The sequence below is a fragment of the Acomys minous genome (assembly GCF_964271855.1).
Source record: "Acomys minous genome assembly, chromosome: 4".
NCBI classification, from domain to species: domain Eukaryota; kingdom Metazoa; phylum Chordata; class Mammalia; order Rodentia; family Muridae; genus Acomys; species Acomys minous.
Genome location: NC_140486.1, coordinates 96933071 through 97077249, shown reverse-complemented (window position 1 = coordinate 97077249; position 144179 = coordinate 96933071). Strand labels below are relative to the sequence as shown.

General features: G+C 43.3%; 1 protein-coding gene across 3 annotated transcripts; it reads right to left on the bottom strand.

Moving 5' to 3' along the window:
- Positions 1-34805: 34805 nt before the first annotated feature.
- PAX3 (paired box 3) lies at positions 34806-133980 on the bottom strand. Of its 3 annotated transcripts, none has more exons than XM_084779667.1 (9): positions 133502-133980; positions 132158-132393; positions 130632-130761; positions 129334-129468; positions 67357-67562; positions 56707-56872; positions 55696-55910; positions 36961-37207; positions 34806-36469 (listed from the first exon to the last, which is right to left on the bottom strand). In XM_084779667.1, exons 1-9 carry the CDS (start codon positions 133584-133586, stop codon positions 36435-36437), a joined length of 1455 nt encoding a protein of 484 aa, XP_084635793.1. In that variant the 5' UTR covers positions 133587-133980; the 3' UTR covers positions 34806-36434. The 3 variants fall into 3 exon arrangements, with proteins under 3 accessions (XP_084635793.1, XP_084635794.1, XP_084635795.1); XM_084779668.1 differs by having other exon boundaries at positions 130632-130758; XM_084779669.1 differs by lacking the exon at positions 129334-129468.
- Between the last annotated feature and the right edge of the window lie 10199 nt (positions 133981-144179).

Here is a 144179-nt window from a genome sequence, read left to right as displayed (position 1 = left end):
GTACAATGCAGGAAAATGTGTGTATAGGAGAGGTTAGATCAGCTACGTAATTTATAAATATATGTGTATGGAAACAGACGTTGGGGAACATGAACATTTCACGATGGGATTCTCAGGTGAAGTGAGGGAGAGAGGCAGCTAATGCTCCTCCAGGGAAGCATGTCTGAAAACGTGATATGCCTGAAGCCTGTGTCTGGGTCAGTGGGGTGCTGGCTTATAGGTGAGAATTCTAGAATTTCACTCCAAAACTACTGATTCAGAATATCTGAGATACGGCCCGGGATTTTGCATTTTAAGCATATCTTCGGGCATTTTATCTGCATACGATGCTTAACAAGCTGGGGCCTCGAGTCAAGAAAATCATGCCGGTGTCCAGGCCGTCACGCAAATACCCTGGCTTTAGAGACAGTGGTACGCTAAGGACCCTATCTCGGTGTGCCAATAAATCCACCCATTGCTCTCGGAATGAGAAACATCGTTTCTGGAGAACATGGCAGTGCATGGTTTGGAGGCAAAAAACATATCTCAGAAACTATTCCAGGAAAGCACCGCGTGTCTTAGAAATTGTATATAACTTCTCTGGGACATTTTATCCCTACAGTTTATGGTATTTTATGGATATTAACTTTTTTAGCCACACAAGTCCCTGTGGGACAGCCCAGGGACAAGACTGTGAAATTCTGAATATAAGATAATACAGCAAAGAAATGTACCTCCTTAAGTATGAATTAAAAAATAAAAACAACAACTAGCCTACTTCTGTGGAAATTACACAAGAGGGAAAGTTATTTTCTATGCCAAAATATCAGAAGACTTACAAATACTTGTTTTGGCCGTTTTACAGATAGACAGGGAATTGCTTCATCCACACAAATGCAGGCACAGAGATTCCTCGGCTTCCTGAATGCCACCCTGGCCTTTAAACCACAAGGCATCGGGGCCCTTGGATCTTACCTTAAACCTGGAAGGACCATCTCAGCTTTCCTCGTCAAGCAAGAGCTCTCCACATTTTCCAAGTCCTGGATTGTGTCATCTGCCTGTCAGGAAGGCAGTTGTTTGATTGTTAATTGCTCTTGTTTTTTATTATAGAACACATTCAGATTTGGGTAACATGTTCCTCTTTGTAATTAGATATAGTAGTTAAAATATCTTTCAATTCACCATGGCATTTTCCTTTAATCAGCACGTCAGCCAGGCTGTACAGAGATGTTGGAGTCATATCTGCAGTTTTACTACAGCAGCACACTGCTCGAAGAAAACTGCCCTCCCAATACAGTGGACAACAGCAAAGGAAGTCAAAGGCAGTAGATTTGAGCCTGCAGGCTGGAAATGTGTGAAGCCAAGCAAAAGTAGATGGTGCCTGTTTCTGTCCTTTGTATCACCAAGTTTCAATTTTCCCCCCACAGGTCTTAAGACATTGCTAGGTACAATCACCTAGGAATCATGTCCGGAGAACCCATTACAGAAGGCACAGGCCAGGGTTCTCCAGTCAGCCCTGTAGAAAACACAGGAAAGCTGGACAGCAAGGTCTAAATTACTATGTGATTAAATGGCCAATGGCAAGCCAATGGCACACAGCCAAGGGGACACAGAGACCCAAGCACCAGAGGAGATAACACCTTTTACATGCTTTTTTTTTCATCCAACCATTTTCAAGGGAACTGTTGTTTGGTGTAGTTTAAGTAAGAATTTAGTATTAGAGAGATTCTTCACCCGATGTAAACCAGAAAAGGGGGTGAGCCAAGCCTAAAGTGGAGACATCTTTCCATGACAGCGCACAAACCAGGGCTCCGTCACCTCCTCCATGTTCATCTGCAAAGCCAGTCCCACTCCACCTTCCTTTGACTTGTATCTACCTGTGACTGAATCAGCCCAGGGAAGGCAGAAGATGGAGGCACTGGGGATGCAGGCAAAGTGTAATGAGGTGTAGAGTCCGACTCCTGAAGATGAAAGCCAGGGGTTTTTTTTTTGTTTTGGTTTTGGTTTTGGGGGGTGTTTTTGTTTGTTTGTTTGCTTGCTTGCTTGCTTCAGTTTTAGATTTTGGTTTCGTTTCGTTTGGTTTTTCAAGACACGGTTTCTCTGTGTAGCCTTGGCTGTTCTTGGATTCACTTTGTAGGCCAGGCTGGCCTTGAACTCACTAAGATCCACCTGCCTCTGCCTCCCTGAGTGCTGGAGTTACAGGCGTGTGCCAGGTTTTAACATTCGTTCCCTGTGTTTTCTTGGGTATGTATTTTTCTCTTGCAGGGGAGGGATATATTGAGGAGGCAGGTGCTGGAACACTCACTGCCTGAATGAAATCCTGGCTCAGCCTTGGGCTTACTGAGAAGCCTGAGTAGCTCCTGTATCTTTGCATCTCATGTTTCACACCTATAAAATGAAGACAGTGGTACCAAGTGCACTGGCATGTGGAGTGGATAAAGTAGTCTAGGAGAAGTGCCTAGAGCTCAGTCTTGCAATAAGTTTCCAGTATTCATTACCAATTACTCTAATACTCATCTGCTATCTGAAAAAAAAAAGAAGCTAGAAATGGGTCATACCACTTGAAGAGGTCACTCAGTGATTAAGAGCCCGTACTGCTCTTGAAGAAGAATGGAGTTCAATTCCCAGCACCCACGCCAAGTGATGTACAACCACCTGTAACTAGCTCCAGGGCAGTAGTTCTCAACCTGTGTGTCTAGACCCCTTTGGAATCAAGCAACCTTTTCACAGGAGTCACCTATCAAGTATTCTGCACATCAGATATTTGTATTATAGCTCATAACTTAGCAAAATTACAGTTATGAAGTAGCAACAAAGTGATTTCATGGTTGGAGATCATCACAGCATGAAGAACTATATTAAGGGGTCGCAGCATTAGGGAGCTTGAGAACCACTCTTCCAAAGGCTTCCATGCTTTCTCCTGGCCTCTACTGGCACCATTACTTATGTACACTCAGTCCCCTACACAATACTTAAAAATAAGGATCTAAGAAATAGGCCATTGGGCTGGATAGATGGCTCGGCAGTTAAGAACACTGGCTGTTCTTCCAGAGGTCCTGAGTTCAATTCCCAGCAACTACATGGTGGCTCACAACCATCTATAATGGGATCTGATGCCCTCTTCTGTCATGCAAGTGTACATGAAAATAGAATACTCATATACATAAATAAAAAAGTTCTTTAGAAAACAAAATAAAACAAAACTATTTATTGTGAAAGGAAGAAAGAAAGAAAGAAAGAAAAAGAAAGAAAGAAAGAAAGAAAGAAAGAAAGAAAGAAGAGAAATAGGTCATACTATGTGAGAGAGGCATTTGTGGGGAAGGAAAGCCTGAGTAATAAAAGTAGAAGAGGTTGGAGTGGTTGGTATCCATAGCACATATATGTAAAATTGCACAAATATTAATAAAAACAAAGAAATATTTTTAAAAGAAATAGGTCGTCTCATTTTGGAAACCAAGTGTGAATGTGAGTGCAAAGTGCCTTGCTGAATATGAAGTGCATTGGTCCAGTAGGGATTAGCTGTTCGTTCAGAGGCAAGTCCATGTAAGACGGGGCTCTCCTCTGCCCTGCGCTACGGCATCTGACATGGGGCAGGTATCTGTGTATGGACACAGTTACTTCTTAGTACACACAGCCCAAGGCCAATGCCTCGGACAGAACTGTGAGAACCATGCACCTCCCAAAGAAAGAGTCAGACTCCACGGCCCTGAGTGTGAAGACAGAGAGTTTTGAACACAGACACTTCCCGTCTTTTGTTGCATCTTCTCAGGCAACAGAAATAAACTCACAGGACCCAGGGTAGCATCTGGCTTGCAGGTCGGAGAGAGCCTATTTTTGCATACCAGCTTAGAACGCCTCTTACAGATGAACACTGACAATCGATTTGATGAGCAGGAATGCTAACTATGAACCCCAATTAAGTGAAACTTTATCCAGCCCCCAAAGAAATCCTATTTTCCTCAGTAGACCTGCCTTACACTGAACACAAGTATTCTTCTTATGCACAGAAGGACCTACAGAACAGTCTCTGCTTTGCCCCACAGCCAAAGAAACCCAAACTCCACTCAGGCCCTTTGCAGAAGAGTCTCTGTCTCAGTGGATCTGGCTTGATGGCTTTGCATTTTCAGCGGCTCATTAGTGGGAACTGACTACCAGGCAGACTTTCCACAGATGAGGCTATTTTGCTCTTCAAAGAAGGAAGAGGCTATATCTTAGGATGTTTCTCAAATCACAGGAGAAAATAAGTTCTATGCCTTGGCAGATGAAAACTGTATCCACACAGATCCTGCCCGGCCCCACTAACACACACACACACACACACACACACACACACACACACACACACACACACACACACACACACACAGCCATGAAGTGTATTTACAAAGGCATGTGATCAGAAGTTCTGTGCAGTCTTTTTCTGGACGTGGGAAAAAGGATCTTCTTTCTCCTAAAAGAAGCTATTCTTTAGGAAGAAGTTATCTCCTATCACATGGTTAAAGTAAATTCCTAGGAGCCTCTGTGAGGGCTCTGGAGGAGACCTCTTTCTTGTTTATTTAAAAAAAACAGACAAACACAAAAACCAAAAAAAAAAAAAAAGAAAAAGAAAAAAGCTACACCATTTCCCAAAAGCTCATAAAAGTACACATTCTACCTCAGTTTCACACTGAATTAAGACATTTGGGACCCTTGACATTTCCTAAATAATGAGATCTTTTAATTTTGATTAAATTCTGGCCTTAGAAGTCAACTAAAGAAAGTGTGAGCTAGCTTGGCGTGGTGGTTCACCCCTTTAATTCCAGCACTCAGGGAGGTAGAGGCAGGCTGATCATTGGGAGTTCAAGCACACCTGGTCTACAAAGTGAGTCCAGGACAGTCAAGGCTACACGATTCACTCCTGCCTAATCACAGAACCTAAAACTCAGAAGCAGGAATGGGTAAAAATTACACAGACAGGGCCTCCCACCAGAGCTTTCAGGTTCAAGCAGGTTCTTTCCAGAACTGAAAAATCTGGTTTGGGGAGGAATGGAAGCAAAATAAAGTCACTGTCAGCCATCTCCAATGAGAAGGCACATATATATAATATATATAATATAATATATAATATAATATATATATTATTCTAAATCAAGAGAGGACAAGGAAGGCAGAAATACAGAGACAGACAGACAGGCTCAAAAGCTTTGTGTGTTTTTTTTTATCCCGAGACACCCAGTAGGACCATCCAGAAGATGCCACTGATGGCACCACATACAGCACAGTCTGACCCACAGATAACTAGGGAGCTAGCAAACATTCCCTTCCAAAATAGAAGCTTTCACTTGCAGAAGCTGTAGGTTGTGACCTCCTGGGTCCTAGCCTTCTCTTTTAAAATTACCCTCCACTCTCTGCCTGCAGGGTCCAGGCTGAGAAAGGAAACAAAGAGGTTGTAACAATCCATTCAAAGTGGGAAACGAAAGAAATGAAGTCTTTGACATCTTCCTCTTTCTTCCTCCCCTCCCTCTTCCACCCTCTTCTTCTCCTTTCCCCCTCCTCCCCATCCTCATTTTTTTCCCCACTTATTTGGGAAGTTGACATCAGATTCCATAGACAGCAAATCATGGACAAACAATGAGTGTGTGTAAGCAATACAATAATTGGAGGGATTTAGGATGTCTCTTCTACTCTATCTGCATTTCTTCAGAAAGGGAAAAATATAACTTCTAGCCACACAAGAAAAAAAAAACACAATGTACATTTGAACTAATAACATAACCTGTCAAGGGGCGATTAATGATACTTTCCTTAATATGCCGTTAGCTTTCAGTGCTAAAGAAGGGCCCCTCCTACTCCATGCCTTCAATAGAAAGTCTCACACACACACTCAACAAAAAACTAAAAAGAACCCACAGAACTGCAGATTCTTTTTAATTTTTTATTTGCTTTTTGTGTATTTAGCATACATGTATGTGATGTGTGTGTGATGTATGCACACACATGTGTGTGTGTGTGGAGGGGGGTGCCTGTGAGGAGGATACAGAGGCCAAAAACGGGCATCTCCTGTCCTCTGCTATCTGTCCACTTTATTCCTTTGAGGCAGAGGCTCTCCCTGAACTTGGAGCTTCTGCTTTTCAGCCATGATGACAGGCAGCAAGCTCCAGAGAGCCTCCTATCTCTGCCCTCTGCAAGGCTGGCAATAAAAGCACATTCAAGACCACACCCAGTTAGTTATATGGGTTCTGGTATTCAAGCTCATGTGTGCAGAGGCATTGTTAACTATTGAGCCATCTTTCCAGCCCTAGAACTGCAAGTCTTCCTTTGAAATATTAACTAATCCATCGTTCAGTTGCTCCCAGTACCCGCACGTATTCTACACCACTACTCATAGAATGAATTGTTATGTATTTATGTCCACATGTACATGAGTGCATGTATCCAAGTCAGGGGTCAATCTTGAGGGTCTTTCCTAACCAGCTGCCTACCATGTGTTTTGAGACAGTCTCTCACTAGGACCTAGGGGGTCACCATTAGGCTATGCTAGATAGCCAGCAAGCCCCAGATATCCTCTGATCTCTGCCTCCCCACCTCTCCCACCCCAAGGATTTTATAAGTCTTATAAGTATTAAATTCAGATCCTCATGCTTGTATGTCATAAATTTTACTGCCTGAACCCACCCCCACTAAATACCGTTAGTGGTAAGCATCAAAATATGGAAGCTTTTCTTTTGTTTTGTTTTTGGCTTTTTTTCTTTAGTATCAGCTTTTTATATTTTTAATTTATTTTTAACTTACATATCCACTTTACATCCCGACTGTAGCCCGCTCTCTCCTCTCCTCCCAGTCCCCTTCCATCCTCTTCCCTCTATCTTCCCCTTTGTCCTCAAAAAACAGGAGCCCCCCCCCCCCCATCAACTCACCCCAGCACATCAAGTCTCATCAGGACTGAACTCATCCTCATCCACTGAAGCCAGGCAAGGCAGCCCCTTTAGGACGAAGTGATAGAAAACTTCCCAAAGCTTGCAACTCATGTCTTCTTTGAAACTCAATGCTTGTTTACAAATAAAAGTAACCACTCTCCCAGGGGCTGGAGAGATGGCTCAGTGGTTAAGTGCACTGGTTGTTCTTCCAGAGGACCTGAGTTCAATTCCCAGCAACCACAGTGTGTAGTGAAAAATGGCATGCTCTTCTCAAAACTCAGACACACACAGATCACACAGATCTCACTCGTGTGCATGTGCATCCATGGCCAAGTGTATGTGCTTCTGTTTGTGCGGCTTACACAGACAGCCTATAGCTGTGATGCATGTAGAACATTCAAATCTAGAATTTGCATGTTCATAAGACATGAAAATACTTGGCATGCAAACCCAGGTTGGAAGTGCATAGGCAAAGTGGGTGTCATGTCCAGATTTGTGTTTCCCTTTGTTGCTAAGGTACTAACAGACCAAGCCCCAAAGTCTTCTCTTGAAATATCTGCTTAGCCAGAGAAGAGGCACTGACCCCCAAATGTCTAGTTTGTAGCAGCTTGCACAAAAGGCTTACCCTCTTTCATTATGGTAAGCCAACTGGGAGAGCACAGAATCATTACAAGCAAGCCCAACCCCGCTGATGTTCCCACTAGAAGACTAGACTAAAGTGGAATGCACAGGAAAGGAGAAAAGGTGGAAAGTTGGTGTCACAGCATGCTTGATTTGGGAAGACTGAAATTCAACACAGCTGGCTGGAGTGGATGGGAAAAGGGTCGGCAATGGTAGAAACCCAGAAAGGGATTCAGGAAAGTTGTGTAAGCAACCTAAACAAGACTGCGCCAGGACCTCAGAAGAAAGTGATGTACCTGTCCCGCCAGGAACCACTCAGTCTCTGCCTCTCTCCTCCAACATCTGACTTGTTTTTGAAGTCTCAAGTAAACCTGCTTAGACAACACCAGATCACTAAAGTGGTGGCAGCAAGCATAGGTCCCCCTGAATCCCTAAACACAAACAGAGTGACTAGAAAGCAAAATCCAAAGCCCATTGGACAAAATATACACAAACTATGGTATATTTTTGGTGTGTTTTTCAGACGATAAGACACACTTTTCCCCAAAAAAAAGTCAGGGGGGAAATTAGGGTGTGCATTATGGTCCGATTTCTGTTTTTATTGTTTTACTGCTCTAAAAACTGGGTGCATCTTATGGTCAGGTGCATCCTATGGTCCGAAAAATATACTCCAAAAATGGAATATTAATAAATATTGCATAAGAAGAACGAATCTTTGCTATAGATTGGGAAAACTTTAGAAATAATAAGTGAAAGAAACCAGGCACATAACATTACATATTGCATATATCCATTTATGAAATGTCCAAAATGAGTGAATCCATAGACATAGAAGACAAATTGTTGGTGGCCAGAAGCAGAGCTCAAGGCTAGTAGAAAATGGCTGTTGAAGAGCTACAGAATTTTCTTTCTGAGTGATGAAGTACCTTAGAACCAGTTAGAGGCAGTAGCCATGACATCATAAACACACTAAATGACCTAATTAGCTACTTTAAAATTTTAATTTTGTGTCACATAAATCATATCTCAATGACTTTTACAAGTTGTCTTCTGACTTCTGCGTGCACCACAGACTATACAAGCATACATACAAGCACACATAGACATTTAATTAATTAATTAATTAATTAGCTAATTGTTTAAGTGTAATTTTACTCCAGCTGGTGGTACAACAAGCTGCGACCCAGACAGCTGTAAGAGCTTGGTCCAGGCAGCACCTGAACACCTGCAGACGAACTAGGCTACCAGGCCACATTGAAGGACAGAGCCCATGTCAAAGAGCAAAGTGCTAGAAGATCAGCTAAGACTGGACAGAACAGGGACAAGAGAAATGAGGCAAAGAGAGGCTTCAGTGTTTGGAAAACTAAAGGGAAGGCGGTCTTACGTGCTGGCGTGTTCTCTGAACTAGTACTGCCTAAGAGTTTAGGAAAGCTAAATTCGCTCAAAAGTAAGTAATGAGAGAGCACTAAGATTAGACCCTGCATAAAGCTACCACTAGGGAAAAGAAGAAGAAGAAGAAGAAGAAGAAGAAGAAGAAGAAGAAGAAGAAGAAGAAGAAGAAGAAGAAGAAGAAGAAGAAACAAGACTGTCAGTCCCAGCTGACCAAAACAAAGATAAAATAAAAAAAACCTACAGGATGAAAGCTCAGCAAACATTAATGGTAATATCTCAGAAGAAATGGGACAGAACTCAAGAGAGAATTAACAGTAAAGGGAGAATGATTTCAGAAAGGACTAAACTAGATGAACACAGACTCGGCAAACACAACAAAAATTCTTTAGGAGGTATAGAAGGGAAAGAGGGAAAAGGTTTCTTATGTGAATCAAGAAAAAATGAAGTCAAAGGTTATCAAAGCAGCTATTTAAAAAAAAAAACACCAAAGATAAGCAAAGAAAGTCCAACTATGAGGTGAGACAAGGCTCTGAAGAAGAAAACTGAAATGACAGGGTGGAAAGAATATTCTAAAACTATAATTCGGCAAACTTGCCTGATCGAGAAAACCTATAGGATTCCCAGCAAACATGAGACTGTTAAAGCAAGGACAGTCGCACATTCCATCCTAGTAAAATGTCTAGTGTTTAAAATAAATGACTCCTGAGTGGCATGGCATGTGAGCCATTGGGCATGCAATTTTTAAGTGAGAGGAAACTAGATTATCTTCAGAGTTTTTAGCAAAGACATTCGAGGGGCCAAGAAAAAGGACTGGCACATTCAATGTTCCCAGGGAGGGAAGAGTGGGCTAAAGATCTACCGCCCACAGGATCTTGTGCGCCAAGGATCTACACTAGGTTTCAAGTGTAGGAAGATCAGGGGAACTGTTCCTAACACCCAAGGGGAGATGAATCCCATGAACGCCTCCTAATGAATCTGCTAGAAACAAGCTTGAGACAAGCAAAATAGATAGAGACCTCAGCCTGAGGCCTGGGGATGGTCCGACTGACAGAACAGGGACTGATGAGATCAAATCCATGAGAGAAAGATGGCCACGCCAAGTGAAAATGTGGGAGACCAAAGACGGGATATTCTACATCATAAAAATAACTGTTTTCGGTAATTAGAATTGGCAAAAGCTTCGTTAGTGTTGTTCTTATGAGATCCTTGTGTGAATAGTGTAGGAAAAAGCAAATGAATATTTATGAGATTCTAATTCTGTCGTCTTCTGCATCCGCCAGAATTATGGTTCTTGGTAAAGAAGAAAGTAACAGTGAGCACAGGGCGTACCACACAGCAAGAGTTAAATGGTGAAGGTCATAACTGAAAATATCTTGATATATTTTAAATGTTGAGCCACAGCATGTGTGTAGGTCAGAGAACAATTTTTGAGAACTGGTACATCTTTTACCCTGGGGGTTTTCTGGAATAGAACTCAGATCACCAGGCTTGACAGCAGGCAACTTCTAACGGCAATGTTCAAGAGTCTGTTCTCTCCTTATACCATGAGTTCAAGAAACTGGGCTGTGGTCATCAGGCTTGTTTGGCAAGCAATTGAATCAAGACATCCTACCAGCCTTTTCATTCTCTCTTTGTCTCAGTAATATTGGTAAGAACACTAAGCTCTGTCTCCTAGAATCCTTACGACAAAACAATGCAAGAAGCTTTTTTCCAATATAGGGTCTCTTTGTGTAAGTCTGCCAGCCTTGAAATTGCTTTGTAGACCAGGCTGCTCTCGAACTCAGAGAAATCCACCTGCCTCTCTCTATCTTTAGGAAAGCTGGGATTAAAGGCATGCACCACCAAGCCTGCCTAGAAGCTTTTGTTATCAGCTTTTATTCTTTATTTCTAGGAATTTCATATGTACTAATAAAATCAGCATGGCTAACTGAAGTTTTTCTATAACAATAAATTGATGCATTTGTTGAGAAATTGTCTCATAAGTTGGTTGCCAGCTGTTCTTCTGCCACAGCTCATCTTAGTTTTATACATCTATTTTGCCTCCTCTTCCTCCAGACTAAGTCTCCATATTTGAAATATGAATATCTTAAGCTGTACTGAAAAATCTAACTCATTATAATGCACTGCGTTAAAGAAATCAATACTCATTTGTGCACTAAAATAAGACTTGTCGTTAATGTGGGTGGCCATGTACAGTTCTGCAGCTCACACTGAGATGAACTAAACTGAATTTAGAATGGTAAGCAGAACTGATCCACAGATGACTGGCTGAACAGAACTGTCTGATAAAACTTCTGCCTGTGCCAAAGCTGGCCAGTCCTCAGTCTCAGTCGCCAGCATATCTCCACACAACAGCCAGAGCAATAAAAACCAAAAGAGTGCTGTGCTGATAGTATACGAGTGAGCACAGCTGCCTCCCTAAGATCAAAGTGTCCCAGCACCTTCCTTCAATGCTTAAATACAACCTCAATATTCTGATTGACCCACAAAGTCTTGTGTTATCTGGATCTTCCCAGCTTTTCCAAACTCACAGCCTACGACTGCCTCTTCCTTTTCCTTCCTGTATTGCACAGCTTCTGGACCTTTTGCCCAGAATCTTCTTCCCCTGGATCATCACGTAGCTATCCCCTTTCCACTCAGGCAGCTGACACCTCTCACAAGCAGGCCCATGAGGTCCAAGGGCTCCTTTACAACAGCCGTGACAACTTGCTCTTCTCTTGCTTAATTTGTCTTCCGATCTTTGTAACCTGACCTGACAACCATGCCTTGTCTCTATCAGGCACTTGAGTACAGATTGCACATGAGCAATCATGTCTGCATCACAGATCTCTGTCTCTGTGGGTCCTAGAAGAGTAATCGACTTATAGTAAATGACTAGCAAACATATATGGCTTTGGTAAAACTGGACCCAAACAATGAAAGAGTAGGGATTAGTATCACAGATGGTGGAGGCATCCAAATTCACTAACGTCTACAGTATAAGGTTTGCTGGTACCAAATGTGATTCTCACAACTCCTTCGAGACTGACGTGTAAACAAGTTATATTCAAAACAAGCACAGAGGACCTCTTGATTGGTCACCAGTCTCAAAGAAGTCATTCTCTTGGTGCATTTTTGATATTATAATACAATGCAATTAGCTCACTGGCTGTAAATAACAATAGTATTTCTTAATGTCCTGAAGGGTATCAAAGTGCCAAGAGACAGCCTCACTCTGGGCTGATAGACAGATTCCTTCTCACTGTGAGGACGATAGGGGATAGGACCTCTCTGGACTCTCTTTAGTAAGGCAGTCTGTCCTTTTGGCCAAAAGACTTCCCAGAGGCCCCACTTTCTAATACTGTTACCTTGTGACTTTAACACGTACATTTTGTAGGGACATAAACATTTACTCTACTGAAAAAATAAGCCAAAAAATTAAAGACACTGTGAATAAATGCATATTAAATATCCCATGCCATTGCATTGGCTTAACTTGTATTGAAAGTGCACTTTTGTGTATTCATAAGAATAACTTGTATCATTAAATGAGCACCAATGAAAATCAGGGCAGCTCTGTGTTAGAAGATTCATGAATATTTCCAAATCATGGAAAGGAAAAATGTCAGCTTTCAACTCCCAGCCCTCTGTGAAGGGACGGAACACAACACTGTAATTATGCTCCGCAGATGCTGCGCTAATAATTTTCCCATTGCATGTGAATTCAATTGGAGAAATAAGCAGGACAAGGGGGGAATTGATCCATTTCCATACTCAGTAGTATTTGTTCATAGGAAGGCTAAAACGTGTTTGCTGGCCTGCACAGGCTCTCTGAGCTAACTCCCAGTGAAAGCAGAGATCCACAGTCTTTGCGGCCAGATACTATCAGAAGTGACAAATTCCTTCGAACAGTTCACACTCCTGATTTAAGTTATTTTCCCTTCTTGTTCTGCCTATAACTCAGAAGAACATAATCCAAAAGAAATATTACTAGTGCCCCAGGATACATTAGTGATGTGTTAGTTCCAACCGTCTTCTCCAAGTTGCAGAATCAAAGCGGGGACCACGTAGACGAGGCTACCACTTCCTGTGCCAGCAAAAGTAAGTCAAGACTGCTTTTGTTTGGCTTTTTGAAGTTGATCTTTGTTCCTTTTGCTTCAGACACCACCTGCATTTGAGCAGTAATTTTGTCCTATCAGTCTGGACTTAGCTAAATAAGGTGTTCACACTCCTCCCCCCTAAGATAGGCAGAAGACTTCTACCTGTCCTTAGCACGTGTATTTGTGTTTCAGAGTTCAAAGAATCCTTCCCTCTTCAAAGCGATAGTTCTCTGCCATGAACTGGTCACATTCTTGTTTCAGTGTTTATTCTTATTAAATTCCTATTTTTCAAAAAAAAAATCTTTCTTTGAAATAGCTTTCTGTGAGCAGCCATAACCCAACAAGACACTTGGTGCCAGGAAGAGTAAAGCAACATGACAAAGTGAACGGAGAAATAAGACGTCGTCATATGGTTTGGATTTCGGCTTTTTTCTCTTCTGCTGCATTTTTTTACTTGGCTTTCCCATTTTCTTTCCAGTAGTTTAGAAGTCCTGAGAGCTGCCCGGGTCAACTTTTCTAGGCCATGCTGTAGCTTCCTGGAAGAGTCCAAGAGTTACTTGGTCAGAGCATTCCTCCTTCGGACACATTCTTCTCCGGGATAAGGATGCACTCCCAAGTCATAAGAACACGGTGACAAAGTTTCCCTTTCCAAAGTGAAACTAAAATGCCTTGCAGACGAGAAACACATTTGTATGCTCTTTGCAACCTTACTTAAAAAGTGTCTTAATAACAGAGTAACAAGCAGGCTCAACTCCAAATGTTTCACCAGCATAGTGATAAAGGTTAGCCTTACATATAAATAACTTTCAAACAAAACGCTCATCTCATATGCTTCTCAGTGGAAAATAGGAAGTATAAAAATCGTATTCCAAGATATTCAGAACAGACTCAAAATTTCCTGTTTTCATTTCAGTTCCCAAACAAGAGCGTTCATAGCCCAACATTACTCACAGGGGAAAGCGAGCTAGTTTTTAATTCCTCAGATGCTAAAAAGCCCCCACAGTCTGTTGCAAGTTGACACTGTGGAGAAATGTCAGCATTTGGTGTTTGTTTCTTTTATCTTATTGTTTGGCTTTCACTTTCGGGATTTTTGTTGGGTTGATTTGGTTTGGCTTTGGATAGCTTGTCCTAAATCACGCACCCTCACTTACCATTAGGCGTCTGGTCTTCCATAGATCCCACCTTCTTGCTGTGTTTGGCCAGCAAGACTATTCCAAAGTTAATTATTGCTTTACACAGTCATGAAACCCTATCACAGCGACAAACATCCTCAAAGCACACACACACCCTCCATCTTTGAGCGAATGAAAATCCCAGCTGTTCCTGGCTATGACCCTGGTCCTCGTGGCCAAGCACACACACACCCCCCTTTGAAGTGGAGCGCACCTCCTCGACCTGCGTGTCGTTCACTTGGTACTGTTTCTCTAAGCCTGACCCTTGAACTGATTGTCTGATGACTAATTCACATGCTTGAGCAAGGCAAACCAGTATCAGTGACCTGCCTGCATTTGTCATTAAGGGTTTGTAGTAAAAAGAAAGATGAAAGAGAGAGGCGTAATATTAGACCAGCAGCCAAAGGTTGTAGGATGTGTTTTGAGAATGTGACTTATAAAAGAAATGGGCAACTCGCTGTAAATAAGGCTTTCAAGTTATGGGAGAAGCCTGGATACACATTATCATGTATAACTTCCCTGATCCTTCACTCTACCCAGACCACTAGCTACAGGAGATGAAAGTCTACCAAGCATGGTACAAATCTCAAAATCATACAAGAAGGATCTAATAAAGATCAACTCTTTAAAAAAAAAAGTCAGCATCTGAAACTAGGCTGGCCTGCTGCCACCCTTACTATCACAAACCCTGGCAACCACACTTAAAGTGTGTGTATTGACACTTCTGAATAAAAAGCTATATGAACTGTTAAAAAAAATATATCATTGCCAGTTTTACAGAGTTTAAGATAACCTTACTCGTGTATGCAGAAAATAAAAACTTATTGCAAGAAGCAATTTAGTTATACATTATTTTGTCAGCAAGATTTGCATTCTATTAATACTACGAAAGGCACTCTGCAAATACCACAGTGAAATTCTTTAAGGAAATAGCAAGGCCTCTAAATGTGGATAATGGGTCTTTGAACAGACTCTAAAGACTGACTTCCATAGACTGGACCAACTCTTTTAAAGCAATACATAATGAAAAGTCAAATAAATGGGGTGGGGCAGAATGGTAAGATTAAAAAGAGAGTAAAAGATTAAAAGAGGGAAAGAATATAAGGAAAATTCAAAAGGAAAAAAGATCAAAAAGGGGGATTAACCATGTTACTTGTTGTTTTTCAGAAATTAAAAAAGTATGGTGGATGAGGAGTTTGTTTCCTTTCGGCCCAAGAAAAATGCCAATTATGGTAGCTAAACTGCCCGGATCACATGTCAGCATGCTTTGGAAATGTGAGAAATGGATGGGAAATATAAACACAGGGCAATAGCTTACAGTTATGTTATGAATTAAGCCAGAAAAATATCAAGATTTAGTCACTGAATAAGCTGCCAAGGTTAATTTTCCCTGATGAATTTGAGCAAGATCAGATAGAAACAATAGCACTGGGAGTCCCGAGTTGTATGCAGCACTCCCCTCGCCTTCTAGAACCCAGTTATTCATTCGCTCATGGAGGGAAAACAAACCAAACAGTCTAAGAGAATACAGCGAGGAGTAACGAAGTCCTGAAATCCACCCTTCTTTCTTGAATTCATGTGACCAATGCCCTAGGTTCTGAGGGTAGATCTCTGATAGTAAGATAAAACCAGACAGCCAGGCTATAGTCACTTAATGGTGGCTTTTATATACCATTGCTTTTCTTACTATACACTTTTGATATGAGGCATTAAACTAAAATGCTCTTCAAGATACATAAAATTGTCTGGATTATATTTATTAACCAACCTGACAAAATTAATTTGGTACATCTCTGAGTGAAAAATAGGCTTGTGTGTGTGTGTGTGTGTGTGTGTGTGTGTGTGTGTGTGTGTGTGTGTATTTTGTTTAAGTCATTCATGGTCATTCATTTATTTTTTTAATTTGCAGGTATGGGGTCCTAAGGGTACTGGGGCTAGAATCCAGAGCTACATACATGCTAGCCAAATGTCCCACTACTAAATGAAAGCCCAAGTTCTGGTATTTTCTCTTTATGGTTTTTCCCCCCCTCATCCTCATATTTTCTTTGGGGTCTGACTTTGTTCTATTTTTTATTCCAGTCTGTCTAAAACTAAAAATTTTTAAATTTTCTTTTTAACAATAGATCTTTTTGATTCCCAAGTATTTACTGCTTGGAAATTAATAAAGCTATATAACTTAGAGGAACTAAAAGGAAAAGGCAGTAAAATAGAAATCCTGGAAGAGAAAAAATAATAGGAAAAAAATCAGAAACTACTGAGCTGAGGCTAAAAGGAATCCAATAAAAGGCTAGATTTGAATGCTAAATTGTCTTCTGGAATTAATTTTTAAATGCCCACCTGACTCTACCATTTAGATGCTCCAATACATACTGAACATGATCTCCATGAGCTTTCAGGGTGTATGCACCCACCACACCGTTTCACGGGACTTTGAGAAGCATTTAACAAGCACCGCATTTACTCTTTTCTGTTATAAAAGATGCAAAACCTGGTATTCGACCCATGGGTGCTTTTACTTTTCATTCAAATTTCTCTAAAAAGAAAGTAGCAGAGCCTACTGTCCATAAAAAGCATGTGTATTTTGTATTAATTGCTCCCCATTGTCAGCAGTCAAAAGGGGCAAGCTATCTGCCTCAGCAAGTGTCTCTGTAAACAAACAATTACTTTACCTCCCGTCGTGCTTGTGTTGTCAGCCCTCTGGGGCCTGGCTGGGGAAGGGAGTCAACATGGAGGATGCTAACGGGAGAAAGAAGACAGCTTAAGGTGGTGAGCGTAAGGCCCAATGAAAATAAGGTTACTTTCCACACAATTCCACTTCCAGGGGAACATGGCTTAGGGAATTGGAGGAGGCCACATGCAAGGATGAAGAGCTGACTGCAATCTCTTCATGTCCAACCAGAAATGGCACAAGGGGGAAATCACAAGCCAATCTTTTCAATATTGCAGATCAAATAGATAAAATGCATTGGTGAGTAAAATACTAACAGGAATGGCTTGTTGGTGTACTTATATCTACATACGTATTCTGGGGGACCAGACAGAAATGTGCAGACGCCCATCTTTTCTTAATGTCTCTTTCGGGTTTGGTGAAAGTAGAATGGCATGAATATTCAATGTATCGTAAAAACCCAAAAGGATACAATGTATACACGTTCTCATTCATATTTTTTTAAACAAACCTTTATTCAAGAATTTATTATTTTGAATGACCCATAGGGTCTTTGAGGATTGACAAAAAAAAAAAAATAGAGTGAGTGAAGGCTTGCATGTCAACCAGGAAAAGTAAAGTGGCAAAATATCTAGTTAGTTAGTGATTTAGGAAGGACAAACATGGGTCACAAACCGTAGTTTGGGTAAGAAAGGCGTACAAATCAACTAAAGCCTTGACTTACTACATTGGCTACTGTGTGGGAAACAGATTGAGCAGGTGGGGTGGGGCAGGGGATGAGGTGGTAGGGGCAGGGATGGGGGCAAGAGTGGAAGCCAATTTCTTTCTGAAAACACTGTAGGGAAATCTAAGAAAGATGGACTTCTGGGTCAAATAGAATGCCAGCAGCAGAAGTAATAGAGGTTATAAGACATGAGATACACATTTTAATGCAAAGTCAATAGAACGCAATGCTATTTTGTACGGGGCATGTGACAGAAGACTCAGGGACCTGCTCAACTGAACAAGTGGTGGTGACGTTTGCTCAGGTGGGGAATAACCCATTTAGAAACAAATTGCCACAACAAGAGGAGAAAAGACTTCTGTTTGAGATGCATCAAGTTTAACTGTTTAACTGTTAAACTAAGATAACTAAGTTTATTCCCTCCGTCCTGGAGAGTCTAGGGCCCATGGCACAGTGGCTGCACAGCTTGCCCTGATCAATGAGGTATACACAGAAGCAAAGTGTATTACTCAAATAGATACACAAACGTGAGTGGCACCTTGATCTTCATAGCCACCTAGTAGAATTCAGAACAAAAAGAAAAAATTTGGGGCATTATTTTACAAACCATGTATCTTAGCCCATTCAATGGGTCATAAAATTAATACAAGGATCATGACCAGCAGTCTTTTAATGAAAAATTAGTGGGATCGGATAGAACAGGATAAAAATAGAATTAAGGCAGAAAAAAAAAAAACAATGAAGGGGGTACCTACCTACATACACTTAACAAAATCTACAGAAATAAAAACCTAAAACCAATTGTGATCATTTATTTGAAAATAACAGCAAAAATATGACAAATACAAGTATTGGTAAATAATAATTGATAATTGCTTATCTGCATCCCATTTGTCTTTCCAGTGGGTAATTTTCAGTTAAGAATTAGGAAATGGAAATAATAGTGTTAAGCCTTAAAATAACAATCTAATGCCAGACATAGAGATATTACACCACTTCTTCCATAGACTTTGTGCGTGTGCGTGTGTATGTGTGTGTGTGTGTGTGTACACCCAAGAGCCCTCATGATCAGATAATTCTGTACTTTTTATTCATACCTCTCTTCTCATATTTTATGCCTTAGTAATTTAAGATCATAAAATCAATAAATGACCATTTTCTGCCTTAAAATTCAGGTTTAGTGAAAATACAAATGGTAATGAAGGAAGCTGGGGCAATGGCTCAGCCATTAAGAGTGCTCATGGCTCATGCACAGGGCCTGAGTTCTGTTCTCAACACCCACATCAGGCAGCGTCAGCCACCGTGACTCCCGCTCCAGGAGCTCATGTATACACGCCCACACATGTTCACACATGTACAGATCCACACAGATACACATAATTATACATAACAACTAAATTTTAGAAAGATGAAAATACAAGAAGACGGGCATCCATACATTTGAGTACTTGCAGACTATTGCTTCCTCTCATAACGAGCTTGATGTGGCAAGCCCTGTATCCAAATCCAACCTCTTGACACAGTCACACAGCGAACTTACCCAACAACTGTTAGGTTGTAAGCAAAAATATTCTCATTCAGTTCTCCTGGCAAGCTGGGAGGGATGAATTAATAGCTTCATTTTATCACTGAGAAAAATCAAGGCTCATGAGGTTTAATGAGTTGCCTATTCAGCTAATCAGTGGGCTTTTGGATTCCAAAGCAGATCGCTGCGAAGCTAAGCCAAGCTGGTTCTCATTACACTCCACCACAACTGCTTCCTCTAAGTGCATTGTTCTGCCTGCCTTGTTCATCAAAGGAGGAGAGTGCCAGCACCAGGCCTCTCTCTCTCTCAGATAGCAAATGGTCCTGAGAGTTATAGGACGTTTGGTAGATGCACACAAACATGGAAGAACTATAGCATATAACACAGAAAGTTCTCCCGTGTGTACTGTGCAGAAATAAAACAGTCTAACAACAAACTGCAGATAGACTAGTGTTTACTCAGTGTTCTATTTGAGTAGCAAAAATAAGGCTACATAGAGGTACAGCTACATACATACTACGTCTGTTTGCATATGAAAAACAAAACCATATTGAGCAGAGAGCCTGGTATGGGGCTCCTTGTGGACAGATAAAACAGGAGGTCAATGCTATAAAACAAAATTAATTTTTAATACTTTTCCACAGCTCTTAGGCTGTGATAGTCACCGGTGCTACAGTTCATGTAATTCCAGATTCTCCCTGCTGTACGCTGAGAATGTGTTTCCCCCTTTTAGCCTGTGTGGCTTGTTGTGGTCTATTAAAAAGTAAGATGTGCTATGTGGCATGTCTGGTGCTGAAACTGCAAGAGCTAGAACCCAACTTACTACATACCCTGCTCCTACCCCAGTCACACTGAACCACAGATATTAACAAAAAGCTTCACCAGCCAGGGTACTTAGTCACTATAATGAGCAAAGCTCGCCTGGAAACACTACACATGTAGAGACAGTGGCAAACGGCTCCTTGTTGTCTGGCACCACTCCAGTGCTGGGTTGTTTATTGTGACAGTATTGCCCTGGCATCTTGGCTGATGGAAGATAGAGGAGGAAGTCTGTTAATAAAGAGAAATACAGGACAGAAATTATATTAAAGCTTTTTTCCGTTCTTTGCTGCACATTAGATTATTATTGGTTGTAAGATATTTATGTTTAAAGATAAATACTGGATGGGCATTGATGATGAGAATGGTTGGTTTTGTATGCTATGTAATATTTAAAAGAATCTCCAACACTTTGTCTCTATGGTGTTTATATATTTGTTTTTTAATTGGTAGACTACTATTGACCTTTATTCTTAAACATAAAATTATTCTTAAACATAAAAATAACTACTCTATATAAAAAGACGCAAACTACTGCTATGAAAGACTGTTCTGTCTCCTAAGATGCAAGGTGTATTACAAAGGTATAACTCTTAAATGAAAAAGATTATGTAACACACACAAAATTTTTTTCACATTTTTAAACATTAATGTGCTTTAAAATGATGAATTAATAAATTTATTTATCTATTTATTTATTCTCTCTACATCCTCATCACAGCCCTCTCTCCCAGTCCCTACCCTTCCTCACTCTTCCCCCATTTCCCCCAGCCCTACTCCTCAGAAAAGGGGAGCCCCACCACCACCAACTCACCTTGGCTCATCAAGTCACATTAGGACTGAGCTCATACTTTTCCCCCTGTGACCTGGCAAAGCAGCCCTGCCCAGGGCTGGGGGAAGTAATCAAAACGCAGGCAACATAGTCCATATCAGAGACATCCCTCACTCCCCTTACTAGGGGAGCCACATGAAGACCAAGCTACTCATCGGCTACATCTGTGTAAGGGGCCTAGGTCCAGCCCATGCATGGTCCTTGGTTAGTGCTTTACTCTCCACAAGCCCATCTGGGCCCTGGTTAGTTGGTTCTGTGGGTCTTCTTATGGAGCTTCTGTTACCTCCAGGTCCTTTTATCTCACCCCCTGCCCCGCGCCCCACTTTTCCACAAGACTCCCTGTGCTTTGCCCAATGTTTGGTTGTGAGTCTTAGCATCTCTTTTGATCAGCTGCTGCATGGAGCCTCTCAGAGGACAACTATACTAGGCTCGCATCTGCAAGCATAGCAGAGTATCATTAATAATGTCATGGGTTGGCTCTCTCTCCCATGGGGTGGGTCTCAGGTTGGCTAGTCATTGGATGGGTATTACAAGAATTAACTGAACAGTTAATATGTCCTTTGTAGTTATAACCACAAAGGAAGTACCATTATATATGACAGACAAGGAGCTAGAGAAAAGGTCTCAGTGGCTAAGAGTACTTACTGTTCTTGCAGAAGACCCAGGTTTGTGTCCAAGAACTCACAAGGCAGCTTATAACATCCTATAACTTAGTACCAGGGGATGTTCTCTTCTGGCCTCTGAGAGCTCTTGCTTCCATGAGTGTGTGTGTGTGTGTGTGTGTGTGTGTGTGTGTGTGTGTGTGTGTGTGGAGAGATAGAGAGAGAGAGAAACAGAGACATAGACTCAGAGATAGAAAGAAGTTCAGACAGATGTGCACACACAAACACATATATTGAAAATAAGTGCTTTTAAAACATATTTTGATGATGTCTTTACTATCACACATATCAGCAAACAAATTCGGAAGAAGATAACAGATAAGGATGCCGTGCTCCCATATAGTCCAAGCCTCATGATATCACTGGGAGAAGCCAGATGCATGATGGGCCTAGAGAACCAGAGGGGCCTCTGGGAAGAAGTTACTGCAGCGTGTGGTTGCAACTCTCTTGGTAGCTCTAAAACCACAAAGAAGTTTCTTTAAAATTTCCCATGGTCTCCAAATTTTTGCAAGTGAGTCTATATTTCAATTTCAGTCAGAACAACGCCATAAAAGAATAAGTAACAGTGGGTGGAGTGGGAGGATAATAGAGTACTCAGTTAGAAAACCCAGGAGGCCCGGGCTTCCTCCAGAAAGGGGAGGGCCATATTCAGTTACACCTGCAGATGGAAACGATAGAGGCCTAAGTGGATGCAGAAGCGAAAGTTGGCACCTCTGTGAGTAGAGGAGGTCCCCCAATTGAAAAGTTATCCCATAAAACATCCATCAAGATAGCAGTAAAAGGGGTGAAATGTGTACACACATAAAAGCAATTGAAAACACATTTGCCTAATTATACAGACAAAGATATCACGATGAGTGCTGAAAGGGGATGAAAACCTAGGAAATTCAGAATCTCCATTCAAATGGAACCCCACTCCAGAGCTGTCAATATGGCCCCAGGCCCAAATGCCACCAATTATGAAAACATTAAAGAGTTAATAAGTCTGTGAAACACATGCAAAGGACGGGCGGGGGATCTGAAGGAGGCAAAGCCACAAGTCTGTTTTTATCAGCAATGGCTCGTTCATATTTCTGTATGAAGCTAACTTTATTAAATCACTCAGCAAAGGTCAAGTGGGATGTGACTTTTCTGAACTACTTTCCTATTTTGTGACACAGACTGAGAGGCACACACTGTATTTCCAAAGACTGAACGACATTGATGTCCAGATGTTGATTTCCTGTGGGATGATATCAGTCATTTGGGCAACGGAGTTTTACACGATGCTATGCCAACTCCTAGCTAAGCCCTTCAATGTCCTCCCTATCTTAACAGGACAAAGGGTTTGAGATTCTGAATGGATGACCAGTTCAAAGGAGGATCCCAATAATTAAATTCCTATTATAAAACATTTCACAAATAGGACCTCACTTTTCTCTTGGCATGCCTAGCAAGTGGCTAATGTCAGATGTCACTATTCTGGCACATATGATTATAGAGAGAGATTCAGACAGACAGACAGACAGACAGACAGACAGACAGACACACACACACACACACACACACACACACACACACACACACATTGAAAATAAATACTTAAAAAAATATGTCAGTGTAGTGAAGGAAAGAAAACCAGAATATCAGTTTTGTGATTTTTTTTGAGTGAATGCTGAGAGGTGTTTTCCCTCTTGCTGTCACCAGCACATTGGCCTCTATGCCTTATACTGTACCTCATTAAGAAGCATGACATTATGCCTTTTGTCTCTACCCAGTTGATAGGAAAGGAAATCGATACTTGTTGGAATCTCACATGTTCTAGAATGCTTTTGAAACACACCAAACTATCCCAATTAATCTTTCCACCCTAGGGGTTGAGACTATTCTCAATTTCTACTTGACTTGAAAGTGGCATCGCACAGAAGCTACTCGCTAACAGAATATGTCAATTAACAGCAGATAAATCAGAATCCAAACCTTGTCTGGCTGATTCTAAAGCCAACACATGCAGGTCAAGTTTCCAAGTGCCAACTGCTTGGCAGTCCCAATCCTGCCTCCCTCCAGTGCAGTGCAGTCATCCGTCCATGAAGGATGGAAGACAAATGTCTCTCCTCTACTTGGAAGACTGCAATCAGTTTCCCATCTCATATAAAATTAAATGCAAGTTCCAGACTATGCCTGGCATTAATTCAGCCTGGCCAGCCTCAAACAGACCAGACACAGGGTCCTAAGTCCAGTATCTCAAACGAGCAAAACTGCACCTCAAATCCAGCCACCATGTGTGCCGTGCCCCCGTCTAGGAAATTTCTGCATTTTCAGGTTCTTTTCCTCCTCCTCCTCCTCCTCCTCCTCCTCCTTATTCTCATCCTCCTATTCCTCATCCTCCTATTCCTCCACCTCTTCCTCCTCATCCTCTTCTTCTCCTCCTCCTCCACCTTCTTCTTCCTCCTCCTCTTCCTCTTCTTCTCCTCCTTCTCCTTCTCCAAACTTTCCTTGATCTGCAGGCAGACCTCATCTTTCTCTCTTTGCACTCTTCTATTCCTTCCATCACTCAGCATTAAGGCCTGTCCTTCCTCTATTTGTAGCTATCTTTATCCACGCCAGCCTGCTTCAGAAGCTAGAAACCCAAGTCTGGTGCCAAAACATCCTAGTGACATTTAGAAGGATTCTTTTCCCAGTAAGGTCACAGTTGCAAGTATCAGGAATTTGTACATGCCTTTTTGAAAGACACAATTCGAACCACAGCCATCATCCATCTATCAACCTACCCTCCCCTTTTCAGCACACAAACATGGGTAAGTTGCCGCCATCTTACAATAGTAAATGCTTGCTTTGATTCTCCAGTCACGTGACAGCCAAACCAATCTCTTAGGCCAAGCATTAGCGCTTAATAATGTGTTTATCTCATCCCCTATTGTACCACTGGGGAATCCCTGAGTGGCTTCAACATCTCTGGGTAAAGTCAAGAAAAGAATAATGCCTCCACTCTATCTTTTCCCCCCACAATCTGTTTTCCTATAATGTGATTGGCACATCCACCATCCAGACCATCAATTCCACTACCCAAATGAGAACCCTGAAAACTGCTCTAGATCCTTCTGTTCCCTCGCACTGCACAAGCAATCTACCAACACAGCCTCTCATCAGTTCACCTCTAAATATCCCCCAAGCCCCTTTCCTTGCCCTGTGGTACTTGTCTGAGCCTTCCACCTCTTTTTTTTTTTTAACTACCATCATAGTTTCTTGCCTCCACTCCATGACTTCAATTAAACCCACTGACTGGACTCTCCACAGTAGTTTGAATTCCACATTTAAAGCATCTGCTTCCTGTGGAACAGGGCGCACTAACCTCACGTGGAAGCTTTCAGTTTTATTTTGGTGTTTGTCATTTTTATTAATAATAATGTATAAATGCTTATGGAAGGGGGACATATGAAGAGGCTAGGAACATGAGTCTTTAACACAGCAGGGAAGTCAAGGGGCTGATGAGATTCCATCCCACTGACCCAGCAAAGCTTGTCATGTGACTTTGGGGAGGGTGTTGAAATCTAGGATTATACATTCTTACTACATGTCTGCGTTGCTGTGAAGGTGTGGAGATCACATGTATGGTCCCTTCAGCAGCCCGGGGAAATTATTATTGGTAGAAGCTCAATATAATATAATTGTAACCAAATAACAGACAACAAGTAGCCCAAGGGAGGAAGTGTTGATTGGTGCTCACAGTTTATGAAGCGTCCCAGGTTGCTTTTCTGTTGCTGTGATATTTCAACAACTTCGGGGAGGAAAGGGTTATCAATAAAAGCTGAGGGGGCGGGGAACCTGGGGCAGGAACTTCACACAATAAACATGAAGGAGAGCTGCTTACTGGCTTGCTTTTCCTGGCTTGCTTAGCTACCTTTCTTTAAAAAAAAAAAACTTTTTATTGATGCTTTCTGAATTTCATATCATGCACCCCAATTCCACTCGTTTCCTCATTCTTTCATATCCATCCTCTCTACCCTTGCAACCTCCCTACCACCACCACCGAAAAGAAAAACTAAAGCAAAACATAGAAAAAAATCTTGGGGGAAGCTGTAGTGTGTCACAGTGTATCACACAGGAAACCCTTCTGTCCACACATCTTTACTTGCAAATGTTCATTGCAATGAGTCATTGGTCTGGCTCCAGGCCTCTGACTTCTGCTACACTATCAATACTGCATCCCCACCTGGACTCCTCTCAGATTTCCTGTTGCTCCCCAGTGCCAGGGAGACCTTGCCGCTTTGGATCTGCACAGCCAGCCACTTCATGCACCCTAGAAGTTCATCGATGGGGTAGATGTTGGGGTGATCCAACTCAAAGGCCTGGATCTGGGCCTAGGCAGCAGCTAAGTTAGTCGGTTTAACAGCTCTCCCACAGCCATACCAGCAGGCAAAGCTCTCCAGCACAGTCCCGGATAGCTCACCCACTGCTGCAGCCAGCAAACGGCAGGGACAGCTCTCTGGCTTTCATGTCCTCAGGCTGCCTCATATAGATCCCGGGCCTACCTGCCCAGGGTTGGCACTGCAACCAACATGGGCCCTCCCGCACCAATCAACAATGAAGAAAAATTCCCCACAGGCCAATCTGATAGAGATAGTTCCTCAACTGAGAGTCCCTTTTCCTGGGTATGTTTAGGTTTATGTCCTGACAAAACTGTGACATGAAGGTACAATATACATCACAGTGATGAAGCCACTAGCTGTATCTCCACAGACTAAGAAGTGGAGCTGTACTCCATGAGACTCCTCCCCTCCCCCATTCCTACTTCCTCCAGCTAAAACCTACCTTCTGAAGTCTCTACAATTCCCCAAAATACATCCGTTAGCTAGGGACCAAGGATTCAAGCACATTGGCCCACGGGAAGCATTATAGCTGAACCATAAGATGGAGTAATCCCCTAACCATGACTCTATCATATTTCAGTGGCAAACCCTTCCATTTTAACAATGGAACCCAACTTTAGCAGTGTGGTCCAGCCTGAGGTACTGTGTGTCTGGCCTGGTCCCACAACAGTCTCATGCAAAGGTGCCTCACAAAGCACAGGCAGCTTTTTCCGTGGCATCCCGCCTACCGCAGTCCCAGCTATCTGCACATCTTCTTGGATCATGTTCAGGCTCAGGATCTCTCCAGGTGTCGCTCAAATATTAACTTAACGTGTGTGTTCATTATTCTGTCATTCACTTGTTGAACTCAAGGAAAGGCTCATGCCTGAACCACGGTATCATGGACTCTTGAGGCTCACATGTAATTCGAAATCAAATGACACTGAAACTCCAAAGAGATGCCATCCGAATTACAGATGCGGACTTGGTGTGTGAAGCTGTAAGGCAGCACGCAATGCTGAGGAATCCCTTGCTGTAAGGAGGAAGTGGTTATGTACCTCCTCCAAATACCTTCATTGGGCCAGGGGGAGGGGCTGTATCAGGTGGACTACTGATGTTAATTTATCAGTGATCCCAGTGCACTTTGGGCATCCCTTTCTCCCACCATCATGGCTTACCTCTATCCCCACCCTCATCCCCATCCCCTCTTCTATAGTTGAGATGAGGCTGTGGGTAACGTTAACGCTGGGCAATCAATCCCAGCTAGCAGAAACGATCTTTAAAACTGACTCTGTGTTCTATTAAGCCCATAATGATAAACAAGCCCTCACAAAACTCAGAGAGCCAGTTTCCCTTATAAGTATAAACAAGGTGGGCAGAGTTCTGACAACAGGAGCCACATATTTAGAGCTCACTGAAGATACAGTCTAACTGAAGCGTGGTTTTATCAAGAGTCTACCAATACAAAACAACCGTGGAGGCCTTGTGCTGTATCAAGCCTCAGTGTACCATTCATTTCTAGCATTAAATGAGAGAGTAAATACAAGAAAGTAAAAGAAATGGATGAGATAGGACCGTAAACACATACATCAGTGTGTGTGTGTGTGTGTGTGTGTGTGTGTGTGTGTGTGCGCGCGCGCACGCACATGTGTCTGCACATGCTGAGTTTGGGGTTTAACAAATCATTGTTTCCTGTTTGGGGCATCATGAGCACAACATTTTTGAGCATATGGAAGAAGCAGAGTAATTTGTAATTTGGACAGAATCATGAAAGTCACCAGAACTATTAAAAATTATATTGGGCACATAGAAAAGTGATACTGTGATGCAAGAGCTGACATAAGTAGCAATGTTGCTCCTTTCAATGATTTTTCACTTAAAAAATTGAAATTTGATCAGCGCATATAAGCACTCACTGGGAAAATAATAAAGGCCCAAGTTCAATTCCCAGGCACCCACTAAAAAGCTAAGTGAGGTGGTGCATGTCTATAATCCCAGCACTGGCAGGGCAGAGGCGGGCAGATGCCTGGAACTAACTCTCCAGTCAGTCTAGCCAAGCAGTGAGCTCCAGATTTAGTCAGAGACCATAGCTCAAAGGATAAAGTGGAGAGTTACGGGAAAAGTCCTTGACTTCTGCTTTCTGCACACATATGTAGATACACATGCTTATGCACAAGCATGCACACACACACACATGTACACATGCACTCACATATTACTGAAAACTCATGAGTATCTTTTTCTAAAGAATTTTAAAAAAAAAGACTTCCAGGGTCCCTAACACCAGTAGGATACCATTTGCTAAGCTGTCTCCAAAGTAACAAGGTTGCCTTTGTTTAATTTCAAGTTTTAGTTTCAGTTTTGGCGTTTCTGACACAGGGTCTTACTGTGTAGACATGACTGTTTTGGAACTCTCTAGAAGATCAAGGTAGCTCTGCTTTGGTCTTCCTCGTGCTGGATACAAGGAGAAAGCAGAAATCTGGACTTATGGTCATGATTTTCTTATAATTGAAATAAAATCAAACTGATGAAGCTTTTATAAAGAAAGAAGCCTCATTGTTATCAAATATGAAGTAATTTAAGCTACCAATTAGTGATTGGTAAATAGAAATGTCTGTAATTCTTATGAACAGATAGAGTCCTCTGACATATAGTTATTTATAACTTCATTTATTAGTGATTGCTTTTGTGATTTTTCCAAGCCTGATTTTATTAAACAAGCTCTGTACTTTCTACATAATCATGTTTCACTGTAATTTTTTTTAGAGACTCCTTTCTTCGTTGCTAATACAAAAGTAAACTAAAATTTAGCTTTCATCAAATGATCTTACAAATTATATTATAAATTCATCCATAGATCAGAGCCACTTGAATATAGGAATTATGATCTATTTTTTTCTCTTTTTCCCTCTTCAACTTCTGGAACCTAAAACAGATGTAGTGAATTAACCAAAGTCCTAAATAAGTGCCTTTTGTGCTTTTTCAATTTTAAGAGACCATTTATATCACAATATCAGAAAACCTTAAAGACTAAAGCACACAGTTACAGAACTTAGTGTTTAGACGGTTTGCAATTGAAAACAAACACGTCTACTCTACTGAAGGCACACTGTGCCATGTCTGGTGTTCTCCATCATAGATGCATATCCTGTCTTTTAATGTTTATATATGTTTGTGGGTGTGAGTGTGGTTATATAGGTCATGGAAATAGAAATGGAGCCATGAGAGAGGTCAGGGAGTTATTGAGAAAGACGGGATGGTAATAGAAAACACATACTGTGAATATGAAAGTGGAACAGAGGCTATGTGGTGGAAGAGTATGAGGGGGCAGGGAGGTGGGGAGAAGTGGGAAGGAAGGCCATCCAAAAGCAGATTATGCTTCAGAATCCCATAATGGAACCTAAACCTAATATTTTGTATGCTAATTAAGAGAACAAATGAATAATATTTCTTAAAAAGAATCACGCATGTGCTGCACAATAGCCAAACGTAAATGGCAACGATTTTATTCCATTGAAGAAATGAGTCAGGCAATTTGACAATTACCATAATAAAACTGAAGATGAAAAGACTTGGAGAAAGAGGAACAAACACATTCAGATTGCAAAGTAGAAGACTTTAGTCTGAGACCAGACCCTTCCCCTTCCTTGCCTGCTCTCCGTGTAGGAACTGCTGTGGGGTGAAATGTTTGGTTCCTCTGCCCTTCTAACACTAATCAGATTCAGCCAATAAAGACCCTAGCAAAAGAGAGCAGGAAGTGTGAGTGAGAATCTTTTTCCCTTAGATTCCTCCTCATTCTTCTTTTTTTAAATGTTGTGAACATTTTATAGATGTATTTATTTTATGTATATGGATATTTTGTTTGCATGTAGGCCTGCACATCAGAGGATAGCATCAGATCCCATGGGACTGCAGTTATAAAGAGTTGTGAACCACTGCCATGTGGGTGCCGGGAATTGAACCCAGGACCTCTGGGAGAGAGTAGCCAGTGCTCTTAACTTGCTAAACCCTTTCTTTATAGCCCCTGGATCCATCTTCCTGAGGCTTCCTTGAGGTGTCTGCATGCTTCCATTGGAGCAGGATGCTCTCTCCCTCTGTTCTTCCCTCCCTTAGTCACTCTCCCTAGGTATAGTCACATTCCTATTATGACCAAGTTGCCCTGTATCCCTTCAAATTTGTAAATAGTTGCTCTTTGGTTATTGAGATGCCCAATTCAAGTTCTTTGCCCAAATCTGTACTTTCTAGAAATAGATTAGCCTCCATGAATTACTCTTCCAAGCCCATAAGGAGAGCATTGATAGCTTCAAAGTTAATATAATCTGAATTACAAAACACCTACGGAAGAAAGAAAGCCTTCTATACCCAAAACCGCTTCTCTTCCTCTCTGTCTACAACTCCATGCTCTTGGCTTTTCTTTCCCATTTTACAATCTAGAGACTGCTAGCATGTGTATGCAGTGAGGATATGTTCAACTTGTCCCAAAGAAGAATGTGAAGTTGGACTTCAAGGAGAGAGAGAGAGAGAGAGACAGACAGACAGACAGACAGACAGACAGACAGACAGACAGACAGAGACAGAGAGAGAGGCAGAGAGAGACAGAGAGAGAGAGAGAGACAGAGAGAGAGACAGAGAGAGAGACAGAGAGAGATGGAGACAGAGAGAGAGGCAGAGACAAAGGCAGAGACAGAGGCAGGGAGAGACAGACAGAGACAGAGAGAGGCAGGGAGAGAGAGAGCACGGTTGAGTATAAAGGTTGACTGACAGAGAAGTCTCCACAGCTGGGTAATTGGCTATGCTGGTCAGCCTAGACCAATAGGCAGAGGTGAGGAAGGACCTTGCATGGTAGCAAGCAAATGCCAGGGGTAGCATGGTGCAGCTTGGAGACCTCCTGCAGAGCCCTTGGGCAATGAAAGTGCAGCTGGCCCACAGTGAGCCAGTATTACATCACCCCATAGCTTTGGGGGGTCAGCTTAGGACTGTGATAATGACAACACATACATGTTCTTTCCTCCTGTTTTATTGTCTGACCTTGAGACCAAAGTGTTTGATTAATTCTTAAGAAAAAAGGCACCCCATTTTGCCTCATCTGAGACGCTTGGAATCTAAGCCACTATGGATTTTCATAGCTCTCTGGCTGTAAATTCCCCAGTCCCAGCCCCAGCCCCCTTACCTGACTTCCCTGGCTTCTTTTGTACGGAGACTCAGAAGCTGGCCTGACATAAAAACACAGCCTGCCCTTTGCCACCGTGCCTGCCCATGTCATTTTTTATTTACCCTTAGAGATCCAGCCTCCAGAGCACTTTCTCTGAAAATCGCTTTAGTGCCTTGTGGAATTTTAGCTTCTCTTTGGGTTGCATATAAGCTATTGCTCACACATTATTTGTATCTGAATTCTTCTTACTAACCTGGCTCATCCTACCCTGGAATCTTCTGCCAGCAAGAGCTGTCTTGTTTGTATTAAAGCCCTGACTCCTAGCATCAACTCAGAGCTCAGTAAATATACAATGTATTCATCATTATTTGGGAGACAGGAATCACTGCCTGTCTCCCACAGCATGCAAATAATAAAAAGATCCGGCATAGGAGGCATCTTTTCTGAGGCTCAGGTATTGTGTGAATCCTGGGCTACATGGAGTGCGGGAACCAGATGAGCAGGACAATTGCGTGCTCACAACTCTCCAGAATGCAGCAGGGTCACAAGATGCCCCCACACCTCTTGAGGAAGAAGACAAGCAGGGAGCCATGTCTAATGAATAAGCTTTGCAAGCCTCTTGCTGAAGAGGCTATGGGGTGAAAAAGCACAGTGCCAAACAGCTTGGCTCCCTCAGCCATGCAACTGCACTACATTATCTCGGGCACCATCACTGGACTGTCTGAATCTCCACACCCTGCTCTCTGACTTAAAAGGAGAAATGAGAACAAGGGCCCAAGGGGGGGAAGGTATGAGACTCCTGGGTCTCCATATTCTAATGTGACTTCTTCTACTCAGGTGTGCCAAGGAGGTAAATGTACAAGGCCACATGTGGATGAGGCTTCAAGGCTTTATTATGGTCAAAGATGGACCTAAGGACAGCTCTCTCTCTCTCTCTCTCTCTCTCTCTCTCTCTCTCTCTCTCTCTCTCTCTCTCTCTCTCTCTCTCTGTGTGTGTGTGTGTGTGTGTGTGTGTGTGTGTGTGTGTGTGTATTGTCTCTGTCTTTCTGTGTATGTCTGTCTCTGTTTCTCTGTATTTGTCTGTCTGTCTGTCTCTGTCTCTGTCTCTGTCTCTGTCTCTCTGTCTCTGTCTCTCTGTCTCTGTCTCTCTCTCTGTCTCTCTGTCTGTCTGTCTGTCTGTCTGTCTGTCTCTCTCTCTCTCTCTCTCTCTCTCTCTCTCTGTGTGTGTGTGTGTGTGTGTGTGTGTGTGTGTGTGTGTGTGTGTGTCTTTTAATTCTACAGATTACTATACTGCCAGGTCTGAATAGACCCACTTTTCTAAACAATAAACCAACTAAACCAGTAGACTGTTTTCTAAATCTCCGCATGGCGACCCGACAGATTCCCTCTAGGACCTTCACTGTCCATCAGACACAGTATAGTAGGGGATGTACTGGTTTATTAGGCCCCCTGTCTCTTACTACTTCTCTTGGTCTTTGTACCAATCCAACCTCGAGCCTTTGGTCCTGCACGAACCAAGTGTCCCCTTGTCTAGAGATCAAGTGCAGACAGAATAGGAGAGTCACACTTCATTATGTGTTCATTCATTAACTGGTAGGCTTGGGGTACCTATTATGGGTGAGACTCGGTGCTAAGCTCCCTGGGATGAGGTGCTCAACAAAATGGAGAGGGCTCTACAGAAAGGTAAATGTGCCTTAGGCCACTGTTGTAGTGTGAGAAACCCCATAGAAACACTATCTCTTGCATCTCCATTATGCATCAATCCAACACTAACCTTTAGGTGTGTCAGTGCTTGTCCATACCCAGGGTCTACCAAAAAGCCTGCCTCTTAACACTAGTGATTTTCCTTGTTTGATACTAGTTTTATTTAACTATGAAGTGTTTAAACCAAAAATACTCACTCGGGATAAGTGAGGCCCAATTCTTTATCCCTAGAATCCATTTCCTTCTAATAGAGACCCTGGTTCTGGTCCTGTGTGCTAATTTTAACTCTAACTGACACAATGTGAGAACAGATTCTTCCATGCCTTACCCACACAAGTCACTCATTCACTGGTGCATCCTCTCCTCCATGTCTGAACTCATCACCATAAACCAGTGGCTCTGCCCATTATCATATTTCTGGATGCCAGAATGCGATGCCTATTCCCAGTGAAACTGCATGGGAGCAACTCTCAGCAAGCTGACCACAGGATGGCCACAATTGGACAGTCTTTAATTCTGCTTTGTATTTTTCACTTTTAGCCTTTCATGGCGATAAGATCAAGAAGGGAACTTCATGAAGAAGCTGGGACAAACTTAGTTACACGTCAAGGGTTCAGAGTCCTCAGTGTGGCTTGTCCCAAAAGACGAGAGTAGGGATCCCAGGCCAGGCTTTCCTGGAGATTGCTTAGAAGAAGAAAAATTTCAGGGGAAGAAGATTCATAAAACTTTGAACAAGAAAGCTTCGAGCAGAGCAATAGCTTCGAAGACACCCAGAAATAAGAGAAAGACATGAAGAAATATATCAGGAAGAGAGCTGAGCCGCACGTGCCAGGGCCTGAGGTCAAGAGGCAGGCGGGAGAAGGCCCTGGGCAGACTGGACTTCCATTGTGAAGTCTGAGGTCTGGCGGCACATCTCGTGTGCACTGAGAATGAATTCCGTCTCAAATGGCTGTTTTCATTGGGTTTGGCACAGGAGTAGGTCGGCCTAGTGACATGGATATCTGAAGCAGCTTTTGGAGAACACAGCTCTGCCGCTTCTACTGCCATGTCTGGTAGATGCTGAGCTCTGTATCTGCTGGTCCCTCCTGCATGTAGTATTGGCCCAACTCAGGGCCTGTGTCCACTCATCTATAAAGTAGGGTTAATGACACCCACCTCACAGGAATTCTGTGAGGACTGACAAATGTTAGGCATTCTGGGAAAATTATCTTCCTTTCCTACAACTAACTGCTTTATTTATGTATTTATGTATGTATTTATTTATTTTTGAAAAGATAGGAGAAGAGCAATATGGTGGATGGGAAGGGCAAGCAGAAGCTGAAAAGAGAATAGACATTTTTAAATTTAGGAAACTTTTACCTACCATATGTCAAATCTTAAGATCTGACATGCTTTGGGTCAGTTGATTAACAGAATTCTCTACAACAAAGTTCCAGAATACTCTACAGCAATTCTAGCCAATACAGCAATTTCCAGCTGTAGATGGCTGTGGCGTAGTTGAAATGATGTCACATGAGACATTGAGAGGAATTATGACGTCACATGAGACATTGGGAGGAATAAGTGATTGCAAGAGCTTCAGTAGGTACTGTGATTAATTACCTCCTAATAACAACCGTCATGATGTAATGAAACAACACATTCAGCCCTGCCCTCTCCCCCCTTTTCCCCCTCCCCTGCCTCATCTCTTTGTGCTGTCACAATACCAGTGTCTAGTCCGATGTGTGGTCCATCTAGACTCTCACAAAGTTAAGTGCAGGAAGCAGTAGGAAAGAGGAAGAGGAGGAAAAGACTGAGGGAGGAGAGGAAAACAAATGCAAGAAACAGGCAGTCCTATTTCCTTCCAAGGCCAAAATGAGTTGCTAAAACCAAAAGTCTTTAAAAATACAATTTTCAAGGCAGAGAAATTTTAGAGGCTGGTGCACCAGGACCATACTTATAAATTATACTAAAGAGATTTGACATCCCTGAGAGAACCAAAAAAATGGTAGATAGATGGGGCTGAGATCCTTTTCTAGATTCCACATGCCAGATATTGTAAACTCAGCCCTGTGGAGTATGTTTAAGCCAGAGTCTTGTGTTTCTATGTAACACCTTTGTCCATGTCACAGTCCCATGTACAAGAGACCAGCAGAAGAAATGTCCCATGGTGTTCCTCTTAGCCCCCTTCTTCATTCATTCTATAGTCACCAGTCCCCCTCCCCAAAAAAATCAATGTTGGACACATTTTCATTAACTGTTTATTCATTATAAATAGTAAATATTTACTGCACTTTTTACATGAAAGACATTTTTACAACATATCATTGTTGGTTGAGGCTTCAACACAAAGATACTATGTCTCCTGTTCCATCACCCATGCCCAACGTATAAAATAACTCAGTTCTATGTCTAGTCCCACTAACGCACTACTTCATTGTTCTTAATTCTAAAGGGAATGTATTTGTGCCTACCTCATTCATGGTTCCAAGGATAGAAAGAAATAAATAAGAGCACCTCCCACCTCCTCCTTCCTCCTAACATTTCAAAACACAGATTTATTGACATCCTAAATGTCACCAAATAAATGTATGTAAACCTTTGTCCCCTATCATCCTTTCATATTGGGTGTCATTGTATAGTTTAGACGTACATGAGAGCCACGTGGACATTTCTGCTCTTTGCCCTGCCTTTCATAGGAAAGAGACGAATGTAAACTACGTTCACTGTAGAAAGCATGATGCTCAGACATGGTCTCCGAGTAAAAAAGGAGCAAGCAGGGCGTGGATTGTTTGGCAAAGAGCAAACACCACTGCATTCTACCATGATGAGTTATGGGCTGCAAAAATAAGAACACCTGCAAAAATATAGTTCTGGTTTCATTTCTATCACCTTGGCCATTGCCAAAGCATCTGTGAGGTACACAGTATTGCACGCTGAGAAGCAGATATGTTGTGGGTGTCAACGTCTTCTCCACCATGCCCTTTCCCCCACCCAGACTGGCTTCCAAATCACTGTGACTTGGGAAGTAAATGCCATCCAGCTATCCCCACAGCAGAAAACACTCTTTTTCTCCTTATCCCACATCCTTTTACCAGACACGTCTGGGACATGGGTTGACAACTAGGTTACAAATAAAGGCATGGATAATAATTTATTGGGGAGATTCTTCACATCTAGTCTGGCACCCTATAAAATGGTGGTGTTGATTTTCATATCAGTTTCCAGTGTGTCAAAGTCAAGGATTCCTCCATTTCCAATTCATTACATAAGCAGTGTGAATGTCATAAACTTGGTCAGCCTTGGAAATCAAACCTGTTACTTTTCAAGAATTCAACTATAATATATGGGAACATTCTGCATCCTCAAAGCAATCCATGAATATCAATCTTCTCTCTCTCTCTCTCTCTCTCTCTCTCTCTCTCTCTCTCTCTCTCTCTCTCTCACACACACACACACACACACACACACACTCTCTCTCTCTCTCTCTCTCTCTCTCTCTCACACACACACACACACACACACACACACACACACACACAAATGGAATGTTTTAGCTTCTTGATTGACAACAGAGTTAGGGGGACATTTGATGTGTAGCCAGTTTACGTCACTGCCTTAAAATGGTGCATTTTATCTCTCTGGGTCTTCCTTGCCTCCCCTGCTTCCTGTCCAGTATGTTCAAAGAATCTGAAAACAACTACTGGAGAAAGAAAATCACTTTCTTTTGTCTCCACCTCCCTCAAAGGCTGATTTTTTTATTTGTTTTGTTTTTGTTTTTTGCTTTTTGCTTTTTGTTTGTTTGTTTGTTTTTGTTTTGTTTTTTTTTCTGAGAAGATTCTTCATGTCTAGTCTGTGGAGGCTGGAAACAGGGCCAGTTTAGCTCCAAGTAGACAGTTCACTTACGCAATATCTGGCTTGAGATAATGAAAGGCACCTGTAAGGAAACACACGCAGCTTTTTAGGTCATGCTGGGACAATTCACAGTCAGGGGCAAGATCAGCTACAGGCTGACAATGTCATACCTAATACCACGATATCAAAGGATCGAGACTAATATTTTTATTCCTGAGACAAGTTTGACACAACTCTGTGTCCCGGGCTTATCCCCATATGATCCTGGCGCTGACCTCATTAAGAACATGTGTTTCTAATGCCAGAGGTTATTGCATTTTTGGCCAACCTCTGTGTTTTACCTACTGACGATCCGGTTTTACGTCCCAGCAATTAATAACTGCAAGATGTTATTGACATCAGTTAAGGAAATAATTACACAAGGAAGCCTGTGCTGTAGCAATCAGCTGGCCTTGCCACAGAACTGATACTGGGATGAAAGGCTTAATCATGCTTCCGGTTCCCCTTTCTCAGACAAGAGGTGATCTCTCTCCCTTCCAGGAGGAACCACCCCCTAGAACGTCCAAGGCTTACTTTGTCCATACTGCCCATACTGGTAGCCTGTAACAGGGTCCATACTGTAGCCCGTGGTGCTATAGGTGGGAGGACAATAGGGCTGAGATGTGGGCAGACTGTCCACATTCTTCATATGTTCCAGTCTCTGACTGCAGCTGGCAGACACTGTGGTCGTGGGTTCCAGGCCCCCAGTGAGAGGGGAGAGAGCATAGTCGGTCTGAGGCTGGTGTGGTACCCCACCGTGGTTGGTCAGAAGTCCCATTACCTGCAATAACAGGCAGAGTGGAAGAAGTTAAAAGCGGAGGCAGGAACAGATGGCATCCCAGAACCAGCGCGACATCTTGAAAGGCCAACTTTTATGTCTGTAGAAGTCTGTTGAGGAGTTTGTTCTGAAGGATTTGACCCCGATTCAAAGTGGCAGCCCCATGACCTCACCCAGTGATAACATCTGACTGCAGTTTCAGCCAAAGGAAAGGGGAGGGAGAAGGAAAAGAAGGAAGCAGAGGAGGAAGACAGAGAAGGAGAGATTACACCATGTCCGCTATGATAACATCAGACTGGAATTTCAAAGAAAAGTAAAGAAGTGACAGAGAGAAGGAGACAGAGAGAAGTTCTATCAGTCTATAGACGAAGAAAACGTCTAATATAGTACATCTGGACACCTAAGTGATTATATGTGTGTGTGCAAGTGTGCATGTGTGTATGTGCTTGTGCATATGTAGGTGTGTATGTTTCTGGGGATCAGACTTAGAGATTATACATGCTGAGCAAGTACTCTATCATACAGTTAACATCTCCAACGATGCAGTTAAAAACTCACTTGCATATATGTGAGTGTGTATGTATACACATATGTATGTCCATACATATATGTGTATGTGTACATGTGTATATGTGTGTGTACATATATGTATGTGTGTATGTATTAGAAGCTGGAGCTAGAGCTATAACTGTGGCAAAGTTATATGATATGATATGATATATATGATATGAAGAAATCCCTGAGTTCAACCACCGCCACCCCAGCACTGCGAAAATGAAAAGAGAAATAAATCTAAGTATCCTGAGACCTCCATGTCTTTTTTTTCCGCCATGTTCCAGCTCAAAACAGCTTCTCTTTGGCCCATCAGTCAGCAGCTAAAGATCAGCCCCCTCGCCAGTGTCCCCTGGGCTTCCCTCATTGGGTCCACCCTGTCATCTCACTTTGCCACTTTGATTTGTGAGGCACGAGAGAGGTGAGAGAGGAGGCACCTGCTGCCGTCCTACCCCTCCCTACTGCTGGGAAGCTAGTAGTGACAAGCAAATGGCCAAAGACTCTCCAAGCAGGCAGGCAGGCTGCCTAAGGGCTGCAGTCCAAGGGCGCAGAAAGTTGAGGCAAAAGGATTGCCCTGCGTCGGAGGCTAACGTATGCTATAATGTGAGACCCTGTCTCAAAAAGCCAAAGCGAATCAGAAGACCCTCCAAGCATGTGCTTCTGTCATGTATCTATTCCTTCCGTCTCAGACTCACGTTTTTCATAGAAGAGTTAAAAGGGACATGCGCGGGTTTATTTTTTAAGGTTATAAATGACCCCAGAGAATAAGACACCTTAACAAACACAGTAATCACAGAACAAAAACTCTCAGATCAAAACTTTTTCCAAACTCATATTCACTGGCCCTTCCTACCCTTTCATCATGGAATGCCAGTGGGTAATTAATTCAAAGCTAGAAAATACCCACACAAGAAAGAAAGTGACTTTCCCCCCAAGAAGCAACCGCAAAAGAAATCTAGCAGATGAAGAATCCCTCCCTCCTTCCCCATCCCACCCCCCCAAAAAAAAACACAGTCCTACTAAAAAGGCATTTGAGTGAGACACCCCACAGATGCATAGCAGTTCATCATGGTCCTGCGGAAATAAAAACCAACGGAGACCACAGTCCTCTGCGGTAAGCACAAAGCTAGATTTACACGCAGGCAATTCAGGCAACGGACTCGTACGTCTAAGAGTTCTGTCCCAGTGGGGTTGGAAGCCACTCACACACCCCCATAAAGCTCTCTTTCTCAGACTGGAAGACAAGATCCCATAACTTCCTTTGGGGAAAGTTTGCACCACCTTAGAAGGAAACAAAATCTTAATAAGGTTTTAAACTGATCCATCTTTTAGTGGGCCATAAGATACCATCCCAGAGACATGCTTACTGCCTCTCCCCCATCCAAAGGGCCACTTCCTCTCCCCACTCTCCTGTCCAGCTGTTGATAGGACCTCACACAAGAAGGCTGGAAAGAGATAGCCAAGAAACACAGTAAGTCCAAATCTCAGGGATCTCACTGTGTTGGCGCTATGTGGAAAAAAATGTGTGGGGGGAAAAATTCATTCTAATCTAAAACTAAATCATCAGTAGCCAGGCATAGTTTTACTGAAGGTTACAAGAAAGTGACCTTAAAAAATAAGGTCAAATCAATAGGCTTGCAGCTACAGAAAGACACTAGAGCAGAGATCGTCAACCATAACATAGTCATAACTGCAATTTTGCTATTGTTATCATAATGTAAATATCTTGTATTCAGACTATCTGATATGTGACTCGTGTGAAAGAATCATTCAACCACAAAGGGGTCATGGCCCACTTGTTGAGAACCACTGCTCTCAAATATGGCCTCTAGTAGGATCATGCCCAACACTGTTTATAAGTTGATTTTCTCAGTTGAAAATATTGAATGAAACTAAGACTGTATTTATTTCCTGGATGCCTTCTTTCTCCGTCCAGGGTTCCTCCTCTTCCTCCTCCTCCTCCTCCTCCTCCTCCTCCTCCTCCTCCTCATCCTCTTCCTCCTCCTTCTCCTCTCACCCCCAACCCCTTTCCTCCTTCGAGCTTGTATAGACAATTTTACAGTATGTACTCGGGAAATTCATCAACTTTATTGCTACACTAATTTGCAAAACAAAACAAAACAAAACAAAACACTTTATTTCAATCCAAATTAGGAGCGTCTATTTTTAAAGTCTCTAAAATAGAATTTGCAGCTAGGTGTAGTGGGCACAAGCCTGTCATCCCAGCACATAGGGGGCAGAGGCGGGAGAATCTGGAGTTTAAGGCTGATCTCAGTTACACAGTGAGTTTGAGACCAACCTGGGATGTGTGAGATATGTCTCACAGAAAGAGAGAGTAGCCTTACTCGATTACCAAACAAGAGCACTCCTTTCAACTCAGGATGCACATCTTGAGCTGGCAGTGATGAAAAGAACAGACAGGACAAACAAAAATGGGGGAAATTTGATTTTTCTTATGAAGGAGGGGAATGATAGAAAATGGGGGAAGGTTGTATGTGCTGTAAATAAACTGTGTTCAGTTAAACAAGCATTTAAGAAAGACGATTTTGATTCTATCAGTCCCGAAAAATAAAATATCCAGTGGTATCAGGTGAAAAGGAATTAAATGTTAAATGAATGGTGTCCTTCAGAAAGATACTTATTTAAAACTCAGCTCACCGTATGTGATTTAAAGAGAGTGACAGGATCTATAGGTATGGTCACAATTCAAGAGCTAAGGAACTTGGGGCAGAATTCATTCAAAAACATACATGATCTTCCATGAGCTAAGGATGTATATTTTGTGACAAACTTTTAAAAAATCTCCTGCCACAACATCCACACATTTCTTATTGCATAACTTTCAAGGAAACAGTAATAATTTTTTTCAAGGGGGAGTAAACAAAATGGCAGAGTTTTGGGTTGTTTTTTGTTTGTTTGTTTGTTTGTTTGTTTTGTTTTTGTTTGTTTGTTTGTTTGTTTGAGATAAAATCTCTCCATATAGCCCTGACTGTCCTGGAACTCACTATGTAGAACAGGCTGGTCTCAAACTCACAGAGATCCACCCGCCTCTACTTCCTAAGTGCTAGGACTAAAGGTGTGTGCCACCACACCTGTCCAGAATCTTAAGCAACTGGAAACAGCCCTTTCGATGAACAAAAACAGCAGTGTATGGCCCTGTTCATGCTTCAACTTTTTGCAGCATTTGTGTTAGGGAAAAAATTAGAACAAAATTTCACTTTATGAACTTGGGCAGTGGTTAAGAACACTGACTGTTCTTCCAAGAGACCCAGGTTCAATTCCCAGCACCCACATGCCAGTTCACAGCTGTCTGTAACTACAGCTCTAGGGGTTCCAACACTTTCACACAGACACATGCAGGCAAACATCAATGCATCTAAAATAAAAATAAATGATTAATTTTTTAAAAAACTTGAATTAGCTATTGGAAATAGAAAAGTCACAGTTGTATTATAGGGCAATGGATAGACTGCCTTTAAGTCTGTAAAGTATTTGCAGGGTGAGGTGGTGAACACTCTTAGTCCCAGTATTCTGGAGGCAGAGACAAGCAGATCACTGAGTTCAGACTAGGAAGTCTAGTCAACATGAATTTCGAGCCAGCCAAAGCAACATAGTGAAATCTTGTCTTATACAAGCAAGGACTTAAATAACTGCTTTTGCCCTAGGAATGCCCTTAGCTCCACAGCCTGGTGACTGGTGTGAAGGAAGAAAAGGAACTTGAAACCAGTTGTCCTTAGTCCCTTTCACTCCCTGATGCAGCCCAAGCAGGTAGCCTTGTGACACAGACGACCCTCACATCCTAAGGACTGGAAAACTAGGACTGGTAACACATGCCTAAAACCCTAGATCTCAGGAGGCTGAGGCAGGAAGACTGCAAGATTATGGCTGGCCTGATCTAGAGAAACCCAATCTCAAAAGAAGAGAAAGAGGGGGAAGGGTGGGAGAAAAGAAAGGGGAAAAAGACTAATGAATAATTATCATTATTTGTCTTGATAATTCATACTGCAAAAACTTGAGACAGTCTCCACTTTCATAACCTGTCATTTAAAAATTTAAAAAGCACTCTGTTGTGAGGGGGGGGGAGGGCAGTGAACGTATCAATAGAAATGGTATTACTTTCCCTTGACATGATTCAAAGGCTCAAATCTCTGAGGAAGGGGTCCATTACTCTTTTATGTATGTTTCTTTCAAAGCTGTTTTATGCTTCAAGTGGTTCAAGCGGAACTATAGAAACTTCTTTTTATGCACAAGAGCTCAGTAAATAAATCTCTTAGCCCTCCCTCGATATGGTCATGGAATGCCATGCATGCCTCGTCTCTGTCTAAGAACATTGCCAGCAGGTCTCCCATGCTTTTCCTATAGCCATTGGTTGTTCGAAGCCTGAAATAAAATCTTCATTTGTTGTAAAAATGAATCCTTGCACCCCTCTGCTATTCCATTAATAATCTATGTCTACTACAAGTCTGACTCTCTCTTTTTTTTTTTTTTTTAATTTGAGTGTATGGGAAAGCACAATTGCTTTGCTTTCAAAAACAATTTCAAAGAAACCAATTTCAAAGCTACCTACTCGATTCTGCCTCCCAGATGCTGACCACATTTTTAGGAAATGACAGGTAAGTGAAGGAGATTAACAAGGGGGGGGAAAGTGGCTTCCTTAAATAAAGGTTCTATCCTAGTAGGGAAAGATGAGAGTCTCTTTGACTGTTTGCTGGTATGTGGGTTGACATTTGTGTCCGTGCACACGTGCATGCAAGACCATGCATGTGGACGGGATGGGGTGATGGGGGTGTGCCACACCGTGACTATGAAGGCCAGAGGACAACTTGCATGAGCCGGTCCTATCCTTCCAACATGCCCATGCTGGGGATGGGATTCCTGTCGTCGTCAGTTTTCGTGGCACACCCCTTTACTCCCTGAGTCATCCCACTGTCCCGTGATTCTTTATTTTGACATCCAGTTATGTAAAACGCTTAATCAGGCTATCTGAACAAAACACTCTAGTAAGCACGTTTCTGAACGGCCCCTACAGTGTTGCCCAGGCGCTACCTCCAACTCGCTTTACAGGTGACCTTTAAAACCGGATACAAAACCTGGAAGTTCTGCGCTTACACTGCTTCTGCCCACTCTCCCAGTGCCGGCTTTATTAGAGACATTTTCTGAAGATCTCTTTCAGCCTGTTCTCAAGTTTCAGGACCCTGAATAGGTTGTTTACATCCTGATTGGGAGATTACATGGTTCAGAAGAGACCAACTCTTTACAACTGTTTCAGGCCGCATTTCTCTTGAATTAATTTCCCTATTGTAAGATTAAATATAAAAGATTAAAAAAAAAAACCATGGGCCAAATTAAGATTTACATTTAAACCGATGTGTCTGGAAAATATTTGTCTTGGCACAAACATTATGGCTTCGCCGGCATCCCTGCCTCAAAAAGTGCTGGGAGCTTATCAGAAATCTAAAATGACTAAGCAAATTAGGGGGGTGTGCATAGGCGCTTCTTTTTGCCTTAGGAGGAATCCGTGTTCCTGTCTTTATTCTCCTTCTTGCTCGCAAGTAATCAGATGTTCTTCTGATTTAGCATTTAACAACACACATTTAGTTAATTTAAAAAAAAAAGAAAAAGGTTCAGCAAATTAGTTGTATATGATCCACCTGGGTTGATCCGTTGCTATTGTTAAGCCTTTCAACCTCTGCTCCAAAACTCTACTGGCAACACATTTCTTTCAGGTGTAATTTATCTCCAAAATCAAATAAAAAAATGAAATATCTATTGAATATGCCTTTTGCCATCCCAAGCAGTCCAGGAGTCCGTGATTGGCTAAGTCTTAGCAAGTATACCTTTGAGGCTGCAAAGCTTCAATTTTAAATGACGCATGTGTCTCAGATTCAAATGCCGTCAGAATTATTCTGCAATTGATTAGCATCTAAATAATTAGATTTGGGGTCCTGTCTGTTTGAAAGCTGTAAGAAAGAGGGAAGTTGCCTAAAGGCGGGAGTTTCTCTCAGGGTCTGTGTGGTGACCTTCTCACCCACTCTGAGAATTAACGCAAAGGGCCAGGAGGACTTCTAAGTAACTAGAGAGAGGAGCGTGTCATCTGCCTAGCCAGGAAAGCGTTGTTCCAAAATGTTTAATCCTTATCTCACAGGTCACAGGTAGCAGTGTTTAACGCTGGGTAGAAAAGAGAGTGAGAGCCAGACATGAGTGACTCCTGTGCTGTGCCGTAGGATCTGCCGTGATTAAACTCTACTTCTGTCCGGAGACTTTTCACAGAAATCACCTCCAGTTTCTCAGTTCTTTCCAGTACCTGATTCTTGGTAGAACTACATGATGAAGTTCACAGCCAGGCACTTCTTAGCGGTTTTCTTATTATTCTCATTGTTTTGTTATTGTTTCGTTTTTTGAGTTTTGGGGGGTGGGGCTAGGAATCAAACCTAGAGCCTCTTACATGGTAGGCAAGCGCTCAACTACTGAGCTACATCCTCAGCCAAGCACAGGTCTCTAAGGACTAATGAATGAAATAGAAATCAACCAATTGGCAATTGGTGTAGAAACCGCTTGCAATAGGTACACATACACACATATATGTGCATATGTGTGTATCTAGTTTACTTCTAGCCAATGATGAACTCTCATGCCAATGTCTACCTATCATGAAAAAAATAAATAAATAATGCTCAGCCTGCATAGATGAGAAAGTCTGCTTGTTAAACACAACAGACACTGAACTATGTTGGACCTACCATGGACATAATAAAATTCTCATATGTTTTAATTCATTTACGCATGCCTGCATTTAATATGCTTTGGGACCATGTCTATAATTAATATGATTTATGAGAAAGGAACACTTCAATATTTGGGGATAAGGCACACGTTTTTTTTTCCTTCTATGAATGAAAATTATAACAAAATAGCTCAAGGAAAAATTGTTGGCCCATAGCATTTAACAGTGGACTTACAGAGCCCTGAGTAAACTTGGGAAGTTAACGATATCCTCTTATCTGACCCTGACACATTCGCAGCATGTAATTTACAGAAGCTCTGTCCAGGGAATCTTGACAAATGTTCCTGAGGATGTCAGGGCAATGTTCCATTCTAATGCAAAACAGATGTGGGTCAGACTCCCTCATTCATCACTTACCACAGAGTCTTTCCACAAGGAATAGCATTACCTGCTGTTAGCGCTTCTCCTTTCAGGGACTTTCTCACAATCACAGTAGCCCTCTAAAGAGTATGCACTCAACCCCACAGCCACTTCAGCAACCTGTCTGAGAATATGACTGGAGGAAATCAAACATACACCAGCTTTGGTCCGTGACTGCTTGAGGATACGTTTGCTAAATGCTAATTGACCCTTTGGGACTTAGAATTCTAACTATAGAAAGGAAAACTTCTATGCTTCGGCACCCTCTGGCACTTTAATGAGATGGCAGTCGGGAATGTCTCTCTCTAATTTCCCATAAACTAAATGTGCACTTAAAGAAACACAGAGCACATCCACCCTGATAAGCATCTACCCACGTAGGGCTTCACCTCACGAAACCCTAACTGCATACACAGCTCAACCTGAGACTCACAAATAGCTTCCAATAAACTAGAAACACCGCCCTGCCTCCCTGCAATGAGTTTAACTCCACTTTAACAAGAATAGGAAATGGGACGTGGCACACCCCCTTCTCCCTAAAACGTGCCCCTCCACCGGGATCTCAGACAAGATGAAGGACAGCTTGAGATCTAGTGGTTTTGACCTGGGGGGGCTCCTGTTTAGAGGAGAGAATTGTACCCAAACTGCAGCCAAGTGACTCAAAAGGACCCCTTTCTTCCCTTTGCCCTTTCTCTGCCCTAACTAAATATTAGTAAAGAGTTTGTAGCCTTTTCTTTAAAATTAGTCATGCCCCCCTGCCCACCCCCAAGTTCTTATAGCGAGGACTGAGATTGTGTGGAGGTGGAGGACATCCCTGGCATTAACCAAACACATATTCACCTGAGCAAGCGTGAGCTCTCTTAACTATACGTGGACCATGAATTGGGTTTCCACCTGGGCTATCCTCACTCCTCAGAAATGTTCCTTTAAATGTTGATATTCAACAAGGTATTACAAATATAGTCATGTGACATCCACAGAGGCTCAAACAAGAAATCCTGCCTAAACATCAGAGAAGTGTTGACCCTGAGCAGGGCGTTTTCCTACAGAGGCACACAGGCAGGGGCATCAGCTCAACAGGGGCCTTGTATGTATCTCAGAACAAGTTATAATAGATTAACTACAACTTTATTTATTTATTTACTCATTTATTTATTGGTTTTTCGAGACAGGGTTTCTCTATATTAACTACAACTTTTAAAAATACAAGGAAGCTGCTTCGGAGGCACGAATATTTTGTGAGAGAAAGAAAATGAAGCGTTAGCTCCTTAAATGACACTCACCTCTGGTGGTTTAGCACTACGGATTGACTGCAGGGAGTCTCACAGCAAAATATTCCCTTCAATCTAGAAATTGAATCTACCTAGAAATGTGTGATTCTGCAAAGCACACTGTGTGTGTGTGTGTGTGTGTGTGTGTGTGTGTGTGTGTGTGTGTGTGTACACATATGAATGCAGAAATACATGGGTATGTGGGTACCTGTGTATTCTCATACATCTAGAGGTCAAAGGATGATTTTCTCAGTCACTCTCCACCTTATTTTCGGGACATGGTCTCTCATGGAACATGAAGCTCACAGATTCAACTAGACTGGACGGATGGCCTCCAAGTCTCAGTGATTTCCCCGGAGCCTCCATAACTCCAGTGTTGGAACTACAGGCATATGCTGTAGTGTCCAGCTTTTAACATAGCTGCTGGGTATCAGAACTCAGGTCTGCATGCTTGTACAGCAAGCACTTTGTCAAGTGAGCCATCTGCCCGTCTCCAAACTGCACAAGCTCATATAGTAAGTGAAAGAAGCCCAGATTCCCCCATGTTCTAACCTGCAAGTGGAAGCTTAAAATGCATCTAAAAAGTAAAAGGAGGAGGAGGAGGAGGAGGAAGTCAAGGAAGGTATGGGAGAAAGGCAGGGGGACAGGGCGCTGCAGAGAGGGTAGATTATGGGTCCACGGGTCCAGTTTGATATAAAAAGTAACAGAAGGTTCTAATTACAGTTGTCAAAAAAAAAAAAAAAAACCTGAGTATTTCAAAGCCAGATGTTCCCAATTCAAAAAAAAAGATATGTCAAGGTGGTGGAAAACCAATTACCCTGATCTGAACACCACGTATTGTCTATATGCACTGAAGGACCACACAGTGCTTCATAAAGAAAAACATGTTTTTCCAGTGGCGCCAACTCAAAAGGTCTCCCAACTCGCTAGCTACCTCTTCCACTGGACACAGGGCTATTGGCGTAGCTAATCTCAGAGACTCCACTTTAACAACCTCAAGCTTAATGCCAATAGCAATTTTTAAATATTGCACTATACACTGAAAAATATACACCTCTGATGAAACCCAGACAGATTCTTCAGAGGAGGGGGGAAAAAACACAAAAACAAAAAACAGTACACAACTAATGACTGAATCAAGTCTTCTATGTTTGCAACACAAAGCATACATTGAGCCCCTAATTGAATAAATATGCAAGTATTCAGATTTCCCTAGATATTGCCATTTTGCAAATGCAGTAATAAATTAAAAGCTTTGCATTGCATTCCAGCTGCATATAAAGGGTGGATTCAGTCCATAGGCTATGCATGAGCACATAGCAGGGCTTTTCTGTACACTGCTGACTACAGCAACAAGCTTTTTATTCTAGTAGCCTAGTTATAAACTAAGCAATCGCAGTCAATTTTTCTTTTCCTCTTCAGTGGCTAGAGGAATCCAAATGAGCCTAAAAGACCACAGGCCACTGTCTAGTTTGTCTAGTGCACAGAAGGACAGAGCAGACAGAATTGTGATTCAAACCCACTCAGCGCACACACACAACGATAAATTCGCCAGAAAAGGTGTGTCTGTGGCTCCCTCTTCAGGGTCAGGATTCCTGAGGCTGTCAGTAGCTGCTGTGTCTTCTCTGTCTATGAAAAGGAGGATTGGGCCAAGTCCTTGTTACTTTCACAACAGTCCCATTATAAATAAGCCAAAAAGGCCACAACTAGAGTTGACCTAAGCCAAGGTGCTCCTCGTGCTTTGAAGGGTAGGGACCGCAGTCTGTAAAGCAAAACTCAAGGCGTCAAGTCAGTGACAGCCTCTATGGATTTAACAAAGGAATGAGCAGCAGTCTATTCACTGTGGAGCAGAAGCCCCCCTATCGTCCCCCCAGCAGAATATGGGTGGCTGAAAACACACAAATGGCCCAGAGCTCTTCTGGTGTAGCTGAAAGGGGCTCATTTATGATCATAAACAGCCTTGAGTCTTCATAAACATATGGGGCTTTTCAAACCCTGGGAATGAGCCTGTGGCCCACCTTAGAGAAGAACCAGAAAGGTGCAGAGGCTTTGGAGAGCAGCCGCCTTTGAACGGAACGTGTCTCCATCCCAGCTTTGTTTGACACCCAACAAATCTCTTTAATCAAAATCACTCCTTTTTCTTCCACAGATGAATTTCTGGAGAGTGTGGGAGGGAGGAAGTGGCGCCTCTGGGAACTGGGTTGGTGTGGCTGACCACCTGCTTGTCTGCCTCTGAGAGGCCATTGAAGGTAAGCTAAGGGCCCAGGACTGGCTCAGCAATGTGCACATCAAATGTGCCAATGAAATGGCTTATCAGTAATATTAGCCTCGCATAGCTTCTGAATGTGCACCCAAAATGTCCAAGAAAAAAAAAAAACAAATAAGCAAACAAAACAACCGCAACAAAAACAGCTCTCTTGAAGTGAGAGCTGGCTATACCAACAGATCAATCCTTACTGTGTTTGCTTGAAGAAACAGCACAAAGGGGGGTGTGAATAGGGCAAAGTTTTTCCATACATGATAGTAAAGATTTTCATTAAAACAGATGAAACAGAAAAGCACCCATTGCTTATTTTTAGTAGCCAAAATCCATCCATATAATAAACTCATCTATAGCAAAATTTTCCTTATATCTCAATGGACAAGCCACCATTGTCCTGCCTTTGCCAGTAAAGAAGGTGAGACCATGCTTAACGCTATGGTCAAAAGGAAAATCCAAAGCAGTCTTGACTTTAATGTATATATATTAACACTTAGCAGCTTCTCCCTAATTACTTTCAGCATAGACAAATGTTTGTCAAAGGAAACTATACTGAGCGATTGAAATCTAATTTGAAATGGGACCACGACAGTCTAATACATATATGCATGAAACGGGGAAACTGCCTAATAAGCGTAGCTGACACCAAATATGCAATTTACATACATTACACACTAATAATCTCAATTTTAATATTATTCTTTAAAAAGCAACTGGATGGGAATTTGAGGTAAAGGCTTTCTTTTGTGAAATGTGACCAAGAACAGAAGTCAATCCCGCACCGTCAATCACCGTCTCGTTAGTTCTCCCTGGTTACGTTTCAGGCCTGGGGATCTCAACACTACAAGTGTGTGACGGTTCAACCAGACTTAGACGGATGATCAACAAATCTGATGAGATCCCCAGACTGACTCTTTCTTCCGGAGGCGCTGAGTCCCGAGCGTTTTCAAGCTGGCACACAAATCTTTATGAGAATTTTTCCCCTTGGTAGATTAGCCATGAAACAGGACAGGTGTACGGGTTATTCGATTACATCTTACCCAAGACCTGGACAAAATCTGAAAGACAGATTCTGTGCGTAGCTCTGACCTCAGATATCTGTTAATAACAGTTAAATGCTCTCTAAAACAAGACCCTTTTCTTTTGTAATTTAAGCTTATTTTCTTATTTTGTCATTGGTTTCACTCATAAGGCAGAAAGAAACTCTGCCCATGTGCTCCAAACATAAAATGTGCTCATAATGACCCAGATTTATACCAAATGTCGTTTTAAGTGTTGCTGGATTGAAGGGGTCTCAAAATTTATAGCCTCTGAGGTTGCAAAGAGGACTTCCTCCTTTTAAGAAGGAGAGGGCTTTAAACTAAGTGTAAGAAAGCCTCTTGCATATCAAATGGCTCCGTAGGAAAAAAAATGATATAAGAGTAAATGAATCAAAACCATATGGATCAAATGTTCCCTAAAATACACAGTTTGAAAAATTAAGGAGAAAAAGTACTTGGCAAAAATGTGTTTTCGGTTTTACCAAACCCAATACATTTGAAGAATCATTTGCAATTGTTGATGAACCCTAAATGCTGCCAAGTTGGCCTATTTTCATATATGACAGAAGAATAGAGAATTTCCCCAGATCCCTTGTAACCCACTGATAGTATGTTTCACTCAAGAGCTTGTTGGAAGCTGTCGACAAATACTGCAAAGTTTATAGAAGTGGGTGGGGGTGGGGCATGAAATTATAAAAGTTTGTTAATCTAATTGCCCGTGTTGGGGGTATTGTCTATGTGTGTTTTGGGGGTGGGGAAGCACTGGGGGTAGCATTTCATGCAAAGGAGAGTTAATTAAAAGAGCATGGGCCACATGTTAATGAGCCTTATGTCTTAAGCGTGTGGTAATATTTCCTTGCAGTCCAATTTCCAAGTTGGTGTCCTCTGTCTGTCCCACATATGTAGTGAGAAACTGAAAACAGTGTCTGGGAGTGATAAGGGATAAAAATTATCTGTGTGTGTGTGTGTGAGAGAGAGAGAAGGGGGGAGAAGGGAGGGAGGGAGGGAAAGAGGGAGGGAGGGAGAGAGAGAGAGAGAGAGAGAGAGAGAGAGAGAGAGAGAGAGAGAGAGAGAGAGATTGGGGGAATGCCTGTATTGTCCTCGCAACAAGAGAATATGACCTTTCAAAAAAAGATTACTGCTACCAGAGAAAGATTTCACTAAAATGAGTTGGGTGGTCTTCTCAGGGAGTACTGGAGCCTCATTCTGAGCCCTGCTTCCTAGAAAGGTTAAATATGTCAGACAGCTATTTGGAAAATAGAAAAGATCAAGGTTTTAACCTGCCCTGCCCCTGTCCATCTTTCAGACTCTCACCTCAAGTCTCCTGACAGATCCAGCCTTTGCCAGCAAATGGGAGGCCAGCCCTCCATTTGCAAAGTCATTTGACCAGGCTCTCAGGACAAGCAGTTCAAGGCCCATTATGAAAACATCTTACCACATGGTGCTTCCCTTGGCAGAGACCAGCAACAGAAATGTGTGACTCATGGTCACAGAAAAGTAACAAGGGAAAGGTGGATGGAGAAGAGGGTGGGGACCATTTGGAAAATGATGTGCCTACTATTTCTTTATCAAAAAGCTAGAAATTGGCCAATCACAGTGGCTCAGGCCTGTAAACCCAGCATTGGGACACTGGGGTAGAAAAATTGTTACAAGTCCCAGGTCCACCTGGTATAGAGTGAGACCTTGTGTCAAGGAAGAAAAGAAACAAACAAACAAAACACTAGAAAATCCCATTACACATTGGTTCCCATGTTAGTTTGACCAGTCAACAAAATATCAACATCGGTGATACTTGAGAAAATGTCAAATAAAATACACAAATATCTTAAATATGCACAATAGACCCCACCAAAGACAGCTACAATGAACTGGCCACAGAATTTTTTTAATCCTATCAGATGGAAAAATCTATTGGCTACCATCTATCTCAATTTTCAGAAAAGCTTAACAAGAAGAAAAAAAATAAATAAAAATAAGCCAGAATGAATGTATAAAAAATGTCACTAGTGGTTGTCCTGGAAAAACTTCTATACAGTCTATGTGGAATATTTTTATTACTGGTAGAAATTTAAAAAATGAATGAGAATCGGTCAGGCTTATCAAAAAATTCTAAGTTAACCTAAGCTAAAAACCTAAACTCAGGGGCTGGAGAAAAGGCTCAGGAGCTTTGAACACTGATTGGTCTTGCAGAGGACCTGGGTTCCGTTTCCAGCATCCACATGGTGACTCCCACGTGTCTGTTGCTCTAGTTCCAGAGGATTCAACACCCTCTTCTGATCTCTGTAGACACAAGGAATTCATATGGCGCACACACATCCGTGCAGGCAAATCACTTATACACACAAAATAAAATGAGTAAATCTAAAACCAAAAACTAAATTCAACCCCCAACACTGGAAAGAAAACACACACACACACACACACACACACACACACACACACACACACACACACAACACACACACACACACACACAACACAACTTAGAAAACTAGTCTCTGCTAATATTTTCAAATGTGACTAAAACTCCTGTCTCTGCTTTGTTTTCAAGTGTGTTTCCTTTCTACTAAATAATAGGCTAGACTCCAAGGCAACAGCCAAGAATCCTGGATTCTAATTCTAGCCCCTTTACACTGATGGTGGAATACAGTCTCTGGTCCTGCCATTGAATTGTCTGCTCCACAGATAGCAAGACAGAGGTGGAGAAAGAAGAAAAGCAAGTGACAATCATACCAGCTCTGCTTTTTAGGGTCACATGATCCAACCAATGTGACAATAATGGGATCTCTGTAAAGTAGAAACTACAGGACCACCACTTGATTTTTACTGTCTCTTCACCTAACAGGTAACCCAAGTCATTAGAAGTGGGTTTGTCAGCCGGGTGTGGTGGCACATGCCTTTGCTCCCTCAGGGATGCAGAGGCAGGTGGATCTCTGATCTACAAAGCAAGTCTGGGAAAGCCAAGGCTACACAGGGAAAGTCTATCTCGAAAGAAAATAAAATTGGGTTTGTCATAACTTTCCTTATGCTAATTTCTAGTGAAGCCAGACAACCAAACCACTCCAGGCATCTTTTATCTCAATAGAGGCATTGAAAAGAAGCAATCGATCCCAGGGGTTGCAGAAATCTTGGATCTAGTCTCAGTTTTCTCCTCTGTTACTTTATAAAAAAATGTTTGGATACTGCAGAATCGACTCCCTGTCTTGTCCTCAAAGCTGCCTGAGGGAGTCTATTCTCTTTTCTGATTCACGGGAACACTGTAAAAACTATGATGGCATGGAAACCTATGTGGTGGTCTACAGTAGAACCACGGAATGCACTAGTTATTCGTGAATGTAAGTGTGGAACTGATCTAATATGTAAGATAAAATAAAGAAATGCAACCAGGAAAGTGCGACAGAGGGAAGGACATCCTATTGGGACTCTAGATGAGAGAAGCATGGGAGAATGGGGAAATAGAAGGATCCAGAGGGTCCTAGAAACTTACAAGAAGAACATTATGACAGGTGGATCTGGGCCCAGGGATCCTGCTCAAACTGTGGCACCAGCCAAGGACAATACATGCAGTAAACTTCGAACCCCTACGCAGATCTAGCCAATGGACAGGACATTCTCGACGGTTGAGTGGAGAGTGGGGACTGACTTTCACATGAACTCTGGTGCCCCATATTTGACCGTGTCTCCTGGATGGAGAGGCCTGATGGCACTCAAAGGAAGAATAGCAGGCTACCAAGAAGAGACTTGACAGTCTATGAGCATATACAGGGGGATGAGGTCCCCCTCAGTCACAGTCAAAGGAAAGAGGAGTAAGGGGAAATGGGAGGGAGGGAGGAATGGGAGGATACAAGGGATGGGATACCAACTGAGATGTAATATGAATAAATTAATAATATATATAATTAAATTAAAAAAGAAATAAAGAAATGCAGAGGAAATCGCCTGTGGCATTTTTTTTCCATTGCTAGCTATGGAATGACTCCACCCTACCACCAACTCTGAAGTCACTGACAATTTTCTTGAGGGTGAGTATTAATGGCCAGAAGATCAATTTCTAATATGGCCAGTTCTGTAATACTTCTATAGCATTACTCCTTGACTGTTGCATACAAGAAACTAGCCACTTCATGTGCAGAATTGGCGGTCCTGTCATTTCATTACAACTGAAGATGGCTCAGGTAGTAAGAACACAGGCTGCTTTTCCGGAGGACCTGGGTTCAATTCCCAGCACCCATGTGGCAGCTCGCGAGGGATGCGACTCTAGAATCTGGCATCCTTACCCATGCAGGCAAAAACACTAATGCACATAAAACTTTAAAAAAGAAGAAGAAGAAAGCCTGTTCTCTGGCCTCCGTGTGACTGATGTTAAAACTTGCAGAGCCTTTCTATGCTGCTTGTAAACTCTGGAAGAAGTTTCTATATGAGACTCTTGAGTGTTAGAAAGCTGGCTGCTTAAGTAAGTCTGTCATTGTCATGTAAAATCGCATCCCCAAATGCCAGTACTTGGAAATCAAAGGAGCTAATCGTCCTGTAGGAAGGCTTCCATTGTTTTCATGTTGTTATTGCCCTGCTGAGGTTTAAAGCCACCTCTTGCTTTTTTTTTTCCCTTAAGCCCAGGATGTGCTATAGGAATCTATAAAACTTAATTACATTTACTGTTACAAAAAAGGATTTATGAACTTTTGCCTTGAGGCGGAAATGTTTATTTCATTGCCTTTGCCAGCCAGTCTTTTCAACTCCTGTGGCTTTGAACTTCTCAGCTGCTCGGAGTTATCACCATTGCACAGAGCCCGAGAGCTCCTCTCCGAAGAAGCACACCACAAGTTAAAAAAGCCAGAGAAGGCAAAGATATATGAGTCGTTATTTTGGCCACCCTTTGTGCCATTAAAATCTCATTTTCTGCCTATTAGAATACCCTCTCGGTGCTTAGGCAGCGGTGATAGCCCACGATTAGTGTGTAATTGGGTATAATTGTCTTTTCACTTTTCATTTGTGTCATTCGGAGCTTCTCTATGTTTTTCTCACCACCAAGAGGAAAAAAAAGAGGTAGAGAAAAGATAAAGCTGTTAAAACTCTCACTCTCGGCCCCAAAGAGATCCAAGATTGCAATTATAGATTGCAATCCCTTTGTGACATTTCTCCAAATTTAGTGGGTGGCTCTCCTCCACCACCTGGGCCAAGAGCTCTCTAATAAAATCAAGCTATCTGTATTTAAACAACTGCTAATAATGTCAAGTTCAGACAGATGCCACATGTAGGAAATTTAACCATCCCTCTGACATGCAATTATCAGGGCAATTTATTACTGCAATCTCCCAAGAAAAGCTCATAGTCCAATGCAAATTAGAAAAACAATTACAAACGTCCAAATATTTATATAGTCCCAAAGACTAGCAATTCTCCTCATTTGTGTGCCTATAACTCATTCACTGCAAGTTCTTCTTTCAGCTGGGACTCTCTCTCTCTCTCTCTCCCTCTCCCTTTCTCTCTCCCTCCCTCTCTCTCTCTCTCTCTCTCTCTCTCTCTCTCCCCCTCCCTCTTTCTCTCCCTGTCCCTCCATTTCTCTCCTCCCCCCTTCTACTCTCCATGCCTCCCTTTCTCTTTCTGCCTCCCCCTCTCCCTTCCCTCTGTCCCCTCCCTCTGTTCCTCTCCCTCCCCTCCACCCCCTCTGTCTTCTACTCTTCCACTCCCCTCTTTCTCTTTCCGCCCCTCCCCCTCCCTCTTTGCTTCTCTCTCTACACAACTCATCTGCTTCCTCTCCAATTCTTCTGTTAGGTCTTTGGTGTTTTCTGACGAGAACTTTTACTCAAAATTCAGTCAGCTGGCTGACCAAATACTATTTGAAACATTCGAAATTTTGATTGTTTGACAAAAAAAAAGAAAAGAAAAGAAAAGAAAAGGAACCCCAACAGGTTTGTAAGGTTTTCAAGAAAGGCTCAGAGCTAGGGACAAGAAAAGACACAAGACAAATGCCTTGACAACTAAGCATAAACACAGAAACTCCATGATTGCGTTAGAAGTCACTTGAATCCTAAGTCCAAGCTACAAGTTTTGATGCCTCCAGTATAAAAGGAAGAGAGAAAGGAAACTCGAAAACTGAAATCATGTGGCTTGTATAAAGAATACATTATGGTTTACATTTGGCAATTCATTACACTGCTGCCTCGGGGAATTTACTATTTGGTTCTGGTAACGGCAAATCATCTGTCTAGAAGCACGGGACTGACCTGAGGTGAAAGGCCATTGCCAATGGCGGGGTTCATGGGGTTGGAGGGCCCCGACGGAGGCACAAAGCTGTCTGTATAGCTTGAAAATCCATGCCTGGTGCTGGGGAGGCAGTAGGCAGGACTGCTGTCAGCATTCGAAGGAATAGTGCTTTGGTGAACAGTGCTGGGCGGAAGTGGTTGAGGTCTGTGAACGGTGCTGCTGGGATCTGACACGGCTGAAACGAAGAAGATGAGCAACCATGATGTTCTCTGGGAGACCAGCAGGGCAGGTTCAATGCAAACGTTCCCATTCATAGTTACCACTGGTCAGATACCGTGTGAACTTCCAACTGCGTGTCCAACCACGCATGTGTAAAAATCACACAATAAATACAGTTATGTCTATCTTGGCTTGTCTATAAGCACATACACTCCAAGGCACACTCACATAGAAAATGAGCACAGAAACCACACTGGCAATACTAACGAGCCAATCTGGTTAGTGAACGCAATGTAGTCACTGCAGGTACCGAATCTCTCATCCACTGTACTCTGAAAGCACTAACGCCTGAACAGGGCACCAGAGTTCCAACCATTAGAGACACTGCCTTTCACAAACCCGAAAATGATAGCCTTACAATTTATCATTATCCCACTTCCCTCTTGTCTTAGCAAATGATGACTTTAGCAAAGCTTACCCTCCCTGAATTACTATTGCACCTAATTACTGCTCCAGAACCTCCAGCGATTGCAACCAGGGGAGAAAAAGCCCAGGTTTCTTTGGGAATGTTGCATTGTTTTAAATCACTGAAATGGTGTTACATCACAGCACCATTTATCTAAAGATCTTTAAATATAGCATAAAGTATTTCTGAGCCACACAAGATATGTAGGGGTAAAGCTGATGCCGCCATGAGATTGGCACAGCAACAGCATCAGTGGCAGCATCACAGACAGAATGCACTGTAAAACAACCAAGGGGAAAGCAACTGGGAGTTACATTTTCGTCACCGTCTTTCTCTTCCTAGATACCTTGTGGAATAGATGTGGGCTGGTAAGAGGTCTCCGACAGCTGGTATGTTGGCAGGGTCGGCATGGCAGTGGGAGGGAATCCCCCCGGAATGAGATGGTTGAAAGCCATCAGTTGATTGGCCCCAGCTTGCTTCCTCCATCTTGCACGGCGGTTGCTAAACCAGACCTATGGATTTAATTTAAAATTTGAGGATTTCACTGATGAAATAATAGTACATTCTTAATGAATTTTTCATGCTAAAACAGATTAAAGGACCCTTACTGACAGGGCAGATACAGGCAAGAGCCCTCTGTCTTCTGTAATACATTGGGGTGAAAGGGGAGTGAAATGTCAGGGGTCAGGAAAGGGGCTGTATTGACCCTACATAGTCTTGCATCAGCTCTAGTGAAGCTGGTGATGACCATGAACAGGGATGGTTATGAATGGTAAATGTTCTTTATTGCTCTATTCATTGCCCTTGCGCCATCATATCACAGCCTTCCAGAAATTCTTTCTGGCCCTTCGACAACCCCACATACCAACATTCACACATGTGACACACGTCCTAATTTTGAGGCCAACTACATACATACATATGAAGTATATATGTATATGTATGCATATGTATATGTATTTCTGTATGTCTATGATCAGTGTAAGTATAGGTCCTAGATCAGTGGTCCTCAATCTTCCTAACTCTTCAACCCTTTAATACAGTTCCTCATGTTGTACTGACCCCTAACCATAAAGTTATTTTTGTTCCTCCTTCATGACTGTAATTTTGCTACTGTTAGGAATCGTAATGCAAACATCTGTGTTTTCCAATGGTCTTAGGTGAGCCATGTGAAATGGTCATTCGACTCCCCCAAAGGTATCACAAGATAGTCCTGGATAGTCCCATGAAGTCAACAGAAGTTCATATGAGTAGAGCCAGTTTTCTCACCTCTTTCAGAGTGTGACACACCACACTAACCTCAGTTAGAATCGATGCCCATAATAGGCTTCAAACAAAAGGAAAGATTTTGCCAGGAAAATAGTTAATTACTTCTTCTGGTACCTGTATTATATGCTATTATGCACTGTACCACACAATAGTAATCACCTATGTTCTAAAAATTCTGTTGGAAAGCAATTTTTTCATCAACTAATTCAAAGCCTGGGTCTTTCTTGTATAAAAGGGGAAGAGAAAAATGTAGCAACCAGCAATATAGCTGAACGTCTAGTATTTTGAATGGTATTATATAGGTCTTTAATACATCTCAAGATCTTACCCAACTGTGATTTAAATTGCATAATTAAAATGTGAAACTTGATGTAAATTTTTCAGGGTGCACACATAGGATACACCACATGACAAGAGAGGATTCCTATCAATCAAAAGTATTCATATTTTTATGCAGAAGCTCACCAAGATTTAACATGGAAAAAGCATAGCATTTGAGGTGGGAGGGCTAGGAGGAGATGAGATGGGAGTTTGAGATTCAGGCAGCCTCCTTCGCAGAGCCCAGAAGAATTGCTCACAGAACATGGAGGCTCCGTGTTAGGAAGTGAAGGAATCAGAAAAACTTTGGAGCGAGGACAGAGTTTCTGCTCGTTTTAACAGTTAGCCATGGTTCTCACAAGGAGTATCCCCCTACATAGAGGTCACAGTAGAGAGTAGAAAGACTTGACTGAGCCTGGCTAAGAAGAGAAAAGTTGACAGGGAAACACCCTTGTCTAGAATGTTCATAGGAGATCATTTGCAGGAATCCGTTTCCTCCCTCCACCATGTGGGTTCCAGGAGTTGAACTCGTGCCCTCAGGTTTGGTAGAAAGCACTTTTACCCACTGAGCCATTTCACCAGGCCCAAACATTGACTTTTAATATTCCTTATGTTTCCAGGTGAGGTAATCCAGTGTTTCCCCACATTGATAAATAATTGAATTAGAATCTCATTTGGTTTAGTAAATTCCCACCTGGTGTAGCAGAACCATGAACACTTGATTTCAAGCCTGCATTGGTTGTACTTTCTCCCTATAAGTCTAAATCATTATGACTCCCAGGGGGACATCATGGAAAGAAAACCATTTTCAAGGAAAAACTTGGCACAACCCATGTTATAGAAAGAGTTTAGGGGTGAGAAGTCATGCTTGAAGGTATTTGCCCTACTCCCCACTGTAGTCAAGCTTTACATGATAAAGTTACAAGATTAAAAGACCCTCCAGATTCAGTTAAGGCTCTTGCTTGCTTATTCAAAATTATCTACAAGCCACACAGTCCCAGCTATCCTGGGAGAAGTGAATGGTTAGATGTCCCGGGGTGACTTACTCCATGTAGTCGCCATTCTGAATTCCAGTGCACCCCCCCCCCCACGAAGCACCCAGAAAGCTGTACTTGGATATTGCTGAAACGTGTTGCCCAGCTCTCTACCCACTGCCTTCTATACCCATTAGATAAAGCCTGGTTGGGTTGACCAGGGTTGGCTATGCCTGACCAACCCCCTGCTTCAAAGTGCAATTCTACCGGGGCCATAGCCCAAGGTTGGAGAGTAGAGGTTGACTTTGCTCAGTCATAATGAAGAGGTAAACACCACTTTCCATGCTTACCTTCAAAAGGCAGAATCCAAACAAACTAGGTGGCTGAGGATTTGAAGCTTGTTCTCATTTTCCTTTCCCAGACTGATAATAATTAGTGCTGGAGATGTAGCATAAGGTCATGAGGGGTTACTTTTAAAATGTTTATGTTTACGGTACAGCATCTATTATAGATACAATTAAAAGAAAAATGTCTTCTTTTTTGGGAGGCAGAGTCACAAGGATAGGGGAAACCTGGGGGGGACTAGAAAGTGAATGTGGTTGGGGCTCATGATATGAAATTCCCAAGTAATCAATAAAGATGCTCTGTTAAAAGGAACTGATAGGAAGGAGCTAGGTGCTATAGCTCAATAGTAAAGAGTTTGCTTGGCATGGAAGAGGTCGCAAGTTTAAACTCAGCCATTACAATTTAAAATATATATATATCAAGAAAAATAGTTGAGAAGCAAATCTTTACTGGAAAACAAACTTCAACAAGAAGTTCAAGGTTCCCAAAGAAAAGACTCCTAATGATTAAATGGAAGCTCCCTGTATCCAGAGTGCTGTTCTAGGGAGAACCAGGCACAGGAATGACAGACCTGCTTGTCTCTGGCCATTTAACCAGAGGTTTTTAATGATCCAGCCAATGCCAACTTCAGGCCTTCTAGAACCACCTATGCTTGCCATGTATATCCCTAAAAGGAAAATATACTGATGCTGAAAAAAGGGGTTAGCCTTTGCCTCGTGTTTTGAAACTCAGGAAAACATCTTCAATTTCCAGTTGGAAAAAAGAAAAGCTGCCCTTAAAATGTCCTTTATTTTAAAGACCTTTGCCAACCAAGCATGAGATACCAGAATGGTGTCATCACCCTGTACTTAACTGAAGAAGAAAAGCAAATTCCTCTACTCAGAGGCCCCCTTTAGCTCAGCCTAGAATCATCAATGACTAACAGGAAATCAATGCATAATCTACTGTACCATGTGAATTCATAATGAGGAATGGTTTCATCCCCAACACATAGAATTTATGATGTAATTACAATTATTTAAAATGTCTCCTTATTAAAGGCTAAAGAGATGACTCAGAAGTTAGGAGTACAGGCTGATCTTCCAGAGGACCAAGCACACGAGTGTTGGCTTGCCACTGCCTGCAGCTCCAGTTGTAGGGAATCCAAACCTCTTTTCTGGACTCCTCATGCATTATGTACTCATGGTGCACAGACATAAATATAGGCAAAACACTCACACGCATACAAAAATATAAATTTTTAAAGAAATTTCTCCATATTTTGAAAAGAGTAACCATAACCCCCCCCCAAAAAAACAACTGGCTTTTGGTGTTCTAAGAGTGTCTTTGTCAATAAGACAGAAAGAACAAGGTTTATAAAGTCAGCGACATAGCTGTTAAGTGCAATTCTATAAACTTTAAGTCAATGTAATTTCTTCTCTCTACATCACCTCTCCTGGCTTTCCCATCACTGCTAGCATAATAAGCAAGTGAGGGCAGGAAGCACACATTGGTTGATAGCCTGCTATCATGCACAGTTAATTACCTATAACTGTCTCTATAATGTTAAATATGTTAAATATTCCTGAGTCAAGTATTTGCTTCAGTTGATGAGTGAATGAGCAGCCCGGCTCATTTTTACTTGTCCAAAGTCTTATTGCTTTGCCATTGAGTCCATCAATAAAATGATAGCTACACCTCTTTTTAAAAAAATGATCATGGGCTGGTGCTAGACCCACTGCTAGTACTCAGTGGCAGGGGATGTGCTTAGTCCTGCTGCAACTTGAGGTGCCAGAGTAGGTTAGTACCCTTTGAGGGTCTCCCCTTCTCTGAGAAGGAGAGGAGGGAAAAGGGGCATAAGGGTGGGGCTGGTAGGCGAGGATGGAGGTGGCTGGGATCAGGCTGTCAAGTGATCAAATAAGTAAATTAATTAAAAAATAATAAATGCATACATACATACATACATACATACATACATACATACATAAATAGTGGGACAAACCATTAAAAAAGCAAGGATGATCTTCACATGGATTTCTACATTTTAATATCCGATGGTTATTTAAGGTAAAGTTTAAACCATTCAGAAGTTCCCTATAACATCATGATAACCACGAGGTGAAAAATAATGGTTTCAAAATAAGAATATAATTTTTATGAAATTTCCCTTCATGACAAAGTGACCAACTTGTTCACACTCCACACTGTAAGGTGGGGTAGGGAGGGTTAGCAGTTCCACAGTGAGAATGCAGGAATGCTTTTTAGTCAACGAGGCACGGCACCGTGCAGACTAGTCAAACCTCAAACCCCCAGCTCCCTGGGGTTTGTCCTTGAATGCTTTGCTTAGTGTCTGTGGAGTTCTGGCCTCTCACTTGCTAAGTGAGAAACGTAAGATTACTACAAGACACAATTGTGATCATTTGCATGGACAATATGGTAAAGCACTCAAAAAATGTTCAGGATGGATCAAATGTTCAATAAATACTAACTATAAAATTAAAATCTCACACGGACACTTCTGAGAAAACCAAGTAAATTAAAGCCTGGCTTTAATTAAAGTGTCTTTCACTCCGCAGCCAACAGCCAAAGCCTTTTGTGCCAATGAGTAAACAAGGAAGTGCCCACAGAACACCTCACGTAATTGAGAGCCAGTTTGACTTGAATGGTGGCTTAGGTCAAATTTGCTTCCAAGTTTCATGGATTAGTGCTAATTGTCCCGTGGTGTGAGCCTAATTTCTACCCATCAATAAATTACTTGTTCACATTTTTGGTTTGTCCTCAAAAGGCAGTCTAACCTACATTATTCCAGATGGGTTATTTCAAATGCAATTTGAAAAATGGCAAGGAAAACATAATACTCGCTCCTTTGAACCAGAATTCCACGGGACTGTAAAATGCTTCATTAAACACCAGCTTCTGTAATGTGTACTGCTACCAGGCCAAGGAGAGCCCACGCCAAGTAGGTAACTTCGGGACAGATTGCTGGTTCCTCAGGACCCTCTCACTCCCTCCTACCTCCTCCTACTCCTCCCCAGCCCTCTCTCACATCAGTATTGCTACCCAGCTCTAACCTATGGATGGAGGGAGAGCAGGCAGTGGAGGATTGCCATGTCCTCACATGTGTCACGGGTCTAAGGACACGTGCACACCCAGTCATCTGCATCTTGACATATCAAGAGCAAGGTCCCGCGGAGAGTGGTAGGTAACTATAGTTTCATTCCATTAGGGAGTACAGACTTTTCTATACCCATCCTACCTTCTAAACTAGAGAAGTATGTTAGGTGACTTTAAGACTCCTTTGGATTCTCCTGAGAATCCCAGCCTTGTAGTGAAGAAGATCCTGACTGGTCGTGCTGCCTAAATTTTTTTTCCTTTCTCTTATTTTGCTTTATTTTATTTTACTAATGTGTATGGGTGTTTTAACTGCATGTTTATCTGCACATCACATGCATGCCTGGTGGCCCACAGAAGCCAGAAGAGGGCATCTGCTTATCTGGGACTGCAGTTATGGATGGTTGTGAGCTGCCATGTCGGTTTTGGGAATTGAACCAGAGTCCTCTGCCAGGGCACCAAAGTGCTCCCAACCACTGAGCCAACTCTCTAGCCCCTGCTGGTAGCTTTCAGTTTAGGGATAAAGGAGAGATGATATTTGAAGATATGAAATGCAGAGACATTGTTCCGAGCTAACACTTATATAAATAGACAGACACGGAGACACAGACACACGCACTCGTACACATGCATGCATTTGCGAACCAATCTCATATCTCCCAGATCTCCTGGAATCCATCCATGTTTACCCTGGTGGTCCTTGAACCCACACTGAGATCACCTGATATAATTTACCCCATATTTGAAAAATGGAACTCAAGTCTAAGCTCAACAAACCACTCTTGGCAAACTGGGGCCAAAAGCCACACCTTCTGTCTCCTGGTATATAACGCTGTTTCTGCAGGTAGCTGTCCTTCCTGTCTTCTCTCCTCTCAAAAGTAAGAAACTCGCCTATCACATTCTGAGATGAAATACTTACGTTTGCATGCCATAAACATTTGCAAATACTTCTGTCTCATTAAAACTGCGTGCTTCTATTATTTGCTTATGAGCAGCTACCCAAAGAATTCAGTAGTCTGTCTTTGTGGGGTTTTTTTTTTTCCTTCCTGATTTCTTTTTTTCTTCTCCCTCTTCCTCTGACATTGTCTTGTAGGCAGATCCTTTGCTGCACAACAGAGGACCTTAGACTGTTGTGTGCTCAGCTTTGGCAGTAAGAAACGGGACTGTCCAAATGAATTTCTATGAAACACCGACAAAGGCCTAAGTTATTATAGCTTTAGTTTCATCTCTATCCAGAGGAGACTGGAAATATTTTTCCTCAAAGGGGCAGAACACGGAATGTAGACATGGTTTGGGGTTTGAGGGTTTGAGGTTAGGTTTTCCCAGGTGCCTCAAATTAAAGTAACTCACACTTTCTGGCTATCACTCAAAGTGGACTGATTTAGCCACTGCTTTCCCAGATCTTCCTGAACACTCCAGCATTTTCTGCTGGCATTTTAATCAGTGATTAACTGCTCCCTTCTTTTTCCTGCTGGGTTAAGTAAAATATCCATATGCTGGTTGTTCTAGGGAATTTGTTAGACTGTAGATCATAGCCTGGTGCAAGCTGTGATGTGTCTCAAGGGACCTAAAGAAGCCATAAGGAATGCAAAGAGACACCGGGTTAAAGCCACATTAAGACAGCTGTTACATTAATGAGGGCCCTGCTTTGGAGGAGAGGTCACCGTAGAGAAAAATATGAACCACTCTTTATTGGTTTGATCCTTGTCCTCTGAAAGTTAATAGGCTATTATTATTATGGCCTGGCTTTCACTGAGCCAGATGAGAATGTTGGGTCCTATACAAGCTAACCAACATTTGGGCTTGAAACTTATTCTGTTCCCTTCTTCGTTTTTGACAAAGGCAAGAACGGGATGGAGCAAGGACAAACACACTTCAGATTTTTCACTCTTCTTTGTCTCATCATTCTAAAGTTTGTTTTTTTTTTTTATTCACACTGCATTCAGAACTGATTATGAGTCAGTCTTTAGAAGCCACCAGTATACAAGTTTGGCCAGCCATGGAATACAAGAGCTAAAATCCTGAAATAGAATTGACACTCAATGGGAAATCACTGGACTTCACCTGGCATTTAAACACTGGGCATTCACTGGACTCTCACAGAAGCAAAATAGATGTGATAAGACTTTTTAATGCATGTCATATCATGGTTATAGTATTACACATAAAAGAACTACTGATGCTCTCTCTACCCATTTCACTGGGATGCAGAGTAAATGCATCCTGGCCCATGGCTAGAGAAAACAGTTTCTGTCCTGTGAAACAGAAAGGAGCACTCTTTCCAAGTGAAGTGGGAAGAAGAACTCAACTGTTGCAATCATTTTTAAATTTTTCGTGTGTGTGTGTGTGTGTGTGTGTGTGTGTGTGTGTGCACATGGAGAAGGAGTCCGTGCATCTGTGTTCATGTACATATGGAATTCCAAGATTGATGTTGGGAATCATCTCTCTCTCCCACTTTTTCCACTGAGGTAGGGTCAATTGAAGCCAGAGCTGGCCCATAGGGCTAGCTTGGTACTAGCCAGCTTTCTCTACTGGTGTCTGTCCCCTCCCTCTGAGGCTGAAATTACAGATATGCTGCCATGCCAAACAGCATCTACATAAGTCCTGGGGATCTTGCTGTGGACCTCACACTTGCTCAGCGAGTGCTTTCACCACTGAGTAATGTCCCCAGTTCAATACTTCCAATGTTACGTCGTCAGGCTCGGGAACCCTGGTGTATCAGTGGCTCTTCCCTTCACCCTTCTAACCCACCTCCAGCTTACACACCGGCTACCTACTTTCCACCTCGGAATACTTCCACCACCATCCAATCCTTGTCAACCCCACAATCTACTTCCTGCCACAGCCCTCTCACCTCCACCCCCACCCCGTGTTTTTTTTTTGTTTTGTTTTGTTTTTTTAATGAATGTGAGCCTAATAGCCTGACAGCCAAGCAAGCCTTCACGGATGTCCTGAGCCTGCCTCTGCACCCATCCTTCTCCCAACAGTCCTCTGTTAATACTCCAGCTGGAGGGGACTAGTTGCTGATCTCTCAGAATGCCTGGATAGGAAAATGAGTGGTCATTTCATATTTGGCGCAGGCATTTCCAACTTCGTCCCCTTGTTGTACCCTTGGATGAATATGTGTCCTTCCTCATCTCTGTCCAATAAATTTTGGCGTACATTTTCCTATTTTCTCCAAGATTTCATTATTTTTCCTTTTCCCCACCCACATGATGCATTTTTATCATCACTTGACACATCTGCTTGGTTTGTTGTTTGTGATTATTTGTATGTTGGCCTCATTCTTAGACTGAAGCTCCTGGAGAGAAGTACTCTTCATCTCTTCACTCCTTGACTGTCCTAGTACAACGTAGGTCATACGGAAGGCTGAATAAAGCAATCTCTTTCCCTAGACTCTGCAGCTGGAAGAAGCTGTTTCAATAGACAGGTACTGTCCTGGACAGGTGAAAGCGTAGATCAGTCTAAGGATCATGTCAACAACTTTGACCATGAAATGCTTGGTGTGCTGTATGGCATTTCCAGACATAGAAACTCAATTTCTGGGAGGATCAGATGTTCTGGGAGCCCCTTGGTCTTGTGTAATGGACCCAAAAGTGGAAGTGAAAGTTCATCCACTGATTACGAAAACATTGCTGTACACTCAAGAGAGATGTGTTAACTTAAATAGCCTCTTCTAGAAACCCTCCTAAGACTTCAAAGGATAAATTCGGGGCTGGAGAAATGGCTCAGCTGGTTACAGGTGCTTGAAACCAAGTTTGATGGTCTGAGTTCAGTCCCCAGAATCCACATGGAGGAAGGATAAACTAACTCTGCTACAAGTTGTTTTCTGACCTCCGTCTCTCTCTCTCTCTCTCTCTCTCTCTCTCTCTCTCTCTCTCTCTCTTTCTCTCTCTCTCTCTCTCTCACACACACACACACACACACAAGTTAATTAATGTAAAAATAAGAAAGATAACTAAACACGATTGTTGTCCTGGTTTTCTTTCTGTTTCTGTGATAACCTCAACCAAAAGCAACTCAAGGAGGAGAGGAATTCATCTCCACTTACGCCTTACAGTCCATCATCCATTTAAGGAAGCCATGGCAGGAGCCTGGAGGCAGGAGCCGAAGCTGAGACCCAGAGTGATGCTGCTTACTGGCTTGATTCCTCTAGCCTGGACCACTTGCCTAGGGATGGCACCTCCACAGCGGCTAGGCTCTCCTACATCAATTAGCAATCAAGAAAATTCCCCCACAGACATGCTCTTAGGCCAGTCTGATGGAGGCCATTCCTCAGTTGGACACATTCCTCTTCCTACGGGTGTCAGGTTGACAAAATCAGACATCAAAATGATCTTAAAAAATAACATAACTGCTTCCAAACTATACAATCTATAAAAGAGAGGACTACTGTATGTGCTTTTTCACATTCTCCTAATGGAAAGGCCACCGACGAAGCACATGGGATCCAGTTTCTACACTAGCAGGCAGCGGTGTTAGCTCAGGTAATTAGTTAACTAGCTGAAGTTTCTATTTCTTCGTGCATAGATTGGAGATAGGAATTATGTCAGTTCTAAGGGCTTTCGTGATGGTTCATGAATAAATTCATGTGAAATACAAGACTTAAGACTGTGCCTCGTGCAAAATAACCACTCAAAATTTGTTTGCTATTACCTGGGAACCACCCTCTAGATCCACCATCGGGATCCCAGGATTATGGCTGCACAGGAATAAAATGAAGTTCTGTGTGCCGCAAACATAGACTCACAACGAAAACCAAAGCCTACAGACATGTGCTCACTGTAAGCGCTGTTGCTAACGCGGCTGTCTTGGTTTCAAGCCCTTCTCAGCTGTGTGCTGTGTTGTAAGCTCAGCACTCACAAAACTAGGGCAGGGCGCTTATGAGTCCATACGAGCCCGGGCTACATAGTGAGACCCAAACAAACAACAGAACCAGGAGACCTCTCCGAGATTCCTCCCTGGATCTGAGGATGTCCCTGATGTCTGGGCATCAGTACCTGCACTCTGGCCTCCGTAAGCTTCGCCCTCTGGGCCAGCTCCTCCCTGGTGTAGATGTCGGGGTAGTGGGTTCTCTCGAAAGCACGCTCCAGTTCCTCCAGCTGCTCGGCGGTAAAGGTGGTTCTACTCCTGCGCTGCTTCCTCTTCAGCGGTAAATCAGGTTCGGAATCAATGTCGGAGCCTTCGTCTGACTGAGGGGCCGAGGCTAAAAGCACAGAAAGAGAGGAAAGAAAGAAAGAAAGAAAGAAAGAAAGAAAGAAAGAAAGAAAGAAAGAAAGAAAGAAAGAAAGGGATAGAAAAAAAAAAGCATAGTAAGGTTGAATCAAAAACCAAGTTTCCCCAGCCGCAGTGACTGGAAGCCTGTTCTCTGTGTCTTTTCATGGACGTCCGAGCCCCTGCCCACAGCACTATAGCCTATAAAATGGTTCCTCTAGTTTGTCTCCCAGCACCAACAGTTGTACCCCCCGTGGGCTCCCCCCCCCCCCCCCCCCGCCCAGAGATTTGTCCTGACTATCTTAGAAAGCAAGGATGGGTTTCATTCCATTTTCACAGTGCTGTACTTAAGCACTTATCTGTGTAATAAATGAAACACATAGCCCAGGCTAGCCTTGACCTCAAAATCTTCCTGCCTCATTCTCCAAAGAGGTGAGATTTCAGGTGTGTGTCACCATACCCAGCTTTGAGTTCATTTTTGATACATTATTACTAATGATGGAAGGGAACAAATAACAGATAAGTACAATGACACGTATGTACTAAAATACCATAATGAAACCAATTATTTTGTATGCTTAACTGTAGGTTTTAATTTTAAAAGATACTGTTATCTTTTAAATAGTTATTTAAAATATTTTAAAATTGACTTAGTATATAAAAATAATGAGTGATAGTAAATTATTGCAGGGTCCCCATATACTATAGGCTTTAATATTCCTATTTTTAAAAGAAATCAGTATTGTGTCACCCAAAACTGCAAAACGCTTTAAGGAGAATTTCTTTTTTATTAATGGTAATCTCAAGAACTAATCTGAAAGAGGGACAGTGTCTGGTGAGCCATCCTTAAAGTGAAGTTCAAAGTCTAAGTCTCTGCTGAGGCGGGGGAGCAGTCTGGATTAGCTGCCTGGCTGCAGGAGCCCAGGGCAAAAAGGGAAGGGTAGGCCCCCTGTTCAAAAGTTATCACAAATTTCAAGACGGCATTAACCAGAGCTGAATGAAGGCCTTCTGGGTGCCCTGCATGACTGCACAGGACCAAAGACACTGAAGCTGACACTACCACGGCTTCTCCCCAAGAAGCCTGTAGTTTTCTATATTAATGTTGGCGGGGGTGAGCTTTATAATTCAGTGGGGAGCCAGAGAATGCCATAGAAATGCCATGAACAATCTACTTCTCCCATAAAAGCACGATCTGAATTCTTTTTTTTTTTCCTCTTCTTATCTTTTTTGTTTGTTTTGTTTTGTTTTGTTGTTTTTTTTTGAGACAGGGTTTCTCTGTGTAGCTCTCTGTCTTGTCCTGGAACTCACTCTGTAGACCAGACTGACTTTGAACTCACAGGGACCTGCCTGCCTCTGCCTCCTGAGTGCTGGCATTAAAGGTGTGCGCCACCACCTGGCAAGATCAGAATTCTTGAAGGAAGAAGCTAAAAGAAGGGCTTGAAATGCTTTGGTGACGTTTCTAGGCCCTCGTTTGGTGGGGCAAGAGGTGGTACACGGTTCTTCTTGTGTCTGCTAAGAAGGTGTTGGTGCCCCCACCACAAGTCCACTCTCATAGCAAAACACTCATTGACCTGCAGAGGGAGATTTCTGTGATTAGAAGACAGGCAAAGCCAGGGCACTGTGCAGGAGAGCTGTCCTTAGCAGGCATGGGGACAATGGGCAGAGAGCCCTCCACAGCCATCAAGGGGCGGGTCTCAGACAAGAGAAGGAGCCACAGCTGCTTTGCTCCCTATTGCATGCAAATGCACCCTAAAACCTCCCCCTAAAAAACTGGGGTTGGGAGGTGGGGCTCCCAGAGAAGGGATTGAGATGTGTTATGGCAAATGGGCACGGCGCTCCAGAAAGGTGCAGAATCCTCAAGTCAAAATGAAAGTAGGGGTGGCAGGATGGGCCAGTGGTTAAAGGCATTTGCCACATAAGCCTGACAAGCTCAGTTTGATCCCCAGGAGTCCCATCAGCATGAAAGGAGAGAACTCACGCTACAAAGTTGTCCTCTGACTTTTACATATGTAACGAATGACCAAGCATATGACCACATGCACACGCGCACACACACACACACACACACACACACACACACACACACACACACCAAATATAAATAATATTTTAAAACATCAACGTAATTTATTTGCAGTAGGATCAGATAAGCAGTGAGAAAACACAACGTGTTCGATACTTCTAATTTTTGGTTGTTTTGACACAGGGGTCCAACCACTCAGCCAAGGCTAACTTAGACTCAATGTGTAGTCCAAGCTGCTGTCAAATTCACAATCCTCTTGTGTCAGTCCTCAGACTGTTCGGATCAGATCCCATGTGTGTGTTATCATGCCCAGCTATTGATCTAAATTCTTTCTTAAGTTCTACTATTTATATATTTGAGGGTGGGGAGCCGGGGGGTGCTGGAATAATAGCACACATAAGGAGGTCAGACTTCCAAGAGTCAGTTTTCTCCTTCTGCCATGTGGGTCCTGAAGATCAAACTCGGGTTGTCCGGCCTTGGAGGCCTCTCCCTGGCCCCAGTTCTTGTGATTTCTTAGTATCAAACCTAGTTCTGTCCCTACAAAAATTAAAACTTCACTGCATGTCAGCACAAGTTATAAGCCTCCCAAAAGGTGAGATGAGTCCCTATGCGTGATTATGTTTTCTAGTATTTTAATACCGCTATTTTTGATGCATAGCTAATGACTATGAAGTGAGGAAGCAGTAAGTTAGCCATCTAAATGACGAATTAAAGAAAATACACCTGGGAACAAATGCGATCACATAAAAGTAAAACACATTTTTACATACACAAAACATACATATATAAAACATACACATTTAAAGTATGTTAAATCATGTGCTTATTTTTCCCTTACCCTCATCTAATTTAATATAAAATTATTTTATTTGAGATAGATCCTATTTTAGGTATTAACTTTAAAAACTGACTTCCTGACAGGGGTGGGGAGGAGGTAGGGTGTAGCATTAGCCTTTAATCCCAGAACTTGGGAGACAGAGGCAGGAAGATCTCTGTGAGTTCAAGGCCGGCCTAGTCTACAGAGTGAGTTCTAGGACAGAACTCATTGTCCTATATAAATAGAGAAATAATACATAGAGAAACTTTGTCTCATAAAAAAAAGCTGACTTTCTTTAACTATGAATATATTTAAAGGAACATTATTAACATGTGAAATAGACTGCGTCATGCATTACATTATAAATTTCAACAGCTCCCAATATGACATATATATGAACATATATTTGATAAATGTGAGCTAAATAACAAAGCCATAACTTGCACACAATTTTAGAGCAGTGGCTCTCTAATGCATGGACCAGCAGAATCATTCAGAGGCCTCTGAGAAACACAGGTTGGCAGTTTGGGAATCAATAGCCGGGAGCTGGGCCCTTCAAATCTGCATCTCTGACACAATCTCAGGTGATAGCACGATACGTGTTGGATGACACTTGAAGAACATTCCATATTATCTTGTTTTCCCCCTCAAAATCCCCAAGCATATAAAATACTTCCTGCCACACTTTACCCACAATCGTCACTTTTTCTTAAGTATGTTTAAAATGTATGACAGTCCTAGAGAAACAAACCGCCTATTTCCCAAGAAGACAACCCATTTCCATAAACTGCTTCCCTTCCTCATTCCAGATTTCTGTTGTTCTGATTTCTCTGTCCACAGTGAATGTAGGTAAAGTCTCAATCAAGCTGAGAGTCTTTCCAGAAGCTTCCCCGTCTATGAAAAGCCCAAATCTTCATGTCCACACACCGTTACTACGATCCCATTAGGATAAAGGTATGTGGAAATTTTCATGTTTCCTTGGGGACTCTCTGGGGTTATTAAATTGTCCCAAGTAAATATGATGTGCCATGCGCTGTCAGGTCAATTAATCAAAATCATCTCTGGTTTCTGAAAGAAAACGTTGGTTGGATTTATAAGCACCAGCAAGAATTAATCCTGAGGGTAAAGACCACACTATGTTTTACCTAACAATCAATATCCCAGGAAAATAAGTTCTGTGAGCTCAAGTCCTTCTCCCTGACTTGCTCATGCTGGGGACTTAGCACACAGTAGGTGCTTAATAATTGCAAGTTGAATGAATGAAAGTACATGGCGAATTTTCAGTTTTCCTCTAGTGCTGAGTCCTCTGGTAATCTACTTCTCTAAGTCAGAGACTCTGCTGTCTGTCAGCCTCCCAACATATAGTTACAGGTGGTGGGGTCTATGAATTCTTAAAAACTATTTTCAAGGTTTTCCAAGCATTTATACAGTTGTATGTGTATTGGGAATACTTTTTTCAAAGAGTGTGTGTATGTGTGTGTGTGTGTGTGTGTGTGTGTGCGCGCGCGCGCGCTGAGGAACTACCTCAAGTTAGCAATTAAAAGACACAGAACAGCCTTTTCAACCACAAAGAAAATTCTCTAACGAGCTAACAAATGACTACTTTTGCTTCTAAACTAAAGTGGAAAGCACTAGACGGTAGCATTTCAGGAGACAAAGAGGAAATTTTTTCCTTGATTTCTCTACTGGAAAATTATTTGAACCAACTGATCATTTTTGGCAATACAAAGCCACAATTTTACAAGCTAATTGTAACTTCTCCCTGTCTCTAAACCCCAAAAGGATGTGGGCTTTAAAATACATAAAGTCAGCAATCCAAGGTTAATTGACCAGCTAGGGAAATCTAGCTCTTTCTAAGACGGAAAAACTACTATTTCTTCTATCACTCCATAGAAGTAAAACATTTTTTGTTTGTTTGTACAGAACCTAATTCACAATAATTGAGTGGATTTGGATCATTCCCTTTTCACCAGGAGCAAACCTCAATTTTAAGTCCCAATTTACAGCATTCATATTCCGCTGTGTTCCAGCTAGTAGAACAAGCTAGACAGGAGATCCTACATACAATATCGGAAAGAAAGAAAGTCTCTTTAAGACAGTTTGATGAAAAGAAATTATAGAGTTTTTTTTTCTTCATAGAGTGCCTGATGGTGCGACCTGGGATCTAGACAGGGAGCTAGATATCTCAGCAATAAATTTCTAGGCTTTAGAAACTAGATCCCTGTGAGCTCACCGATACCTTCAAGTGCCAAATTTGCTCTATGACTCACTAGACACATTGTTCTCAAAGTTCAAATTTCAGAATAGCTCTCATTTAAAAAAAAATACACATGTGTATGCACTGTGCAGCCTAAAGTGGAAATACTATTGTCTTGAACTGTAACACAATCCACAGACTTGTTGAATCGCAACCCTGAATGTTATTTCACTGTGAATGTGGTTTTTGTTTTTTGTTTTTGTTTTTGTTTTTACACTGTTTTCAATACTCCTCTGCAATCCACTCTCTGGCTTCCACATCACTTTAGCGCAATGTCTCAAGGGACCATGGATTCTCTTCCTCTCTTCTTCTTCTTCTTCTTCTTCTTCTTCTTCTTCTTCTTCTTCTTCTTCTTCTTCTTTTTTCTTCTCTCTCTTTCTCTCTCTCTCTCTCTCTCTCTCTCTCTCTCTCTCTCTCTCTCTCTCTCTCCCCCCTTTTCTTTCTTGCAAAGGCAAAGGCTTACTCACCTTGGGCACAGCAAAAGAGACTGAGAACCATAGGGTTATTCAGCTCATGATGCTAAAAATTTGGCCCAGGACTGTATGACTTCAGAAGACATGCTTTGTTCTGTCTCTTGTCACTTGATGGTTCTCTAGACAGCACACACACACACACACACACACACACACACACACACACACACACACACACACACGTCCTTTTGAAGAGACATGGTAGAGAAGAACCAAAATAGGAATTCAGGTGTCAGTCATTTAGCTGATAGCCACTTTCGTTACCATTTCTCTCAAATTTTCAAGCACTGCCTGAAACAAATAAAAATTTACAGAAAGGATATTGCTGCACTATTATTCTACACCAAACTGAAGACTTTCCTTATGGAATTCAGCTCATCGAAACCTTGTTGAGTTCTTTAGAAGTTCAAGGTCTAGTTATTTAAAACAAAACAAAACAAAATTCTTAAGAAGTGAAGCCATTTTGCCAAGATATTGACTAGATGTAAGAAGATTAAAATGGTTTAACCTTGCAGGCTCCTTAAGAGCCATCACAAACTATTTCCTGGGCCTAACTCCAGAGGCCACTTGGAAGCTAGCACTAACCACAACCAGTTGAGGGGATTACTCATTTTATATCTCTATTAAAGTCTTCTTTGGAGAGTTTTTTTTTTTATGTACTGCATGAAAGGCTATGTCCTTCAGCAAAAGTGAAAGAATAAAAAAAATTTGAAGTATATAGGGGCAGCCATAAGTTATTTTAAAAATAAAAACAAAAAGGCAGGACTTTTGGAAAGCAATACCCCTGTCTGATAGTTGGGTGTTTAACTCAGTATTTGTTTGTTTGTTCATTTGTTTGTTTTTGTTTTTTCAAGACAGGGTTTCTCCATGTTGCTTTGCCTGTCTTGGACTAGCATTTTGGCCAGGCTGGCCATGAACTCACAGAGATCCACCTACCTCTGCCTTTCTGAGTGCTGGAATTACAGGTGTGCCACTGAGCCAGGCTTAGCGCAGTCTTTTATTTATGTAATAATGTCTTTGTCTACCTCCAGGTAATTTTATATTTTCAGAGGCAAATTTTCAATTACCCTGTTGATTTTACATTAACTCCTAAGATTGCACTTGGGGAAATGACCATCAACACTAAAAAGAATGAAGGAGTAGAGCAACTGTCACGCAGGACGAGCAGTTCTTCCTTCAGGAACAAATCAAACTGGGAAGGGAAGGCGAAAGTGTTACCACCAGTGGCCTAACCGTGAAGTTTAATTAAAGACAGAATTAGAGAATTAGAGAGTGTGTCTTTGTCCCTTAGCCTCTTATGACCTCTTCTGTTGCCTCAGGAAATATTTCATCCTAGTTAACACTATTATACATGAAATCTTGCCTCAATTTTATAGGGATTTAGTCACGTGAAATTCTGTAATTATTGGTTTTCAGACAAATATAATTCAGAGATGAGAGGGAGAGAGGGAGAGAGAGAGAGAGAGAGAGAGAGAGAGAGAGAGAGAGAGAGAGAGAGAGAGAGAGAATGACAAAACAGTAATCCACAGGCATGCGTTTGGCACACTATCTTGCTTCTAAGCAAGTCCTTTTATTTGAATAATTAAAGACTCCAAATATGATAGCTTTTGAAATTCTAGGTTTGCCCTAGATATAATACAATGCGATTTACAGAGAAGGAAGAAGGTGGGGGCATCTCTGGAGGCCCAACTTCCTAGCCATCCTTCATTTCCCTAGGATGGCCCCAGACCAGACCCAGCAGGCTTTCCCTTGGCTTCTCTTTTTTCAGGACTAAACTTGTGCCGTTTTTAGTGCACTGATAAAAGGACAAGATAAAAACCAAGAATCCTCCCCGAGAGCTCCCTGAATCCTCTCACAAGGTTTCTGAGACTGACTATAGTATATTCTGGAAAATGTTTAGCGAATTGGCTCTAACTTTGCTCCACCTCTCTTGGCTGATGGCTGGGTCTCCTGTGAGTTTTACCGCCCCGTGGACCCGCGAGCGGTCCTCTGAGCAAGGAGCCCCTTCACACTGAGAGAGACGTGAATGACCTCTCCCGTGTTTACTCGGGTGAAAGTCAGGAACGAAGCAAGACTGATACTCCCTCCGCGCACCCAGAGTAAATGACAAATGACATTTTCCCTTTGTGATCTTTGAAATTTTTGTTGACTTATTTGGAAGCTTTTGTTGGATCCCAAGAAATGGCCTGTGGCTGAGTCCTATTCTAGCGATTTCCACGCTCCATCTGTGGAATCCATCAACGAGGCATTTACCCTCATTCAGGGTTCTGACACCTGCCTAGCAGGGTGCAGGAGACACAAAGAAAGCCAGAGTGGATGAGAAAGGGGAGGTTGGGTGTTTTTCTTTTCTTTTTTTTTTCTTTCTGTTTTTTTTTTTTCCTAGAGAAGGGAGGGGGGGGAGTTTGAAATGGATGCCCAGTAGGGGTTAATCCAAGCCAGTTTAGAGATGTCGGCACCTGCAGGCTTCTCGTCCACATTAATTCACAAGCCACGAAGTAAACCAGGACATTGTTTTTAGTGTTTTTAAACTGTACATATGTCAAAAAAAAAAAAAAAGGAATCATTCTTCTGAAAGGAACAAACCAAAGATTTGCCAAAAAGAAAAAAGAAAGACGACAACAACAAAAACACCCTCAGATGGAGCAAGAAGCAGTGTATGATTAACAAGCCACTAAGCAATAATTATTCTTTTCAGAATTCTTATCCCAGGTTAGAATTCAAACAGCTGACTTTCCAAAGTTTTTTTTAGCTTATATTAATTATACAGAACAGCGAGTTTCACTGTATTTCCACACATAATAATGTATTTTGATTTTCTCGCTCTCCCACCCCCCTCCACTCCTGGTTAACTCCCTTCCTCTTCCAAGCTAGACTTCCTTCGTGAGTAGAGTAAGTGCAATTTTCTCAGCTGACAAAGAGAGATGGTTTAATAATGGTTCAGGTGTAAAGAGTAATGGTTGTTTTGCTTTGTTTTGAATTGCATGTAATACTTCCATCCCAAATGTGATAACAAAAGGATCCTTAGCAGAGAGAGAGCGAGAGAGTGAGAGAGAGAGAGAGAGAGAGAGAGAGAGAGAGAGAGAGAGAGAGAGAGTGAGTGCAGGGCTTTCTCAAGGAAAGATAATGTCAAGAACACTAAATCTAATTAAGACCCTGCGGTCTGTTACCTATCCAGGTCCTGCCCGGTCCCTGGTCTTTTGGCTTGCAGAAATGTTCCTGGACCCCCTTTTCCTCAGACCCCAAGCACTTCCCTTCAAAGCTGTCGCCTCCCAGCATGAGGTCATTAGAAGGAAAATAAGCTCCTGCCAGGTTGGTGCTAATCAAAATAACACAAATAGACCCTGACACTCAACAACTCCCTCAGTGCCTGCTGCCCTGGGAGGAGAGTACAGATCGGTTATGAATATGGCCCGGTGTGCATGAGTCTGGCCAGGGCCCCTGCTCATCTCATGGGGAGAGATTTCCAAAGCACAGCACAAACCCTTGGGTGTTTGTTTAAGATAAGGGTTGGCGAATAGACTAGCAGGATCGCCACGTGCCTCGAGGCTCTAAGCCCCAAGGTTCCAAATACACCTGCATCCCAAAGTTTCCTAATGTGATTTTCATCTCACTGTGCCTGAAACACCTTTCTCTCAGTGGCAGTCTCCACCATGTGCTATCCCCTGCCAGTTAGGCACTTAAATGGCTTCCTGTTACACCACTGTAGGATAGACTTATGCTTCCTTCCATTCGTTCATTCATCTGTGGGTTTTGATCATTGGATGCTCTTCAAGTGACATTTTGCTAAAAGGAGCTGCAACTGGTCAACCTGTACCTATCTATGTTAGCACTTCCTTTCAAGGGTTCAAAGCAAAGGAAACGGTTTTTTATTGGTTTAGGAGACACTGACACTGACCCAATTAGCCCAATATCTTCTGAAATCCTTTTTCTTGAGGGATGTAGTAGTGATGGTGGTGGTGGTGCTGCTGCTGGTGTGTGTGTGTGTGTGTGTGTGTGTGTGTGTGTGTGTAAAAAGAATTCTATTAGCAGCATGAAACCAGCTGCCTCACAGCAGAATACCACTATTTCCTACACACAAGCCCACAGGTGATTTCTATACGCTTTAAAAAATAATAATAACTTTTAAAACTCCGTGGTAACTGCCACTTGAGCCTTTCAAAAAGAAAAGTGAGACCAAATCCCCCAAGAAAAAATGTGTTGCTATTCAATTAAGAAAACTGATTAGTTAACTAATTAATTGGCTAACAGCTTTCTCAGAATAGTCTCCCCACCCGATAAGAACTTTCCCCTCAAGAGCTTAAAAGTCAGCCATAATTAAAACTGAAAGCTGGGGCTGCAACGGGCATCCAGGCTCTCTAAGAGGCTCTCTAGCTCGCTAGCTCATTCTAGCTAAGAAAGGTAATTTGCACGCTGACGGGGAGGGGGCACGGGACAGGAAAATGGTACTTCTGAAAGGCAAAGGGCCAAGTGACTTCTGTTTACAATTGCCAAGAAAGAGGCCATTATTGGCCATATGGGCCACAATTGCCCTCTTATCACAGGCTGGCCATCGTGTCCTTTGGGAGCTGTTAATGAACTGGGTAATTGAGCTGCTGACATGTGTTACCAAAACAAAACAATAGGAAGAAGAGACAAATGAACATTTTATTTGCCAATCAGAGTAGGTTCAGCTTTTCAGTGAGCCGCAGCTAAGTGACTGGCTAGATGCATAAAACAGTGCATTGAAAGTCGGCAGATGCAGGCACAAGAATAGTTAACTGACAGCTTACGGCCCATCTGTGCTTAACATTTTGTTAAAGAAATTACTTGATTTGCTAAAGAGACGATTCGTACAGCTGCCCCCAAGTACTGTGTTGTAAGAGATAAATCATTAGCTAAACTGTTTCATGCTTAAAATGATAATGCTTATTAACAATTATGTCGGGACATTTTGTCAGCACAGCTTGATGCAGTTATTACTGACTAAAATGTGACAACCCATAGATATTCGACAGAATTTATTTGGGAAAAGGGGGGACACAACACTACAAATCATTGGAACAGCAGACATTTTTAATCTTTCACAAATAAATAGAAACTCATAGTGTCACAAATGAAACGCTAAACTCTGTGACTTGGAATGTAAAACCATGCTCCATTCAGTAGCTGTGTACCTGGAATCCAGTTTCACCTCCCCCCCCCCCACCCCACAGAACTTCTAGATATTAGAAACGGTCTCATTTTCGATTGATAACCATTAATTTCATCGTTGCTATGAGAGAAAATGAATAATCACTTCGAGAGGCATCACTTTCTCAAACATACTTTCTTCCTTTAGAGAAAAAAAAATTTTTTTTCTCCCATGGAGGGGGGAACCATGTTGCAAAGGACTAGTTTCAAAGGGGATTTAGCTTTTGCTTTTGTTGCTGCAGCCAAATTGAAACCACATTTTTTTTTCAGTCCAAGTGTGGTACATTCCTTGCCACGTAGGGCACTTTACCTCATAAGCCATAGTCCACTATAAACTATTTAACTAGAGGTAGAACTCAGATCTCAAAACCCCTTTCTGTCATTGTTTCTTCACCAAGACTGGCCGTCCCCCATCATGCCCATAGACAAATCCTCTGTGCACACCTTCCTTCATCTTTGTCATCCCCAATCTACAGATGAGAAAACAGTGAGGTCCAGAGTGAAAGCCAAGGCTACCCTAGTATAAAACCTGCTTAGCTTTGTCATTTGGGTGAGTAAGGAGTTAAAAAAAAAAAAGACTATGGCCAAAGTCATAATTTTTCTCCCTTCCTGGTTCACAGGTCTTGACTCAGAAATTAGTCAACCCTGGAAATCAGTTGTGAAAACACAAACAAGAAAGGTGAGGAGGTAAGTTCAGCAAGGTTTGGTGTGTGTGTGTGTGTGTGTGTGTGTGTGTGTGTGTGTGTGTGTGTGTGTGTGTGACGGCTGGGTTAAATACAGTTACTAAGACAGAACTCAACTACGAAAATTAAGCCTAAGTTATGTTTACAGAACTCTAAGTAAGACACAGTGTGTTCAGTAAGGCCAAGGGCAAACTGACAAAGACAAACAAGAGCCTGGACTTCATTCGTATTTTCCACTATCAAATACTTTTGCCGTTGTGGGCATAAACTGCTTCAAAGTCAACAAATAGACGAAGGTCCCATAGATAGACTAGGTAGCAAGTCACATGGAGAACCGGTCACGGGGTAGAAAACAAAGGAATACTTTTGCCAACCCTTATTAAGACAAGACTACCCAAAGGCACACAAAACCCCACAGCCGGATCCACACGTAAGCTTGGCCAGGATTAGCATGACACAAGATGTTTGAAAACTAGAAGAAAAGACAGACTTAAGAAGAAAGTTAAATACTACACCAGCTTTGTGTGCCAGTGCTGGGAGAGCTGTGCAAAGTAAGAAGATAATAAGTAAGTGAACTAAACTGCAAAGTGCATCTTTGACAAAACTACAGAATTATTATAAGAAGCCCTGAGGCCATCCCCTTCTGACAGAACAAACAGGGTCACTCCCAAATCATACATCGCTCAACAAACATTTATTGGATGTTAACAATGTGGCTGATAGCCTTACTACCAGGGATGTAAATATGAATAATGTATTGAATCTAAACTCAAAAAGTGGTATACTTTTTTCTTTCCACCCTTCCCCAGGGCCAAAGAAAGAGTAAGTAGAAGAGAGAGCAGAGCCATGCCCTGGGGCAACAGAGAGATGAAACAGTCCTCTCAGGGCTGAAAAACCTAGATACATTGTTTATTAAATAACACAGCTTTGGACTTTGTGAGCCTAGGATCTTTAATATAGAGATCAAAATAACGTGCCCTTGCTGTCACTGACATATCCCATATGGCATTTTAAGATTGGCTCTTCGCTTTTCGTTTTCTCTGGGGTTCTGGAAAGAAGAAAGGGCAGTAGGCACAGAGAGCTTGTTTTGAAAATCCAAATCTTATCTGGGTCAATTATTGCTTGTTGGTAGATAGCAAGAGTTAATAAGCAAACATAAATTAAAAATAAGAAACTCTCTTCCTAGAGGAAACAGAAGAGGCTCAGCTTAATCTTCGGTGGCAGAGGGATTAGTAACAACATCAATGTCATCATCCCAGAAATCCTGCCTGGGTTCTGCACTGTGAGGGAGCACTTCCCGAGGGGCAGAGATGGGGGCAGCGGAGGTGGGGTGGGGAGGGGGGCGGAATAACGAGTCAGAAGAGAACCAAGGGCCCCTCCAGCATCTCCTGAAAGTGTCCAGTTCCAGCTAGGAGGTGGGCTTTCAGACTGGTGTCATAGTCCACCAAAGGGCTCTTTAGAAGACCAGGAAAATCAGGCAAACTACTAAATGGATAGAGGGAAGGACTTGGAACCAGTCCAAAGTAGGAAGGACGGCTTTGAAACATTGTCTTTTCTTTGTAACCATGCCACAGGCAAGGTGATGCCGAGGTGTAGAGTAAGGGAGACTTCAGATCAAGCTGGCAAACTTATCCGGCGGGACTCAGGCAGGATAGTTCAAACAGGCTCAGAGCAGCCTCTGCTCTAACATGGGGTAGCTTCTTAGCGATCTGAATTAGGTTTCTTAACAGTAAGATTAGGTTTCAAGCACCAGTTTCAAAGGCTGGCTATCAAGAATGGAGAGTCTGTGAAAACATAAACAGAAGTTTCCCCGTGTGGTGAATCCTCAGACAGGCTCCTCAACGCCTTCCTGATGCCCTTCCTTACCAGAAACGGAAAAACAGCATGAAGAAAGGCCTTCCCTAAAGCCGAAGACTGACAGAGAAATGGGCACAGAACTTTGACGGCATGTGTTGAAGATCCCAGGTTTGTGAAATAAGCACATTATCCGATTTGACGTCATTTCCTCTTCTGAAGTCCTGACCATAGACAACCAATCCGAACCAATGCCCAGTTCATCTCAGATCTAACTCATTCACTAATCCGACATGGAAGCCAAACTTTTAAAAATTCATCTGTCCTGGGCCAGACTTCTGTGCTTCAGGGCTTCAGGGTCCTGATTGATGAGGTTGGTTGGGGGGCGGGGGGGGAAGTCCCATTGCCTAGATACCCCAGGACAAGAATTCTAAACTCAAGAAAATGAAAGCAACCACCAGTCTAAAACAAACTAGGTATAATTCCTTTTCTGCTGATATTTGGTTTTGTCCTTAGGGGAAGGAACTTTAGGTTTGGTAGTAGTTATATTATTACTTTTATTTTGAACATGTTGCTATTATTTTTAGTTTTCAGTGTATTTTTTGAGATAAGTTTTCATCTTATGTTTATTGAAAAAGAGCAATAAGGGCAAAATGAAACACAGTTTCGAACAATTTCTATCTGATCGTTCTGCTTAGCCACTGCAGCCATGGTGATGGGTCAGGTACCCAACTCCGGAAGGTAAGGGTTAAGACCGTAAGTAGCAGCCTTTTCTGTGACACTGGCAAGTTCATTTCTATCTGTGCTGCCCTTTTAAGATGCATCTAGTAGAACCAGAAGGAAATGGCTATGTGGAAGAGGGAAAAAGAAAGCACAGGGACAAGAAAGAAGAAAAGGAAGGCGTGAAAAGGGAGGGAGGGAAGGAAGGAGGGAGGGGAAGGAAAGGAAGGAGGGAGAGGAAGAAAAGGAAGGGGGAGCACATGAAAAAAGAGAAGAGAAAACTAGAGTCAATTTTTCTTTCTTAATAATAATAATAATGATGATGATGATGATGATGATGATGACGATGTAATAAGCAGTGTTGGAGTCAGTAGATTGACCACAATGCACTGATCTAAAAATGGTCCCACCCATCCCCTCCAGTGATGTACAGTCCCCCAGGGATATGTCAGAACAGAAGTCAGGATTCAGAGATACGCTGTGTGGTGCAGTTTACACTCTAGTCTCATTATTCACCTCCCAACCATAGCACACTTCACGTCTAGTATGAGTGTCTCAAGCAAAATTATAAATTATATTGCTTCACTAATTCTGTTCCCATATTATCTTTTTTTTTTTAAAGCATTATAGAAGGAAACCCAGGTAATGTCTAAAAATCAGAAACAACAATAGCGGGGTATAAAATAATCTGTATTGATTTTAAACTAGATAATTACGTCACATAGATGAGTGAGTGGGTGGAGGGATACCAGAACCACACTTGACTAGGGTCACACTAAACTACTGTGTTTTATCCTACTCAAACTTTGCTTTTTTGTATATATTATTAATAATATGTAAGTTTTTAAAACTTTCATGACAAGGGGCATGTCTAAAACAAGCAAAAATCTTCCAGCAACCAACAAGAGAAGTGGCCTTTGTTATTTCAGTAATAGCCAAAAAACGTGTCTTAGAGGATGCTAATGCCCAAAATTGTGACCTGAGTTTTGAGACTGTGAAGGACTCACTGTTCTCCTCCGTTCCCATCCCCTACAGCAGCAGCTAATGTACAAATGGAGTACATACTCACCCCTGTATCAGGGTCATGGTAAATAGGTTTACATAATACAGGTATGGAACCCAGCCAAGGGAGCGCTGAATCCTACTCAACTCTCTTACCCTGCCTAAGCGTAGGCCACAGCTTTAAGAACACTTGCCAAAGGCCTGAGTCATCAGAGGTGGCTGTTAATTATGGCCACCCTTCCTCATCCCCCCCATTTCTAGCAGGGTTGCAATTAAGTGGGAGGAGTACTCTGCTTTCTTCTTCAGAATAGAAGAAGACAGAACAGGAAGAGTGTGTGAATGCCTGAGTGTGAGCTTGCGCCTAGTGGCTGGGGCAGAACAGCCAGCCGACTGAGATAAAGAAAGGCAACAGCCCTGGTAATTAGCTACATAATTAAATGGCAGGAGGAAACCCATGAACTGACCACTATTTAAAACTGTTCTCTACTGCTCTCTCAAGACACTCCTGCTTTATCCCGAAGGCCGCTTGTCCAAGAACTTTAAAAGGCACTTCAAGGACTGTCAGGCTCTCTTCTGAAATTATACATAAAGCCACAACGTGGAGGTTCGGTGAAGTGAAAGAGATCCCTGTCTCCTACTTTGCCATCAGCAGAGTGAAATCTCCCACGGAAAGACCTTCAGATTCTAATTTCTAGCTGTTTCCACTTTACCTCACAGTCAGATCAGCATTTCCCTTGGACCCCATGGAGAATGGACTCCTGATTTCCAATCAGTGGTGGTAACTACCCCCTCCCGCCAAAGAAGCCCTGAGCACAAAACTTAAGGAAATAAATCAAAATGCATTGCACTCCACTAGGCCCAAGGGGGAGGGAAATGAAAATATATATATGGTATGTGTGTGTGTGTGTGTGTGTGTGTGTGTGTGTGTGTGTGTGTGTGTGTGTGTGTACTCTCAATCATTTTAAGAACTAATCTTTGTTTATATATAAGGCTTGTTTGTTTGTGCTCTCTACAGTTTCATTTCCTATTAGATCTTTATACAGCTTTGTGGGCTGGAAGTTCTCATCTTTGGTTTTTAAAATAAAGTTGATACTTGGTGTATTTTAAAAGACTTGCCCCAAATCTCAGCAAGTTCCTCTAGGTGATAGAGTTACAAAAATAAACCATCTTCACTCAAAACTCAGCCAGAAAACCGTCTGGGGTCCTCTATTACTTTGTATCAACCACGGGTTTGTTTGTTTCATTTAAATTCCGCCTCTGGTCAAGTAATTATCAATAATAACCAATATTATAAGAAATAAAAATTAACGTGTGCATATATCAGCTTTAAAATATAGAGGACTCATAATTACTACAAAACTTTGGTGTGGTTTTATCAGCAGACTAGAACAAACTGGCTTCCAGAGCCTATGTGTGACTGTCCAGATGGCCGAGGCCTGGTCAGATCTTGGCCCCCAGCCTGCTTCACTGTCTCCCGAGCACAGAATGTCTTTCTGCCTATCCATACTCAATGCCATATGTAGCTCCAAAAGCCCAGTTCCACCAAGTCTTCCCAACCAGCTATCAAAGGCCCCTTCCCCCTCCTCCTGTTCTTGCCCTCCCTCCTCCCTCCCTCCCTCTCTTCATCTCCCCACCCTCTCTCCCCGTCTCCCTTGCCTGCACTGCCAAAAACATGAGTACTTCCGATGTGTCTGCCAACTTCCCTTCCTCGCTGAACTGTGACTAAAACTTACATGTCAACCCTTGATGCGACCAGGTTCATTTCTCTGATTGGCCACTTCCTTGAATTTGTACAGGGTTCGCTGTGTGTCCCAGGGGGCGCTTGTTTCATTTTCAAGAGTCAGACCAGTCAGAGGTCAGCAAAACAACCAGAAGTTTAGAGACAGATTTAAAAAAAAAAAAAAAAAAAAAAAAGCACCAAACACTGCTTTCCCGATAGCAGGTTTGAATAGTTTTGCAAAGGAGGGAGAGAAACCCCGGGGTCATTCTAAGAGAAAGGGTTTTGCATATCAGGAGTTCTCTGGTTGTTCTGACTGTACACTGCCAGAGAATTCCCAGAAGAGAGACCAGCTGATGGTATCATATGGCGTCAGAAAAGGGAAGTCATTCGAGTGCACGGAGGGCGTTCTCCTCCGATCTTTCACAGGGTTCCAGTTAATTTTAGAGGCAACCCAGGTTATTGATACAGACACTCCTCTTCGTTGCAGCTGTTGCCAGTGAGGGGGAAATGGGACCGTGTTTCTATAACCTTCCCAGAAGATGCTTCTCCATTACCACCATGGCCACATCGCTATAACGCTAAAAGTAGGCACAGGGCAGAAGAAGTATTAAACTGAAGAGGAGTTACGTGAGCCTTTATACTGGGCAGAGAATGAAGACACGAGGGGCCCAATGTGGCAGAGCACACCTGTAACCCCAGCATTTGGGAGGCAGAAACAGAAGGCTCAGGAGTTCAAGGTCACACTAGGCTACCTAGCGAGCTTGGGGCCAGCCTGAGCTACAAGACCCTGTCTAAAAAAAAAGAGAGAAAAAACAAAGAAAAAGAAAGAAAAAATCCCTAGGGGATTGAGATCTTCTGACTAACTTCAGACACTCTCCTCCCTTTGTCTAGGACTTGTTGTTTCTGTCTTTGACTAGGAAAGACACCAATAGAAGCATGTCTCCCTCAGTCTACCAGCTCTTCCCTTGAGTTCCTGATCTCCTTCTCATCTTCACTTTTAGGTCTTAAGCATGTTTTTTGTTTTTGTTTTTGTTTTTTGTTTTTGTTTGTTTGGTTGGTTTACATCAACCTGCAGTATCCTACATAACTGTCAACAAAGATTTGTTTCTTCTCCTATTTCAAAAGGGGTTGAGAAAGTTCCAGTCGGCTGTCAGAAGGCAACCTGTGTTTTGTGGGGGGGGCCTAAAGCTTTTATAATTTCTGGATCCCTTTTCAAGGAGGTGAAAACTAGCATCTGGCTCAGTCTCACCTGGACGATCTAGCAGAACCCTGGCACAAAAGAAATAGCAAAGCAATTAAAAGAAAACAAAACTGGATCCCTTTGGCATATTATCCGAAGGTCCATGACAATGTGACGCATTGTGGCAGGCCTTTGCCGGAGGAGTTCAGAAGGCACCTTGGCCAATGACAATCCCTGACATTTCCTCTTTTCTTTTTCTAATTTATATGGGTGTTTTGCCTACACGTATGTCTGTACACCACGTGTGGAACTGGTGCCCCAAGAGGCCAGGAAAGCACATTGGACTCCCTGCGACTGCAGGTGCAAGCAGTTGTGAGCTACCAGGTAAGTCCTGGGACTTGTGATCTCTTGAAAAGTAGCCAGTGCTCTTACCCACTGAGCTATCTCTTAAGCCTTGACATTTTTGTTCTTCATCAATTTACTTATTTGTTCATTTTACATCCTACTCGCAACCCCATGCCCTCCCCTCCTCCCAGTCCTGACCTCCCACTCACTTCTGCTTTACCCCTCTTCATAATAATCCGACCCTCCGCTCCTGAGCCTCTGGTGATGCCAAATAGCCCACAAGAAAATCAATTCCCTATGTCATGGACACAGTGTAAAATATCCCTTAACAGCAGGAATGGCAGCCAGGCTCTCCTGAACTCCACTTCCAAAGAATAAATACAACTGTAGTTGTGATCATAACTGTCCTAGAGCCTTTCATAAGAGAATGTTTCTTCTCCTCTTCATCTGAAATCAAATCTAGAAGGTGGCCCACCTGTGAATAATGAAACCACATAAGCCACAGATAGTTCATAGATGTAATGAGATCTGGGAAAGCTTATGCAGCCTTGCAAAAAGGTGTGGGAATTAGGAACAGTGTAAGGAACACTTAGGTATAATGGTACGTTCCTGGAATAACCCCCACGGTCCTGGCTCCTCCCAGCAAGCTTTCTTGGGGCTCTTTGATCCTTCCTGGAAATGTAGCTCAGCCAGGCAATCTGGCATACACCTACGGCTACAGCCACTAACAAGACTGTGGCAAAAGAATTGACCTTAGGAGCTCAGCGCTATCATGGGCAATATAGTAATATAATATTTCTAAAGGAAAGAAAAGAGAGTGGCAGGGGGCAGGGGAAATATAGCTGAAATGGCTCAGGGTTTTTTTTTTTTTTAAGTTTGGTTACTTTTAGTTTGGTGGGGTTTTTTTGTTTGTTTTTGTTTTTGTGGTGGTGGTGGTGGTGGGGTTTTTTTGTTTTTGTTTTCGTTTTGTTTTGTTTTTTGTTTGGTTTGGTTTAGTTTGTTTGTTTGGTCTTTTGTTTTTTATTAGAGTAAATTCAACATGTTGGCCAGTATATATAATTCTTTTGCATCTAAAAGTGAAATCCTATTATCCCTCTAAACCTGAAAATAAAGTAAGACTGAGCAAGTGCTAAGCAGGCAAGATGACTGAGTGCTAGAGCAACTATGGCAAACACTAGTCAAGATTCTGTGAATACCGTTACTTCACAGCCATCTTGCACAAGAAATATTTACACCAGATGAATTTGGGAAGTTATTATGAAGGAATATGATCAGACATTGACCAGACATAATACTCTACAAAGTGACAAATATGAAATGGGGCAATTAGACAGTTACAAGAGAAAACATTGTTCTTGGTTAAATGGTTGGCTGAATCTGACATAAAGGACTTTAGAATTACACTTACTAATTATGACTGTCTGTGTCTCCTTGACTTGCATTTGAAGGTATGGATTTATTCTTGTTCCTCCGGCTCTGGAGTGCCAGTAACCTTATACATCTCAGCCCCAGACCACTGACAGGGGCTCAGTGTCCCCACACATGTCCAAGCTTTCAGAAGAAAATGCATTTACCGTTGAAATCCTGAGCTCCATGGCCACCCTGAGAACGCCATATTCCAGCTACGTACTCTAACCCTTCCACCATCCTCTAAAGTGTCCTTTGTGGAGATTGGCAGGAAGCGGGGAGGCTGTAGGTACCCATCGAGCCCCTGGGGGCTTTCTGACTTTGCTGTAGCACAAAGCCAGAGGCAACCAAGAGAACTCTGACAGCCATTACCCCAAACATGAATATGCCACCGAAAAGAAAATAATACTTTGGAATTGAACAGGTTAAAGTACATACCACAGGTCAGCCAAACATAGCCTACTGCCTGTTATGACATGTCATCCATGCATGGTCCTTACATATTGCAACCATCAAGAAAGAATAACAGTAATCTATCAAATCTTAGTGCCCATTAAGAAAGTCCACTGACAGGCAGACACTGCTGCTCAGATGTACATCTCCCATGGCCATGTGCTACAACAGTAGAGAGCTAAATAGCTCTAAGAGACCAAAGACCAGAGTGTATAAAAATACTCACTCTATCAGTCTTAATGGGAAACATTTGCTTTGTCTATAGGATGACGACATTTTGAGTGCTTACTAATCAACGCCATGAATCACGCCACACGCCTTTATGAGTTGCCTTCATACTGCCTTCAAGCCAACGTTAAGATCATTCCTCCTTTTAGAGGCGCAAACAATACGATGCATATAGTTATATAATCATGCAGTTATTACATAATGGAAGTGAAAATTGATATTCAATCCCTGTTCAATGGATATTTGTGGATTCCAGAGTCATTCACACTCTCTCTCACTGCAGAAGCCCAGCCCTGCTGCCATCATCCCACAGCAGGCAAGATACGCACTCAGACTCACCTCATCAACAGCACAATACTAGCCCCATACTGCCTCTAGTAGATGCAGAGAGTATACAACCCTGTCCCTGCTGCCCCTGTGTTCTAGCAGAAATGAAACCACAGAATCAGCTTGGATTTTTTTTTCTCCCATGAAAGGTTAAGTCTCTGTGGTGTTACTCCACTTGGTTAAGGAAGTACAAAATTTAATTTATGATTTAATTATAGCTGACATTGGTACTATCATTCAGTTCACTATCAATCTACTCAATAATACCCCTCTAGGTGGTGTGGGGGTCTGTGGGGTTGTGAGTCCTTCAACTTCATGCTAGCTTCTTGGCTTTGATTTCAGACCCTTGGATTATCTTGGAGTTCAAGGCCACAAGCTCACTGGCCTTTAGCATATAGACCATGAGCCACATACACCTCAGAAACACCAAACTAGACTTGTCACTTCCCTGCCCCAACTCTACACCCTGATATTCCTTACAGTATTTTCTATCACTTCTAATCAAACAGCCACCATCAGGCCAGCAAGCTTACCTCTTGGGTTAACAAGAAACCTAAAGGAAGCAAGCAAGAAAGAGCTGTGATTCTGTTCCCAAAATTCCATTCTCAAGCCAGACAGTCAGTTGGGGAGGTTGCCTAAACTTCATGGCTCCCAGATTTTCCAGCTCTGAGGGAGTCATAACCCACTGGTAATCGTGAGAAATTGCTCCCTGGGTTAGGAATCGCCTTTGAAAAATGCAAAGTATCAAAGATATAAAATAAAAACAAATTATAGAGCTAAAGTATAAAGCATATATTCTGGGTTGACATTAGTAATTTAACTTTGTCGAACCCGATAGACATTTTAGGGTACGAATGAGGATCTGAGGCTTTGGGCCGACGAAGAGTCCACGTATATGAATGACCTAGATGAGACACGATCCAAAGTGCCAAGAAAACAAGCTCTCCACACTACACGCAGAGTCCAGGGAGCAGGGCATGACACCAGACACCAGACGCAATTTAAAGCATCTGTTCTCACCCCCGAAAGACTGGAGCAGGGAAGAGGATGAGCTATTCGTTGACTCCACTGTGCAATTTGCCTCTGAATTCATAGTCCTCTACTCACTGAACTTCTTACTTTGTTCTCGTTTCATGTCCAGTTCTGCACAGAGCAGTGACATAAAAAGCTGAGCAGCACGTAGCCCATAGTCTAGTCAATATTGATTTTTTTTTAAATTCCAGCAGCCAACTTCCGGGAGATGCCAATTGCAAATGGTTCCCCCCCCTAGTGTGGAGTTCTAAATTTTCAGTCAGACCTGATAGTTGGGGAACCAGTCAGGACTGTGTTATTTGCCTTAGTGGGAGTGGTGACTTAGTGCTACACTTTTTTTTCTCACCTAACATTTATGTTGGTTTTGTGGCATGGGTGTGAATGTGCTTCTCTTGTGATCAGCATCTTCCAGTATTTTGGACATATAAAACCACCCCAGGGCTGGAACTCAGTACATGGGTAAGCAGGAAGAGCTTTGGAAACCTAACTTTCCCAAAGTCAACCCCGTTGACTCATTTTGGATCTTCCCTCAGGTGACTTCTCCATCGTTTTTACACATGATACAAGAGAACACTGTGGTTTGCTGGGGCTGCTAGATGGTGAATTTGAGAGCATGACCGAGCTTTTTCTTTTATGTAATGTTTATTGTAGTTATTATTATTATCATTATCATTATTTAATGTTTATTTACTGGTTATCTATTTTATGTGTCAGAATAATTTGGGGCACATGTGACACATCACATATGCAGAAGTTAGAATGTAGCTTGTAGAAGTCAGTTATCTCCTTCCACCATGTGGTTCCTGGGGATTGAACTCTGGTCATTGGGTTTAGCAGAAAGTTTAGCCTTAACCCACTGAGTGACCTCCCTGACCCCTAGAAACAGTATTTTTAAACAAGTACCTCAGACAAGAAGATATGCTACTGTTAGCACTTGCCTAGAACCTACGAAGATGATGTTCTGAGCATTTACACGTGTGTGTGTGTGTGTGTGTGTGCTCGCGCGCACACACACGCGCGCAACGCTCTCAAGGATCTCTCATACAACTCTTAGGTCCCTACAGTTGATGTAACACTGGCTTATCTAGACTTTGAATTAAGCTGCCTGTGGGTCCAAATTCTGGATCAGGGCTGGAGGGTGTCAGGTCAGTGGTCACAGGCTAGCCAAGCATATTTGAGTTTAGTTCCTGGCTGGACCCATCAGGCCGGAGCAGTCTGGCCATGATCAGTTTAATGTACCTTACAGTGGGCACCAGCATGCACTTAAGAAAACCTGTACTTCTGGAGTGGGCTGTGGTGGTGCACACCTTTAGTCCCAGCACTCAGGAAGCAGAGGCTGTGGATCTCTGTGAGTTCAAGGTTATCATGGTCTACAGAATGATTCCAGGTGAGCCAGGGCTACACGGAGAAATTCTGTCTTGAAAAACAAACCAAAAAAAGGAAAGAAAGAAAGAGAGAGAGAGAGAGAGAGAGAGAGAGAGAGAGAGAGAGAGAACCTGTAGTGTAATAACAGTAGTGTGCCAAGGACGTTCATTATCTGCAGTTGTCCATGCCTATCTTTAGTAGGTGCAGGTTTATTCTCTTTGGCTCATACCAGACCCTGTCCTTGTCACATTCCAAAGAGCTTCCCAGGCCGGCCAGCAGTTCCTCTAAAGGGCTTTCAGGGTTTGCTTAGCGCCCATTCTGTGCTCATAGAAAAGCATTATTCACCCCAGCCAGGCTCTGTGGTTTGTTCACTGGCCAATCTGTGGTCCTTGATGCTGAGCAGGATTGCCTCAACCTCCATCTAGAAGACCCCTGAAGTCCTTGCTTCCTTGCCCAGGGCTCACAGTAAGCAGCCACAGCCCTTCCTGATCATCTCGCCCTCCCCACTCGCACAGAGACATTTCCCTCAGGCGCAAAGACCCCCTCACCTCCTTCAAGCCCTTCACCCCAAGAGACGCTTTGATTCCTCTACTGCAAGGAATTAACCTTTCTTTACTAGTAGCCCAAACGTCTCATTTTCTCATGAATATAAAATTAAATACTGTCTGACAGAGATTTTTTAAACTAACAATGTTTTTTAAATTTCCTTTTTCTAAAAGAAAAAAAAATCCTCAAGTGGAAATGAATGTGGTATTATTGAGCGCTACACTTCCCCACACAGCCTGTTTTAAGAAAACTAACCTGACTCTGGGGCAAAAAGCAGCCATTGAAGAAATGGCTTCCTGCTTTGAAATTTCCCAGGCTGTCCTCAAACCTATTCCAACTCTCAAAGGACACATATGGCCACCCCATATGATTCTTAAATTTGGCTCAGCCTGCATCACTCAAATGCACCCTGCTGTTGTAAAATAGTTTTGTTTACTAAAACTAATTTGAAATAGTAAATACAAAGGATTCAATGGAAAGTATCTCCCAAGATATGCCATACAATAGGTTCTTTTATGGTAGGAGAACACAGTAAAATGAGAGTAGGAACTTCTCTTTGCTATACTTTTTTTTTTCTGAGACAGAGTTTCTTTGTGTAGCCTTGGCTGTCCTGGAACGTGCTCTGTAGACCAGGCTGTCCTCAAACTCACAGAGGTTTGCCTGCCTCTGACTCCCTAGAGTGCTTAACAACGTGTGCCATTGCTGCCCGTCTCCCTTCGGTATATTTTTAAACTGCCTGCACTTTCCTTAAATATCTCTAGATGACCAGCTCACTCTGGGCACACAGGAAACTCCTGAAACTTGTGTCGAAAATTCCCATGGCAACTCACCGGTCGTCTGTCCGTCCTTTGCTTTAAGTTCCTAGAACCAGCCATGAATGGTCAATTAATAATAGACCTTAATGTTTTATACATGGCAATTATTTTTCTTGTCCAGCTGAAGTGACCTACACCTTTAATCCAAGCACTCGAGAGACAGAGACAGGTGGATCTCTGTGAATATGAGGTCAGCCTGGTGTACAGAGTGAGTTCCATGACAGCCAGGGCTACGTAGAAAGAACTGATCCCAAAAAAAAACTGAGGGGAAAATATCATTAATATTTTATTGCCTCAATACTGACTGAAAACTTTGGAACTCAGCAGTTCATGACATATTTTAAAAATAACTGTTTTTGTTTTTTTATCATATTTATTACAGAGACTTTTATTCTCAGTGGCACCCACTGAGGAAATGCCCATTTTCCAGACAGTACTTCAAAGCTGTCTTTTTCATTCTGTGCTGTGTAGAGAAGAGTAATTTAAAGCAACCTCTGTTGAGGGTAAAATAATAAACACAAAAGTTAAGAAAAACAAGAGGCAAAAAAGAAAAACGAAAAACAAGAACAATCCAAGGATTGGCAGGCTCTCTGGTTCGGAAAGCAGTGCAGACCTCAGATGGCCGGGGTGGAGCGGGTGCTGCTAAGGCTCCGGAAAAAGGGCTGTTCTGTGTCGGACAGGAGCTTTGCCTCTGGTCCCCGCCATGCACTTATCGCTCATTGACTCTCACCGTGCTGCTCCCCCACCACTGTGAGAACCTCCAGATGAGGGGACAGAGCACAGAGGAATGAAAGAACTGCTGAAAGGACAAAGAATATTCTAGAAATCTCCCTTCTGTCCTAAGCCTGACTTGATTTTCAGGAGTACTGTCAGGCACGACACTAGTCTAAATAAAAACCCACGTTAAGATTAATTCATAACACACCACTCAGAGTTTGGTTAGGGGGGATTTTTTTTAGGAGGAAACTATCATGCTGGAAAGAACAATATGCCAGTATGTATATATATATATATATTTTGCTTCTCACTGAAACCTTAGAAGAGGTCGTCATGCTTCCAAGTCTGAATAATTTCATCTGCAAAATAGGAATACTATTTACTTCAGCCTTGTGGTGAGGGTTAAATTATATAATGCATGTGAAATTTTATTTTTATTGCCTCTTATTAGATTATTATACATGAGAACATTTTTGTTTTTATTATTAAATAATATTTAACAAACCTCATAAGGTAATTTGTGTTTCTATCTGAATATTATTAAATAATATTTAATAAGCCTGATAGGGGAATTTGGGTTTTTCTAACCTGAATACTTGGCTGCAAATGCACTTCAATACAGAGCTTATATTCAGAGCTGGAACAACCCCACCCTCTTCTGTACATATGCACTCCTTTTCATTGACCTAGAGATAAACTTTGACCTGGGTGTTTGATAATCACTCTTTTTCTGAAGAAGTCTTGTTCCTTTGAAGAGCAGCTCGACCCCAGAATCAGGACACTGAGACACTTCAGTCTATCCCCCCCTCCTTCCATGCCAGTCAGCAAGCGTCGGCCCTCTCTGGACTTGATCCTTCAACCTTGCATACTGTCTGCAGTGAGATGACAATTGGGGCAGATGAACAATTTCCTTAATCTGAGTTGTAGCGGGCCCTGAGCACATCGTTCTAAATCTATGGATCTGAAACTCAATTCTTTTTTAAAATATCACCATCCTAGTAATGCTCAGATACACACACACACACACACACACACACACACACACACACACACACACACACACTCTAGCATTAAATCAAATCTGAGATTGACTGCATGTCCCTGATTTAACATCTATAACAATCTCAAACTGAGGCTGACCACAGAGGTTGCAGCTCTACCAGTTCTGGCAAGAAAACTGGAATTCACAAACAGCTTCCCCTGAAATCTGCGGCTCCTGTTTGGTTTTTAAATCAGTTTTAATATGCCAAGTTTTCTAAACAAAATGCAGTTCATATTTTACTTCATTTACAGCAGCTCAGATCTAACTTCCAAGAATCACTTCTGTATGAAGAAATGTTTTTTCTTCCTGGTTAGAAACAAATATGCACACACATGTATGCACACATCGTGCACACACACACACACACACACACACACACACACACACACACACACACGGCGAGCACACGCAGTACCTGGAAGCAATGAATTTAACTTGTCCAACAGAACATCATTGTTTGAATCTACCCATTCCCCACCTCCTAATACATTTTGAGGTGGAAATTCCTAGTCCTCAGAATCCTGTTTCCTTAGCAGCAGGGATCACATTGTTTCTGCCTGTTTTATATCCAGATCATAAGGTAAAACTAAGAGTTCGTGCAAACCAGATAAGGACTTTACAGGTAATACGTGATCTAGCAGCCATAAAGAGTAAACACGGTATTATACAGCAGTTAAGAACATCAAAATAAAATGCTTATTACTGCTAATCCAAACACAGAAATTAAATTGAGAAAGAAGAAAAATTGCAAGCAGTCATATACTTCAGAACATTTCAAACCCAGTGCTGAGTCTAGAGAAGTTAGCTGTTTTAACTTTTTTTTCCTTTTATTTTACATGGAGTTATAGTTAAAATTTTCCACTGAGTTTTGCTTTAGCATCGGAAGGGCGGTGGTTAGAAGCCATCCATTTGCTTTCCTTGTGGAGTGTGAACCTCTCCTGCCAGCCCTAACCTCTCTTGTCCTCACGTTCTTGTGTTTAAAACAGGGAGAGCAGTGTCCTTCTGCGTCCCACCGGCAGGTCTGCACGGAAAAGAAGGAGTCCACAGAAAGAGCATTAAGACAGCAAAGGGTGCTGGCTTGCAGCCGCATATGAATGATTTTTCTACATGCCCTTCAATAAAGAAACCAAGCAATCTGGCTGCGGTGGTGCACACTTTTTAATCCCAGCACTAGAGAGGCAGAGGCAGGCATATCTCTGAGTTTGAGGCCAGCCTAGTTTACATAGTAAGTTCCAAGACAGCCAGGGCTACACAGAAAAACCCTCCCTGTCTTAAACAAAGAAACAAACAAAACCACTTCTCGTTTGCACTACACATATCTTTATTTCAATACCCTAAGGTCACAGTTGAGGAATGAAAATTTTATATCTGACAAGGGAATACTTAATCAGCATAAAAAGTCTTAATCATCTAGACTTTGCATAGATAATTAAGAAGGGCTTCGGTTTTAGCCAGATATATTCAGCATCACATCCTTTCTAACGTAGAGCAGTTTCAGGGCAGCGTTCTTAAATCTATAACAAATCAACTGTAGCATTAGCTGCTCGTCTCAACGCACAGCTTTAAATGAGTACCCCAAAATGATAGCAACAAGCCACCATCCTGCCAGAGCCGGCCTGGACTCGGCAGTCTGCCAGGATGTACCCGAAGCAGCTGACACCCTGCTTCCAAAGGCCAAAAAGTTTCCTACGAGGCCTTTGCCAAGTTTGAGTCCACCTTATTAAATCCCTGATAGTATCTTAAGCTCCTTTTCTTTAACTCTCACACTGACTTTGTCTTGTTAAGTTTTAATACCTGGTCAAGTTCAGCAAATTAACTGGGCAGAGCCAAAGAGTCCTACGAAGAGCAATGTGTCGTTTGCAGACCGTTGACTGCGAAGCTGCAGACAAAAGAAGAGGAGCTGCGGTGACTGACCCGTCCACCTCTCTAGCTATCCTCCTCTGAGGCGGGACAGCGGCTGGATTTCTTCCTTAACTTAAACAAGATGAAACCAAGACATCCTACCTTCCGGCTCCCTCTGCGAGTTCCTGATAGGGCAGCTCTCCCATCCCCAGCCAGAACACTGCCCTGAAGCCTTCCTTAGAATACTGCACATTTACAAATGCTTTTAAGAGCCCAAGTGCTTAAAGTTTTATAAATTAAATAAATGGCATAAAGGCCATGAGCAAGCTAGCCTGTCCTTTATGAATGCACACTAAACATTTGGTGTATGCCTTCCTTGTTCTCAGAGAGTGACTTTGGGCACTGCATGACAAATGAGTAAAGCCTGTTCAATGCGCGTGGTGATCCGTGGTCTCTCTCTGGTGTAGATATCACGGCTTTGCGCTGCCTCTGGAACTTACAACCAAACATTTTACTACAAAAGAGCGCTTACATTGGGGGGAAATACTGGTAACAGAATGACACCCCCAATTTTGTAAATAATTTCACTAAATTGGAAGATGGTCAAAATATACTCATTTTATCAGCACACACATTCAAAGTTTTCCAAACTCTTTGGAAGTAAAATAAACACACCTTTTTAAAAGCAAGCAGTGGAGTCGGTGAGATGGCTCAGCAGGTAAAGACGCCTGCTGCCAAGTGTGATGATCATTGTTCGATCCCCAGAACCCCACATAGTAGAAGGAGAGAAACAGCTGTCCACTGAACTCCATATGTACACTGTAGGACAACAAGCCTCCTCCCACATACAAATCAATTAATTAATTAAATGTAAAAAGAAAAAAAAGAAGCATAAGTGTCCTGTGGGCTGGGGCTCAGTCGTAAAGCATTTTCCTGGCATGTGCAAGCCCCTGGCCTTGATTCCCCAGCACTGTAAAATTAATTATTTAAAGTAATTGTATACAAAAAGACCTTCTGTAAACATAAACAAACTAAGTCGGAAAACATAAGCAGAGAAGCAAAAGCACTAGATTAGCTAAAAGCAAGTTTGAAAAAAAGACAAGTACAGGGGATGGAAAAATGGCTCAGTTAGGAAAATGTTTGCTGCACAAACCAGAGGGCCTTAGCCCCATCTACAGAACTCACGTGAAAAAGTTAAGGGTGGTGGCATTTTCTCATAATCCCTGAGATGGAGAGCTGGAGGCTCAGTGGCTCACTGTCCTAGCCTACTTGGCAAGTTCTAAGCCAGTACTATTAATAATAATAATAATAATAATAATAATAATAATAATAATAATAATAAACATCCTTAAAGAACAATAGTTGAGGTTCTCTGGCTTCCACAGGCACTCACATACATGAACAGTGCACATGTGCACGCACATAAACACACACACTTTTCAAACAGGAATAAACTTAGAAGATTCATATTTCCAGAGGCAGAACTGAGCCAATGGAACAGAACTCAGAGCCCAGAAGCAAGCTCAAGAAAGCAAGGCTGGTTGGTTTGGACAGAAGTGTAAGAACGAATTTATGAAGTAACAAAAGCACTTCCTATACACAGCGATGAAACAGAGAACCACACTCACAAATGCAACACACAGAGTCTGCCCGAGGCCTAACTAACTGCACACCACAGTTTACACTACATAGACTTGAAACCTGTGTCGTACAGGAAATTTCCTCAGAGCCAGGGCTAGGAAAAAAAAATGCTTAGATGCATAAAACCACAGCCCATAAGCCAAAAGTCAACAAGTTAGACTTTATCAAAATGAAAGTTGAATTTGTTTCCTAAATTTCATGATTTTTATTATGTATGTATCTACATAATGTGGGGTGGGCTCGTGCCACAAAACTTGTGTGGTGGTCAGAGGACAACTTTGTGGCGTTCTCTCCTTCTCCCTTCACATGGGAAGGATCTAACACAGGCGAGCATGCTTGTGTAGCAAGCACCTTTACCCTCTGCGTCATCTTGAATGCCCCTTGAATTCATTTTCTGCTCAAAGGATGTAAAAAGAAGGTGACAGACTAAGAGGGCTCACTTGCAAAGCACGTATCCTACGAAGGACCCGGAGTGGGAACACAAGGACTCTCAGAACTCAACAACACAGGCAGTTTTTGAGCGAGCAAAAGAGCTGGGCACCTTAATGCATGGCTGTAACCCCAGAACTTGGGAGGTGGAAGCCAGAGGGCCATGAGTTCAAGGTCAGCCTTGGGCATATGAGTGAGTTTGAGGCCACTTGGGCACCATGAGACCACGTCTCAAGAAGCAAAAATTAAAAACACAACAACAACGAAAGCAAACATATTGACCAAGGTTTCCACAAAAGACAGTGCAGGAGATGGCAGGACAGCACAGGAGATGCCTTGCATCGGGATTCGCCAGGAACCGTGAATGACAGCCACAACTACCGCCCTGTGCGTGGCCAATTTGGGGTTAAAAATCATTGAGAAGAGTAGGGCTTGGTGCTGACGCTGAGCTCCTGCTAGCAAAAGGCAAAGGGCCTAGCTAGTTAAAAAAAACAATCACCAGTCTTTTTTAACAGTTAACATGTGTCCTGAGGATGTTTACTCCCAAAAGGTATATTTACGTAGACCCCACACATGGATATGCATGGTGACTATACTGGCAATGACCTCAAATTGTAGATAACTCATATGATTCTTTCAGCTGGTCAAGGAAAAGACAGGCCGGGGCACATCTCTAGAGGATAGAGCGCTAGCCAGAAATTGATAGGGTGCAGTGTTAACGCAGGTAACAAAGTGGACAGATCTCAAGGCAGCTGTCCTGAGGAACAGCAGTCAGTCTCAGAAACCACATATGTTATGACTTACTTCCTCCCATAGGCTTACAACCAAGTAACTCTACTGGAGAACAGAGAAGCTATTTCCCAGGGGTAAGGATGGAAGGAGGGTGCAATGGGATGGGGCTGTTCTCTCTCTCTCTCTCTCTCTCTCTCTCTCTCTCTCTCTCTCTCTCTCTCTCTCCCTCTTCTGATTGTGATAGTGGCTCCTGGAATTCATGTACATCAGGGGGGAAAAAGTGATCTAAGTTGATAATGACAATATGTGATGGAGATTGGTTTCCATTCAGAAATTTAGATGCACCAAGATAGGAAAGATGTCTTCTTCAAGGCTGTCAAATACAAATAGCCAAAACACTAAGAACGTAACATTTATATAATTCCTGATTGTGTCACCGTTCTTCTTGCCATAGGTAATCTATTGTATATATGGGTAGTAATATAAATGTATATGTACAAAAATAAAATAATTTTTAAAAACTTAAGTGTATACATATGCTCACAGCAACAACATTCATATTAACTCAAAAGTTAATAGCACAAATATCTACCAAGAGATGAATGGCTGAGCAACTTAGAATCTGTAAATACTATCCAACGGTGTAGCACTGGGCCATAAAAAGCAATGAAGGACCGATGCAGGTGACAACATGAATGAATGCCTGAAACTTCACACAACTTCACACAAGGGATCACATGCTGCCTGGTTCTATTTCTGTGAGAGCATCAGGGTACTTAAGTTCTTAAGAACAAACACAGATAGATAGTTGTCTGCGACAAATAGGGAACTGGGAAACAACTGATTAAATGGTGTGAGGTTTTATTGTAAAGGAATAGAGCTACTTTAGACTTAGGTAGAACTCATGGTATCCAGCACTGTGAACATACAAGACGCCTGGGGTTTTTAAGGTTTTTTGTTGTTTTTTTTTTTTTTTTGTCTTGTTTTGTTTTGCTCTACTTTGTTTTGCTTTGGTTTGGTTTTCGAAACACAGTCTTGTGGCCCAGGCTGACGCATAACTCTCCCACCTCCGCCTCCTCAGTGCTGAGACTGCAGCCATTTGCCACCACTCACAGTTCATGTAGAGCTGTAAACTGAACCCAGGGCTCTGTTAACACCAAACAAGCTCTCTCCTACCTGAGCTACATCCGCAGCCCTGGTTGTCCCCTTTCAGATGCTTGATGTCCTACGAATTTCACTATACTACAATATAATCCAAGAAGCCCATTTCACTTTTGAAATGTAATCATTTCAAAATAACAATTTAAAGTCGTGGGGGAAAACGATAATTAACAAAATTTAATGTTTGTGACCCCGTGATCAAATTAGCATCTCGAACAAAGCACGAGACAAGAAAGGGAGTTGTCAAATTCTAGGGAATTTCCCACCCAAAAGAAAGTTTATCGCCTCCCCAGAGTGAGAGACATTCTTGACCCAATTTTTCCCATTATTTATTTGTTTATTTAATCACTTTACAGCCTGATCCCATCCCCTTTTCATCTTTCTTCCCAGTCCCACCCTCATGCCTTCTCCCACCATTCATCCCTTCTCCTTCTCCTCAAAGAAGAGGAGGCTCCAAAGGGGTACCAACCTACCCTGGCATCTCAAGTTTCCATTGAGACCTAACATGGCAGCCCAGCCAGGAGAAAAGGATCCAAAGTCTGGCAACAGAGTCAGAGACTGCCCCTACTCCTACTGTTAGGGGATCCACCGGTTGACCAGCCTGCACATCTGCTACATATGGTAGGGGGTCTAGGTCCAGCCCATGGGTGCTCTTTGGTTGTTAGTTCAGTCTTGTCCCGATTTTTAAAAATTAGAAGAAATTAGTCTGATTGTGTGGACCTGTAACCTAAACTACCCTTAAAGGCTGATACAGGAGCATCTCAAGTTCAAGGCTAGCCTGGGCAACTTAGAAAGCCCCAGCTGGCATGTAGCTCAGTGATAGAGCACTTGCCTGACACATAAGGAGTCCTGTGTTTAATCACCAGCACCACAAAATACATATTAAGTTGTACCTGCGTGTGCTTGTGAGATCTATTTTCTTTTCAAACAGCGCTTGCTTAATTACAAGATTTAAAGTTGGGGACCCAGCTTTTGGAAGGAAGATTGCGCTTTAGAATGTACCCCAGAATAGAACACAGTCCAAAGGCGGCTGTTGGATTTATTTTGAAGTTTATCCTGCCTGTGAAGACTAAGAAACCCGAGGACAACTGTGTCCTTAGTTTCCCACATTTCCCACATAGACCAGGGGCCCCTTGATCCGAGTCTACGCCCTTGCTATCCCCTCAACCTATGCTGCCGTTTCCTCCTTAGCCTTTCTTGGCCTGATTAAATCCTGACGGTCCTCTTCTCCCAGTGATGTCTGAGATCTCTTTCTTCTCCCTTCTCTGGACCTGAGAAGAGGGTGTGGCTTGCGCTGCGTTCCCGTGGTGCCTTGGGCTCTAAGAAGTACTGAGCCACGAGATGCCCATGAGATCGTCTTTCCCTCCAGGCCAAGGCACTAGGAGGAAAACAAAGCTCATTCATCCAGCAACTGGCATGGAGCAGGCTTTCAGTAACAGCGGACATGGCTCTCCTGCACCTTTATTAACACAGTGGGTGCCGGCATCTGAACTCAGTCTCTCCTAGATGCACAGCTTCTACTACTGTAGCTTTAAGCTAAACCCTGGATGGCAAGGTTCTAAAACTTTCTCTGAAGCTCTAAGTTAGCCTGCCGTGCACCCTAACACTCCTGGCAAGATTTCAAAATACTGAGTGTTACAACACCCAGCAAGCGAAACCTCAAATAACCCTCAAATAGTCTGGTAGACAAGAGTCACCCACTCACACACCGAATCAAACACACCAACTAGAACTCTCCATTAACGCCTGTAAGAAAACCACACTCAACCAACCACCCCAGTCTCTCATCAGAAAGAACTCGTCTCCATAAGCCAGGCAGTGCCAACCTCAAAGTGCTGGAGACAGCTCGTGGGAGAGGCAAGCGTTATTTATTTGGCTAGAACCTTATTATCATTTGGGGGGAGTCTAAATTTTATATAATTCACAAATGCAAACCAGGTTCAAAAAATGAGTATATGGGACCGGCAAGATGGTTCTGCAGGAAAAAGCGTTTGCCACCAAGCCTGATGACCAGAGTTCAGTGAGAAGAGCTTACAGGGTGCAAAGGGAGAACTGATTGCCACAAGCTGCCCTCTGACCTCCATATGTACTCCGAAGTGTACATGCAGCACACTGTACACATTCATATTCTCTCTCTCTTTCTGTTTCTCTTCCCCCCTCCTCCCTTCTTCCCTTTTTCCCTCTCTCCCTTCTCTCTCAAGTTTCTAAAAGAGAAAGAAAGAAAATTGAAAACTGAGTATTTGTTTACAGTGAGAGAAAGCACACTACATTGTCTGAGCCGTTTTTCTGCATCTCCAGAGACAAACTATTAGGAACGTGCACTCTGAAACACATCCCGGCCACACATCCTGGCTTCTCCTCCCATCTAGGAAACTCCACAGCACCAAACAAATTCTCAGAATTCTTAAGGGCTCACATGTGCAAGAGCCCCCAGGTTGAATCTTCGTTTCCTTCCTGAGAAATCCACCCACCTGCCTGCAAAGTTCCCTGGCATTGCTGAGCGGCTTTTCATGGCCCTGAGAGCTGTCCTGGGGTCTTTTGCATACCTTTCCAGACAAATACCAGGAATTGCTTCGCTTCGTGGACCAGCAACACAGGTATACTCCCTGCAAAAGGCTTTTTAATGCCAACTGTCTTACCAGAAGCCACTGGGCAATTATCTCATGTGACAGTAAGTGGTGCACTTTCTATAACCAGGCACATCTGGCCTCTGCATCCCATCCCACTCTGTCTTCACCAGGTGTGGTCATCAGCCTGGCTTGTCTTCTGTTTCCTTGGCTGTGAAAAGGATCCTGCATCGTGAGAGTTGTCGCTTGTCACTAGAACAGCCAGGCCACCAGACAGATCAAACAATAAACTTATATCCGAGGGAGATGAGAGATAGAGAAAGCCCTCTCCAACTCTGATTTGAGAGAACCACTAAAAACATAAAACCCCAAGGGCGAACAGATTCAGAACTTTCTCATGCACTCACAGTGAGCCATTTACCGAGTGGGAGAATTGGCTTGTCTTGTTTAAAATCCATGATAACACATGATACTGAGCCTTTACATGGTAGAAGCTGCACCTGGCAAATAGCAAGTAGGCAATTAGCAAGTAGACAAATATCGAGACTCTACTTGACGTCAGTCTCTCCTAAAGAGAGTTCATCCTTTCGGGGGTGGGGGGGAGGTAGGTAAAATGCAACAGAGTGTAGAAAGGAGCCAAGTATTCTTATTAGACACTCCCCCCCACACACACACACCTCCTTACAACAGACGGTGTTGGTTTGTGGAGGGGGGGGAGTGAGTAAGAAAAACTGAGACAGAAGAGTAAAAGGTGACATCAATTCGCAATGCACTCAGGAGGAGCAGAGGGAAAACTGGCGAGGCCACACCTTGAGTCCCACATTGTGGATTGTGATACATGCACAGAGCACACACACAGTTTCAGTGTCTGAGGAGGTGGGTGCTTCTGGTCTTTCCAGATGTTATGATCCTCCATCATCCTTTAAAATGGGGGAGGGGGAGGTGCATAAGGGTAGGGAAGCTGGGAATATGGCTCAGTAGCCGAGTGCTTGCCTGGCCCAGCACGGTTCTGGATGTGACACCACCCCACCACCGCCACCCCTCACCCTGCACACTTCGGGTGTAGGATAGCAGAAGTAAAAGAAAAGACCATCAGAATGATCCCTGTGGGGTTTTTTTTTTTAACACAAATAAAACAATTTTTCTAAATTACTGTTTAAAAAGTAAGCAGGCCGGTGGTGGCACACTCTTTTAGTCCTAGCACTCAGAAGGCAGAGGCAGGGGCATCAGCCAGTGCTACACAGTGAAACCTTGTCTCAATAAACAATCAAATGTATTTTTCTAAAAATGGAGCTTTCTGTGCTCACTAGCGAAAAAACTATGCTAGTTTATTCTATGTCTTGTAGATTAATTTCCTCTTATTTTATACCTTATTCTTCAGCATTGATTACTCTAGCTGTTTTGTGACACTTTTCTCCCCAAGACAGGGAAGGAAATTTTCTGTGTTAAACAGTTGATTCCTGGCTGCTTCAGCAGCTACAGGTCTGGAGAGTGACAAGAGTCGCATGTTCTAGTCCTGTTCCCTGTCTGTGTTAAATGGGGGGTTGGGGGGGAGCGGTTGGGAACATGTATTGGCCTATCCTACCAAGCAGCTGAAGTACAAAATTGTAAACGTTGTTTTCATTATTTTGTCATCAATATATACTGAATGACCCTAAAGTTGGGAATGTTTTGTTTAAAAAAAAAAAAAAAAAGAACATCGCAAACTCTTGATAAGGTGTGTAGGTGAACATGCAGACCGTTGGGTTCAGTAACACATTTTTTTCAAAGGCCAGGACTTTCACATTAATAGCTACATTCTGGCCTGTCAAAAGCTGCATGGCACATCCCTCTGTTCTATTACTGTCCCTCCAAACAAAACCCATTATGCACAAATGTGACATCAAACAGCAACCCCTAGCAGCCAGTCTGCAAGTCATCTGAAAGAAGTCTGCGGGGGCCTCTTTAAAAGCCGCTGCGGTTTGCAATTACAGAAACACACTCGACTTATCTGCAGACATTTGTAGGGGCACTCTAGTTTTGCCCCTGTCTTACCCATGCACCCCTGGGGAAGTCTGGAAATCATTTCTGAAACTCTGCTCCCTCACACTCTCAAGGCAGTGCTGGGTTGAGGCTGTTCTTTTGTTTGTCATAATGACCAATAAAAGTGGAATGCAAAAATATCCTCTAAGAGAAGCCAATCAGATCTCAGTCAGGGCCCCAGCCCTCCTTTCTCCCCCTCCCCCCCCCCCCCGCACCCCCTGTCTCTGGGTCAGGAAAGCAAGCTGCTCACTTGCCAGAAGGGCTTTTCAGCTGCCTGGCCCCAAAGCCAAGCACAGCTAGCGAGCAAGCTGGGACACTGAGTCACCAACTTCACTTCACATCTCTCTGACACTATAGCAGAAAGGATATAGTCACCAAGCCCATTCTATGATTGGAGCATGGCTCTTTTTTTTTTTTCTTCTTCGTCTTCTTCTTTTCTTTTTTAATTAATTTGGTTTTTTTATTGTTATTATTTTTATGAAAGAACTTTTCTTGATGGGTAAACGCGTTTGTCTTTAAGGATTGCTCCAGCGGACTGTGCACATTTCAGCCAGCTCCAGACGAAGTTGAGTTACGCTCTCCTCCGGCCTGCTAACATTTGAGGGTGCCATCCTCAGACCTGGGACTACGGACTTCAATGCCTCCTCGGCCTCGGCGCCCTCCCACCCCCTCCCACTCCTTTATGTATATATGTTGCATAATTATAGAGCAGTGAGTATTTGTCACCTCTTCTGGGCAGTAAGCAGAAAGGCGCACAATACCATTACTTCCAGCTACTGCCTTTCCCAAGATAATTAGGTAACGCAGTGGAAGGAGCCTCGTAAGCCTAAGGCTGTTCAAGTTAAGTGATTGACATGGCTCTGTCTGGCTGCTCTATTAACTGTTTCATTTTGTTGCTATTTGCAGTTTGCTTGGCTAATACTCCGAACAAATACAGACTGTTTCTTTAGCCCCTTTTTTCTCTTTGACCTTCTCCTGCCCATTTTCTTTGACTCTCTTCAAACTGCCTTGAAAAGGGGGCTGTTGAATGCGCAGTCCATCAGAGGCCCAGGTCCGTCCCTACCCTTGCCCTGAATGCCTTACTTCAAAGATGGGCCGCATTCTTTAATTGGCCTTTGAATTAATATCAAAGGGTCACAATGCGAGTGCCAAAAGAGAAAGGAGCTTTAATGAAGCAAAGAGCTGCCATTCACTTGCAGATAAGCACGTTTTTATGCCTGAATGGTCACCATGGCTGAAGGCTTGGTGAAGTGAGGCTGAGAGGACTTTTCCTTAAGTAGTGATTAGTTCAAACAAACAAGAGTAAACAATTTTTTTAAAAGTCTACAAACAGAGATAACATAGAATAAATAAAAAGCCGAAATCCCAAACCGCACATCCCCTCTCACAGATCCATTCAAAAAGGAAAAAAGGCTACAATTCATTGGCAAATCCATCCACCATTTTTAATCCCATGTATCAACACTGAAATTCCAAGAAACAGGCCTGAAAGTATTGCCTTTCTGAAATGCTGAGCTGTGAGTAACACAGAGGAAAATGTTATGTCCTTAAAATCTTGAGAAAATATAAGGTTTTTTTAATAACAACTATCCCAAGGTCCAAGACATAGTGATTTTTTTATTTGAGCAATTATGCTTAAACTATTTGCACTTGATTCTTTTATACAGAGAACTTAATTTAAGCTTAAAATACTAAAATGTCTGTCTGTCTGTCTGTCTATGTATCTATCTGTGTAATCTATCTATCTGAGCCATATTTTCTGTTTCTTGTAAGGAAACCAGCAGTTAGTGGCCACTGTCATCCTTGACCCCCGGTGATACTGTAGTCGCAACTGTACAAGGCCTGCAAAAAACAAACCCACAGCACCAGAGGTCAATGTAAGGTCAAATTCATCTCCAATCATGATGATTACAGAGTGAAATAGTAAGCCAGCCTTCCCCTCCCTCATCCTCTTTCTAAAGACATTGGTGATTAAGGAAGGAATCCAGTCCCAGAGAATTAGCTTAGCCACAGCTTGAACCAGCATCCTGAGAACGCAGCTACACCCAAGTTGGCCTCTTATAGACATACCATTGAGACTGACCAAGGCTTAGACCTCTGTCCCTTCCCTGGACGGGTTGTAAAAAGAGTTTATGTGACACTCAACGATGCACAAGGAAGAATCTTGTTTCAATACTTCAACAAATGTACATTGCCAACTTCAAATCCCGACACACCAGCTTTCCAGCTAAAGGACAGAAGAGAAAGAGAGAAAGAAAGCTCCCTTATCTTAGGAGAAATCAAAGCCATTTCTTCCTCAGTGGCTCTATTTTCCACGAGCTTGTCCGTCTGCCTTGGAGTTGCCAAAATGGATGGAGAAAGGACAGCAAATAAATGTCAGCAAGTCAGCCAGTCTGCTAGTCTCCAACTTTATCCCAAGCAATTCCTTCCTGCCCTGCTGGGCCTTCCAATCTTTTGACATGAGCCAACAGGCATCAAAACAATGTACAAATCAAAAGGCTCATTTTGCCCAAATCTAGACTCTCAAAGGATATTTCTCCCATCCCAGTGTTCTGCAGGCTACGCACCAGAGTACTGCTTTGAAATAGAGTGCTGCCAGCCCCAGCTCCAAGGTCCCATCTGTGCAGGACACCGAATTAGTTCAGTATATTTTGAACTGACCAGGGGAAGAGCTACTTAACCCTTGTTAAACTGGACTCTGAGAATGTATGAATGTCAGTCAGTCAGTCAGGGTCCAAATCCTGTTTCATAAAGGTCAAAGAAACAACAGATTTCAAGTAAATGATAACTCAGATTTTGTCACATGTCCATGCTCACGGACACATCACAGTAATGTCAAAGGGCAGGGGAATGAGCACTGACAACTGCGCCCTTGGGGAGTCCGGCTCACAAGGGGCAGTGACTTTCCCCTGATCTCACCGCTAGTCAGAGCATGAAGTAGAACAGAAACTAACCTCAAGCCCAGACGTTCATGGTATCAGAGTTCCATTCAACGCAAAAGTCAATGCTGGCAGCCTGATGTTCTGTGGTTTCTCAACCAAAATCCACAAGTGGCACAAATTCAAAAACTCTGCAAATCCAACTTAATGAGACAAACAAAAAAGTATTTGGGCAACATATTTACTGCTTGCCCAGAACAACATTATCGTCGTGTATACATGACATGGCCATTGATCATGGTGATTCTGGCTGCTGCTGATTAGAACTTCTGTGAGTCTGTTTAGGTGCAGGCTTCTTCTTCATCTTCTTCTTCTTCTTCTTCTTCTTCTTCTTCTTCTTCTTCTTCTTCTTCTTCTTCTGTCTTTTTTTCCTTCTTTTCTTTTCGTGAGATAGGCTCTCATGTAGCCCAGGCTGGCCCCAAATTCAATATGTAAGTAAGGATGGCCTTGAACTCCTGGTCATCTCATCTTGCATCTACCTCCCAAGTCCTGGGATTACAGCCATGAACAACCAAACAAGTTTATTCAGTGCTGCAGACCAAACCCATGCACATTGTTAGGCAAGCACTCTACCAGCTGAGCTACATTCCCAGCCCTGGAACTTAGTAATTTTTTTTCAAAGTGTCATATCCCATATCTGACGTCATTTAGAGTCACTGAGTTGAGAATAATAATTTTTTCACTTCAATGTCAAGGGCCGAAGGATGGGGCATCAGGGTATGATATCAAATGAAATAATATGAGTTAAAGTTTGTGAATCTGAATAGCACACTCGGGGAAGCTACCCGAATAATCTACTTGTTTCTGGTATGGCTATCAATAAAATTGAGGGGCGTTTGCTATCTAAGGAAGCTTTAATCATTCCTGGTGGTGGCTGCATCTCCTCCAGCTGGCTTCCAATTTGCACCTTGGAAAGGGCACTTCTGAAGCTCCATGGGAAATAACCCTCCCTGGGGCTCAACTTGCAGCAGGAACAGTTCAGACTCCACAAGCAGCCGCTGGAGGAAAAGACTCTCTGAGACTTCAATGCAAGCCTTGTCCACGCATCCACTGGACCTTTCATAATCTGGACTTTGCTCTCCCCACTTTCCTGGGTCCCAGGATGCATGCTCACCTTGCATGCGTGCACCATAGGAGAAAGCCCTGACTGGGATCTGAGGAGTCAAGAACTACCTCACACTTGATTGCCCAGGGTTCCTTCCAGTTAGGATCCCGAGGCACACGCAGAACAGCCTCTCCACTTCCGTCACAAACAACAGAATTACACTGGAATTTGTACACTAACAGAAGTTGTACTGGCCCGATCCTTTGAAAAGGTAAAGCTTCCTCCTCTAACCTACCCTCCACGTCATCCAAACACTGGACGGGTTGTCCATCACGGAGTAAATGTTACATCAACTAAAGAGGCTTAAAGGGGAAGAAAACATGAGTCTCTACGAAGCTTCAGGAGCAGGCATCCTGCTGTAAGCTTCAATAGACAACATTTGTTATGAAATAGTAATAATTTGCATAATTTTGGGGAAGACTTTGTTTTCAAAGCCATTCTCTCTTTCACCTGCTTAGGCCTCTACCGTGTATGGCTTTGGTTAAGTTTTGTTGATGGAGGCTCATGTTTAACCAACTGTTTTTAATTTACAAATTAAACTTGTCAGAAGTAGAAATCCTTCCTTGGAACTATTCCAATATGTCAAGAATTAATTCTAATGAAAACGGCATTGCCTAAATGCAGGATGGCCAGCCACTTATTTTATTTACACAAAGTCCTTCTCAGTTTCTTTGATAAAAGCAGCTAAATCTTTTTCCTCTTTCATGTTTTGTCAGCACTTGATTCCTTTGTCCCTTGGCTATTTGCCTAGCTGTGGACAATAAGGAGAGAAGAATAGAAGCAGATTGTTGGAATGGCCCTCAATAAACCTAATTATGACATGTTGACTGCCCTCACCATGACACGGTCAGGGGACCCAGGCTTATTCAATTACCCTCGCCAGGTTTCTCTTTCAGACCTAAAGTTATCCTCTGACTGTTTGTATTTCTGAACAGTATTCATGTTCATTGTGAAAGAAAATCCCCTGGACTTGGAGGGGTTTTAAAGTTGGTGCTGTTATTGTAGCTAATTTTTATTAACGGAATGATAACATGATAAAGAAATGGACCTTTGTTATGCAATAGGAACAAATCAGGACTTAAAGTTACACCTCTCCTGCCTTTCTCTTGAGCCAGCCTAGCAGGACATGGGAGCAGAAATTAGTAAACAAAATAATTTCTTCAACCTGCACGTCCTCTGCACGAGACAAACGGCGCACAACTGTTCCGTTATGACTCTTCTTAATTTCAAACAATAATAATAGCCACATGATTTTGGAGTGTTGCGGGGTGGGGAGGGAAGGGAGGGGAGTGGGTATTTTTTTTTTCTGTCCTTTCTCTTTAACCACCAAGAGCGTCCCTTGCCCCTTTAACACCAGAGAACGTAAGTTCGTCGGTAGCTTGATGCCAACAGCTATTTCTTCAGCTGCTTGAGGTACATAGGATGGACAGTATTTAATTAAAACTCTGGCCGTTGGTTAGAAAGGCTCTTCCCTCCTTGAACAGACTGTCCGGTGGTCACGGCAGAGGTGCCTGCAAAGCTGGTGTGTAAAACGCTGGGTGTCAAGTAAAACAAAAGAATGTGAGGGGTGAATGAAGGAATGCCAAAAGAACAGCCCCTGATCCGTCCTAGCCTTTAAGTCCACTCATTCTCATAAAATTAATATTCCATTTTAGTTATAAGGATTCAAAGACAGCTGGTATAGAGTGCCAGCATTCCTGGATGATTTCTTTCCCTTATTTGTTTATTTGGGGTCTCTTGAGAACCATATTGTCCTGTCCCCTTAAGATAGCTTGACCTTTCTTGAGACTACAGCAGAAGAAAAATGCAACTTCAATAAACCAAAGCAGGTGCCGGGAGCTTTTAAAAACGTGCTCCTTGATTCATCTCCCTCGCTAAGCGGTTCCCAGCGTTCTAACAGAAGCCGATCTAAACTGTTTTATACCCTGCTAGTGAATTCAGAGTCTGGTATTTATTTGGTTCCTGTGGAGAGGGCCCTTTAAATCTGATGTGAGAAATCTATTTCACAAAAAGGCTTGTGAGATAAACTGTACAGAACCCTGGGTGTTTGGAGAACATTTAGAATAAGTGATGGCCACCGTGGGTTCTATTCTGCTGGTTCATTTTCTTCAGGTCTCTCTTATATTCAAAAGGAATAGTTGAACAAGATCTTTACAAATGATTAATATGACTGACTTTGATGAAATATATATGACATGTAATATATTTATTTACTTATCCCAGAGTGTTTCATCCAACAGTCTCATTGAGCATTTTCTGACTTCTTTAGTGAGTAAAAATTTATATTTGCATTTATAATTGATTGCAAAAATAACTCCCATAGTGTACACTCCCTATAAAGGAGAGAGAGAGAGAGAGAGAGAGAGAGAGAGAGAGAGAGAGACTCCTTTAACAGCAAAGAAAGTAGTACAAGCTTTACCATTAACGTGATCTCCCCAAGAACTCAGATTACTTTAATCAGAATATAACTCCTGTCTAAAGGAAGAGGGGAGGAGAGAAGAAAAAGAAAAGAAATAAAAGATCTGCTTTTGCTACTTTAGAGTGGAAATGTTATTAAAATATCCAAGATGTCTCAATATTTTAACTTGAAACATATGTATTTTTGCATTCCCTAAAATGTTTTAATGTTTTTATATAGTTAAACAGAATAACAACTCTTCTTCGAATCTCAACTAGCACTTCCCTAAGAAAACATGAGGAAAAAAATAAGTCAAGGAAATCAAATCCTCAGATCAAGTACCGTGCACCACCTGAGATTTGGCACAGAATTATGAATGCCGTCATTTTAAAAGTTATATGGTTATCTTGCTATTCAAACTATATTAGACAAATTTATGCCCTAACTCTCACAAATATGACTTCTAACAACCTGTTGGAAGCCAGTCCTCATATCAGTGTAAGGCAGAAACTTGCTTGTGGATCAAAAAAGGGGCGTTCAATACATTTGATTGTTTTGATTTGTATGGAGTTACTTTAAAAAAAAAAACGGGTCAAGCGTTGGCTAGAAGTGGCTAAGATCAGATTTCTTCTTTAATCTAAAGGTCGAGTGCTGCCTTTCACTCTTATCAAATAAAAAAAATTTAATTTGCAATTGAGAGCTCAAAATTGCAATATATTTGATCTCAGTACAGGATAATCAGTAAGAAAAATAGAAATAAACTCTTTCATATGGTAAACGGTAGTACCTATTATTCTGGTTGTACAAGGGGTATATTTTCTCCTAATAGTCTCATTTTATAGCATTCAGCCTTGATTTCAAAAGATTAGTAAATACAGCAACATTTGCTTACATGTGTTCCCACAGCCCTACACAAGATAAAGAAATCTACAATGAAACTTGAAACAGAAATATTTGATACATTAAAAAGTTATACATGTAAATATTAAAATTTCAGAATGCATCGTGTGCTGTTAATTTTATCATTCACTCTTTTCAGTGGAGGATTAAAATACATGAATGAGTTTCTGTCCATTTTCAAAATATACAGCTTAAAAGTCCATATGTTAAATGTCAACTGTTGAAATAAATTTCCATAAAAACAAAACAGCAAAAAGGTAGAGGGGGGAAAAAACTTAATAAAATCTCCTCTTGATAGACCATGACATTGTGCCTTGTGTTGTTTTCATTCCAAAAAGAAAAGGTCTTACATTCTTTCCAAGTTTCTAAAATGCTCACAGCAAGTCTAAAAAAGGAAAGAAAGAAAGAAAGAAAAAGAAGGAAAGAAAAAAGAAAGACTTTTTAGACTTTAAGTGGTTTCTTATTAAATCTTTACAAAAATTTTCCCAAGTTGTTTTGTATAGAAAATGTTCACTGACTCAAATAAGACTTTCAAAGAATTTTTGGGTGTGTATTTATGTGCCAACTCAAGGCAAAATAAGAAAAGAAAAACAGAGGAAAAAAGAATAAAAGGTTTCTTTGCCCAATTCTGTTTCTGACAACTGCTTAGGGCCAGATGTGAGGCAGTTCAATCGCTTAACCTACACTCAAGATACTAAAACACACAGTGGGATCAGTCAGGGTAAGTGACATACACCCACTCGTGTCTGATAGTCATATTCTCTCTCTCTCTCTCTCTCTCTCTCTCTCTCTCTCTCTCTCTCTCTCTCTCTCTCTCTCTCTCTCCGTTCCTCTTGCCTGCCCTCTCCTCTCTTTTAAGATCATTGCAAATACTGACTCGGTCAGTGATCAGAAATCTCCGTGTCCCTAGAAACAGAAAGAAATCACTAACATTCTGCAGATGGCAGTAACATTTTTATATAAATACAGACTTTTATACAGCCTCCAAACAACACTTCACACTTTCCTAGTGCCTCTTGTAAGGCAAGCTTTGCCAGCAAGGACAAGAAAGCATGCATCCCTTGTGTGGAGAGAGCAGAGTTGTGTGACCTGTAGGAACATACAGAGCTGTACAGTCTAGGCTTCTGATCCTACCAGCCACCCTCTGGTATCTAAGCCATCCTGGTCCCCGTCTCAAAGATGAAACAAGGCAGGACAGTCACTTGCCAAGGACATTAAATCATGGTCTCTCCACCCTTGTCCCAAATGTTGAGATGCCTGTGGCTCCTAGGCTGCCTAGGGCTGCTTGAATTGCTGATGGTGAGACACAAGCACTACCAGCCAGGGTTGAAGGCTTTAGCGTTCAGCTTACCTTGTATATGCATGCTTCAAAGGACCAGAGACTAAAGCTGGAGAGTCACAGGAAGCTAGCCACAGAAATATTTCCAGAGACTTACTAGAAGCATCTGCATAGCACTGCATGCCATATCTCTCTCTCTCTCTCTCTCTCTCTCTCTCTCTCTCTCTCTCTCTCTCTCTCTCTCTCTCTCTCTCTCAGACAGGGTTTCTGTGTGTAGCCTTAGATGTCCTTGACAAGGCTGGCCTCGAACTCACAGCAATCTGCCTCCCAAGTGCTGGAATTAAAGACATGCACCACCACAGCCTAGGCAGTCTCAGATATTTTTGAGGGGTTCTCTATGAGCACCAAGGATGCTATGTGGTGGAGAGATGTGTGGTTAAATGGCCTGATTCACACTTTGGCCTCCCAAGTTAACAACACAAGGCACAGCATAGAAAGAGCCATAGTGAAAGCTCATGAGTCCCAAGCACACATGGAGGGGACCAGAGCATCCGCACTGAGATTCATCTCTTCTCATGTGACACTGGAGCCATGTTCCCACTCCACACACAGATGCCGGCCATCTCACCCCACTGCTCCTGAAGACGCATGGCAGCAGACACAGCTTTGTGAGACCTGCAGCATTTGAGACTTAGAGACCCATCCTGAGAAGGAAACCCATCATGTCTTAGTTTTTGCACAGTTTGCAAAAATCTGAGGAAATTAAGACATTCTTGGGACCCCTGTCAGAGCCAAAAAGAAGCTTGCATGGGTGCAGCTCCACAAGCTCACTAGCTCTGTGGAAAAAAATCTACGTCTGGGGGCTAAGAATGTGACTCAATTGGTAGACTACCTGCTTAGCATGTGTGAGGTCCTGGGTTCGATCCTCAGCACCTGTAAATCAGGTGGCGCATACCTGTATTCCTAGCACTCTGAAGGTACAGGCAGGAGGATTGGGGTTTTGTGGTCATTCTGGGCTACACAACAAACTTGAGGCTAGCCTAAGATGTGTATGTAAAACCATGTCTCCAAAACAAGAGGTAGAGAGAACTGTCCCTCCTAACAAAGTCTTAAATCTACAGGCATAATCCATATTCAAGGAATACCAATAGAATCTACGTGCTGACTTAAAGATCCAATAGGAGCCTGTGATAAATGTAACAATACATAAACTAAAAACAGACCAAATAAAGCCCAGCTGTTCAATTCAGAGCCTCCTGACTTGTGTCCTCCAAAGTGATGTGCTTCTGAGCTTCTCAAGGGCCCCGGAACCTGAGGATGTGGCTCAGTTGGTAGAATGCCTGCCTAGCATGCATGAAGCCCTGGGTTCAAACCCCAGCACCAAGTAAGCCAGAATCTAGATTCTAGATTCAAAAGACTCTGGGGATTTGAGGCCTCTTGGCTTCTGCATCCAGGAAGACTATCTCTCACCTCTTAGGTCTTCCGTAGGAAGGCAGATGCATTTCCTCAGACCTCTGACAAGTGTCTGGAGCCATTGAAAGGGTGAGAGCTCAGAGCAGTTTGACAGCATAGGAAAAGCTTTCAGCTCAGAGACAAGATGACCTCCACACCATGCATTCCTGATCTGTGGCTCTGAACCTAAAAGACCTTGGGTGCTTTTTTTTCTGCCTGAGAAAAGCAAGGATGTTTTGGCAGAGGAGTCCAAACCATCAAAACCAAGGCCCTTTCCTTGACACAGAAGAAATGGGAGAAGGAACACCTGAGTGGAGAATTCTTGAGAGCCAACTTGACTTCATGTCTTCTTGGGCAGCTCAGTGGGGCACCCTGCCTGCTGGTCCTCCCACTAGCAAGGAGGGCTCTCCTGGCTGAACTGATCCTGTCATCGCACATTCAAGATAGGATTTGCTGGGGGCTGATGGGAGTGGCATAAGAAACCTATTCCTAGCCTCCTCCAGAGGCTTGCCTCCGTGGACTCCTCTAATCTCATCTTTCCTCTATACTAAATTGGCCAGTCCTAAGATCCCTTTGCAAAGTGATAATGCTTGTTACAGAAGAAGCTGCTGAGTTTCTCTATGGACAAGGGCAGGCTGAGTGGGAGTGGATATGTGTGCGGTGGGGCTTTCTAGGAGAAGGCAGGTGGAAGCAGCTAAGAGAGAGAAGGGAGAAGGGACCAGCCTGGAAACTGACCACTCCCACTACCCAAGGCCACTCCACAAGCCAGTGGAATGGAGCAGGTTAGAGGACAGGTGGATTCCCAAACATGCCTGTGAAAAAGCTAAGCTTGTTTGTGGGACATTATTTCTTATAAAGAACTCTCTGCGCGGCAGTTGATTTTATTTTTCCCAAAGTTTTTCCAAAAGGATTTCCCATGTACAGCAATGTCAGTGTGTAAGACAGGCACTGTCTTTCCTCATGGTTTTAATGTGGGTCTTTACATTTAGAAAATAGAGAAGATTCGTTTCAGGGCAGGGGGAAGAAACCATTAAACCAGTAACATTACATTATAGTAATTGAATAAAACAATGAAAGTTATCCAACAAAGACATGGACAAAATTCAGTTCTGCATATAATTTGTAACAATAGAATGATTCTTCTCCTATCTGACCAAGGTATATACTTGTTCCTCACTACAAACTAAGCCTGGCTTCTGACCCATGCAAGAACTGTTTCCCTACTCTACTGACCACTTATGGTATTTCCTACATTACAAGTAGCCACTGGCTTTGTCTGCAAGGATGCCCAAAATAAGATCAGCACAGGCAAGGGCAAGACACAGAGAAGCCAACCTTTACTAAGTAAGCAGAGAAAAGCCTCAAAACTGATCCCAAATAGGTGAGTGTTTGTGTTACAATCCTGGCCTTCTACAGGAGAAATGTCTCCCACCTAACTGCATTTCTCTCAATATTGGGACATCCCTCTTACCCCAGGCACATTGAAGTCTGGTTCTTTGGGATTTCTGACCTGACACATTATCCCAAGTCATGCATTTGCCCTCTTCTTCCAGACAAAGACTCAGCAAGTATTCAGAGTTTGGCAGGACCAGTGACCACAAACAGACATTGGTTTCAAGTACGAAACTATAGAAGTTGCTTTTCTAGTGCTTTGTAATAAAAGTGTGTTGCACACAGACACATGCCATGGCTGTGTCCTGTCTGCATAAAACCAAGTAGTCCTCCACCTGGAGGGCATACACGGCTGGACAAGCTCCCAAGTGCTATTTTGCCTTAGCAGATTACTAGTCCACCCCAGGCATTGTGGGGATCCCGCCATTTCATCTGTTCTTCCTGGAATGGATTCCCAAGCCTTTTAGAAACTGTCTGAGAGGATGTCAGATGGCCCTAAACATTCGAAAACAGAGCCAAGAGTTCCAGACACCAAGATCTCACCTACTTAGAAATAATGAAATGGAAGGTGGAGGTGCAGCCCCTCCCCGATGGATTCATGAGCCCCTTCCTATTTTCAAGAATTTCTGGGAATAGGGATGGGACGGTGGCTCAGGAAATTCGAGTGCTTGCTTTGTAGGCCTGAGGACATGAGTTTGACTCCCCAGTTCCTACATATTTCTAACAAGCCAGGCATGGCTGCGCATGCCTACAACCCCAGCACTGGGGGAGAGATGGGTGAACCACAGAAGCCTGGTGATGAGCGGAAATGGTTGAGCTTCTAGTTGAGTGAGAGAACTCGTCTCAAGGAAATAGGTAGAGCGTGGTAGAAGACACATAGATGTCCTGCTCTGGCTTTCACATGCACGTGTGTTGGTGCATTCACCTAAACACATGTGTGCAGCATGTACAACATCACACACACACACACACACACACACACACACACACACACACACACACACACACTGGAAGTTTACAAACTGACAGTGAAAGAGTGCCTCTCTCAGGGCTAGAGAGATGGCTCAGTGGTTATGAGCACTAGTTGCTCTTGCGAAGGACAAGGGTTCGGTTCCCAGCACCCACACGAAGGCTCACAACTATCTTCAACTCCAGTCTCAGATCATCAGGAGCCTTTTTTCTGGCCTCTGTGGGCACCAGGCACATATGCAGTGCACATACATACACACAAGTAAAACACTCATATACACAAAATAATCATAGAATTTTTGTTTTGTTTTGTTTTGAGACAGACCTTCTCTGTGTAGCATTAGCTGTCCTCGACTCACTTTATAAACCAGGCTGGCTTTGAACTCACAGAGATCCACCTGCCTCTGCCTCCCTGAGTACTGGGGGTCATAGGCATGCTCCACCACACCTGGCTAATAATAAAATCTTAACAATAAAAAAACAATTAAAAAAAAAAGTAACTCTCCCAAAAGGCATCTGTTCAGGGCTATGAAGCTAGTCCCCTTGAGACTCTCTCTATCTGCTATCTCTCTTTACCAACAAATACAAGCATTATGGTCTAAGTTTTGCTGAGAACATTGCCATGACATGAAAACATATCAGGATCTTCCTTCTGGAATTAGCCACCCCTAGACTTTCCCTGACGGGTAGGGAGCTGGATACTCTTACAGGTATGAATGAGATGCCACAAATTACAGGCCCAATTCAATCCAAATTATGCACGGGGCTGGGAGTGGGAAAAGGGCCGTTTTTGATTCTTCTTGGCTCTAGCCAGCTGTCTTTCACACCAAGCCTGTTTACACTATCCAACTGACCACTTTAGATCTCACAGGCAAGGCAGGCAAATAGCAGAAGGGGATCCAGGATGCTAACAGTGTCTCTCTCAGCTTGCAGAGCCTTTCAGCCTTGTGCTGACAGACTGTGTGCTGAGCTGCTTGTGGGATGGCCACAAGAACAGTCAAGAGAGAAGTCTTTTCTGTTGTTTTGCTTTTGTTTTTGTTGTTTTGTTTTTCCTGGTTTTGTTTTAGCCCATTAAGACGTTAATTTCAGAAGTCTTTTATTTCCCTAGCTCTTTATTTCTCTTGCTGTGGACCAGGGGCGGGGAAGGGGGGGCAGGGGGAGCTGTTTCTAAGGAGGGGCAGTTGAAATATTTGCTTCAATAATGTCTCCTGCTATCACCTCTCCTGATCTCTGGTGATTGGGGGTGGCTTGTCTGTCTTGTATAGTTGAAGCACAATTCTTTCTGGCTTGGTTCATACTCTACCTCCTGATTTAGGTAAGCCAGGCCTTGGCAACTGGTTTCCCAAGCATCAGGTTTAAGGGGAAATAGGCCAAAATGATTGAGAGAGGTAAGGTATGTGGAAAAATATAAGAAGTCTTTTGTGCACAGAAAGGAACGGATACGTACTCCATTGAAATGTGCAACGCTAAAAGTCAGCTATTTCTAACTGAAGAAACCCCAAGCCAGCACTTTTCAAAGTTAGAATAGAACACGTGATGTTCTATGACTTCCTAGTTCAAACCCAGCTTGAGGATCATTAGAAGACAATTTCTCTTTTATAGTTTAACAGTTAGAATAGGTTGTTCCTAAGTTACATAAACTGCCCCTAATGGCTCCAGTACAAAACAAATGTAAGCAAAAAAGCTTAACACTGGGATACTGCTTTAGATAGGAGTGAAATTAAATAAATAGTAAACAAAAAAGAATTTTAAAAGGACCCAGTAAGTAGAAGAAAAAACATTTGCTTCGAGTTGGAAGATGTTCTAGTTGAAGAAACAAAGGAATACTGGACACGTTTTTTAGAATGCAGTCACTGTTGTTGGAACAAGGCTTAGTAGCAATTTCAAAACTCCCACCCACAGACTGTGACAGAAAGAAATGTGTCTGCCTCATAAACCACCCGCCCAACAAGCCAAACACTCTCCCACCTCTCACATGTTCAGCCCCTCCACCATTTGCTCTCCACGCAGAACCCAAATTCCAGCAAAGCCCTCAAAAATCAAAATGCCATCCCCTTATTTTATAAATAAACTCCCATTTGTGCCAAATGGTGCTGTTACATTGGAAATGCTCTGAATGTAAAATAAATCACCCTCTGCCAATATAATGGAATACTATGCAGCTATATAAACAGGGCTGAGATTAGCCCCGCTGGAGAGTGATTTGTTGAGACATAATGTAGAGTTTAAACTGGAAAAAAATAAGGTAAAGAATAACTGACACAGAAAATCGCCATTTCTACAAAAGGTGAAAAGTATGCATATACGCATGTATATGTATGTGAGAGGGAGACCTTGGGTTCAGGTTAATTGCATGTTTGTTCATAGTTTCTAGAAAAACAAGGTATTGATTGATATATAGTAGACAGGGAAAGAAAACATGCTGTCCTGCTTCGACTCATAGCTTTTGAATTTTGTACAAAGCAAGTGTTTTATCCACCCAAGAATAAATACGGTGGTTTGAAAACTAAAACTGACTCAGAGTCTACGTCATCTGAGTGTGAACTTGTTGAAGATATGACCCTCAGAGTGAAAGCCCGTCCACGGAGCTGAGAGTTGGCTGGCAGAGCATAGAAGTCCCCTTGCATCTGAAAGCCTTCAAGGGGATAGAGGGCATCCAGAGAGAAGGTGGCATGCTCTCCAATAAGTTTTATCAGTTTACTGGGGCCCAGGCCAGGCAAGGAGCAGAGACTGCCTGCTGTGACGCCTAAGCCGCAACAGCTGCGTAAACCGGCCTTGCCCCAGCTTGACCTATTTCTGACACAGGTCAGGTGCATGCGGGGATAAGAAAACAACCTTCCACGCAGCCAAGGCCTGCACTGTCACGTGGCTTCAGCCAGAGACAGGGGCAGGAGGTCTGGGTCCCCAGAGACTCATGAGCAAGCTACTTCCATTTCACTCACAGTGCACAGTGCATGCTAGTGATACAGGGCACACACACACACACACACACACACACACACACACACACACACACACATCACGACCACCACCACCACCACCACTTTTGGGGTGGGGGACTATATAGAGGAAGCTCAAATTAAAAGGTCATTGTAATTTATCCTCCAGCTTAAAGATGGCTACTGTAGAAAGTTTCCTCAACACTCCTAAGCTCCAGTTTTTAAAAGGATCACACGCAAAGAACTGAAAATATGTGCACAATCTCATATGCAGAACTGTGGCGACATTTAAGAATGGGCAAGCTTAAGAATATGGGAATAATATGGGGGAAATGAGAAACGGTGGAGAAGTCCCTGAAATAAACAAGTTTCCGAGTTTTAGGAGCAGAAAAAAAATACATTGAGACCAATTTTCACGGAGCAGCTTGACCCAGAAAAACAAACAAGAAAACAAATAAATAAAAGTTTTGCAAACAATACGCTCCTCTAAAAGAGAATAGAGATAGCCTGGAAGGGGAAAGGAATTTGAAAAAAAAATATCCTTTGACATTGAGTGAAATTGTAGAATTTTATCATTGTTCAGATCTATGAAATCAATGAAGTTTTCCTTCTAGATAGCTGTCTTGAGCACTCAAGTCTCTGCCATGAGGAGAGTGGAGTGTGTATGTGTGTGCTGTGCGTGAAGGGTAAGTGTGTATTCTTCGTCTTCATTGTTGCTGCTAAGCCTTGAATTAAGCTTTTATCTGCCCTTGGGCAGAGCCCATCTGCTAATCTGTAGGCCAGTCACTTTCTCGGCATGTTGAGAGTTTTGTGTCCCCTACCCTACCCAGGACTTTGAGTGTTCCTAGAATAGATGTTATTTGCACACAACCACCTTCTCTTCTGATTCTGGCAAAAGCCCTAGAAATCAGCATGGCCCACTTTGTCTTCTAAGTATCAAATAGGAAGTTCAAGAAGTCACACCTGAGTAGTGCCTGGTCTCAATTTCAGAGACTAATCAGTAAGGCAAGCACGGGCCACTTTTACTTTGGCCATTGTGTTCTTTTAGAGCCCAAAACGTGGAGAAAAGTACTAAATCAGACAGGACAAAAACCACTCAATGCTCCAACGACCCTTCAAACGGAAAACTGTCCTGCCCAGCTTCAGAAAAATGAAGGCTACCACTTTCTTTACAATAAAAGAAATTACACCAATTACTTTCCTTTAGCTCAAATTAAGTTCAGCTATATGATAATTGAGAGAGACAAGCACGCTTACCCTTTGGGTACAATTTTCTTAATGATGATGATACATTTGAATATTAAACTTTAGGATATACATTTGACATGGGGCGGTCATTGAGTGGGAGAAGGCATCCTGGCACCGTTGATCCCTGGCTACAATCCCTAGTAGCAGAGTCATTAAACAAACAAGCAAACTCATGTTTACTCTAACACTTTGTGCTAAGAAATAAAAGGGATATATGACTACTGGATTTTTTTAAATGTATCTGTGTTACTCATAAAAAATATCACAAAGTAAAAATGCTGACTCTCTTCTAAAATGCAAACATGTGGCCATATCAGCATTCGCTATAAGAACAAAAATAGATGGGACCAGTTCCATTCTGTAAAGCTGCAAATAAACTGTCTTTTCTTGGCTATTCTATCCTAATTTACTTGTGGTGTCCATCCAATGGTATAAGGCCAAGCATATTTAATGCTGCAGTTCTTTCTAGAGCCGTACTTCCTGGTTTTAATTTTTTAAAGGTCTACATTTAAGTTTCCATACATCTACGGTTTTTGGATTTTTACTATGATCTTATGATGATGCTGAAGATAAAGTTGTAACCCCTTTCTTCAACCTTCTTATTCAGTGCTGAAGAGGCTCGTTGCATAGCATTTTATTCAGCTGTTTCTGAATGGAATCTGTTGGGTTGGATCCAGAGCAAGCAGAAATGGTCCCTAGAATTGAGCCCTGGTATTAATATGCTATTGTAGACACAATAAAACTAAGCAGCTAAAAGTCCATAAGAAAGTTTAGCCAGTAAGTTACTGAGTGGGTCTAAGGACATAGACACACAGTGGGGTTTTTGTTTTGTTTTGTTTTGTTTTGTTTTTTGTCTGTAGTGAATTCTACCCTCCTTAGAAAAGATCATTTGTCACCATAGTAGAAGGAGGACATAGAAGTTCAGATGACATAGATCGAGTTGCTTTGGCCCAAAGGGGACATGTGATCTTCTCTTTTGCTTTACTTAAAGTCCTTCAGTGGGATTTTAAATGCTGTAAACATTTTTGCTATTTGCCATGTAAACTAATTTGCCTTCTCAACATTTTCCCTTTTGGGAGAAAAGTGTATCAAATCAAATTCTAAATTTTACACAGATGCTCCTTATTAAAATGCAATTTCTTCTTTTTTAAAAAAGATAAGTGGCCATTTGCACAGCAGGAATGATCTGTTCCTTTTTTATCAGAAAGCAAAAAAAAAAAAAAAACAAAACAAAAAAAAAAAAAAACCCAAAAAAACTAAACAGGAAATCGAAGGTGAGACTCCATAAAAGCTGTGCGATTGTCCCCAGCTACATTTTCATGTCTCCCCTTGACAAGGACAACATTCTAAAGTAGTGGTTCTCAACTTGTGGGTCGTGACCCTTGGGGAATCAAAGGACCTTTTCACAGGAGTGCCCTAGGACAGCCCTAAGAAAGCACATATATTTACATTACATTACATTATAATTCATAATGGTAGCAAAACTGTAGCTATAGAGTAGCAACAAAAATAATTATGGTTAGGGTCACTGAAACACAAGGAACTGTGTTGAAGGCTCCCAGCATTAGGAAGGCTGAGATCTACTGTGATGTACCTCAATTAACTCTTTTTTCTGTGTTTGTTTCCTTTTTTAATCCCAGAAGACATCACTGGAAGGGAACTTTCTAGAGTGGAAATATTCTGTTGACAGCAAAAACTACCCACTGCAGAGAGACAGAAATACAAGGCCTGATCTACTGAACACTGGTGTAAACAAGGGGGAATTGTCTTTCCCAGGAAGACAGAAGCTCTCAAACTGTGGATTGAAGACTTAATATTTATATTACAGTGATTAATAATAGTAGCAAAATCACAGTTTTGAAGTAACAACAAAAATAATTTTACGGTTGGGGGTCACCGCAACATGAGGAGCTGTAATAAAGGGCCACAGCATTAGGAAGGTTGAGGACCACTGAGGTAGCACCCAGGAAGGCAATTCTGCCTCCACCTTGATGTCCATCTGAGGAGAGAATGGCAAAGACAAAGTTCCCTTTCACTTTCTCTCTCTGCGTGTGACATGTAGCAAAGTGTACGGCATCTTAAACTTTGCCGCAAGATTTTAAATGAGACAAAATGGAAGAGGCAATCTCTTCTTAGACCAGCAAAACTTGTCTTGGTACTAAGATCAGGCCCAACCTGGATCTGGGATCTATTGTCTCCCTGGCAATGTCTGAGCACACAGCCTAACAGTTGCTTTAACTCTGTATGTGGGGGGGGAAAAACCACACATGTATATGTGAAATATGCAACAACAGATTCAATAATGCTGTATCTGACCCAAGAAAGGCAAAACATCACATATTCAAACTAAATGTAACTGGAAGCTCAGTCTATTCCAGGAAGTTCTACTATATTGTAATGATTGGTTAGTGCTATGCTAGTATTTAAACAATGATGGATTGTTAATAAATATATATAAATAAATAAGAGTTAACATAAGAGATTCTGACATAAAATGTTTATAATATAAATATAGCCAGTATTGACTGCATGTCAAGATGCACCTTACTTAAGAGTGAAAAAGCAAATAATAAAATATTTCAACCCTCATAAAACCATTATTTAGAATCAAAATACACGCTGCCAGGGAGTCCACAAAGTCTCACACAGTGGCACATACATGATTTACAGTGAAATCTCCAAAGCCTGACTCTGACATAAATTGCAGAACCTCAGAGTAATTTGTTGGAATTTGCAAATTAAGCACAGAAATAGTATATTTCCAAAGGAGCCCTTAAAAGAATTTTTTGCCATCATAAAAAAAAGATAAAACCAACGCAAATATATTACATTCTTAAACAAACAAAAACGCAATAGTTGATCTAAAAACCAACAAGTGCAGAAGTTACGATGGGATTTTAGGTGTTTTTCCTAGCAGTCAACATCTGGGAATGCAGTAAGCTCTGTGCTGTGACCTCAAGCTCTGATGCCTTGAGAAGAGCAGTTTGCAGGATAAATACACCTTTATATAGTACAGGACCAGCTTAGTTCTTAGTGACCAGTTGGTAAATTAACCCTGACAATGCACATTGTACACACAAACACATATCTACTTACAGGGATGTTAAACTATAAAAGAGAATTGTCTAACCATCTGTAAACACAAAATTATGAAAATGCCCCACATATTGAGCTGTGGCCACTATACCTCACAATACCTCACAATCTTCTGCGTAATTTATTCTCCATCTAATTTTACATTTAAAAATCTGATATCTTTTCTACATAACATTCCAGCCTGGAAGGCAATTATAGTGACGAATTCATAGTTAGAAAATTTGCCATACCAGATAGTAGCTCCCCTTCCCTTGCCTTAAAGGGAAATCTACTTGATGATTAAAAAATAGAAAGTCACCAGCCTCAGTTATGAACATGAAATGGCCACAGAATAATTGAAAAAACACCCCATGAGCCTTCTTTATAAGACAGCAACATGGAACTGGTTCCGGTCCCTGTTTCTTCAGGGAGAGTGTGGTCACTTCCTCCTTAGAGATTTCAGAGGAAAAGGAGGATTTTCCAGAACAGATAAATTGAAATGATCCTGCTTTGATCTGTGTGGTTAAGAAGTCCTGACAAAAGAAGGTGGCCACTGAGGGGCCGAGCTGCCCGCCTTTTAATGGATGACAGTAGTATCAACAAACGGCTACTTAATCAATATTTGGCCAGGGCTGCAGAAAAACTCCCTTTCAGATTTTAATTCCTAGTTGTAAAACAACCATAGAGCAGCCAGAGAGATAAGACTTGAAGCTGACTGCTTAATTGCCATTTAGTGGCTGATGGGTTACATGGTGCGTTCTTGTTCTTAATAGCCCCATAATCTCCATTTGCTGGAGTGAATAAATAAGCTACCTGTCACCGGGTCCCACCGGACTGACACTACCTGGGTCACAGGACAGGCCAAACTTGCCACTGAGCTTTCCCTTTACTGACCATTTTTTGGTGTATAACTTGAACGTTTTAACTTTTGTTTTATCCTCTGAATATTCTTGGATGTTGAAACCGCAAGGGTTTAGTGCACCGCTCCTACCCACTTGATTGATTTCTGTAGATTCCACTTGCCTGAGCCCACGCACACTTTCTGGTTCCACCTCACTGCCTGGGTGGGTTTTATGACTCAGCCCTGGGGACTCTTAAATGACCCTTCAATAATTATTACACAGTGGAAGCCCCTACCTCCTGTTCTGGTCCTATCAACAGTCACATCAAACCCCAGAATAAACATATGATTTCAAGCATTAATTAGAAAATCTGCATGTTTTCAATAAGGCTAAAAAGTAAGCATTCAACACTCGTGCAATCAACCAAGAAGGGGAAAAAATGCTAAAAAAGAAACGCTAAGGGCAGAATCCTCATTCCTTCACTCCTCCGTACCCTCGCATTGCTCTAGCTGGGGAATGTTACTGCAGTTTGGTGACCCAACATAATTCAAGCACTGTTGTCACAAATACTCTTCTTTTAACAGGAGGCTTTCCTTGAGTGTAACTGCTAAGGATTCAACTTTTTAAAATTTAGCTCCAAGTCTAGATATGGTTGTAGAGTGCAGACTCCTGGTTCTGACTGGAGTATGGTCAGGACGTGCCCAGTAATAAAAGATCTGGGTCCAGAAATCTGTGATCCTTCCCCCCTGTTATTTTAATCTGTGAGAAACCAACCAACCTGACAAGCAAATGGCTTTGCTTCACACAACAAGACCCCCTTCATCAGTAAGTGCTTTCCATGGTCTACTGGAAACGAAATATTCTAAGAACCGTACCTTTATTTTTCTTTAATAGATATGCATTTTAAATCTGACGTCATTTGTCATTAACTTTAGAAAAGAGCATGAGCTTGTACACAAACGAGCTCGAGAAAAACTTTTGTCACTTTCGTTTTCTGAAAATTAAAAGGTGCCCTTCCCCCCCCCCCCCCACACACACACAATTTGAAGAAATGTGAAGGGAATATCGGCTCCCAGGGATCCTGTGCCCGAATTCTATGTTTCATCCCTGAGATTGTTGCAAACCTCTCACATTTATTTGCGTGTTTTTTTTTAAAAAGGGGGGAGCCCCGTGAAAGTGTGTCTCCAGTCCCAATCCAAACATCAGTTTGGCAATCTGGCCTCTTTCCCCTTGAGCTCCCTCACGGCCACTTCAAAGCCACAGCAACAAGTCCGTAATTGTAACGTGGCATCTAAATATTTAAGCGAGAGTCTTGCCGTCGCGTGTCCATCTACAGTCCCCGTCTGTCCGGTAATTCCATTACGGCACAAAGCAAAAATGTTGCCCAAAACTCACAAACAGGAAAAGCGTCACCCTGCTGAGAGAAACGGAGGGGGTTGGGAGGAGGAGGAGGAGGAAGAAGAAGAAGAGGAAGAGGCGGAGGGAGGGGGCAAAGAAGAAGAGGAGGAGGAGAGGATGATGAAGGAGCACTTTCTATCGATTAGTCACCGCTTTTGTGTTAAGGGCTTTCTTTAAAATAAGAAAAAAGAGGGGGGGTTGCAGAAATTTCACTAATGTGAGCCTCGGGCTAGGGAGGGAAGAAAAAAAGAGAGAGGAGAGGAGAAGAAGGGGGAGGCGGGCTGTGTCTAGATGAAAGTGAGAGGGACATAAAGGAGGCAATTGAGTCGGCTGCAGCCCGGCGAGCTAAGCTGCGGGCCGGCCGGAGCGCGGGGAGGGGCGGCGCGGCGCTTTGGCGCAGGGCGCAGCAGCGGGGGCTCGGGCTATTGTGGCGGCGCCCGCGGGCCCGCTCAGCCGCGCCGGGGGAGGAACAGAGGCGCCCATTGAGCTGCCACAGACCCTGGTGCCTAGGCGAGGACTTCGCTGGTCTAGCTGCGCAAGGGCTTTGTAGGCACTGCTGGTAGGGAGCCTGGGAGGAAGGTCCCCAGCCACCCAACCCTCTTCTGACCAGTGAGCAGGAGCAGGAACTCTGGGCACAGCAGGGGAGCATTAGAGAGCCTCGGGTCTCCTTGGAGCACTAGGCGGTACACCCTGGCCGCGTGTGCAGTGCAGCTCTCGGAGTGGATGAGGGAAAAGGAAAATTGGGAAAGGCAAAAGGGATCGTTTAGGAAAAGGAAGAGGATCTTGACAAGAGGAGGGTGGCTCTGACCTCTTTCTGGGTGCCTGTCTCCCTGCATCCAAGCATCTGCCAAGCAGACCCCAGGCCAAATTTGTGTCCAGGAAAGCCAGTCTCAGCAGCAGGTACCAGGCCCGTCTTGGCAAGAGCACACAGCAGTGGTAGGGACACCCGAGGTCCCTCCTCCGGCAGCTTTTCCCTCCCCTTTGCCAAGACTCTAAGAGCCCTTTCTCAACATCCATTCGATTTTACAAGTGGGACCGCCGGAGACTTTTGATGCCCAAACAACAGAGGGGAATATTTGAGGTTTCTAGACTTCAAACTGCATCTCACTCTTTCCTTTCTCTGGGCCTCTCTTGCCCTCCAGGGTTCATCCGGAAAGGAAGCTGGAGGCACCGAAGGGATCCAGGCTGCTTCTTCCTTGACAACCCCAAATTAAATTAGACTTCAGCCTCTGAGGGAGGGGCGTGTGTGTGTGTGTGTGTGTGTGTGTGTGTGTGTGTGTGTGTGTGTGTGTGTGTGTTTCAAAGATAGAGGCCCCACTGAGGGAAACACTCTGATTTAAAAAAAAAAAAATGGTAGCAATTGCCCTTGAATGGCAGCCGGCCCAGCTAGTCGACCCAAAAGACCAGAAACATTTTGTAGGTGAAATAGCCACTTTTTCCACGCTGGAGAGTCCATAAAACTTCCTGGCTCGGCAGCTACTGGGGCTCATTGAATAATTCATTCCTCATTGCAAGCCCATAATGTCTATTCTGGGCCCTTTGTGGGGGCTGTTTTCTCTTCTTTTCTCCTTGAATTATAAAAAGGTTGCCTTCCTTTGTTCACATCAAGCTGCTGCGAGCTGGAGCTTTGTCTGGGCCAAGCTAAAGTGTGAGTTTCAATGGACTCTCCGGGCTTTGTCTCCCAAGTTCATCTCCAAGTGTAGAGAAGGCCTTCTTTGTAAACGCTGGAAAAGTTGTACAAATGTTTGACCAGCCCATTTGGGCCGTTTTGTCTCCTGGGCCTCGGTTGCTGCTGCTGCTGTGAGCAATCCAGAGAGCGGCTGGTCGGCCCGGCTGCCACTTCCAGCAACAAGTAGCAGAGCCATGGGTCCCAGCAAGGCCTCTCCCCATAACTAAAGGCTCTCCTAGCCTGTGCTTTGGGAGCCCGTTTGAGCCGGGAGAAGTCTGGGTCCTCAGCCCCCTGCCTTCTTTCACTCTAGCACCTCTAGAGTGCAGCTAGGGCTGGAATTTAAAAAAAAAATTGCCAGGAGAGCGTTTCTCCAGGCTAACGCGGGGTTCACAGAAGCCCCTGCAGTAAAGACAGAGAAGCAGCAAGCATGTGTCATCACCCTGCTAGATAGATCTCGTTTCGGTTAGGGTGACTTTTCTGGACTATATGTGTACCCTGGAGCCTCTGGGTTTATGAGAAATGAGGCATTTGGTTAGCAACAGCCAACTCTAAATGTTGAAGGGTACTTACTGCCTTTGCATCGGTTTGTAAAGCAGCTTTTCCTGAAAGGGCCAGGGTTGTCCCTGGCCTACACAATGACGGCATAAGAACAGATACAGTGATGGGCCTGTGGTGCTAAATCCACGGACACATTGTCTTCTGTTGCTGTTTCCGGGAAGCCCTGGTAGAAAATGGTTCTTTCTTTCTGTCAACTTTTTTTTTTCACTCGAAGATTATTCCAAACAGGTAATAGGGAAATAGTCTATAATTCTCAACCCCCTGGAGGGAGATTTTTCTCTTGGTGCTGACAGGCCATAGCCAACAAAGACGGGTGGTCTGTACCCCTGGGGGACAGAGGGGGGGACAGCACTAGAGACTCAAGGGCACAGATCCTTTTAAGGTGTAAGCCACCACTTCGTCATAGTCGGTTTCCTGATGAGTACAGGTTAAACTTCATCCCACTTGAAAGCAAATGAAAAGTAGGCAGCTTACACACACACACACACACACACACACACACACACACACACATACACACGTGCTCATACACGTATTTCTAAGGCAGCGGAGGTGGGGCATCTTTACCCTCCTACTGGGCAACAGAATCATATTCTCATTAATTCTCTCCCACATACAGTTTTTCCCAGAGTGTAAAAGCTACTTCGAATCCCTAGATTTAATTAGCTGCCCCCATCGTCTCAGCCCACATAATTCTCCAGAGAATTATTAGTGTCCACCTGTAATGCGTTTCAGATTTCTCAACTCTAAAGAACTAGAATGATGGAGAATAAAACTCACAATATTTTAGACTTAATATTGTTGAAATGTGGCTCAAAGGTACAGCACTTCCTGGGCCATGTATGAGGCACCGGATTTGATCACCGGGAAAATAAAATAAAAATTAGAATACATCATTTTTTTGTTTAATATCAGGTACCTTTCTGGTCTTTCACTTGAATGTCCTTCCCAAGTGCAGTAGCCGCCACTGAGGCCTGAGGAGAGCGCCAAGCTGAACTACTGCTAGTCTGCGGTTGCGCAGACCCACAAGTCTAAGATCCAGCAGCGCTCCTCAGAGCACGCAGGCGCGCGCGGCCCACCGGGACCCTTACCTCTCTCGCTCAGGATGCCATCTATGCTGTGTTTAGCTTTTTTCTCGCTTTCCTCTGCTTCCTTCCTCTCTAGATCCACCTCCTCCTCTTCTCCTTTTCCAAATTTACTCCTCAGAATGCGGCTGATGGAACTCACTGGGATAAGAGAAAAAAGGAAGTGCACATAATTGAGATGCGAGGAGGGAAAGACCCCAAAATAGACCTCAAAGGTCCAGGCAAGGCTCTCAACCTTCTCCATGACCCGGAGCAAAGCTCTGTGCTGTGCCCTGCATCTGAGAGCGTCAGTATGCCTCTGCCTTCTCTCCGTTTTAAACTCCCTCTCTCAGTCTCTGTCTTAAAACCGTTCATATTTTCATGAAGTTTTAATTTATTAGCTTGGAGATGGAACCTATAAATCTCGCACTTCCAATTCAGAACCAAGAAATACTAATTCTGTCCCTCTCCAAGAAGTGGTTGGCTACTTGACTCTAAATACTCTAAAGAGGCTTCTTCCACTAGCTCACCCTTCAACTGCTGGCCCCCTACCCTCACCCCCGCCCCAAGATATTGGTCCCCAAAGGCCTGGGAAGAAGAACCACAGAGGGTCTGTTGCCTGCAACTCAACTTGTTTTGAGGATAGAGAGGGTTTGAGTTTCAACTGCAGAATCATTCCCTATTGTAAAAATCAAAAGAAAACGCACTCTCCCCGATTTATTTTTTCCAGATTCCGGTCTGGTAAACAAATCCATGCTCTGAAATATATCGTTCTTACAGAGGAAAAAAGGGAGTTTCCTTTTAATTAAAAACAAACTCTTCCCGCGCGCAGGCCCAGCGCTAGTCCTTCTTTCTCCCCGGACCTCTCCCAAGCTGCCAGGATGCTGGATGGAGGCTGAAACTCTTGGGGAAATCGCGTCCGACCGAATTTTCACCCCTTAAGCGCCCCCCCCCCCCAGCCAACTCTCCACCGGTACCGCTTGCATCTCCCTTCTGTGGAAGTTACCAAAACATTTGTTTCTCCTTAGAAGGGAACATCATATTAATAACCGCTTGGCCTGCGCCCCGCGTTTCCTTCCCTGCGGTCTTAGTAGAAATCCTTTTGCGGGGGAAATCTCAGCGGTCTGTCTCCTAAGCCACCACCCCAAGGACGAGCAGTTCACCCAAGTGCTCTATAAAACACCAAGGATGTCTGGCTTGTAAATATTTCAGGGCAGCCTCCCAATAGCCACGGTGGATAATTGGGGCGATTTTATGGCTGGTATGACCCGTTGGAGTAAGTTACTGACGGTCGCACCTCCGGGAGAAGTTAATGGACCCAGTACCTGAGGGTACAGTGTTCCGATCACAGACAGCGTCCTTGAGTAATTTGTCTCGGATTTCCCAGCTGAACATTCCTGGGTTCTCTCTTTTGTATTCCTCGATTTTCTTCTCCACGTCAGGCGTTGTCACCTGCTTTAAGAGAACAGGCAGGTGGTGTGTTGGTACCCAGTATTCTGGGCCAGGCATAGTGCCTCTACTTCATGGCTTATCCGATGTTCTGTCCTGTATTTTCTGGGAATGTCCCTCTGCTTAGTCAAAGGACTTTAATTCAGGTTGGAAAGGAACTGACAGGAAATTATCACACTCTGTGCAGCCTGGAGACCCTCCACCTGCCCAGAGATGCTCCCGGGGACCAGATTAAATTAACAAAAATTAAAACAGCTTGGGGGTGAGGGGTGTATTTTCTGATCCCTAGAAAACCTCACCAAACCCATGCAAAAATGAAACTAAAGGAGAGTGCCTGAAGGAGCAGCAGAAAAATCAGGTTAGGTGGGTTACAAAGAGATCAGATCTGAGCTAAGGATGGATCTGGATGCGATCTAAAATGCTCTGTGTCTGGGTTCTTGTGTTGTTGTCATCATCGTTGTTGCTGTTTTTAATTAAACAAACATGGATAATTTGAAAGAATTGACTCTTTCACTCACTTAAATAAAACTGTCTCCTACGATTCTCAGGTTAGGAGAGAAAACGGGGAGTAGGAGGGACAGTGTTTGGGAGTCTTCAGTAAAACATAGCCCATTTGGCACACACACACACACACACACACACACACACACACAGTTGCAACTAGAAAAGCGTACTTGCTTCTCCTCATCACCCAAAGAGGAGGCAGACCCTGCATAAACTCCTTCCGCTTCCTAGCCATCAGTACTTTCTTTCTTTTTAATAGAAAATTAAAGCAAATTGAGGATTTCACTAAATTGCTTTTTAAAAATGGAGTCAAGAGGCTTACAAAAACAAAAAACCAACAAAACACATACACACACACACACACACACACACACACACACACACACACACACAAACTAATAGCCCTGACTTTTGACTTCCTGAAAACAATTTGTGCTGGGGGTGAACATAGGGGAGATTCAAAGCTGGGAAAGAAACTACTTCAAGAACCAAACCTGGATTTTTTTTTAAACTTCATTCAAGGAAGGCAGTGCAATGAATGGGAGTTGGGAAATCGGTGGGCTCGCTCCAGGTGTTTATTAAAATAAGTTGATGAAGGTCTCAAGATCCCCAGGGATTAAAAACTAATGTTAACCTTCCTTTGCCAAAAATGCTAGCCTTTTTCCATTGCTCAAGGGTCACTAACAACCATAGCAACTGAGTTCTACACACACACACACACACACACACACACACACACACACACACACACAAATACACACCCTTTCCTTTCCTTTCCTTTCCTTTCCTTTCCTTTCCTTTCCTTTCCTTTCCCTTGGAAAGTTTCTTGCTCCCTACCAGACCATACCCAGTCCCTACCTGCTAGACCACAGGCCCTAAATCCAGGCCCCAGGCTCACCTTGGGCTTGCTGCCGCCAATGGCACCAGGACGGATAGAACCTGTCTCCTGGTACCTGCACAGGATCTTAGAGACGCAACCGTGGGACACGCGCAGCTGGCGAGAGATGACGCAAGGCCGAATGCCGTGGTGGGCCATCTCTACAATCTTGTGACGGATGTGGTTGGGCAGAGGCCTGCCGTTGATAAATACTCCACCGAGCTGGTTGACTCGGCCCTGGCCGAGGGGGGTGGACACTGGAAAGAGAAGGCAAAAGTCATTTTGAAAGAAGCTAATTCTGCATCCTTTTGGCCAATTCGCCTGTGACAGTAAACATAAACTACTAGGTTTTGGACTCCCAGTCCCGGACTCTTATATTTATATTAATTTAAATAATTATCCAATGCAGGGGCATATAATCTTTTGGAAATTGAGCGATTGGTGCGAGATAACTGGCTGCAGAGAAACTGTATTTTCCCTTTGGCGGTGGGTGCGGAGGGGGGGTGGGGTTGGGGGAGGGGGTGCTGCAAGTTGGAAGGAGACCCTTCTTGCAATAAGTGCCACAAAATCCTGCCTTTAGTGTTTCCAGATTAGAGTGTAGTAGATAAGGGTCCGGGAGGGTCCCCTAAAGGAGACACAGGTGACAGAGCGCATCACCTGTTACACTTCAGAAACAGAAATGGCAGCGAGCCTGGTTGTGGACACCGCAGCCAAAGTGACTGGGTTTTTGTACGCTGCATTCTACTCTGGACCGAGGTCGAAGGACTCCGCCAGAAGCCCGCTCTCCTGCCTTTACTTCTCAAATTATTTGGTAGAGTTCTGCAAGAATTTCTAACTCCCCGAAATTTCAAGCAAACCGAAAGGCATTGCCAAAACAGTTTAGAAACTTCGAGATGCCACTTTAATTGAATGGAATTTAGTTAATTAATACTAAAATTTTCAGTTAGGAAGAACCACCTCAAATTTTCACGGCAGGAAAAGTCTTGCCGCACTAATAGGAGTTCTTCAAAAGTGGGCGCCGCCAGAACAACTTCGAAGTAACTTTGAGGGGACCGAAAGAGAACTTGCTTCCGGTGCTGCGAAGCTTGTCCACCTTCCTCGCGGCGGCAATTCCAAAACAACAGGACAAACTGGAGTCAGCAGGAGCAGGCCTGGCAAGCTCCAAAGGTTTGTAAAGAGTTTAATGCTCCTTTTGCAGTTCCCCGACACCCACAAGACCCCCTCCCCACTTTTGCTTCTTGGGGTGTGAAGTACCGAGGGAAGAGGCTCCGGAAAACGCAGGGCTCAAGGCCCTGGAGACCAGGATTGGGGTGCGGCCGCCAATCCCAGGCCCGGGGATCCGGATGGGCTGAGGCCCTGACATACCTTCCAGCGGGAAGCCGCTGCGTGGGTAATTCTGCCCCGGGCCGGGCCGCATCATCCTGGGCACAGCGCCGGCCAGCGTGGTCATCCTAGGGGCAGTTTTGCTCGCAAATTATATCCAGGTGAAGGCGGGACGGAAAAGCGAGCGCAGTGTGGCTTGTGACCCTCGGGAACTCTCCAGATCCCGGAGAGCTCCTCCCCAAAAAAAGGCAGGAGAGAGAAGAGGAGGCGGGGCTCGGGGAGGAGGGCTGGTAGCTCCAAGTCCACAGGCTCCAAAGGCGTCCCTAGAGTACAGGATCCCAAGCCCAGGGCAGACAAGTTTTGCACGAGTATGGCAGATCGGCCCCTCAGCTGGGGCCGCTGGCAAGGGTGCTCTCGGCGCGCCAGGAAGATCAGGGCGTAGGAGGTTGGTGAGGAGGCGGGAGCGCGTCCCAAATCTCCTCCCGTCCGTGACACCGAGTGCAGGGATCCGGACTAGGGAGCATTTATTAGTTCTTTCACCCAAAGCTTGGTCAGGAGCCCTGAGCTGCGATTGGCCAACGAGGAGACCTTCCCGGGTGGCTAAGACACACGCTGATTGGGCGGCAGAGGCTACTTTCTCTTCCCATCCTTGATGGTGCCCAGGCCTCTGCCAAACGGAGGGGGACCAACTCTGTGCCCCTTCCGCAAAAAAGAGAGGGTAGACGGGGTGAAACTGGGAAAGGCAACTTGGGTGATCAGAGCCCCGAGGATGGAGAAGGGCTCGCTGTGTCCTTATGACTCTACGCGTGCGTCTCTCTGATCTCTTTAGTTTTCTATTCCTGTCTGTTCCCTAGGAACCTCGCTGTATCGGACTCTTCTGTCTGTCTCTGCTTTTCACCTGTGGATTTCTCTTCGGCATTAATAACACGGGGCTAGGGGTGGCTCAACTCGGAAACGGGCACAGGGAGCCCCGAACATACTTAGTTTTCCTTTTTCTGGTCTGCCCCTGGGCCTGAGCTTACCACATGAGCCTCCCAGAGAGGCTTCTCTAAGGAAGAGCACAGGATGTGCCCAGAAGGTTCTTTTGTCTTCCTTAGACTGGGACTGAAAGATAGGTAGGGAAGCCTTAGACACAGACAGACTTGGCTAGGTTCCCTGGGCTACAAGTCTCAAGCTGGGATGGGGGCGTTGGATTTTTTTTTTTTTTTTTTTTTTTTTTTTTTTTTTTGGTTTAAAAGTCCTTCTGGGAAGCTGGGACTTTAAATCTCCACATAAAGATTGATCCCTAATGCACATGCATCTATATGTTGAGGTTTTTCCCGGGTGCAGCGTTTGTTCTCAGGAATTTATTATGGCATTCAGACTAAACTGCTGGAAAAATAAAAGGAGCAAAGTGTTGGCTAGGAGCTGAAGTGTCCCCAGCAGGATATGACGCCAGGAGTGTTGTAAAGACTGTCTGTCCTTAGAGAAGGTACCATTGTGCTTAGCCTTTTATTTATAACTTGGTAAGTGCCAGCGAACTCGCCCTCTTTACACCCCCCGAGTGCCAGCCCCGCGTTCTGCACCGCTCTTTATTCCCTCAAGTCTATTCAGGGACTGTCACTCTGGGGCTGAGAGGTATTCAGGGCCTTAATCAATCAAAAGGATGAGAATCAGGCAGGTTTTTTCCCTTTGAAATAAAGGAAACAATGACTTCTGGGCTTCAAGTTCCCCGTTTTCCTTTTATGATATTTGAATTTTTCCTGCCCCTGAATCCTCCACCCCTCTCTCTATCTCCCCCCCCACCTCCTTTGACAGTTTTGACGTGAACTCAGGCCCCCAATCCTACTTGCCCACCCCCTAATTAAGGCAAACTCAAAGGAGGGGTGGGCGTGCATGTAGCAGTTCATAGTCCATACGCTGGCCCTTTAAGAGTTCATTCCCAGTGGGGAATGCTGGATAGCTCTCTGCTCACCCCCCCCCCCAACTCAAAAGGCTTGGTTGACCCTGGGGGCAGCCGAGACAGGCCTCTTGCGCGGGGGGGGGGGGGGGGGGACTCCAGAAATGTCTGGACACCCTCCCTCACCCACACTTCGGGAGGAGCTTTTGAGTTCCCAGTGGAAAGCCTAGAAGCTAATTGCCGGGAGAGCTGCTTAACAGAGTTTTATATAAAATGATTCAATTTGTCAATGCAGGGCAGGGCAGGGTGGGGGTGGGGGAGGGAATTCTCAGTTCCCTTTTAGGCACTGGAGTCCTTCAAAGTCTTGATACTTGTTTTCTAAAGCACTACACATCCATAGCATCCAAGGAGCCAGACTCTCCCAAGCTTTTTGCCTTCCCCGAAGTTGAACGGAGCTGGATTTAGCGCTTTGTTGGGTTGGCTTAATCCGTGGGAGGACAAGGAATCCAAGGTGTGTTTCAAGGAGGTGGAATCAGGCTAAACACTTAGGAAAAAGAGACCCTTCCTGAGTGTTTGAGCTCTCTGGAGCTGAGTCTCTTCTGTGTTTGTTTGTTTGTTTGTTTGTTTTTCAGTCCAAGACTTCAGTGGAATGACCCCAGCTCTCCAGAGAGCTGCTTGGGGAGCCAGCCAGGGCGTCTTGTTTATAATGGGTAGCTGAAGATTCCTTTCTGGACTCAGAAGGTCCTCTGGGGCACTTCCACTGATATATACTCTGTTGAAGGGCTCATGGGTGCCAGCTCTGTTGTGCATTCGACTTACCACCTGCTAGGCAAATGGAACTCGAAAGTAGAGAGGGGAGGGAAGGCGGGATGATAAGTGAGTTTTTTCTTCTCACCTAACCAGCACTCTCCCTTTCACGTGCAAGCAAAGAATAGAGACCAACACTCCTGTCCACCTAGAAGGCCCTGGGGGAGTTCTGAGGGCACTGAATGGACACAGCTCTGGATCATTTCTAAAGCTCCATGTTGGGACACCACCGAGGCAGTGCTATTGGTGGAGGTTTCCCTAACAGTGGTACCCACACTGCCAGATCAAACCAGGCAAAACATAATTTGAAGCAGCCTACAAATTGCTAAGCTGGCAATTCCTGGTTGGGGGGGGGTAGACACTTGCTTTGGGTCCTCTCCTTACTCCCAGGCCCCCCCCCCCCAGATCTGTCTAGAAGGTGAAACCATACCATCTCACAACTGCCCACTGCAGAAATCTCTCTCCTATCACTTGCCTCTGCTGGGAGCCCCTGGGGTACCAAGTCTAGGTGCTCAATCTGGCCACAGTACAGTCACTAATTGAACAAATGCGTGCCACCAGTAGATCTAGCAGGGAGGGTGAGCCTAGGTTTGGTCATCAACACTCAGGCTCACAGCAGAACTCAAATGTGTACAGGGGAGTCCCTGCAACAGTCTTGTGAATAATCCTTGCATCCATCCCTGACAGCCACACATTTGTAAAATTTGAGTCTTGAGAATCCAAAATAGAATAATTTAACCCCTGAAACAAGTGGGGATGAAGAACGGAGCATTGGGGTTCAATCCTCTACCCGTAGCCACGATTAGACTTTGCTTAATTCTTAGTTCCCAAGTGGGTTTGAATCTGGAGATTTACATCCCAGAGGCCTGGGGCAGCTTCTGCCTGGGCATGACAACACTTTTCTTTATGCATCTTCCTCACTTGGGGACCCATTAGTGAGCCTCTCCAGACTTCCCGTGGATGACCTTTCTTCCAGGAGGATGCAAAGACCTGAAGTTATAATCTATGCAAAATAATGTTAAACTGAGCAAGAAAGTTGAGAGTAAGGTGATGGCTAAAGCTTCCCGGGTCCTTTATGCTTCTCTGGTGGGAGATTCGCTGAGGCAGGGATGGGAACCTGCGGTTTGAGTGGGGGGACTTAAGAGGTTGCTTGACTACACTGCTGGGCGCTGGGCGGCAGGACACAGTGGGACAACTCCCGATGAACCATCAGTCCTACAAAAAGACTGCTGATCACTCACAAGGAGTAAATTAAAACTCCTGATTCCAGGTCTTGAGCTTCCTGGCCAGATGCAGTGTTACCTGCTGGCTGGTGAATGCGAGGGTTAAACTCGTGGAGCAGGTCACTCTGAGAGCCGCCTCCTCAGTTATTTGTCAAAAGCCTTGGCCTGCTCTTACTCTTCTCCTAATCAAAAAGCGGGCAGGGTGAGCTGGGGTTTAGGAATGAGTTGCGCTGATCTGCGCCACGGCGGCGGCAGCGCCGCGTTGAAATGTGTGGACCAGCGACAGCGGGTTTGTCCCTGCCATGCCCCTGTAGCGGAGCGGGCCTTGGGGAACTGTGAGCGGATTCGCAATAAAGAACATATGGTTTGCGTGGGGGAGAAAAGAGTAAAGGAAAAGAGAAAGGGAAAGGAAAGGAGAAGAGGAAGATTTTTTTAAAAATTGAAAACCAACGGAGCAAGGCAGAAACTGTATCTCTCTAGTGTTACAGAAGTTTATTTACAAAGTTTATCTTTATATGAGCAGGGATGGCGATCTGCCGCAGCCAGAGGCGTCTTGCAAAATTATAATAATGGTGGTAATGGTGATGGTAGCAGTGGTGATAACAGTAGCAGTAGTACTCACCTGTTAATCCTCTCTGAACTGTTGGTGGGTGTAAACTGGGGAGGAAGAGGAGGATTTGATCTCGTAAAGAGCCAATTCGGAACTGCTCTATAGGTTTGGCTCTGGTGTGTGTATGTTGTAGGGGTTGGGGAGTGAGGGAAAAAGCTTTTCTTAGCTTGAGGACTTACTGACTGGTACCAGCGGCAGTCCGGACTGCCTTTGTGTGGGGGCAGGCAGTGGGCCTGTAACTAGGGCAAGGGCGGAGCTAGGAGGAATGAGCCGGAGAAGCAGGGGCTACAAACTTTCTAAGGAAGACTGCTGACAGGAACAAAAGGTAGGCAAATGACCCTTCCAGGAACTCCTGTCCCAGGACAACTGGACATAAGGGCCTGGACTGTGGGTCCTATTCCAGAGGCCACCCGAGTGCAAAAGCAAGAGAGCAGTGATGTGGTGCACGAGGCCTATCACTGAAGTGAGTTCAGACCTGTCTCTGATTCATTCTGGTTGACACCACTCCTCTGCCTCCGACCATTCCAACTCACAGGAGATTTTGTGCCAGAGGACTTCAAAAAGAGGGATGAGGATCAAGTGATCCACAGGATAGGGAAGAGAGAAAACTGAAAAAAACAAAACAAACAAACAAACAAAGTTCAAGCTTAGGGTGTCCACTCCAAGCCTGGGCGCTCCTGATGGGGCCGAAGTGGGGGCGGGGGGAGGGTCACTGTAGCTGGAATGTGCCCAGCTTCCTCGACCCGACCCTCCGGCTTTCAACACAAGACTGAAGCGGGAGACGCTGCAGTCAACTGAGCCAATGAATCACAACAGGTGGAGGAGGCAGGGTTCCCAACCTTCAGGTTGGATTCAGTCTGGCCGGAGAAGTGTGTGGAGCAGGCCTGGAGCGAAGAAAGGACCACCGGAAGCTGCCCTGTACACCTGTCTGATGGAGACTCACAGTTGGAAACTGCACCGGAGGCTCAAGGACTAGGCAACTGGGCTAGGCTAGTGGGACTGCTGTTTTCATGATCCCATGACTTTTTTTTTCAAGTGGGGAGGGAGGATAGAAGAGGATAAGGAAGGAAAGAAAAAAATCAAGAGGAGGGGGGTTACCGAGAAAGAAGGAAGAAAGAGTAGTGAACCGGAAAGGTGGAACAAGGTTGGGGGGAAATCTCCCGCATTGAGAAAATCAAACAAGAATCACCTTGCTGCGGTGGAATCCCTAGACGTAAATAAACTGCTGAGTTTCATCCTAGACTCTAAATCATTTCTCCATCCCTAGTTTTTTCTCCACACCCTCACTTACCCTCCTCCCGGTCCTAAGAAAATGGCCGCTCCCTTTAAAAAATATAATTTCTTTTTCTCTAGGCGAGAATGGGAGCAGGATTATTTTGAATCGCAAGCTGGGGAACAGGAGAATCATAAGGGTAACTCTGAACAGATGAAAACTGACCATCTTGACAGTGAAATGAAGAAGCAGCCAGAGAGACGCCAGAATTCAGCGCGTGCAACTGCGACGCAGATGCCGCCGGCAAGGCCTTCCTAGAGTCATCCTGCAGATAGCTGACTTGAGTCCGAGTGGTGGCAACCCAGTGTGTCACTGTCAAAGGCTTGCCCTTTCTCCTGGTTGGGATTGGGGGGGGGGGGGTGCGGCGGCGGTCCATGAGGAGTGTACCAACTCTCAGCATAGAGCCAAGAGTCAAGACAAGTAGCCTCGAGAGGAATGCGCTTCAGAGAACCTTTCTTTCTTCTTATTCTTTTTTCCCCCTTTTCCAAACGAAATTTAATACTATCTGGCTGCAAAAATATATATCACCGGCCCTGAGTCTGAAAGATTAACATTCGGATACGTAGGAAATGTAATCTGCATGGCTAATTGATTCTCAGCGTATCAGTTTAAAGGATAAAGATCGATATCTGCATATGATGGATATTGTATTAATAGGGACATAAATAAAGGCCGAAGAGTCGTTACCGAATCCTTTGAAGCTGCTTCCTGGCTCTGCTGCCCTTCTAGGGGCCACGCTGTCACCCCCACCTTCTGCTGAGCTCGAAGTATGGGCTTACTTCCCTGTGGAGGGAGTGGGGAAAGTCAAGGGGAGTCAAGGTTAGAGAGAGAGAGAGAGAGAGAGAGAGAGAGAGAGAGAGAGAGAGAGAGAGAGAGAGAGAGAGATTTTTATGTAGCCCAGCTTTAGGGGGGAGGAGAACACCATTTTCTCCTAGGCTGGCGGAGATGGACTGTAATGACAGAGGGTGGGATTTTACCGGAACTTACCACACCTCGGTACCTAGAAACACTGCCTAACACTCAGGGGTGTATTTCCCTGTAAACCTTAGCCTTCAGAACAGGAATCAGCCACTAAAGATCTGGGAAAAGCCTGGAGTGGGTGATCCAGAGTAGTGGTAGGGACCCAGCTCTTGAGTCCCCAAAGCGCGTCGGGGCCAGCTTAAAGGGCGCAGCGTTGCTTGGTCCTGGTAAGTGCTCTCCCTTGCCAAGCCTAGTCTTTTGAGGAAAAGAAAGCCCCTCTGGAGCTGAGTGCCTGGAGGAGAGTTGGTTGTGGCCTCCTAGACGTGGGGGGGGGGGGGCGGGGCTGGAGTGGAGGGGGTAGGGGGAGCAAGGGAATGTAGATGGGTTATACCTATTCCGACAGGAACTCACTGATAGCCAATTAGCCTTGAGTGCTGCTGGCTTCCTCCTCCACGGAGCTCGCACTGCCTAGAGAATATTCCCAATGCAAATAAATCACCCCAGCTCCCCCTCCCTTCTCCATTAATTAAGAGAGACGTTTCGACAAAACGAGTGTAATCTTTATTAATTACTCAACCCTCAGAGCTGGGCTCCGCATCAATCACGCCCAAAGCGAAAGTACCTTGCACGCCAGATCCTTTCCCAGAGCACATTTGGAAGAGAACTGTCACCATTGCTTTCATCTTTCTGGGCTGTCTCCACTCCAGCAGCGTTGGTAAGAGGATGCAGCTCTGAAGGCCAGGAAAGAAGGTCTTTCCTACACTCCCAGGTCCTCTTGGTCCCTCGGCTCCTGCCGCCTCGGAACCCTCCTTCCCGCCTCCTCCCCCTGCCCCCACCCACCTTATTCCGCACTCAGAAAAAGCCTCCACTCAAGAACATCTCTACTTGGATTTGCGCTTGTTTGCACGTACGATGTGTTCGGGAACGTTCGTGGCTCACATCCTCTATCCATGTCTTCTCTGGTCTCCTGCAGCCCCCTGTTGTCTCCCAACTTCTGGTGTGCAAAAGAAGAGCCTGATGAAAGTTGATTCTTCCTAGGCCCAAATCCTGCCAGAGCTGGGATTCTGCTAGATACAGATTATCTCTAGGCCCCTGTAGTAAGAAGAGGAAATGAAGACCCAGTCCCATCGGCCTTTCCGTGACACCCAGGAGATCTGCCCCTATATTGAGGGGTGGTGAGGTTAAAGCATTCAACAACTTCTGGTCCCCTAGGGGCACAGCCAGCTGGGCCAGGTGCCTATGTTGAGTCAGAGCACTCTAGTTCTTGGAAAAAAAAAAAAAGTCTCAGCCTCCAGGCAGCCAGTGGGGGTCAGGTGGGGGCATAATTTCTGGTTCTGCAGTCCAATAGTATCCTGCTCTTGGGAAGGCAGACTCTGAGTGCTCTGGTAAAGAGTAGTTATTGTGACCAAACCTCCCAACCTGTCTTTGCCCACCCCCACTTGAACCCCATCTGTCTAACACCACCCTAGAAAGTCATGCCTTCCTGCAGTCTTGAGTCTAGACTGTAGAATCTGAAATTTCCCCACTTCTGTAAAAATAAAAAAGGGGGGGCATGGTGTGTGTGTGTGTGTGTGTGTGTGTGTGTGTGTTTGTGTGTCTGGGTCTGGGTCTAGGTCTAAACCCACAATAATGACCTCCAAGGCCGGGATGGGTGGTGTGTGACAAGCAAGCCCATCTTCTTGAACCCCAAAGGACACTTTGTCTGTTCCTAGTTGACTGTCCTGGCTTTGCAACCCAGTTATAAACACTATATGAAGCTCAGCTTTGGACACCAAGCCCTCACAGTATCCCTGCCCCTAAAGGATTGCTTAGCCAGCCTCACTCTACTCCTTTTAGGAACCTCTTCTGAGGGGCTGTAGGGAGCTGCTGCACCCTGGCCCTGAATGTCTGAATCTTGTGGAGAAATATACCCTGTGGCATGCTGGGAAGGCTAAGAGTGGAGAAGGCTGAGCAAGGTGGGAGCAGAAACCAGAGCTAGCACCACATCCCTTGGTTTGGTCATCCCAGGAAAATCTTCCATTGCCCCACCAATTCCATGGTTGGATCACACTTAGGCTGCAGTTCCTTCCTTTACCTCCTTCTTAAGGAAGGATCCTGTTTGTTGTTTTGTTTGTTTGTTTGTTTGTTTGTTCACTGGTCACCTCCTGAAAGACAGGCAGTCAAAAATTTGGATATCTTCAGCCACCACTGACTGTAAATGGAGTCTTTGTTTGACAGAAAATAAAATACAGTGTTCAGCTCCTCACTCCCCTGGAGCGTCCCTCTCATTGACTAAACTGCAGAAAAGTCTCTGCAGAGAATCAGGAGGAGACAGACTTTCTAAAAACAAACAAACAAACAACAACAACAACAACAACCCACCCCCTCGTTCCCTGGCTCGAGGGTTTCTGAGGTAAGCAGAGCAGACAGGTGGAGAGTGGTGAGAGGGTTCTACAAGTTATGTGTGGCTTTGGGATTGGAGCATCTTTTTAAAAGCCTTGGGAATTTGGGATGAAAGGGGAGGGAGTAGAGGTGATAGCACTGGGAGCTTGAAAATTCTCAAACAACTGATAACATAAAACAGGTCTATGTCAACAGGAAGAAGAGAAAACTGAAGCAGTCTCGGGTGGAAAGGGAATCATGGCCAGAGCTGGAAATGTTCTCAGAGGGACCAGTAGCCCTACCACAACAGGCACAGGAGTGTCACATTGTTGTGGAAAGGGCCTTCTCTGTGACACCCAACAATATCATATTAGTGGGTATAGTTTAAAGATCCAAACATCGGAAGAGCAGAGCAAACTGTGCAGTTTCATTAAGGGACTCAGGAAAACAGGAGCCAGACCCAGGGACTCCCAGGAGCAGAATGTCAGATCCAGCTGAGAGGGAGAAACCAAGATCTTTTTTAGCTTAAAAATGATGATGATGATGATGATGATGATGATGATGATGATGATAATGATGATGTTATTGTTCTTATTGTTAAATATGATTTATATTATATATTAAATATTATTATTATTATTATTATTATTATTATTATTATACAACTGAAAAGATGATTATTCTCAACTGAGAGAGGAGATCCCAGTGGGTGCACACTCAGCAGGGCAGAATGACTGTTTATTCACGGCTGGAAGAGCAGTCCAGTAACTGGTGATATGAACTGAGCCCCCACCCTCCCACCCCCACCCCCACCCCCCACCCCCCACCCACCCCACCCACCCCCACCCTCACCCCCATCACTCCTGCATGACTGAGGAAACAACAAGAACTCTGAGGTGAAAGGACCTTCTAGAAAGAAAACACAAGCACATTGCTGTGTCCTCAAATCGTTCACTCATCATTGACTTAATAATTAAATTTGCTTCATGCTCAAGATTGAGAAATTCCTTTGTTAAAAAAAAATGGAAAAGAGAGGCCAGGCTGTGGTGGCACACCTTTAATCCCAGTACTCAGGAGGCAGAGATAGACTGAGCTCTGAGTTCTAGGACAGCCAGGGCTACGTAGAGAAACTCACTTTCTAACAAAAACAACAACCACAACAAAAAGACAAAGATTTGAATGTTGCCATTTGAAATCATGAACTCTTGGGGATAATGAATGTATGTGAATATTCATGTGAAGGACACATGAATAACAGAGCCACAAGGATCAGGAGCTCAAGGTTAACTTTGGCTTCATATTAAATTTTAGGCTAATGTGGGGCTCCATAAAACCCTGTCTCAACAGCAACAAAAATCAAGAGTCAAAACGAATTAAAAAAAACAACAACAACAACATTATGAAAATATCAGAGTGGGGACTCCAGAAAAAGAATGTCACCATCCCCTCTCCAATACCACAATCTAATAAGCCACTTCTTCTGCCTTTTGTTATCCACTCTCAGCCTCTGACTTACTCTTTAAGACTCAAAGGGCGTGTTCAAAGTTCTAGCATTGTCAGCCTAAGAGCTCAGACAGCTTAGAGTTCCCCTGCTGTCTTAACCATCT

What these genes read in the sequence shown, in the direction of transcription:
- PAX3 (XM_084779667.1), bottom strand. Translation starts at nt 133,586, where the DNA reads ATGACCACGCTGGCCGGCGCTGTGCCCAGGATGATGCGGCCCGGCCCG. An exon ending in CAGCGGCTTCCCGCTGGAAG is followed by an intron (nt 132,394 to 133,501) that starts GTATGTCAGGGC and finishes TTCTCTTTCCAG; the next exon opens with TGTCCACCCCCCTCGGCCAG. An exon ending in TTACGGAGGCCAGAGTGCAG is followed by an intron (nt 56,873 to 67,356) that starts GTACTGATGCCC and finishes TTAAATCCATAG; the next exon opens with GTCTGGTTTAGCAACCGCCG.